The sequence below is a fragment of the Gossypium arboreum genome, chromosome 11 (assembly GCF_025698485.1).
Source record: "Gossypium arboreum isolate Shixiya-1 chromosome 11, ASM2569848v2, whole genome shotgun sequence".
Lineage (NCBI taxonomy): Eukaryota > Viridiplantae > Streptophyta > Magnoliopsida > Malvales > Malvaceae > Gossypium > Gossypium arboreum.
The window spans coordinates 132,972,819-133,116,997 of record NC_069080.1 but is presented as its reverse complement, the minus strand read 5'-3'; the positions used below and the strand labels follow the sequence as shown (position 1 = coordinate 133,116,997).

At 34.1% G+C, this 144,179-nt stretch overlaps 12 protein-coding genes, 1 long non-coding RNA gene and 3 pseudogenes across 18 annotated transcripts in view; 12 read left to right on the top strand and 4 right to left on the bottom strand.

Moving 5' to 3' along the window:
• LOC108472286 (late embryogenesis abundant protein 47) overlaps window positions 1–1,815 on the bottom strand; it is a 2,119-nt gene extending 304 nt beyond the window's left edge. Inside the window, exons 1-3 of the mRNA XM_017773787.2 lie at window positions 1,404–1,815; window positions 310–600; window positions 1–73 (exon numbers count right to left, since the gene is read on the bottom strand). The exon at window positions 1–73 is cut by the window's left edge and continues 304 nt beyond it. Coding sequence (XP_017629276.1) covers window positions 1–73; window positions 310–600; window positions 1,404–1,709 — 670 coding nt within the window. The 5' untranslated portion in view covers window positions 1,710–1,815. The remainder of the gene's footprint in view (window positions 74–309; window positions 601–1,403) is intronic.
• A 2,933-nt stretch (window positions 1,816–4,748) lies between these two features.
• LOC108471122 (uncharacterized) lies at window positions 4,749–7,308 on the top strand. Its single transcript, XM_017772711.2, has 4 exons — window positions 4,749–5,059; window positions 5,147–5,238; window positions 6,045–6,152; window positions 6,923–7,308. Exons 1-4 carry the CDS (start codon window positions 4,879–4,881, stop codon window positions 7,133–7,135), a joined length of 594 nt encoding a protein of 197 aa, XP_017628200.1. The 5' UTR covers window positions 4,749–4,878; the 3' UTR covers window positions 7,136–7,308.
• A 1,425-nt stretch (window positions 7,309–8,733) lies between these two features.
• LOC108471281 (pentatricopeptide repeat-containing protein At3g12770-like) lies at window positions 8,734–11,485 on the top strand. The gene has a single exon (XM_017772921.2). It carries the CDS (start codon window positions 8,994–8,996, stop codon window positions 11,451–11,453), a length of 2,460 nt encoding a protein of 819 aa, XP_017628410.1. The 5' UTR covers window positions 8,734–8,993; the 3' UTR covers window positions 11,454–11,485.
• Window positions 11,486–12,222: 737 nt separating this feature from the next.
• LOC108471190 (disease resistance protein RUN1) lies at window positions 12,223–19,917 on the top strand. 2 transcript variants are annotated; one of them, XM_053021953.1, is made up of 9 exons: window positions 12,223–13,021; window positions 13,207–14,305; window positions 14,898–14,938; window positions 15,375–15,615; window positions 15,751–16,839; window positions 16,932–17,663; window positions 18,075–18,143; window positions 18,231–18,445; window positions 18,539–18,794. In XM_053021953.1, the coding sequence occupies exons 1-6, from the start codon at window positions 12,534–12,536 to the stop codon at window positions 17,319–17,321; spliced, it is 3,348 nt and encodes a 1,115-aa protein (XP_052877913.1). In that variant the 5' UTR covers window positions 12,223–12,533; the 3' UTR covers window positions 17,322–17,663; window positions 18,075–18,143; window positions 18,231–18,445; window positions 18,539–18,794. The 2 variants fall into 2 exon arrangements, with proteins under 2 accessions (XP_052877913.1, XP_052877912.1); XM_053021952.1 differs by having other exon boundaries at window positions 18,231–19,917.
• A 13,187-nt stretch (window positions 19,918–33,104) lies between these two features.
• LOC128283986 (protein STRICTOSIDINE SYNTHASE-LIKE 10-like) lies at window positions 33,105–34,111 on the bottom strand (annotated as a pseudogene).
• Window positions 34,112–35,306: 1,195 nt separating this feature from the next.
• LOC108472284 (TMV resistance protein N-like) lies at window positions 35,307–37,542 on the top strand. 2 transcript variants are annotated; one of them, XM_053020892.1, is made up of 3 exons: window positions 35,308–35,898; window positions 36,252–36,487; window positions 36,611–37,542. In XM_053020892.1, the coding sequence occupies exons 1-3, from the start codon at window positions 35,426–35,428 to the stop codon at window positions 37,447–37,449; spliced, it is 1,548 nt and encodes a 515-aa protein (XP_052876852.1). In that variant the 5' UTR covers window positions 35,308–35,425; the 3' UTR covers window positions 37,450–37,542. The 2 variants fall into 2 exon arrangements, with proteins under 2 accessions (XP_052876851.1, XP_052876852.1); XM_053020891.1 differs by having other exon boundaries at window positions 35,307–35,898; window positions 36,252–37,542.
• A 135-nt stretch (window positions 37,543–37,677) lies between these two features.
• On the top strand, window positions 37,678–38,931 carry LOC128283985 (disease resistance protein RPV1-like). Its single transcript, XM_053021430.1, has 3 exons — window positions 37,678–37,711; window positions 38,343–38,583; window positions 38,698–38,931. Exons 1-3 carry the CDS (start codon window positions 37,692–37,694, stop codon window positions 38,929–38,931), a joined length of 495 nt encoding a protein of 164 aa, XP_052877390.1. The 5' UTR covers window positions 37,678–37,691.
• Window positions 38,932–44,701: 5,770 nt separating this feature from the next.
• Window positions 44,702–50,627, top strand: LOC108472082 (beta-galactosidase 15-like). Its single transcript, XM_053021429.1, has 20 exons — window positions 44,702–44,821; window positions 44,980–45,178; window positions 45,784–45,923; window positions 46,703–46,876; window positions 46,964–47,172; window positions 47,268–47,334; window positions 47,432–47,524; window positions 47,610–47,753; window positions 47,856–47,944; window positions 48,029–48,134; window positions 48,220–48,307; window positions 48,377–48,495; window positions 48,594–48,755; window positions 48,855–49,051; window positions 49,140–49,243; window positions 49,325–49,440; window positions 49,535–49,759; window positions 49,854–50,068; window positions 50,155–50,431; window positions 50,511–50,627. The coding sequence occupies exons 1-20, from the start codon at window positions 44,702–44,704 to the stop codon at window positions 50,625–50,627; spliced, it is 2,961 nt and encodes a 986-aa protein (XP_052877389.1).
• Window positions 50,628–61,858: 11,231 nt separating this feature from the next.
• Window positions 61,859–62,563, top strand: LOC128284209 (pentatricopeptide repeat-containing protein At2g29760, chloroplastic-like). Of its 2 annotated transcripts, none has more exons than XM_053022054.1 (3): window positions 61,859–61,893; window positions 61,981–62,195; window positions 62,289–62,563. In XM_053022054.1, the coding sequence occupies exons 1-3, from the start codon at window positions 61,870–61,872 to the stop codon at window positions 62,557–62,559; spliced, it is 510 nt and encodes a 169-aa protein (XP_052878014.1). In that variant the 5' UTR covers window positions 61,859–61,869; the 3' UTR covers window positions 62,560–62,563. The 2 variants fall into 2 exon arrangements, with proteins under 2 accessions (XP_052878014.1, XP_052878013.1); XM_053022053.1 differs by having other exon boundaries at window positions 61,868–61,901.
• Window positions 62,564–64,838: 2,275 nt separating this feature from the next.
• Window positions 64,839–66,355, top strand: LOC128283492 (uncharacterized). The gene is made up of 2 exons (XR_008273852.1): window positions 64,839–65,200; window positions 66,011–66,355. It is a non-coding gene; the product is annotated as an uncharacterized LOC128283492 (long non-coding RNA).
• Window positions 66,356–76,432: 10,077 nt separating this feature from the next.
• Window positions 76,433–77,878, bottom strand: LOC108472285 (protein STRICTOSIDINE SYNTHASE-LIKE 10-like). Its single transcript, XM_017773786.2, has 3 exons — window positions 77,520–77,878; window positions 77,127–77,393; window positions 76,433–77,010 (listed from the first exon to the last, which is right to left on the bottom strand). The coding sequence occupies exons 1-3, from the start codon at window positions 77,828–77,830 to the stop codon at window positions 76,527–76,529; spliced, it is 1,062 nt and encodes a 353-aa protein (XP_017629275.1). The 5' UTR covers window positions 77,831–77,878; the 3' UTR covers window positions 76,433–76,526.
• A 1,190-nt stretch (window positions 77,879–79,068) lies between these two features.
• Window positions 79,069–84,169, top strand: LOC108465969 (TMV resistance protein N). The gene is made up of 6 exons (XM_053021428.1): window positions 79,069–79,662; window positions 80,019–81,213; window positions 81,441–81,481; window positions 82,120–82,360; window positions 82,475–83,413; window positions 83,500–84,169. The coding sequence occupies exons 1-6, from the start codon at window positions 79,190–79,192 to the stop codon at window positions 83,884–83,886; spliced, it is 3,276 nt and encodes a 1,091-aa protein (XP_052877388.1). The 5' UTR covers window positions 79,069–79,189; the 3' UTR covers window positions 83,887–84,169.
• A 5,787-nt stretch (window positions 84,170–89,956) lies between these two features.
• Window positions 89,957–107,207, top strand: LOC128283984 (beta-galactosidase 15-like; annotated as a pseudogene).
• A 4,696-nt stretch (window positions 107,208–111,903) lies between these two features.
• Window positions 111,904–121,839, top strand: LOC108472080 (beta-galactosidase 15-like; annotated as a pseudogene).
• Window positions 121,840–122,514: 675 nt separating this feature from the next.
• Window positions 122,515–129,289, bottom strand: LOC108473236 (bidirectional sugar transporter SWEET3-like). The gene is made up of 6 exons (XM_017774758.2): window positions 129,253–129,289; window positions 129,122–129,158; window positions 128,808–129,030; window positions 123,344–123,505; window positions 123,123–123,242; window positions 122,515–122,775 (listed from the first exon to the last, which is right to left on the bottom strand). The coding sequence occupies exons 1-6, from the start codon at window positions 129,287–129,289 to the stop codon at window positions 122,596–122,598; spliced, it is 759 nt and encodes a 252-aa protein (XP_017630247.1). The 3' UTR covers window positions 122,515–122,595.
• Window positions 129,290–131,716: 2,427 nt separating this feature from the next.
• Window positions 131,717–138,629, top strand: LOC108472079 (disease resistance protein RPV1-like). Of its 3 annotated transcripts, none has more exons than XR_008273834.1 (3): window positions 131,936–132,644; window positions 132,875–133,133; window positions 137,201–137,728. XR_008273834.1 is itself a non-coding variant. In XM_053020896.1 (2 exons), exons 1-2 carry the CDS (start codon window positions 132,157–132,159, stop codon window positions 138,386–138,388), a joined length of 495 nt encoding a protein of 164 aa, XP_052876856.1. In that variant the 5' UTR covers window positions 131,717–132,156; the 3' UTR covers window positions 138,389–138,629. The 3 variants fall into 3 exon arrangements, 1 of the variants encoding a protein (XP_052876856.1); XR_008273835.1 differs by lacking the exon at window positions 131,936–132,644 and adding an exon at window positions 138,076–138,371 and having other exon boundaries at window positions 133,074–133,133; window positions 137,201–137,931; XM_053020896.1 differs by lacking the exons at window positions 132,875–133,133; window positions 137,201–137,728 and adding an exon at window positions 138,382–138,629 and having other exon boundaries at window positions 131,717–132,644.
• The last annotated feature ends 5,550 nt before the right edge of the window (window positions 138,630–144,179 follow it).

The following is a 144,179-nucleotide window of genomic DNA, read 5'->3' as shown; positions in this document are numbered from 1 at the left end:
TCTCGGCACCCATTACCCCTTCTGCATCTTTCCGTGTTGCCGGCTTATCTGCCGGCAACTTTGCTGTCGCGTTCTATAATAAACCAGTTGACATAATCAATTTGATTAATAATTATATCGAATTTTTATTAATTAAATTAACTAAAATTATAAAACATATAACAAACCCAAAATTGTTTCGATTAATTCGATGGATTTTCGTTTAAACAAAATCTTTTTTTGCTAATTAGTGAAATTATTTTTTATGATTAACTGATTAATCTAGCCGAATCGAATTAGTTAATTTAGTTATTAGTAAAACTTAATTACCGCAAGAATAGCACCCAATTTGGTCTTGTCTTCATCTCTGGTTGCCCTGGCATTAAGCGTGGCAGCTGATTGAGCGGCCGCTGCAACGCCACCGGGCATTATGGAGGTTCGACCGGTGGCTCTCACTTCCGCCGCCTGTATTGCAGCGGCATCACTCCATTCCACCGGTTTTTTTCCTGCTGTAAGAGCAGTGGCTTCAAGTGCTTCCCCAATCGTGATTCCACCACAGTGTTCAGACGTCGAGTCGGTGTCCGATGCGAATGAATCTCCTTGGCTATATCGTCCTACAATCTTTAAAAAGAAAATCCATGTCGAGCATTATCATTGTTTGAATATATATTATTCCTCTAAATTAGAAAACCCAATCCACCTTTAAGAGAGTTTGGACATAGGTATTAGACTTAGAAATAGTATACCACGAATTATATTTGAATCAGATTAGATTCGTCATTTAGATTATTTAGGTATCGATCTTGAGAATAATATCATATTAGTTGAATTGTGAATTAGAATAGACTAGTTGAAATAGATTTTAATTCTTTTATGAATTTTAATGAATTTTAATTAAATTAACGGACTCAGATCAACAAACCAATTTTTAACCGATCTGATCACTTGTCTAATTCTAAAAACATTGGGTTGGACACAAAAATTAGATTGTTAAATAAAATGTAATGAGCTCTTTTTTAATTTATAAAGTATTATTTTTTATATATTATCTAGTTTATATCATATAAAAATATAATATTATAAAAAATATTAAAAATATTTTAATGTTGTTTATGTTTAAAAATTAATAAAAAGATAAATTAAATTTTAAAAATGGATGATGTAAACATATTTAAGTTAGTCATATAAATATTATAGTAAATTTGAGTAAAATTTAAAATTTATATGTTGAATTAGATCAATTTTGACAAATATAAATAAATTAATACTTGGTACTAAGTATAGACTCAGTACTTATGCTCAGCTCAACCTAATTCAAACAGACATTTCTATAATATAAGAATAATTTTTTGATATATTAACTATAATTAAAAAGCGGTAACAAATATTAAATTAGAGCTCTCTCTATAGATTGCTCCTCTTACCTCTTTACCAAAGTACTCCGAGATTACACGTTTTCTAGGGGACTCGGTCTCTTTAATATAAACACCAGAATCAGCACTGACTCTTTCGCGGCCAACCAATCCCGAACTCTCAGTCTTCGACGTTGCAAATTGCATAGATGCATCGACACCACCCTTCTGGGTTTGACCAATCACGGAGTTCCCCGCCTTCTGCATCATGGCAACATCTTTAGGTGCCACTGTCTTCTCGGCAAGCTCGCCTTTTCCGGAGAAGATATCTCCGTAATTGATTGGCTCTTGGGGCCTCTCCGGTTGTTGTTGGCTCATTTTCTTAGCATTTAAGTAATTTTGTTCAGAGTTTTGATTTGTAAATTTCGGTTTTTTAAAGGTTTACTGTGAAAGTAAAAGAGATTTTCGGGAATTATTAGAAGAAAATTAGTTTTATAAGGTGCATGGATCATGCAAATAGTTGGATAACGTGGGTGGCTACGAAGTGATGAGACGAGGGTTTGGGTTCAATGGACAAATGGTGTAATATCTGTGTTTGGAGATCAGAAATAGCAAAGACCATTAAGACAAGATAACTGGTGTTTGTTATAATCATCAGGACTTGGTCTATGTTGCTTGAATTTGAGATGTAAATATATATGTTCGTTATAAACATAGAAATCTTGATTATCTCTTTACTTATGTTATCCAGACTAAAATTTTCATTTATCGATATAAATTTGAACATGAAATGAATTCGATCTTATAAATATACATAATTTAGTATATGTGTGTTTTCTCGTAAGGTTAAGGTGTTGATATTGAGATGGATTGATGATTACATACATAAATATGTATGTTATTAGGACTTAAAAAGTTTCATTTATTGACATTTAAATGTCGTTGTTATAGAATATTTCATAACCCGAAATTCGACCCATCCTTATGACTTGGAATTCGACCTTTATTGTGAGGTGGAATGCCTCATCACATCTTTGTGAGAAGTAGATCGCCCTATTGTATTTTATCATCTCACGTGCGAGCACTCCTCATACCCCCATCAATAAGGGCAACCCCGTGAGGTGATCCCATCGCAACTCATCACCTCGCGAGGTTGAGCACGCGAGACGGATCCCATTGTATCTCACCACCTCATGTGCGAGCACTCCTCGCACCCTATCAATAAGGGCAACCTCGTGAGGTGATCTCATCTCGCGTGTCACCACCTTACGAGGTGGAGTACATGTCTTGCTTCCTATAATGATACTTGAGTGCGAATACCATCAGAAAAACATGTCTTAGGGTATGTGTCAAACTTAAAAGGAGAACGTGTCATCTACATGACATCTAATTATCTCTTAAAACGTCACATCAGGAAATCATGACTTATAAATATATATGTAAGAGTTGCGGGAAAAGTACAGAAAGAACATCAAATATATATATATATTTGAGTTTATTGTGATTTTCAATAAAGCTAAGGACTTGATTTTTGAGATGGATTGATGACATGCATCTTAATTATTTACCCTGGACTCAAGATTTTATTTACCAACATACATTTAAACATAAAAATGGATATGACCATGTAATATATTCCACAAGTTTTGCTTTGAAGGCGAGGAATCTGTCTTTAGATGAGTTCTTATAATTAATGGGAATCTCAATTATTTCTTAAATGAGTTTATATAATTAATATTTATAAATATCAAATGAATATGAACGAGATTAATTAAATTTTAAATACAAAATATTTATAAATATAATTCATTATTTAATAAATTTTTAAAAAATTTGTTATATATAATAAACAACAACATCATCCCATACTAAACATATAAGATTCAAGTTCCATCAAATCATATATAGAAGAAAAAAATGCGTTGTATTACGAGTGATATGAGTTAACTCGATTGTTATGATTGATATAATAGGTATCGATTAAAATTTATATCAAAATGAAACCTAGACTTTGTTGTTCTAATTTACTATCAAAACAAAACATTTTAATTGATACATGCATGCAATATCGAAATGAAATTGGCCAATGGTATTTATACTATTATTTAAACTTTTGATAATGTTGGTGTCACCCTCAATCAGGGGCGGACCTAGGGGGAGTTGGAAGGGCTCCCAACCCCCCTAAAATGAAAATTTTTCCTTTTAAGCCTTTTATAATTTATAAAATTTGAAATTAGTGATGATAAAATTGCATTTTGTCCCCTCAAAATGATAAAAAATTGATTGAATCCTCTAAAAATTATAGAGATATAGACTATTAAAAATGATGAATTTGCATTTTTACTATAATCAAAATATATAATTTAATTCCGCTCCTCAAAAAATTTTTGATTTCACCTCTGCCTCCCCTAAATTGTATTTCTGGATCTGTCACTGCCCTCAATCGAGTCCCCAATTTAGTTAAAAAATTATGAGAATGCCCTTTCATAATTAAAATAAATAATATTATTTGAGGGTACTTTAGTTTTTTCATTTTAAAACAAACCAATAAAATACATATGGTAAGATTCACACCCACATCAATTGTATTAATAAAACCTTTAATTTACCATTCTACTAAAGTTTTATTTTGATATTTTTACACATTTTAATTTTATTGTGCACACTTTATTATCTGCATTAGTTGTATATCTATACTTACTATTATTTAAACTCTTAACTGAGTTCGTGTCACCCTCAACTAGGTCACCAACTTGGTTGAAAAATTACAATAATACCCTTCCGTAATTAAAATAAGTGATATTATTTAAGAGTATTTTAGTTTTTTCACTTTAAAACAAATAAATAAAAATATACTTATAGTGGGATTCAAACTGACACCAATTGCATTAATAAACCCTTTAATTTACCATTCTACTAAAATTTTATTTTGATATTTTTATACCTTTTAATTTTATTATGCATACTTTTTACCTCCATCAGTTGTATATATTAATAATATATTTGACTGAGTTGATGCCATAAATTAACTCGACACCAACTCAAGATTGATAACGATATCATGAAAAAATTCAATTTAATTTTTCATTTTAATAACATATATATTTAATGTGTTATTATAAATTAATTTCAAATCATATATTTCATTATTTATTATAGGTTACTTTTAAATACATATTTATGTTTTAAATTTTAGTTTCCACGCATATGCATGTAATGAAACTTCTAATTAATCGTAAGTTTAAAAAAAAAAATCAAATTGAACTGAACCGAACCGTCTATAGCTCCTCCTAGTTGGGCTTAGATTGAAATTCTAAATTCCAAAAGCCCAATTAAAATCCAACTTTAATTGGATTTTTTAAGACCCGGTCCAAACCATTTTCACTAAAACTCCACCTCTATCCATAACCGAATACTTTTATCCTCAATCCAAACAAGCCCATCTTCGATCACTTTGAAAACTCGTAGGGTTTTAGTTCTCTCATAGACAAACTAAATTGCAAAGAACAAAAGGCGAACAGAGAAAAAGAAGGATTAAAAAAAATCAATGGAATCGAAGAAACTAACGGCGGAATCAGCCCCGGTATTCCAGGAAGGAATAAGCTTAATCCTCACTCGGTGGTCGGCTCTCACCGCCGCCGTTGAAAACGAGTGGGGCGGCCGTGATTCTCTCGGCAAAGCCAACGCCATCTGCACGGACGTCTTCGCATTCTTCACTGAAGCCAGAGGTAACTTTTATGTATATTATGATCAGTTATTTTTTTTTTTATTTTCCAAAACCAGTAATTAAATTTGATTTTTTTTTACTATCTCAGCGGAGCCGCTTTATATAGATGATTTGGAAAATCTTTTAGAGGAAGGTTTGCTTAGTCTTAATACGTTAGTTGAAGATGGCAGCATTGAGGAGGTATCTTCAATCTTCGATCTTAACCTTGGCTTGGCTTCAATTCAGGATACTATAGTCATTTCAATCTCTTATTTATGATGTTCGATGCTATAAATCTGGTACAACTGATACAAAAATTGCCTTAATTTAATCAAATCGAATCTATGTTGCTGACACTTAAAGAACATTGTGATATATTAGTTTATGAATGTGTACAGTATGGATGCTCCTTTGGTTTTTTAGTGTATTTTACAGAATGAACTATAACAAGGGGTAGTTTTTCTTAATTTTTTAAAAACCAACAGTTTAGGCTCAAATTCTTTGATCAAATTAAGTTTAACAACTTGTTGAATTGTTCTTTCGGGTTGTTTTTTGGAATATATACTTTCCTTTAGTGAAACGATCAAAATTTTGCATTGATGATTGATTTAATCGGGTTGGTTCCATCTAATTTTGTTATTCGATGTTGTTGTCACCTTAACTCATTGTGGCATATCAGTTTCTGAATGTGTTTTACAGAATAAGCTATACCAAGGGGCAGTTTTTAATCTTTAAAAAGCCAACATTTTAGGTCAAATCTTTGTTCAAGCTAAGTTGACATTTTGAGTTGTTCTTTGTGGTATTCTGTCGGAATATATATTTTCATTTATTCAACGTGCAACTTTTAATTGTTATTTACCTAGCATGTCTATGTTCAGCTCACCTTGGATACTTCACATTGACATAGGAGGTTGCCAAAAAACATGGCATACCCATGCTATACAATGGAACAAGTTCCTATAATGATTATGCATTAGAGATAATTCAATTCCTTCGACTTGTTACAGGTGGCTGAGAAATTAATGATTATGCATGAAGAGTGTTTGGAAGGTAACTATCAATCTGTTGAAAAACTGAGGACAACGAATCCTCCTCCAGTCGCTCATGTCCGACCGGTATTTTCTTGTTTAAACCCTTTAATGCCTATTAATATGTTTCGTTTTGAAGATAACATACTGCATACTATCTCTGTTGAAATTTGCTTCTGTTTATCTTTGCTTTCTTTAGATTTTGTTTCCTTTTTGTTTCCAATGCTTAGCAGCTATGTTGACATGTTAGGAAAGTCGCATTGTTCATATGAAAAAGATTTCTTCAGTGGTCTTAGAGGTGCAAGATACTAGTTACTATGTGATCATCAAGGAGCTCAGATTCTCACTATCAATTTGATTTGTGAAGTCTGATTATTTTATTGCTTTTCTGAGTTTAGTTCTGTTTCTTAATATTAAAAACTTGACATAAAATTAATAGATGAAAAAGGAAAAGAAAAAGTGTTGGTTCATACTTGCTACTTCTGGGGTTACCTTCAACTCCGCATCTTCCAATCCCCTTCTCGATGTGGAAAGGTTTATACTATTAAAACCTTAGATCAATTATGATGGATGGTATATTCTGAAATGGAATGGTTTATACTGCTTGCCTCCCCCCCCCCCAATTTTAATGGCATGGCATGGCCTCTCATAAAATAACAACTGCATTTGGATGGTGGAACTATTAAAAAGGTTTCATCTACAGTTTTCTCTCTCAAATATTCTTCCCATGATTGGTTCTTACATGATGGATTCTTTGCTTACTAACAAAAGATTACCGAGTCATCATATAAGGTGTAGATTTATGGGTTGAAATTGTTTATTATTCTTCTCATGGATTCATATTATTTTTATCCTAGAGTAACGACGAAGATGAGGATGACGATGATGATGAAAATGATAGCATGAGTGCAGACATCGCGGCAAACATGATGGTGGATGTACCGAACTCTCAGTCAAGTTTGAATCCAGTTAGTATGCTTACAGAAGAGCCAAAGCAAAACCAGTCAGCTGAAGCTGAAGACGGTTGGGTTGTAGTTTCATCCCGGAAAAACAAAGGTAGAAGGAATTAAGTCATAATTTTTGTTACCCCTGCTCCCTATTCCTGGTATATACATGTTTTCTCTAGACATTTTTGGTGCTCTAATTATTAGTGTTTGTAACTTTTTTTTAAAAAATCTTATATTGAAAGAAGGTTACTGTACTGGTATGTTGTTGGATTGAAATAGATATGATTTTGCTTGGATTTTGTTTTCACACCAATTTTAGAACCGGATTTTTTTTAACAGTAATCTCATTATAGATTCTTATAATATATGTTAATTTTGAAACAATTCCTAGAATTACCCATAGCCTCTCTTCAACCCTTAAATAGGAGGATAATGCGTTTTAGCGCACTCGAACGCATGTCCTGCACTGACAACAACATCGATACTAATCAAGCTAAGACTCAATTAGTTTAGAACTCAGAATTTAAATCACAGCTGAAATGCGATTTTAGGTCATTATTTTGTGTCTTTGTTATTGATATACTATTGATATTTATTGTAATTGACTGTTGTATAGCTTTCTTTATTTCTGCAATATTGATAGAAGTGAAGGAACCGGAAACGTATTCGTGTCCTTGAAAATAATACCAACATGAAATCAATACAGAAAATACTAAATTCCCACTCTCCCATGGTTCCTGATTTATGGTTCATGACCAAAGAAGGCAATGCATTTTGAAAATAAAAGTTCAATCCTATATTAGGAAGTAAAATAAAAAGGACGGCAAATTACTCAAGTGTATTCAACTTTAGCAAGTTATAAAATAATTATCGAATTATTTAAATGTGATCATTTAACTTATTTGATTGTTAAGTTTTTTCTTTTAAAAGTCTGATTAGTAAGCTTCGAGTGACGATTCGATGATCGATATAGTGAAATAATACTTATAAATGAGTAGAACATATCTCAAATTTAAGCTGATTTAATGGTTGGTATTGAAGATCGGAGAAAAAAATTGTTTAGAGTTTAGTTTGTAAATTTGTAACTTTCAAAACTATTTTATGAAAAGAAAAAACTAAAGCATAAAAGAGGAGGGGAAATTTGCCCTTTTGATTGGTATTGGAAGTGAGAATGGAGAAGATCATATAATAAAGATTTTAACTATTTTATGACTTAAACGAAAATTTTTGAACTATTTAATGATAATTTTATAACTTTTTAAAATGGAGTAACCAAAACATCAACTTACTAGTAATTCAGAGACTTCAAATGTATTTCAATTCTCATATAAGTAATTAAATTATCAATTTTGTTTTATTTTACTCAAAAGATGCATATTTTACTTGAAAGGTATGCATTTTATTCAAAAAAAAATGTATAGGTCTAATAAAACTACCATATCTCATTTGATATTATTATTTTGATTAAATTAAGACAAAATTGGTGGTGTAAGTATTATTTTCGATTAAATAAAACTTAAAATTATATGAACTATTCTAATCAAAATTAATAATTACAATTAACCCCGATTTACTAATCATAATAAATTTAAGAGAGATCTAAAGAAGATATATTTTACCAACACAACTTAAAACTCATTAAAAAACACAATCAGGCCATAGTATTAGTTTTTTTTTTTGCTTAAAATCCCAGTATTTAGTGACCATATTGAGTTTCAACTGCATTAAAATATTTAGATAAGAATTTTAATGAAAAAAAAAACCTTATATACACTTATTTTTTTCGGACAAAAAATTAAAATAGAGATTTTTTTTTACAATTCAGGCACCATTAATAAGAATAAATCATTGTTAATTAATCCACTAAATTCAGTAGTTGGATGAACCCTAGGTTGCTATGAAGCTATTAGGCCTTAGAACTTTAAGAAATTCAATGGCTTTAGTTAAAAAGAAAGCACTTTAACTCAAATTCCACTCTCTTATGATATCCTTTATGCCTTCCCCCAATCTTAATACTCATAATTTTCTTTACAAAGTACCCTTCAAGTTTCTCTCTTTGCACTCATTTTCAAGTATAAACAATGCCAACTTTAATCATCTCCCTCTCGATATTCAGAGATTCTTGTCACTTTTACATGAATTCTCAAATACCCTTTTGTCTGTTAAATCTATCCATGCCCAGATTATCACGAATTCTGTATCTAAACACCATTTTTTGTCATCCAATTTGGTTAGAAGTTATAGTGAACTGGGTTGTTTGGGGCTTGCCAGGAAAGTGTTTGATAAAATTCCTCAACCAAAACCCATTCTTTGTAATTCAATGCTTAATGGGTATTTGAGAAATCAGTGTTATAAGGAAACTATTGAGTTGTTTGAACTAATGGGGGCTTCAGATTGGGGATTCGATAGTTATTCGTGTAATTTTGTGTTGAAGGCTTGTATGGAACTAGAAGATTATGAAAGGGGAAGGGAAGTAATCAAGAGAGCTGCGGATCATAGAGTGGATGGTGATAAGTTTTTGGGAAGTTCAATGGTTAATTTCTTTATGAAATTCGGTGATTTCGATAGTGCGAGACTGGTTTTTAATCAGATGATCAGCAGAGATGTTGTTTGTTGGAATTCAATGATTGGTGGTTATGTAAAGGGATGTTACTATGTTGCAGCTTTTGATTTGTTTCTTGAGATGATTCTTTGTGGTGTTAGGCCAAGTGCTATAACTATGGTCAGTTTGGTTCAAGCTTGTGGAGGAACGAGGAATTTAGAACTAGGGAAACGCGTTCATGGATTGGTTCTCGTATTCGGATTGGGAACTGATGTTTTAGTGCATACTGCATTGATTGATATGTATAGTAAGTTGGGTGAACATGAAAGAGCTCAATCAGTTTTCGATATCATGCCTGCAAAAACTCTGGTTTCATGGAATGTTATAATCTCAGGGTATGTTCAGAATTGTTTGGTATATGAAGCTTTCGATCTGTTTCAGAAATTAATATTAACTGGTGGTGGTTTCGATTCAGGAACCATAATTAGCCTCCTCCAAGGTTGTGCTCAAGTGGCAGATTTGGAAAGTGGGAAGGTTCTCCATGGTTATATTTTCCGGAAAGGCCTCGACATAAACGTTATTTTGTGTACAGCATTAGTAGATTTGTATTCCAAGTGTGGTGCCTTAAAGGAGGCAACTTTTGTGTTTGATAGGATGAAGAATCGAAATGTGATTACATGGACTGCTATGCTTGTCGGATTAGCACAAAATGGCCACGCCGAAGATGCCATAAGATTATTTGGTAAGATGCAAGAAGAGGGAGTCACTGCAAATTCTACAACTTTGGTTAGTTTAGTCCACTGTTGTGCACACTTGGGTTCATTGAAGAAAGGAAGGAGTGTGCATGCTCGATTGTTACGGCATGGTTATGCTTTCGACGTAGTTAACAGGACAGCCTTGATTGATATGTATGCCAAGTGTGGAAACATTAACTATGCTGAGAGGTTATTCGAAGATGTGTCCTTTCTTAAAGATGTTATATCATGGAATTCTATGATCACAGGCTATGGCATGCATGGTCAAGGACACAAAGCTCTTGATCTCTATCACCGAATGTTAGATGAGGGACTCAAGCCGAATAAAACTACATTTGTCTCTCTTCTATCCGCTTGTAGTCACTCAGGGCTCGTGGACCAAGGAAGAAGATTGTTTCTGAGCATGGAAAGCGACCATAACATCAGGGCTAATGAGAAGCATTATGCTTGCTATGTCGATCTTCTTAGCAGAGCAGGACATATCAAAGAAGCGGAGGTATTGATCAATCAAATGCCCTTTCAATCGAGCCGTGAAGTTTTCGAAGCATTGCTAAATGGTTGTAGAATGCACAAGAACATTGATATCGGCATAAAAGCTGCAGACTATTTATTAAGTTTGGACGCAACAAACCCGGGTATTTACATCATGTTATCAAACATATATGCTGAAGCAAGGAGATGGGATGCAGTAGATCATATTCGAGGTCTCATGAGGGGACGCGGACTGAAAAAAACACCAGGATGCAGCCTGATTGAAGTTGGAAAACAGCTCCATGCGTTTTTTGCTGGTGAAGATTCACATCCGAACTCGGTCGAAATCGATCAGATTCTCGAGAACTTGAAATCAGAACTTGAAGCTTTAGGTTATGTACCGGATACAAGTTGTGTTCTTCATGACGTAGATGAGGCGATGAAGATCAAATCACTGTGGAGGCATAGTGAGAGGTTAGCTATCGCTTTCGGACTTTTACATACACCGGCAGGAAGCTTGATAAGGATCAGTAAGAACCTCCGTGTATGTGGTGATTGCCATACAGTGACTAAATATATATCAAAGGTGGTAAAGAGGGAGATTATCGTAAGAGATGCTAACCGTTTCCATCACTTTGTTGATGGAAAATGTTCTTGCAATGATTATTGGTGAAAATGATTTGATTGCGATGTTAAAATATTTAATCCTCAGGCCTGCATTGAAACTGTGATACTATCTGCTTTTCACTTTGGTCTCTACAGAAACCTGCAAAAGGCAAGATTATTAAATAAATTATTAAAAAATTTATAAAATTATTAAAATAGAAGAAAACGGTTCTATTAGCCAGTCAACCCTTTTTCTTTTTACCTGTTTTTTCAGCCTCAGTTTTGAATTATTGGACAGGAGATGAAAAATTATTTTATGAACATTTTCTCATCATATCATCTCTTTTAATTATATAATGATATTTCGGTAATTTTACCGGTATGTAATTTTGATAATTTTTTTTTACCTTGAACTATAAATTTTGAACTTCAAACTCAAAACAATGAAATCTTAAACTTAGAATTTTAAATTTAAACTTTAAACTTTAAATCTCAAACCTTAAATTATAAATTGAACTTAAATTTGAATCCTGAATCCCGAACTTAAAATCTTAAATATTGAATATGTTTTGAGTTTGGAGTTTAAAATTTCGAGTTTAAAATTCATGTTCATGTTTGAGATTTCGAGTTTAAGGTTTAGATTTATAATTTTAGAATTAGATTTAAGTTTAAAATTTAAAGTTTAAATTCAAAATAAAAAATTATTAAAATTACGTGTCGATATCATAAAATAAATAATTGAAAAGGCAATATTCATAATATTTAATTCTTTTTTGTTTTTTAATACAGAAGAAACATTATATCTTTACTTAGTATTGTTTGTAATAAAAAAAGACAAACCGTCAAACACTTTAATGAAAGTAGGTTCCTCTTTGTGAGCTCTCACCTTCTTGGTTTCTTCGTAGAAAAACACATCATATCACGTCTATGACCCCACTTTCCACTGCTACGCGTTTTTTTCTTGGAAAAAGGGAAGGTGAGAAATGTATTGAGAACTTTTGCTTACAAAACTTTTTTCTTCCCTGGACATTTGAACTGTTTTTCGCTTTCTCGTTGCTTATACATACTAATTGTTGCTGGTTTCTTTCTGGGTATTGGGCGTTTTGTTCTCTGATTTTGAGCGGCAAATTTCTTCTGATACATTGTCATGATGTCGATAGCTTCAATTCCCTCATCCATTTCTAGGAAGAAATATGATGTTTTCTTGAGTTTTAGAGGTGAAGATACCCGCAGGAACTTCACGGATCATCTCTATCATGCTCTAAGGAGAAGTGGGATTGTCACTTTCAAAGATGATCTAAAGCTGGAGGCGGGTGAAGAGATCACACCAGGAATTCTCAAAGCAGTTCAGCAATCATGGTGCTCGATAATCGTTTTCTCTGAAACTTATGCCTTTTCAAGTTGTTGCTTGGAGGAGCTTGCTGAGATTGTTAAACAACATAACAACGACGGCCATAAAGTTTTTCCAATTTTTTACAATGTTGATCCATCTGATTTTAAAAAACAGAAAGGTAAAGTTGATGAAGCCTTTGCCAAACACGAAGAGAGATACAAAGAAGATAAAGAAAAGCTCCAAAGGTGGCGAGATGCTTTGACTGAAGTGGCTAGCATCAGGGGATGGCATTTAAATAACAGGTATTCTTTCTTTTCTAGTTTTAATGGCATCAGGGGATTACATGTGTTTAATTGTAAAGTTCAATTTTTCTACTAAAGAGCAAGTTGTGTCATCTTGCTTTTTGTTTGCTTCTAAACTATATTGTTCATTGAAATAGAAAAAAAGAGCATTTGAAAGATATCAACAAAATTATATTTCTTTGTAGACATGAAATGGAATTTATTGGAGACATTGTTAAGAAGATATCAGCGAAATTATGTCAGACATATCCGGTTGTTCATGATGAGTTGGTTGGAATTAGTTTACATTTGGAGGAGTTGTATCCGAAAATAAACATTGGGGAAGACGATGTCCGCATTATAGGAATTTGTGGAATGGGTGGTATTGGTAAAACAACTCTTGCAAGGGTCGTTTACACTCAAATGTCTCCTCATTTTGAAGGTAAAAGCTTTCTTGCTGATGTTCGAGAAGCTTCAAACAAACGTGGACTTGTTTCTTTACAAAAACAACTTCTTTCTCAAATCTTGCCAGATGAATGCTTCAATTTTTTCAATGTTCATGAAGGGAATGCCATAATTAGCCACAAGTTGTCTCATAAAAAAGTTCTTGTTATTCTTGATGATGTTGATAACTTACAACACTTGAAATGCTTGGTTGGAAGGTGTAATTGGTTCGGTTTAGGGAGTCGAATCATTGTAACAACAAGAGATGAACATTTGCTCCGATCTTATGGAGTCGATGGTGTGTATAAGCCTACAACATTGAATCCTGATGATGCACTTAGACTTTTCAATTTGAAAGCTTTTCCTAGTGATATAGTGCCAAAAGATGATTTCATTAAGCTTTCTGAACATGTTGTACGTTATGCTGGTGGTCTCCCCTTAGCTCTTGAAGTTTTGGGTTCTTTTTTGTACGGTAGAGATTTAGCTCAATGGAGAAGTGCAGTCGAAAGGCTTAAAGGAGATTCTAACAAAGAAATTCTCAATACACTTCGAATCAGCTTTAATGGATTGGAAGAAAGGGAGAAGAATATATTTCTAGACATAGCATGCTTCTTCAACGGGGAGGAGAAAGATTTTGTAATGAAAGTATTGGATGGTTGTGAGTTTTTCCCAGATATTGGAATAGATGTTCTCATTAAGAAATCTCTCATAAAAGTTCATGAAGACAAGTATTTGTGGATGCATAACCTGATACAAGAAATGGGAAGACAAATTGTTAGGGAAAAATCTATCGATGAACCTGGAAAACGTTGCAGGTTGTGGGAGGAAAGAGATGTTTATCATGTGCTAACAAAAAACACTGTAAGTCATTACATTGAAATTGCATTATATATATTCCGACTCGAATTCAATTGGTTAACATTATGTTTTAAGAGGTGACATTCAGTAGATTTTAGGTTCAATTTGAATCTTGCAGTCATTCCATTTATCACTATTATGTTTTTTGGTACAAAACACATGGACCTTACAGGAGGTTTGAGAGTTTCATTAGCCATAACATACATTATTATAACCACTTATTTGTATATATTTATTGAGTGAAATAAATTATCTATTTACATTGTCAAGAATAACTGGTGAAAAAATGTCTATAACTCATTTTTACAACTTCATATTTATGAAGTTATGTTTTAAATGCTTGATCGAGTAAAACAAATAGATCAGTTCATCATCTTTCTAAGTATATGTCATTTTAAATCTTTTTGTTGATTATAAGTATTAATAAGACTTATGCAGTATGTATAATCAAGAATACTTCTATTTGTTATATTCCTAAATATATGTATAATTTTGAACATGCTACGATAAATATAAATGTAAGTTTTCACAAATTTGATTGTATAGTTTAAAACCATTATTTTTCTGTTTTTTATGTTTTACTCTTGATGTTTAGGCTACAGAAGTGATTGAAGGTGTGATCATCGATATTAAGAGGTAGGAAAACATATATAAACATGTATCTATGCATATTATTAGTAATGTTGTTATTTTTATTTTTGTAAAAAAGTAAGAAATTAAAAAGCATTGACAAAATTTTTAACCGCTTAATTCTTTTTAAAAAAAGAAAGAGTTAGTGATGTGTTGGTGAATATTTGTTCCAATTCTTTCAAGCTATGTTATTTGGACTCAGATGTAGGTGTTAAGTATGAATTTGTGTTTGACTCAAGTATGTTCGATTTTCTTTTTAAGTGTTTTATATATTTGAAGAGTCTTTGAAATATCATATTTTTATACCTATGTTATAATACGAGTCAGACATGAGTGTTGGACATGTCTATTTTAAGAAAAAAAGGTTGCTGAAGCAACATAATTGTAGAGAATTTGTTTTCTATATCTTGAATCTCCTCTTTGTTTTGCCCATGGTTATCAGGGAGTCGAACAAGATGCTCAATTTGAGTGTCGATGCCTTCTTAAAGATGAAAAAGTTGAGATTGCTCAAAGTCCTTTGCCTCTCGAATTGTTATGATCTCACATATATTTCTAATGAGTTACGACTTTTAGATTGGAAAGGATGTCCTTTAAGATTATTACCTTCAAGCTTCAAACCGGATAACCTTGTTGCACTTATCTTGTCATACAGTTGCATTGAACAACTATGGAAGGGAAATAGAGTAAGAATTAATTAATCCCATCGTTGTGTTTTTGTTTATTTTAAGTTGAATGATTCAAATTTTATTATGATAGAAAAATAACAAGAAAAAATTAGTCTTTTATCTTTCTTTCTAATTTATTATTGTTTTCAACAGCCCTTGTATAAATTGAAAATGGTCAATCTTGAAGGGTCCCGAAACCTGATCAAGACACCAGACTTCACAACAGCCACGTATCTTGAAGTATTGATTTTGGAAGGTTGTACCAGATTAGCACATGTTCATCCGTCAATTGGAGTGCTTAAGAGCCTTAAACTTTTGAATTTAAGAGGCTGTAGAAGTCTTAGGAGTCTTCCAACCAAAATTGGAATGGAATCTCTTGAAACATTAATTCTTTCGGGTTGTTCAAATCTTGTAAGGTTTCCAGAGATTGATGGGAAAATGGAATGTCTAAAAAGTCTTGATCTTTCTGGTTGTTATAAAGTTGAAAATTTGCCAGAGAGTTTACAGCAATTAGAATTTTTGGAAGAGCTTGACTTAAGTGAAACAGCTATAACAAAACTACCATCCTTCATTTTTCAATTGAAAAATCTTAAAGTTTTGTCTTTCAATGGATGCAAGGTACCATCTAAGTTGCAAAGAAATCTTTCTTCTCTTTTCAAGGTAATCCAAAGAGGAAGGATGAGTTCCATGGCTCTGATGTTGCCTTCTTTGTCCAGATTAAGAGAGTTGAATCTAAGGTATAGCAATCTTCGGGAAGGAGACATTCCTAATGATCTTTCTTGTTTATCCTCTTTGAAAAAACTTGATCTTAGTGGTAACAGTTTCAGCAACATACCCGTGTCTCTTATGCGACTCTCCAAGCTTCAATATCTTGGATTGTCAAATTGCAATGTTAGCAATCTTTATGAAGCAGATATTCCAAGTGATATTTCTGGTCTATCCTCTTTGATATTACTTGATCTTAGTGGGAACAATTTCATTGGCATTCCTTCAGCTCTTACTCGACTTTCCAAGCTTAAAACCCTTCGATTGTCAAATTGCAAGGAGCTTAAATCGGTGCCTGAGCTTCTAACAAGTATAGAAGATGTGCGGTTAGATGGTTGTGCTTCGCTTGAAGTAGTTGAACTTGCAAGTCCATTGGATGTACCCAATTTAGTGGGTTCGACTTTCATTAAAGCGGTTAACTGCTATAGATTGGTAGAGAACATCAACGCATTAACATTGCTGAAAAAACATCTTAAGGTCAACTGATCTCTCTTATTTTTCGCTTATAGAATCTCATACTTGATAATTTTTGGTTCTAGTTACCAAACGACTGGTGTTTTATTTTGCAGCCATTTGCAAATTCAAAAAAAATATTTGATGTTATTATGCCTGGAAGTGAAATCCCAGAATGGTTTAGCCGACAGACAGGTGGCTCTTCAATTAAGATACCTCTACCTCTCAATATTCAAAATGATAGTCAATGGATAGGAGTTGCTGGGTGTTGCATTTTTGTCAATGATAATGCTTCTAGGGATGAGGAGGTTATCATCTGTAGAGCGGTTATCGATTGTAGAAAATCTGGACAAGTTGATGAGAGTGACTGGTTGGGCTGGTTGTTAGGTAAACAAAATAACCAGCCTATAACGAAGGATCACCTTTTCTTCGTTATTGGTCACGTGACAAATTATATCCATTTTCCTTGGAAGATGAAAGTGAAACAAAGAATTTATCAACAATAGATTGCTCAGAACAGGAATGCAATGAGCTTGAGCTGTCTTTCACAAACCCAATTGGTCCCGGTGTTAAGGTGAAGAAGTGTGGTGTTAGAATAGTGTATGAGAAAGATTTGGAAGAGATGGATCAATTAAAAGAGCAGCATAGCCATAGCAGTCAATGTTCTGCAAATTTTGAAGATATTCATCAACACTCTGCCGATAACGATGGATCAATAGGTAGCACTTCCTTGTAAAACGAAAGCGTAATATCTACGAGGAGATGAAGGAAGAAGGTCTGCAACCAAAACGGATAAAAGAAATTTTCAATTTTCTAAGGGGCCGATCTTGCAAGAAGCATTAATTGTGGTAAACTACTTTACTAGCCTTATCCTATTAAATCTTTTTCTAGACATTTTTATCTACCTTGTTTACTATTTTTTTGATAGAATACCTTATTTATATCTTTTTTATTTTATTTAAAGTACACATTTTGGACATCTTTACTCAACATATATTTTGATAAAGATTATGAGATATGATTCTTAAAATATATATATATACACATATATAAACAACTCTAAAAATTTGAGTATAAACATGTTGAACATGATCTAGTATTCTGCACATATCTCAGATTTGGGTGACAGTTTCTCATACCATTTAAATTTTTTTCATATAATTCAAATTTTTATATGATTGAAACTCATAAAGTTTGATGGATTTTTTTTTTTTTGTTACATTTTATGTTATATGGATAAACTTACATCTATATTGTAGGTGGAAGAAAAAATAGTCAACTTTGAGACAAAAATGTGGAGAAAGATGGAATGCTCCATGAGGAAGCAGGTAATAAGGTGAAAATCCTGTGATAACGGGATGTTACTATGATGAAGCTTTTGATTTGTTTCTTGACATGGTTTTATGTGGTGTTAGGCCAAGTGCTGTAACCGTGGTCAGTTTGGTTCAAGCTTGTGGGGTGTGTTCAAGGATTCCTTCTCGTATTTGGAATGGGAACCGATGTTTTGGTGCTCACTGCATTCGTTGATATGTATAGTAAGATGGGTGAACATAAAAGAGCTCGATCAGTTTTCATTTTTCAATATCATGCCTGCAAAAAATCTGGTTTCATGGAATGTTATCATCTCAGGGTATGCTCAGAATTGTTTAGTAAACGAATCTTTCTATCTGTTTCGGAAATTAGTATTAACTGGTGGCAGTTTTGATTGAGGAACCATAATTAGCCTTCTCCAAGGTTGTGCTCAACTAGCAGATTTGGAAACTGGGAAGGTTCTCCATGGCTATACTTTTCGGAAAGGCCTCATCATGAACCTTATTTTGTGTACATCAATAGTAGATTTGTATTCCAAGTGTGGCGCCTTAAAGGAGGCAAATTTCGTGTTTGATAGGATGAAGAATTGGAATGTGATTACCTGGATTGCTATGCTTGTTGGATTAATACAAAACAGGCACGCCGAAGATGGCATAAGATTAATACAACTCTGGTTAGTTTAGTCCATTGTTGTGCACACAGGGGCGAAACCAGGGGGGGCAGGCATGGGCCCTGGCCCCCCCTAAAATGGGAAATTTTCATTTAGGCCCTTTAGATTTTTTTAAAATTTTAAATTAGTAAAGGTAAAATTACACTTTGGCCCCCCTAAAATTATAAAAATTTAATTTAATCCTTTAAAAATTATAAATATATAGACTATAAAAAATTAAAATTTCCTTCGCCCCTAAAATTTTTTTTTCTGGCTTCCCTGTGTGCACACTTGGGTTTGTTGAAGAAAGGAAGGAGTGTCCATGCTTGATTGTTACGGCATGGTTATGCTTTCAATATAGTTAACTGGACAGCCTTGATCAATATGTATGCCAAGTGTGGAAACATTAACTATGCCAATAGGGTATTCGAAGATGTGTCCTTTCTTAAAGATGTCATATCATGGAATTCTATGATCACAGGCTAAGGCATGCATGGTTAAGGACACAAAGCTCTTGATCTCTATCGCCAACTTTTAGAGGAGAAACTCAAGCCGAATAAAACTACATTTGTCTCTCTTCTATCCGCTTGTAGTCACTTGGGGCTTGTGGACCCGGGAAGAAGTTTGTTTCTGAGCAGATGCAGAAACACATATTGGCATAAAAACCTCAGAATATTTATCGAGCTTGGACGCAACAAACCTGGGAATTTACATCATGTTAACGAACATATATGCTGAAGCAAGGAGATGGCGCGGAGTAGATCATATTTGAGGTCTCATGAGAAGACAAGGACTAAAAAAACACCAGGATACAGCCTGATTGAAGTTGGAAAGCAGCTCCATGCCTTTTTTGCTGGCGAAGATTCGCATCTGAATTTGGATGAAATCAATCAGATTCTCAAGAACATGAAATTATTACTCGAAGCTTTAGGTTACATGCCGGATACAATTCGTGTTCTTCATTACATGCCCTTTTTTTTTTTATTGCTTTAGGACTTTTAAATGCACCAGCAGGAAGCTTGATAAGGATCACTAAGAATCTCCATGTATTGCCATACGGTGATGGAGATTATCATAAGAGATGCTAACTCTTTCCATCACTTTGTTAATGGAAAATGTTCTTGCAATACTATTGCTGAAAAGGATATGACTGCATTGAAACTGTGATAGAAACTGCTGGTAATGAAAAGTATGAAAAATTATATAGCATATAAATGGAAAATGATAGCTTGGAAGGATATTTAATTTGTTTTCAAGCTCTCTCTTATATGTAAGAGCAGAGAACTTTGGATTATATAAATATTAAAATAGTAAAAATTTATATTATGTTTTAATTATTACTTTTTCATAATGATCATGCTAATCTCTAATTCTTAAGTGCATAAAACACAAACCGTCCGACACATTAATTAAAGTAGGCTCCACTTTGTCAACTCTCACCTTCTTGATTCCTTTTGGGAAAAGCATCACTGCTCATCTATGACCTCATGCGTTATTATTGGAAAAAGAAAAAGTGGGAAATGCATAGAGAAATTGCTTAGAAACCTTTGCTGTTCCCTGGAAATTTGAACTGTTTTTCTTTCTTGTTGCTTATATACTTATTGTTTCTCGTTTCTTTCTGGGGTATTGGGTGGTTTGTTTTCTGGTTTTGAACACCAAACTGAGATACCTTTTTCTTGTCGTACGTTGTCATGTTGTCGTTACCTTCAACTTCCTCATCTATTTCTAAAATGAAATATTGTAGAGCTGTTATCCACCGTAGACATTCTAGACAAGTCGATGAGAGTGACTGGTTCTGGTTGGGCTGGGTATCCGGTAAACAAAATAACCAGCCTATAACAAAGGATCTCCTTTTTCTTCGTTATTGGTCGCCTGACAAATTATATCCGTATTCCTTGGAAGATGAATGGGAATGAGGTTATTAATCTCTATTTTCTCCCTTACAAAATCTCATACTTGAGAATTTATGGTTTTAGTTACCAAACCACTTGTGTTTTATTTTGCAGTCATTTCCAAATTCAAGAAATTTGATTTCTATTATTATGCCCTGAAGTGAAAAGTGACTCTTCAATTAAGATACCCCTACCTATCAACCTTCGGAATGATAGTCAATGGATTGGAGTTGCTTCTTGCTGCGTTTTTGTCAATAATGATGCTTCAAGGGATGACGAGGTTATCCTTTGTGGAAAATTTATCCATTGTAGAAATTCTGAACAAGCCAGCTGTAATGGATCTATTTTTCGAGGTAAAAATCCTCGACAGATTACTTGGAGTGGCCGGTTGGTGGGTAGACGATCTAAGCAGCCCATAATTCGTTATTGGTCGCATGATAAATTATATCCATTTTCTTGGAGGATAAATATGATGACTGTGAGCTTGAGGTGTCTTTCATACATCCATGTAAACGCAATGCTAAGGTGATGAAGTGTGGTGTTAGAATAGTGTATGAGAAAGATTTGAAAGAAATAAAAGAGTTGCAGTGCCATACCACTCCATCTTCTCACATCCACCAGCACTCTGCTCACAACCATGGATTAGTAGGTAGCACTTCTCACATAAAACGAAAACGTAATGTCTGCGAGGAAGCGGAGGAAGAATGGCTGCAACCAAAATGGATGCAAAAGATTTTCAATTTTATAATGGGTCAATCGGGGAAGAAGCATTAGCTTAGGTAAATTACTTGACCAACCTTTTCCTATTAATTTTTTACGCATCTCTGTTATTTACAAATTTTATTTCATTTAAAGTAATTATTCTAGACTAATTTACATATGAGATACGTTTATTATATACTAAAATTTTTTTAATCATACTTATATTAAACATGTACATATCCCATTGATAACATAGGCTTTATATCAATTAAAATTTTAGTCACTTAAAAGTAAAAGGTGAGAAACGCATACAGAAATTTTTTAGAAAAGTCGATTGTTGTTCCTGTAAATTTCATCTGTTTTTCTCTTTCCTCATGCTCATATGCTTACTTGTAGAGTTAAAACTTTTCATTGTCAGTGTACCACAATGATACAAAGACGAGATTTATCGAGTTATCAAGATAATTTAAGTTTGGACATAAAATTTTAGTCAAACTCTATTTTTAGTCTCTATACCATATGTAAGTTGTAGATATTTTAATTTGAACAATTTTAATTTTGGTGGTCATTAATTATATGTAATTACAGTAATTCTGAGCATGCATGCAAGCTTGGTAATCACTTATCATCTTAATTTAATTGGTTTCATGGATTGAACAATTAACGGGCTTGACCCTAGGGTGTTTTTGTTGCCATAACTGTAACTTTGCCAGCCTCCAGCGGCGATAACAGTAGTATTGAAGGTTCATATGCACTGTGAAGAGATATAATTAAGAAATTAGAAACTGCATAGGTTGCTTGATCATCAGAATGAGATGATTCAGAGATCATCCTACAGTGTTTTACTACCCGATTGACATTTGCCTTGTAAACACAAATTACAGGAAGACCGATGTGAAGAATCATCAAGTAATAGTATTCCGCAAACCTGGTAGATTACGTATACAAGAGAACCAAAACATGGAAGAAGCAGAGAAGAAAAACACGCAGGAGAGAAGAAAGAAGAAGATGAGTGATATCAAACGAAGTGAATATTACCCATCCAAGTACTACTCCGAGTTTGCATATACACCTCAAATTTTCAGAGACCTGCTCTCTCATGTAGGATCCATCTACCTGGCCACCATTTTCCTGTTCTACCTGCTACTATTCTAATTACCCATTTTGTCAGATACCATATATGCAATTTTCTACCTACTTCCGTTTATATTAGTTTATATTCTCTTAATTACTTCAGATACTATATATATATAGGCAGCAAACTAAAAATGCATAATAACACAATATCATTGGAGACTACAATGAATAGTCACCATCCAGCACTATCGCTTCTACTTTGGTGAGCACCACACGTCACATACTTACCAAAAATAGATGCAAGGGCCAGTTGGGTCCTCTTCCCCTTTCGAATGTAGAATTGCAATGTTTTGGTCATGAGAAAGAAGGTGAAATCTCCATTAGAGGTGCAGGAAAATTATGATGTGACCATTGTAATTTACTTTTTTTTAACAAATTAACATATTCAAATATTAAACCAAAACCAAAACCTCATTGAATATATATTCAAATATTTAGTGGAGCCAAGGCCCTGAAATCGCTCATTCATTCTTGAAGGGCTGAGGAGCAAAAGTATGTTGTTACTTCTTTTTCTTTTTCTGAGAAAAAGGAGCCCAAACTGATTTTTAGTTGGAAAATGGAGGAAGACTATGAAATGTTGAAGGAATGATAAGAGTAATCCCTGTACTAGGACGCCTACATAGTACAATTGTGTTTAACTCCATATTTTGAATCTAAATTCATAAGCACAACCTGTATAAACTAAATTTACATAAGAAGACTCAGTATAATTAAAATTAAAAGGAGTGATGAGATATTCAAATGCAAACGATTTGATGTATGGAGGAAAACTGAGGCTAGACACAATCGATGGATGGAGTGAAGACCACATTGAATTTATTAACGACATTATTAAATAGACGGCATGAAGGGACAACGCATGCAGCGTCCGTAAGCCAATGGGAGTGCAAGAAAGAATAATATTAGTAAAATGCGTCGTTGTTGGGTTTTTGAGCACTTTAACCGGGTAAAGTAAGAGCTTCAGCAAAAGCTTTAACAGCAACGTATTATACCCGGATAAAATATGAAGGAAAAATGCTTGGAGTTCAAGCTTTTAGCTACTGTCAAGAATGAAGAACATAACTTAGAAGTTTTTAGAAGGCAAAGAAAGATGGAGCATATGGAAGAAAATCTGATGATTTCATTCAAAAGAAACGTTGGCTCAAAGCCATTACATATACCAGTCATTGGCTGGTCAAATTCATCACCTAAACACTACCTAACTCCACTTATTACATTGGAACTTACAAAACTAAACTTGTACACTTAAGTAAAGTTGGTCATCAGCTCCTACATCATCAAATTACATCAAATGTAAGCTTAAACTAAGTTCAAAACGAGCTAGAACACACTACATAAACTTGGTTACAAAAAAAATAAACAGCTTCAGTTAGACGTACTTTACCCGGGTAACTTATGTGTATGAATTCTTGCACATACTTTACCCGGACAACTTATGTGTATTTGTTCTTATGTGCTTGAATCTGCATGGGCTGTATGGAGGCCAACTTTTCTGGTTCAAGATGCATACTTCACCCAGTAATAATACAACAGTTTGATCTCTTTTCTTCACAGCTGCATGCATGGCTCGGGCTGCTTTTTGACATGTTGGAAATTCACATGCTACATGCAGGCCAATTTCCAATACTCCTCCTTGGCTTGCATGCTGCAAACTCTTGTTCATTAAGCATTCTCTGATGATTTGGTTCACTAAATCATTTTTCTCATCTCCTTTTGCTTCCAAATCTCTTTGAAGGTCCTTGACCATTTGCTTTAACTCCAATTTTTGATTCTCCATTTCATTCAGTTTTTCGGATGACTTTTGTTTCTTTCTCTCAAAGCGCAATTCCGCTTATGCTTTCGGATATGAAGAGATTCATTCTTCTTTGCAATGTGTTTGCCTCATCTATTAACCTTTGTACTTGATTTGATGCTTCATCACCTTCAAATGCAAAATTTTCTTTTAACAAAGCCTTCTCTAATAGCAGATTATTTACCGAAAGGTCAAGTTCTTCATACCGCACAATGATTCACTGTTATCATCCTCAAGTTTCTTCGTGAGAATAAAAATTTCTTTTTCTCTCTTTTCTAACGTTATTTCGAGTTCTGAAATGCGGGATTGGAGTCCTATATTTTGTTCTCCCAGTTTTTCTGCTTCACTTGCTTTGTTCTCTAACTGCTCCGCCATATCTCTGTTAATTGCTTGCAATGATTTCAACTCAAGTTCCAAGCTAGTTACATGTGCTTCTAATTCTTTTATCTGAGCAGATGTTTGGTTCCCATGCATATCATGCACCTCTTTGAGTGTCAAAAATTTCCTTTCTTTCTCAACTGAATTAGTGAAATTTTCAACCAAATCTTCTTTGGTTAGTTGAGCCATTGACATGTAGTTGGCATGGCTAAGCCTCTTGTGACACAACTTGGATTCATCTACAGCAGCTGTGTAGGCACTATCTGGACTCTTATTCCAGTCCACAATGAAACTTTTTTCTGTCATAGCTACTGTCATGAGCTTGGATCCACTAGGATCACTAATCAGGCATTCTTTGCCTTTGAATACAACTGAATAGCCCTTCTCAAGCAGTTGAGCAATGCTAAGCAAATTTCTATCAATTTGTGCACTAACAAGACATTTTTAACAAGTTTGGTACTGTGAGGAGTGCTTATCAGACATCTCCTTTGCCTTCAACTTTGATGAAGTGTCCATTTCGACCTTCACATTTGTTTTGAAGCTTCATCAATTGACTTAAAAATCCTAGCATCAGGGGTCATGTGGTTTATGCAACCACTGTCTATCAACCATCCATCTGTAGCTTTTCCTTTAACAGCTGAACAAGAAACTGCAAAAACTTGTTCTTCTTGGTCATTGGTCTTCTTCTACTACTTGAGCTTCACTCTTGGTCTGCTGGGTTGGTTGTATCTTGGTCTGCCTTTGTTTTTGCAAACCCTTTCTACATGACCCATCTTCTTGCAAAATCTGCATTGCACATCAGGCCTGAACCAACATACTTTACCCGGGTGACTTGCCCTTCTGCAGTGTGGACAGGGTGGATATCTTCCTGCACCATCTGCTTTAGGCTCGTTTGACTAGGTATTCTTGCCTTCGTAGGCAGAGGTGCTCGAGGCAGACTTGGCTTCGGCTTGAAAGGCACCTTCTTGGTGCTCCTCCTGTCTGCTGGCCCTCCTTTGCTCTTGTGCATACAGAGCATTGATCAGCTCTGTTAAAGTGATGCTGGTTAAGTCTCTTGAGTCCTCTAAAGAGGATATTTTTTCCTCATACCTTTCTGGTAAGGTAGAGAGCACTTTCTCCACAATCCTTGCTTCACTAAAATGCTCACCAAGGAGCCTTATGCTGTTTACTACAGCCATAATTCTATCTGAATACTTCTTGACAGTTTCCTCTTCCTTCATCTTTAAGTTCTCGAACTCCCTTCTCAAGTTCAAAAACTGCTGCTGTCTTGTCCTCTCAGTACCTTGGAACTCCACCTTAAGCTTGTCCCAGGCCTACTTTGGAGTCTTACAAGCCATGATCCTGGTGAAAATAACATCAGAAACACAGTTCTAAATGCATAACATAGCCTTGTGCTTTTTATTTTTTTCTTCAGAGTACTGCTTCATTTGAGCCACTGTTGGATTTGCTCTCAATGGTTCTGGTTCAACATCTGAGTTAACTACCTCCCATAGATCAAATGCCTGGAGGTAGGTTCTCATCTTGACTACCCAAATGTGATATCCTTCTCCATTGAAAACTGAAGGTGTAGCTGGTGAGAAGCCTGATGAAGCCATCGCTCTGAAAGTATGCAAGAACAAGTCCACTAAGAATTAGGCTCTAGATACCAATTGTTGGGTTTTTGAGCACTTTAACCGGGTAAAGTAAGAGCTTCAACAAAAGCTTTAACAGCAACGTATTATACCCGGAAAAAATATGAAGGAAAAATGCTTGGAGTTCAAGCTTTTAGCTACTGTCAAGAATGAAGAACAGAACTTAGAAGTTTTTAGAAGGCAAAGAAAGATGGAGCATATGGAAGAAAATCTGATGATTTCATTCAAAAGAAACGTTGGCTCAAAGCCATTACATATACTAGTCATTGGCTGGTCAAATTCATCACCTAAACACTACCTAACTCCACTTATTACATTGGAACTTACAAAACTAAACTTGTACACTTAAGTAAAGTTGGTCATCAGCTCCCACATCATCAAATTACATCAAATGTAAGCTTAAACTAAGTTCAAAACGAACTAGAACACACTACATAAACTTGGGTACAAAAGAAATAAAATAAACAGCTTCAGTTACACGTACTTTACCCGGGTAACTTATGTGTATGAATTCTTGCACATACTTTACCCGGACAACTTATGTGTATTTGTTCTTACGTGCTTGAATCTGCATGGGCTGTATGGAGGCCAACTTTTTTGGTTCAAGATGCATACTTCACCCAGTAATAATACAACAGTTTGATCTCTTTTCTTCACAGCTGCATGCATGGCTCGGGCTGCTTTTTGACATGTTGGAAATTCACATGCTGCATGCAGGCCAATTTCCAATAGTCGTGTCCATTTTAGAGCAACATATGTAACACCCCGTACCCGAGACCGTTGTCGGAGTCGAACACGAGGTATTTACGGACTTATTTCATCGACTTACACAGTTCATTTTTTTTTATTTCCAGACAAGCTGGCTAACTGCATCACGGTCACTTTAAAAATCATATCTCGAGTTCCAAAGCTCGAAAATTGATTCCGTAAATTTTCCCTGAAACTAGACTCATATATCCATCTAAAAATTTTTTTCTAGAATTTTTGATCGGGCCAATTAGTACAGTTTATTAGTTAAAATCTCCCCTGTTTCAGGGTTCGACTGCTTTGACCTTCATGCATTACGACTTATATATCTCCCTGTACAGGGCTTCAATACTTATGCCGTTTGTTTCTAATGAAACTAGACTCAAAAAGGAATCTATACATATATGGCATGACTTCTAATTATCTCTGGTTAATTTATAGTTTCCAAAGTCAGATCAGGGGATCCAGAAATCGCTCTGGCCCTGTTCCATGAAAACTTAAATATCTCTTAAAATACGACTCATATGATCGTTTCGTTTCTTCCATATGAAAGTAGATTCATCAAGGTTCGATTAAATAATTTATTCACTATTTAATTCCATTCCTACTATTTTTAGTGATTTTTCAAATTCACATCACTGCTGCTGTCAGCATCTGCCTTTAAGGTAGACTTTACCTATTTCATAGTTTCCATGATTCAACTAGCCCTTTAGCATATATAGCACAAAATATGATCATGATTAACCATTCCAATGGCCAATCATTGCCAAGCATAATCCACACCTCTCAATAACCATATACATACAAAATGATTATAACACTATGCTCAAAATATATAAGCCATTTTCGCATGGCTATCCAAATATATACAACACCAAAGTACTTGACTAATAACAAAAGGGCAGTCCTATACATGCCATTAGCAGAGTTCAACTAAAAGAGTACCAAAAGGGCTTTGATAGTGTGGACGACTTCGTCTTTGACAATCCCGAGTCCGATAGTTGACGAACCAAAATCTATAAAACAGAGAATCAAAGAAACGAAATAAGCATTTAATGCTTAGTAAGTTTTGAGCAATGAAATTAGGCACAATTGAAGTATAGCATTCATATGACTAAACGGATAATTTCACATACACACATTCTCAAAATCATACCTACTTCACATTACCAACCCTTATACTCATACATAAGAGATCAACTTAACCAAAAGCCGGAAGCTCATTAATCGACTGAGCGAATACTATTTAAAAGGAATCAACTAATCCAATGCATATACGAAACATACCTCATCGTTGGGATTTTACGAGCGTATTAATTGAAATTATTACAGCAAGATCGCTCATTCCCAAACCAAGTACCTTCGGGATTTAACCGGATATAGCTACTCGCTCAAATGCCTTCGGGACTTAGCCCGGATATAGTAGTTCGCACAAATGCCTTCGGGACTTAGCCCGGATATAGTAACTCGCACAAATGCCTTCGGGACTTAGCCCGGAAATAGTAACTCGCACAAATGCCTTCGGGACTTAGCCCGGAATTAGTAACTCGCACAAATGCCTTCGGGACTTAGCCCGAATTAGTAACTCGCACAAATGACTTCGGGACTTAGCCCGGAATTAGTCACTAGCACAGATGCCTTCGGGACTTAGCCCGGTTATCATCCGAATATTCATGCACATATCAATAAATCATGACACATCTCTATTTCATTTTCATAACTAGAATTCAAACACAAGTCAATTATTAGGCATTCCCATTTTCGGCTCAATAGCCACATACAAACAGCATGATTTGGTTTGCTTTATGACATGATCTCTATGCACATACGGCTACCCATCATACGTATAGACTAATTAGCTCAACATATAATTCAAGTAGAATCATTATATCATCGTATATTTGTTATGCTTATACGTCATGATTTAATCAAATCGTAAACTAAGTTTCATTACTCGAAAACTTACCTCGGATGTTGTCGAATGATTTTGACGGCTATTCGATCACTTTTTCCTTCCCTTTTTCGGATTTAGTTCCCCTTTGCTCTTGAGCTTAATTTAACAAATAAATTGATTTAATCATTTGAACATCAAAAAGAGAAACTCAAGGTACTTAGCCTATATATACATTAGACATTAGAGTCACATATATATAAAATCATTGATCAACTCAACATATTAGCCCACACTCTCTTTTAGCCGATTATCTAAGCCAAGATAAAAGCATTAATATGCTTGACTCTAACCGAATACATGCAACACCAATCTACCTCATGTGGCCGAATATGCATGTCTATGTTGAGGCCGATTATATGCTTAATACTTCCAACAAATATGGTTACTTGTATTGACTACATTCCATTTTGTTTCAGGTTCAAAACTCGGCTAATACACATATATACACTAGTAATCAAATACTAACAGTTGCACTTCACCTTACTACCAATTCTCATCTACTTCCTACCATGGCCGAATGCATCAAGACACCATACCGTTTCAATTTTGGTCATGGGTTAAACAAAGAACTTAATGTCTAACTCAAAAATGCTAAAAAGAAAATCCAAGAGTCATCAATCACCATCACATGTATCATTACAAAGCTTCACACTCAGCATGCAAATGACATCCACACAAGTCCACCTTAGCCGAAACTTAACTCATCTTCATGCCTCATCACCACAACATCAAACACCAACCAAGAAGACAACACCCATGGCCGAATATCATCTCCATCTCATAGCCAAGATTTAAACCATGGGCTAGGTAGAACTCAAGCTAACAACTAAAAATATGCATGAATCTCATGGAACAACATCAACATACCTTAGTCTAGTGAACCACCATAGCCGATTTTCTCCAAGCTCTTTCCCTTCTTTTTCTTTCTTCTATTCGGCCAAGTTGAACAACATGAGAACTTTTCTTTTTTTTCTTCATCATTTTCCTTTTCATTAGTTTATTACCATGCTCCTTATTTTATCATTCCTCCCATGAAACACTAACATAACATGTTTATAATACCTTTTACCCATAGCATGGCGGCCACCATCCCAAGTTTTGGGTATTTTGACATGCAAGGACAACATTTTCTAGCATGCATCAATAGGCCACTTTAACATTTGCCTAGCACATTTTTAAATTTTCTCACACAAGTCCTATTTAGCAAAATTCACTTACAATTAACAAAATTCAAACATGAAATTTTCACACATGCCTATATACATATAATAAGCACCAAATATAATGGTTAATTATTTTTATGACTCGGTCTTGTGGTCCCGAAACCACTTTCCGACTAGGATCAATTTAGGGCTGTCACAACATAAGTATGCATGCATTGCATGGTTTGTTTATGTACTAGATAAACCCAGACATTCTTCCATCGACTTCATATAATTTATTAATAAACGACTGAAAACAAAAAATAACTGTGTATTATTGGTGGTTAATATCCACACCAAAGCTTATTATCATCAGATAACAACTGAATAAAAGAGAATAATAATACTGGAAAGCAAACGATATCGCCATGGATCATCATTTGGAGGCATGAGAGAGGTAGATGAAAACGAAGACCAAGACGAATGCGAAGATGAGGAAAATGTAAGCGGGAGGAGGCTGCAACGGTGGCATTCCAAGCGGACCCAAAAACAGCAGAGCAACCACCAACAGCATCATGGCTATCGAACTGATACCGCACCCGTAATCTTCCATCTTCCCTGATATGCCTTACCTCTTGCTATTGTAACCAGAAAAATTAACTTCCTCGAATATACAAATGATAAGAGACGCTGATGATCAATATATAGACTAGTGGCGCTGTATGGATTGATGCACCTTTGGCAAAGAGTTGCGACGATTGATTCAGCGACGTATCTATGCAGCAAACGACGTGATTTTTGCCCACTACAACATATATTAGTTTTAAGGGCACTTAATTTTGAAATTTTCGAAAAGTGTCGGGACTTAATAATTTACTCTTTCATTTACCCGGTATTGTCCATGCCAATAGGTGAAAACTCTCTGTTTATGTATTAACTTCATTTTTATTCTTCTCTACACTACACGTAGCAAAAGAAGCAAATTGCCATTAATGATCAATTTTAACAGGGGGGATCCAATGGGGGGGGGGGTGTTGTTCTTTTCATGACATAACGTTAGTTTTTTCTCTTACATCTTTTACTACATGTTGTTGTCTTTCATCATGTCAATGTAGAGGTGTCCACGAGTCTCACTGTCGAATCCATACACAGGTTAAGCTTATCAAATTATATGGATAATTTATTTTTTGTATAATTTATGTCAAACCCAACAAAACAAGCATTACTCTGCATTAAAATATTGGGGAAATAAACTGAACCTTCTATTTATTTTTGGTTGTATTTTGGGATGTATATATGTTGAAAGTATAATAAATATATTTTTTAAATCCAAAAGTTAAAAATATTATCATTTAACAACCGGAGAAAAGCTTAATATAAGACAGTGTCTAAAAATAAAACAATTAGCTTACTAGCTCACTTGGTTGAAGCTTCATGCTATTAACATGAAGATTTCAGGTTCAAATCCTGGTCTATCCTCATTGAGAGTTCTTAATCTTAGGGGTAACAATTTCAGCAGCATAGCTGCGTCTCTTACTCGTCTTTCCAATCTTCAAAAGCTTGGAGTGTCAGATTGCAGTGAGCCTGAATAGTTGCCTGTGCTTCTAGGAAGAATGAAAAGTGAGTGGTGGATAAGTTATGGTGCTCACAGTATAGCCATTAACTGCTACAGATTGGCTGAGAACATTAGTGCAATAACAATGCTGATTAAGGTTGATTAATCTCACTTATTTTTCATGGTTTTAGTTACAGAGCCACTGATATTTTAATTTGCAGGCATTTGCAAATTCAAGAAAAGAAATTGATGAAATCCCGGAATGGTTCAGCCGACAGAGAGGCGCGCGGTTCTGCAATTGAAATACCTCTCTCTCTCGATGTTCAGAATGACAGTCAATGGATTGGACTCGTCAATGATGGTGGTTCCTAGGAAAAGGTTATCGGTGGTCCAACTTATATCCATTCTAGAAATTCTGGACAATCTAGTAATAATGGATTTGTTTTTCAAATTAAAAATCCAGGAAGGGTCGATTCCAGTTTCAATGTTTCAGGTGGATAACCCATAACGAAGGACCACCTTTTTCTTCGCGAATTATTGTATCCATTGTCTAGTAAGAGGACGATCAATTATGGCGGCTTTAGAACGGTTGTCTTGACCTAATTTGTTATTTGGTCCTTCTTTTACTTTGATACACTTAGTACGTAGTATCTCAACTCATTCAATTTCCCTATTAGGAACACTGATCAGGCATTGTTGAGGTGAGAAATTAGGTCACGGTGTTTACCTTTTCTCTTGACCAATCAATTCAAACTGATATTCTTTAATTTGTATTATGGGAATCGGTGCCATGCTTATAAAGTTTACGACATAAACATTCTGTGATGGAAAAAAGTAGTGTAACTCGAAGCATAAGGACAATTTTAAAATGTTTGACATCTAACCCATCAGGTACTGTCCCAAGCCTAGCTTACTTCCTCTCGTGCACGACGCGTGAAGATGTAATGTCTCAATTAGGCAAATAAAGGTAATTAAAAATTTCTCGAAAATAGAATCGTTAACATATATTTATTGAGGAAAATAAAACAAACAAGAACAATTAAAAATTGTAAAAGAAAAAAAATTCAATTAGACATTTAAGATGCCTACATACGACTTCAAAACAGACCCTATGTATAATTTACCCCCGTGTTCCTCGACTTCACTTATTGAATTAAAAGTGGGTGCGCCCTTTCCATCCAAGATTTCCAAAACCTTGGCTTCTTCGTTAAACCTCATTCCAATTGGATCTGGAACACCGTTTCCAAGTGTTCCTAATCTTCCGCTGTTTAGGGCCACCTGAATTCTCCTTTTCGTTCCTCTTTATATTATCCGAACCCCGGTAATTCGAGGAATACTTTGGGAGCTGCTTTGGGGTCGTGCACGTTGAACTTCAAGATTCGTCTTTTTATCGATTCGTTCACCGAAGAAACGAATTGTTTGCACCGAAAGCAACCCCGTTAGGGAAAGCTAAACCGTCGTGCAAAACGGACACTTCTCCGTTATAAGGATTGTACTTCAACACCTTAGGTTGTATCAGTGAACTTATCGAAAGTCAGCATCCTGCACAATTAAAGAACAATTTATCCTTTGGGTATGAAAAATCTCTATATGAATTATTTACATATAAATTCGATTAATGATAATTTAGGAGCAAAAAGAGGAAGAAGATGTACCTTCTTTGAAAAAGAGTGCTGCTATCGGTAAAGTAAACCATTCCGGTGCTTGTGTCGATGTCTAATCCATTCAGAATTTGAATGGAGCTCCATTAGCCGCCGAAATAGCCAGCCTTATAGCCGTGCCACCATTTGGTCCAACAACTAAAAGACCGAAATAGGCATCCGCTATATATAAATGACATGTTCGACTATCGAACTTCAAGCCCAATGGTCTTCCACATATGGGTTCAATGTTCGAATCTCTTGTGCCGTCACACAATTTCCTTTCCCTGATCCAAAGGAAAAACCAAAAGTTAAAAACCTTTTGATGAAAAATCGATTTATAGCTATAAAATAAAACTACAAAAAACGAATAGGATAAAAAAAAAACGACAAAGATGTGAATCTACCTGAATGGTGAAGGGATGGCAAATTCTTGCCAACCAAAATTGGGCTTCCATTTTAAGATTCTTCCGTCGGATATACCGACATATGGTCCTTCACCTTTACAATCGAAGGCAATACTTTCCGGTCCGGTAACACGATTAAGATTGATTTGACTATAGTTTTTGAAAAGAACACCGCCATCACCATCGATGACTTTTGTAAGATTGATATTAGTGTAATTTTGGAACACTAAATCACCATCACCATTAGATGATGAGATGGAAACAAAGAAAAATAAAACAAAAATGGCAAAGGAAACAAATTTTTTCGTCATGGTCGGTCAAAGGCAGCAAATTATAATAAAATCCTATGAAACTAAGCGTACGATGAATGATAGTGGAATTGAATATATGTATTTATAATATTGATTTGGGAGAAAAAAAATTGAATTTCAATTCAAATCAAATTTGAAATTATAATTTGAGTATAATAATAATAATTATTATTATTCAATAAATCTCCTATTGCTAACTGTTTTTAAATTAAGTATTGAAGTTGTTATTAATATGAAATTCTTCTATTTAATATTTTTAATTGAATGTTTTATATGTAAATGCAAAAATCGAGGTGAATATTAAATTATTTAATAATTAAAAATTTATTTTTAGTAGACTGAGTTAATTTCCATTAGAATTTGAACGACGTGATTTTTTGGTTTTTTCAATGTAATTTTCCACACGAGTATTTTGTAGTTTTGACTTTTGGCGGTCTCTTCTTCACTTCCGCCACCCTCCATGGTACCAACAGCTTGGCTCTTCAGAACTGAATCCAGCTAAGAGTCCAAACTTTTCAAAGTGGAGAACAGTTTCTCCAAACTGAGCAAATGTGTAGTTTTGAGAACGGTGTTGAAGACGAGTTTTTTTTCCCCGAGGGGGTCACCGTGTAGAAGAGAGAGTTCACCTCTATCAGTAAGAATGGAATCATGTTCAAGAATGGAGTTCCATAGGCTTGACTTTTATTCACTCGATGGTTCTTCTAACAATGTGCCTGGAAAGCAAATGAAGCGGTCTTATTGTATAAAGTCCAGGGAATTTGGCAGCGATTGCTTCTAACACTTCATGTTCCAACTCATCAAATGTGTTGAAGATGATTGCTTAAGTAGTTGAAACAAAAGAAGATTGAAAATGTATTTTAACGCAACTTGTAGAAGATTTCAAAATTGAAATCAAAAGCTCTGTTCGCTAAACTCTTCTTTGAGATTTCAAAGTTTTGATTCTTCACATTTGTAACATTTAATTATACATAAATTTAAAAAAATTAGGCAATTTAATAAAATATATGTACAATTAATTAAAAATATTAATATTGTGATTAATTATATTTAGTTGTTCACTTTCGAAATTGACAGGAATTAAATTGTTTTGATTATTTTATGGACTAACTTGCTTAATATAGAAATTGAAAAGGACCAAAGATATTTTTACCAAAACACAAACCCTCCAACAGTTTAAATACTACCTATAATCAAAGTAGGCTCCACTTTGTCAATTCTGACCTTCTTGGATTATTACTGGAAAGAACATCCATCACTCATTTGTAAATATTATCCATATCCATTTTGGAAAATAAATGATGGGAAATATTGCTCTGATTTTGAACTTCCGATTGAGATATCTTTTTCTTCTCAGACATCCTCATGTCTTCCCCATCTATTTCTAGACATAAATATGATGTTTTCTTGAGTTTTAGAGGTGAAGATACTCGCAAGAACTTCACTGATCATCTTTACGATGCTCTAAAAAGGAATGGAATCGTCACTTTCAGGGATGAGCCAAAGCTGGAGGCCGGCAAAGGGATTGCACCTGAACTCTTCAAAGCAATTCAACAATCATGGTGCTCGGTAATTGTTTTTTCTAAAACCTATGCCTTTTCAAGTTGGTGCTTGGAGGAGCTTGCTGAGATTGTTAAACAAAAAAACGAGAAGGGTCATAAAGTATTTCCAATTTTTTACGATGTTAATCCATCCGATTTAAGAAAACAGAAAGAGAAAGTTGATGAAGCCTTTGCCAAACACGAAGAGAGATACAGAGAAGATAAAGAGAAGATCCAAAGGTGGCGAAATGCTTTAACTGAAGTAGCTAACACCAAGGGATGGCATTTACATAATAGGTAGTTTTTCTTTTCTTCTCTATTTTCTAGTTTTATGACTACTAAATTGTTACTTTTGGATTACTTGTTATATACATATACATACATGATACATACTTATATATATATATATATATATATAATCCTATGTGTTCAATTATAAATTTCCATATTTCAATTAAAGAGCAAGTTTTGTATTTTGATGTCCTAACAAATCTTTCTTTTTGTTTGCTTCCAAACTATATTACGTTAATTGATTCATTGAACAAAAAAAAATTGCATTAGAAAGATATCCGCAATTTGGCCAAAAAAAATATATAAAGATATCAACAAAATTTTATTGGAGAGAGTTAAATTTTATTTTGTTTTTGTAGGCATGAATCAGAATTTATTGGAGACATTGCTAAGAAGATATCAGCAAAATTATGTCAGATATATTCAGTTGTTCATGATGAGTTAGTTGGAATTAATCTATCTTTGGAGGAGTTGTATTCAAAAATAGACATTGGGGAAGACGATGTCCGCGTTATAGGAATTTGCGGAATGGGTGGCATCGGTAAGACAACTCTTGCAAGGGTTGTTTACACTCAAATTTCACCTCATTTTGAAGGTAAAAGCTTTCTTGCTGATGTTCGAGAAGTTTCAAACAAATGGGGACTTGTTTCTTTACAGAAACAACTTCTTTCCCTAATCTTGCTTGACGAATGCTTCAATTTTTTCAATGTCTATGAAGGGAATGCCGTAATTAGCCACAAATTGTCTCGTAAAAAGGTTCTTATTGTTCTTGATGATGTTGATAACATACAACACTTGAAATGCTTGGTTGGAAGGCGTGATTGGTTCGGTTTAGGGAGTAGAATCATTGTAACAACAAGAGATGAGCATTTGTTGCGATCTTACCGAGTTGATGATGTGTACAAACCTACAACATTGAATCTTAAAGATGCGCTTCGGCTTTTCAATTTGAAAGCTTTCGATGATGATACAATACCAACAGAAGATTTTATTGAGCTTTCTAAACATGTTGTACGTTATGCTGGTGGTCTCCCCTTAGCTCTTGAAGTTTTGGGTTCCTTTTTGTGCGGTAGAGATGCTTTTCAATGGAGAAGTGCAATTGAAAGACTTAAACTAGATTCTAATAAAGAAATTATCAACAGACTTCAAATAAGCTTTGATGGATTGGAAGAAAGGGAGAAAAATATATTTCTAGATATAGCATGCTTCTTCAATGGAGAGGAGAAAAATCTTGTAATGAAAGTATTGGATGGTTGTAAGTTTTTCCCAGAGATTGGAATCGATGTTCTTATCAAGAAATCTCTCATAAAAGTCAATGAACACAACACACATTTGTGGATGCATGATTTATTGCAAGAAATGGGAAGAAAAGTTATCAAAGAAAAATGTATTGATGAACCAGGAAAACGTTGTAGATTGTGGGAAGAAAGAGACGTTTATCATGTCTTAATGAAAAACACTGTAAGCCATTCAACAAAGTTTATATACTATTTTTTTATTCAACCTCTAACCAATATAATGTATAAACTTAAGGTTTATTCTAATTCATCTATATAGGGATCCCAAAAAAGTGACCAAAAGGATTTGTATAAATAAGTCTTTAATTTCATTGAATCACTCTCATTAGTAAATATTTTACATTATTGAAAATGCTTTAATTACTATACTTAACCAAACGGTTATAATAACGTTAAATGTAAGTTCACAATTTCAAAAGTTTTAGGGTACAATTTACACCATTTATTTTGTCACCATATCCTTTTTCTTGACTATTTTAGGCTACCAACGTGATTGAAGGCATGATTATTGACAATAAAAGGTAAGAAATCATATATACACTTTATTTATGTGTATTATTAATATTGTTATTATTTAGTTTTATTTTGTCAAAAAATAATAAAAACAATACAAAAACCCTTAATATTTGAATTCTAATTATGAATTTATCAACCAACACATTACTCTTTAAAAAAACAAAATAGAGATGTTTGTTTTTTATGAATATTAAAGGCTTATAGTTGATGCATTGACAATATACAAACTAGATTATAACATGTCATTAATTTTTTCTAAATAGATCCAAGTGATTTCATCCTCAATTATGTGTCTTCATTTGGTTGTCTAACAATGCATAAAATTATACATTGTTAGTGAACCAAATATAAATCAAAATAATGGTTTTAGTATTTTAGCATAGGTAATTGAAGTTGGATGTGCCGTATTAAATATGAGTATGTGTTTGAATGACTATATTTAGCTTTTTTTCAAAAGGTTTTTCCATGTATTAAAGAGTTCTTAAAGGGTCATATCTCAATGCTCATATTTAGATATACATTATATACAAGTACCTTATAAGATACTTAAAAAAAATATCGGGGCAACATAGCTTTTAGTTATTAATACTTTTGTATATTTTGAAGTTCATTTTTTATTTTTTCAATTGTTTTTAGGGAATCAAGCAAGACATTTAATTTGAACGATGATACCTTCTCAAAGATGAAAAAGTTGAGATTGCTCAAAGTCCTTTGCCCCACAAATTGTGATGATCTCAAATATCTTTCCAATGAGCTACGACTTTTAAATTGGATAAGATATCCTTTAAGATCCTTGCCTTTAAGCTTCCAACCGGACCATCTTGTTGCACTTCTCTCACCATTCAGTTGCATTGAACAATTATGGAATGGAAATAGAGTAAGAAATATTACTTCACCTGATCCTTATGTTTTAGCTTAAGGTAGAAAAACAACAACAAAAATAAGCTTTTTTTTTTCTCTTATCTCTCTAATTTATTATTGTTTTCAACAGCCCATGTATAAGTTGAAAGTGATCAACCTTCAAGGGTCCCTAAACCTAATCAAGACACCAGACTTCACAATGGCCCCAGATCTTGAAATTCTGGTTTTGGAAGGTTGTACAAGAATTGTAAAAGTTCATCCATCCTTGGGAGTTCTTAAGAGGCTTAAACTTTTAAATTTAAGAGGGTGCAAAAGTCCTAGGAGTCTTCCAACCAAAATTGGAATGGAATCTCTCAAACGTTAATTCTTTTGGGTGCTCAAATCTTGTAAGGTTTAGGAGATGGAAGGAAAATGGAATGTCTAAAACTCTTAATCTTTCGGTTGTTGTAAAGTTGAAATTTTTCCGAGAATTTGAAGCAAGTAGAATATTTGGAAGAGTGGACTTAAGTGAAACAAGCATAAGAGAACCACCATCCTTCATTTTTCAATTGAAAAATCTTAAAGTTCTGTCTTTCAATGGATGCAAGGGACCATTTAAGTTACAACAAAATCTTCCTTCTCCTTTCAAGGAAACCGAAATAGGAAGGACAAGTTCTATGCCTCTGGCGTTGCCTTCGTTGTCAAGTTTGAGTTCATTAAGAGAGTTGAAGCTAAGGTATCGCAATCTTCGTGAAGGAGATATTCCTAGTGATATTTTTGCCTATCCTCCTTGATGATCTTGATCTTAGTGGTAACAATTTCATCAGATACTGCGTCTCTTACTCGACTTCCCAAGCTTAAACTTCTTATGTTAACAAATTGCAAAGAGCTTAAATCGTTGCTCGAGCTTCTAACAAGTATAGCAAGAGTCGCATAGATGGTTGTGCTTCACTCAAGTAGTTGCAAGTCCATCAAAAGTAAGCAATTTATTCGATTTAGCTTCCATTAAAGCCATTAACTGCACTGATTGGTGAAAACATCAAGACGTTAACATTGTTGAAAAAACATCTCAAGGTTAATTAATATCTCTTTCTTTCCCTCTCATACTTGGGAATTTATGGTTTTATTTAGCAAGTGATCACTGAAGTTTCATTTTGCAGGCATTTGCAAATTCAAGACAAATGTTTGATGTTATCATACCTGGAAGTGAAATCCCAGAATGGTTTAGCCAACATAGAGGTGGCTCTACAATTAGGATACTGTTGCGCGGAAGCGTGTGAAAGAGTAAAATTATTGTACTGAAAAATCACACCATGTTCAATTCCCAGGAAAGAGAGGTAGATCACGAAGATCACTTAAATACCAAGTCTTTCCTAGCCAGAATATCCCTCTATCGTAATTTAATAGCACAATAAATCACTACAATCACATTCACAAAATATGCAAAACAAATAATAAAGAACACCAGAATTTTAACGAGGTTCAGCAAATTTTGCCTACGTCCTCGGGCACTACCAAATATATTTCACTCCAAAATTACAAGTGAAATTTACAAATAGAGAGAGAGAATAATGCCTTAAGTAGAGAATGGCAATTATGGGATGAAGAAAGTAAGAAATGGTTAGGCCTATTTATAGTTGAGGTTCAAGGATCAACTTGCAATGTCCCTATACAATTAGGGACCAAAATTGCAATTATCCCATGCCAACTTTTAACCCAACTTGCCAACCAATATTACTTTCTTCTTTCGTGCTCCACCCATTTGACTTTTCAAAGAATGGTGGGTTCCAATAATCTCCACCTTGAAGATTTGATTAGGATAATCTTATCTTCACACAATTCTTCTCGCTTTTGACAACAATACTTGATAGTGCCTTCTTCAACTGTTAAACTTGCAGGATATTAATCAAGTTCAAACAATGTTTGAACTTGGTTGCTGTTACCACCTTGGTCATCATATCTGTGGGATTATCTGCAGTCTTGATCTTCTGAAGACAAATTTTCTCCTCTTCAATAATTTCCCGCACAAAATGGAATCGTACGTCGATATGTTTTGTACGTGCATGATAGACTTGATTCTTTGCTAAATGAATAGCAGTTTGACTATCACAATACACGTTAATATGCTCTGAACCAACCCCAAGGTTTTAGCCATACCTTGTAACCAAATAGCCTCCTTTCTGACCTCTCATTATGACCATGTACTCGGCTTCGTGGTTGACAATGCAATCAGAGGTGTGAGTGTAGACTTCCAACTTATTGGTCCTCCAGCAAGTGTAAACACATAACCGGTGGTTGATCTTCGCTTGTCCAAATCACCAGCATAGTCGTAATCAACGCATCCAATAACACCTTTACCAAGTGTATTATCCTCGCTTGAACAAGAATCCAACATCCACGGTCTTCGAATATACCGTAGAATCCATTTCATGACTTGCCAATGTCCTTTTCGTGATTATGCATATACCGCTCACTATACTAATGCCTGTGAAATGTCGGGTCTTGTACACACCATTGCATACATCAAGCTACCCATCGCATTAGAATACGGAACTTGCAACATGTATTCTCGTTCCGTATTCGTCGAAGGAGATAGTTGTGCAGAAAGCTTGAAATGAGAAGCCAACGGGGTACTCACAGGTTTTGTCTGCTCGTTCATGCCAAACTGCTATAGTACCTTTTTCAAATACTGCTTCTGAGACAAGCTAACTCTATTATGAGCTCTATCTCTCCATATTTCCATGCCGAGAATCTTTTTAGCTTCTCCTAGATCTTTCATCTCAAACTCGAGATTGAGTTGAGTCTTCAATCTTTCAATCTCAACTTTGCTCTTAGATGCTATTAGCATATCATCAACATATAAGAGCAAGTATATGAAAGTTTCTTCTTGTAGCTTCTGAAAATACACGCAATGATCAAATTTACTTCTTGTGTACCTTTGCCCTTTCATGAACTGATCAAATCACTTGTACCACTGCCTCGGAGATTGCTTCAATCCATAAAGCGACTTTGTCAGTTTGCAAACCCAATTTTCTTTTCCAAGAACCTTGAATCCATCCTCCGGTGAGTCATATAGATTTCCTCTTCCAAATCACCGTGTAAAAACGCGGTCTTCACATCAAGCTGAACTAGTTCAAGATCATATTGCGCAACCAAGGCTAGCAAAATCCGAATAGACGAATGCTTCACAACTGGAGAAAACACTTCATTGTAATCTATTCCTTCTTTCTGAGCGTAACCCTTTGCTACCAATCTAGCCTTGTATCAATTTCAATTTTATCGAAATCCTTCCTTCTTTGCATATACCCATTTGCATCCAATTGCCTTCTTTCCCTTGGGTAGTGTCACCAACTCCCAGGTCTTATTTTTATGAAAAGACTGCATTTCTTCATTCATTGCTTGCTTCCACTTTACACCATCAGGGTTACTTACTGCTTCTGTGTAAGTAGAAGGAACATCATCATCTGCAATTGGAAGTGCATAGGCCACTATATCATCAAAGCGAGTAGGCTTACGAATCTCTCTTCTTGGCCTTCTATATGCAATTGAATCTTGTTGCTGTAGAGGTTCTTGGGTAGGAACCTCTTCATCATTTGTCCCTCCAATATTAGGCGGATCATCGTTAACCTTTTCAAGCTCCACTGCGCAAAGTACTACTGGTTTTGTCATCCTTTTGTGAATCCTTGTACTTCAACATGGTTGATTCATCAAAAGTCACATCTCTCTGAAAACAATTTTCCTTGTATTAGGACACCGAGACGGTATCCTTTTACTCTATCGCTTATACCCAAGAATAATGCTTTCTTTGCTCTTGGGTCTAACTCGATTCTTTACATGATAATATGCAGTGGAACCAAATACATGTAAAGAATCATAATCGATAGTGATTTACAGTCCACATCTCCATAGGAGTTTTTCTATTTATTGCGGTGATGGCAAACGGTTAATTAGATGGCACGATATGTAATCGCCTCACCAAAATTCTTTGTCCAATCCAAGATTGGACAACATACATCGAACTTTCTCCAAGATAGTTCGATTCATGCTCTGCCACCCCATTCTCATTGTGGTGTATCCCGAACAGTGAAGTGTCGCACAATGCCCTCATCTTGGCATACTTGTAGAAATGGATCGTTTTATACTCAAGACCATTATCGATCAAGTCGTTTGACCTTTCGACCGATCCGAGTCTCCACCATCTTCTTCCATTTCGAAATGCATCCAAAACTTCACTTTTCTTTTCATTAGATACACCCATACTTTTCTTGAATAATCATCAACAAAAGTAACAAATAGTGCATACCTCCCAAAGAAGCAACTTTGGTAGGTCCCCACACATCATCGTGAACGTAGTCCAGAATTCCTTTCATATTGTGAATTGCTGGACCAAATTTTACCCTCTTCTGCTTGCCCAGAACACAATGTTCACAGAATTCCATTTTGCAAGAATTTGCACCTTTCAACAAGCCTTGCTTCGCCAATATCTGCAAAGCTTTTTCACCAGCATGTCCCAATCGCATATGCCATAATCTGGTAGCCTCTGAATCTACATTTTTTGTAGAAATTGTTGATGTTGATCCAATAACTGTACTTCCATTTAAAAAGTACAAGTTATTTCTTCTTGTGCCTTTCATCACCGTCAATTGCCCAGCTACTACTTTTAGTAATCCATCTCTCAAAGTGATTGTGAGCCCTTTAGATTCTAGGGCCCCTAATGAGATGAGATTTTTCTTCAGGCTAGGTACGTAGCGAACATCTGTCAAGTCTTGGATTGAGCCGTCGTGATTCTTCAATTGGACTGTACCCACTCCCATTGTCTTACAAGCACTATCATTGCCCATAAGAACAATTCCACCTTCTAGCTCTTTAAGACTAGAAAACCAGTCCTTATTAGGACACATATGGTAAGTACATCCTGAATCCAAAATCCACTCATCCGTTTGACATGCCATTGCCATGCCAACCAAGCTAAAGTCGACTCCTCATCATGCTCGCTACACATGCATTAGAAATAGCCTTGCCCTTTTGTAGCTTAGGACAATTCTTTTTCCAATGCCCTTTTTCATGGCAAAAGGCACATTCATCTTTGGCGGGTCTCCCTTTGCACTTTCCCCTTCTACCAGATTTCTTTCTTTGTGTGAACGACCTCTTCATCGTTAAGACTTCGCGGTTGTATCTCCGTGATCTCTTTTATCTTTCTTTCGAGTCTCAGATCTATACAACGCACTACTGATCGCATCAAATGTGATCGTGTCCTTCCCATGAAGCAATGTGGTGGTAAGATGATCATATTCATCGGAAGGAATTCAACAACAATAATGCCTTGTCTTCATCTTCAAATTTCTCATCCAAATTTAGCAAGTCCGCTAAAATTTTATTGAATGAGTTCACATGGTCATTCATCGACATACCGGTGCATACGTGAATCGATAAAGTTTCTTTTTCATATAAAGCCTATTTTCAAGACTTTTCGTTAGAAACTTTTCTTCCATGTATCCCATAACTTCTTCACGATGTCTCCCTCATGATGAGTACTTCGCTCTTTGGCCAAACATAGGCGGATTGTACCACACCTGTCTATTGATCTTGGCCCACTCCTTGTCATCCATCTTGTCGTTTTTCTTCAAGGGCTATATCTAGCTCTTGCTGACATAAGACATCCAGGATCTCACATTGCCACATACCAAAATTATTGGTACCGTCAAATTTCTCTACTTCAAATTTTGCATTTGTCACAGTAGTCCTTGCTGATGACGATGCTGCTGCCATTTTTCTCCTCAATCCCAACCATCAGATAACGTGAACAGATCAGTATTCAGTAAATAGTGCCGATACGTGAATAGTAATCAGATATCGTGAATAGTGTCAGATATCGTGAATAGTACCGTAAACGGTCGTATTCCCCAAGTACGAATCTGGCTCTGGTACCAATTGTTGCGCGGAAGCGTGTGAAAGAGTAAAATTATTGTACTGAAAAATCACACCAAGTTCAATTCCCAGGAAAGAGAGGTAGATCACGAAGATCACTTAAATACCAAGTCTTTCCTAGGATATCCTCTATCGTAATTTAATAGCACAATAAATCACTCTACCACTCAATATTCAGAATGATAGTCAATGGATTGGAGTAGCTTCCTGTTGCATTTTTGTCAATGATGATGCTTCCCGGGATAAGTTTATCAACTGCAGAGCTGTTATCCATTGTAGAAATTCTGGACAAGCCGGTCGAAATGAATCTGTCTTTCGAGATACAGATCTTCGATGCGTCGATGCAGGTAGTTGGTTGTTTGGGAAACGTTTTAACCAGCCCATAACGAAGGATCACCTATTTTTTCGATATTGGTCGCGTGATAAATTATATCCATTTTCCTTAGAGGATAAATGTGGTGAATGTGAAATTAATAATTTATGGACAATAGATTGCTTAGATCAGGAATGCGATGAGCTTGAATTGTCTTTCACAGACCCGGATGTTCCCTGTGTTAAGGTGAAGAAGTGTGGTGTTAGAATGGTGTATGAGAAAGATTTGGAAGACATAAAAGAGCTGCATAGCCATGCCACTCACTGTTCTCCAAATCTTGAAGATGTCCATCAACACTCTGCTGATAACGATGGATCAATAGATTCAATAGGTAGCACTTCCCTTGTAAAACAAAAACCAAAATGGATGCAAAATTTTTTCAATTTTATAATGAGGTGATCGGGGAAGAAGCTGTAACTGTGGTAAACTACTTCACTAGCCTTGCCTATAAATTCTTTTTTTAGACCTTTTTATCGACCTTATTTACATCTTTTATGTTATTTAAAGTATTCATTTTGGACAACTTTACTCAACATATATTTTGATACGAGTATGAAATATGATTCTTCAAATTGTAATAGGGTGGAATATAATCATCTTTTACCTTTGTCATCAAACTATTTTCGCTAAATAAAACGCCATAGGAACCTGTACTCTGTTTTGGTGTTGCTTAAATAGTATTTAAATAGCTTCATTTTGTAGTTTATATAGGTCCTAAATAGTTAATACTACTCAAATGGGTTCAATTCATGCTACCAGAAGATCCCATATTGACAAAACCATATCACACAAATCATTCTACTCTGCATTCTGCAATAATCCAAGGGATGACTTCTCTGGAACAACAGTCCTTGAGCAAACTATTTTGAGACCACGGTGTGATTAAAGCTTACTTGAGGAAACATCGGTATGGAAATTGGCTATGTTTGGATCCAGTGATTAATGTCACAAGGCGAATGTGGGAGGCGGACAGCAAAGGGAAATTTACTGTAAAGAAAGTTGAATTTTCTCTTGATTCTGAGGGTTCATTGGTGCATCAAATGTGCAATGCTTCCTATTGCTGTCATTCCAGAATGGTATGCCTTCAAAATATTTTTTAAGGGATGGAGGTATTCTAACAATTAATGGTTCCATCAATTGTTGTTGGTGCAATGAAGTTGAAGAGAACTGTGATAATATTTTTCCTTCTTACTCCCTTTCTTGGAAAGCTTGGGGAGTGTTGTTTCAATGGTGGGGTGTTATGCGTGCGATTCCTTGAAATGTTGTGTATGAATGTTGCTGGATGTTTGGAATGTTAAGATGAAGTGGCTTGTTGCTATGGCGCTATGTTATGGTCATTGTGGGTAGCTAGGAATGAATGAGTTTGCTAACAACTTTAAATGCAATCTCTTTTTTGGATTAGAGCCATTGTTGGTGTTACACAGTGAAGTACTTCATCCTGTTTTCTCTAAAAGGTGTTAGCAAGATTGATCTACTAACAATGCTTTGGGATGGCAACTACTATGGTTGGCGTACTAACAAAAAGCAAGTCTTATTTGTTGATGAAAGAAATCTTAATTTAATATAACTAGAACTCTACAAGTTTTAATAATACGAAAATTTATAGATAATTAATTATAATTAAAAAAGTTTATTTAATTAATGCTGTTACATAGAACTAAAACTCAACTTTCAACATAATTTGCTGATTTAATCTCATATCACTGATTATATAAATCTATTTAAAACAACAAATAAATCAAAGTAAATATCTTTTGAAAATCAAGTATTTGATATGAATTCAATCACTACGCTTATAAATACGTTATCATACTCTACTGATTTTTCAATCAACACTTCTTTTTAGCTTTACTAGATAGAAAAAAAAATGAATATATTCAATATTTTATTTTCTTCTCTTATTTTTTCTTTCATCCTATTTCATTCGAATGCACTTAATGTCACTCATGATTCAAGATCTATCATAATTGATGGAAATCATAGAATTATTCTTTCGGGTTCGATTCATTATCCGAGAAGTACTGCTCCGGTAATAATTTACAATTGAGTTATTTGGGATATTTTTTATAATTTAATTCTGGATGATTGATTGATTATTTTTTTAATTTTTTATTAGATGTGGCCGGATCTTATAAGAAAGGCTAAAGAAGGTGGATTGGATGCGGTTGAAACATATGTGTTTTGGAATGCACATGAACCAGCTCGTCGTCAATATGATTTTAGTGGAAATCTTGATCTTATTCGATTTCTTAAAACAATTCAAGACCAAGGTTTATATGCAATTCTTCGAATTGGACCTTATACTTGTGCCGAGTGGAATTATGGGTAAATTAATTTATTTTAAAATTTTAACGAATTATGCTATTTCATAAATAATTTAACTATTTTTTTAGTATTAATAGTTTTATTTGTTTTATTAGAGGCTTTCCTGTATGGTTGCATAACATACCCGGAGTTTCTCTCCGTACTAAAAACGATGTCTTTATGGTAATTCTTCTAATTTTCAGTAAATTTTTTAAAAATCAATTCTATTTTTGTTTATTTTTATATATAAATAATGTCTTTAATTTTTCTTTATTTTTAGAATGAAATGAAAAACTTTACAACTTTGATAGTTGATATGGTCAAGAAAGAGAAACTATTTGCATCCCAAGGAGGAAACATCATTCTTGCTCAGGTATATATGATAAAATTTTATGTTTTATTAATTTTATTTTTGTCATATATTTTAAATAATATCAAAATAAAATGTATATATATAGGTTGAGAATGAATATGGGAATGTTATGGAACCATATGGAGATGATGGGAAATCATATATTAACTGGTGTGCCCAAATGGCTGATTCTCTTGATATTGGTGTCCCTTGGATCATGTGTCAACAAGCTGCTCCCCCAAAGCCTATGGTATTGCATTTTATTTATTTTTTTACTATATTATTTTATTTAGAAATAGATTTTTTTGAGATAATTGAAATTTGATTTTGATTTGTTTAATTATAATTGTAGTTGGAGACATGCAATGGTTGGTATTGTGATGAATACAAACCAAAAGACCCTAATACCCCTAAAATGTGGACTGAAAATTGGACTGGATGGTGAGTTTCTTTTTCTTCTTAAAATTGTTCTTAATTTAATTTAAATTATAAACTTTATATTAAATTTATTTTAATTAATTTTAGGTTTAAGAGTTGGGGTGGTGCAGACCCTCTTAGAACAGCAGAAGATCTTTCTTACTCTGTTGCTCGATTTTTCCAAAAGGGTGGTACACTACAAAATTATTACATGGTCAGTGATTTTTTTTTGAAATTAAATTCTTAAAATTAATAATTTAATTTTATTAATTAACCCCTATTTTCCCCAATTTTTTTAGTATCATGGTGGTACCAATTTTGGAAGAACTTCTGGTGGCCCATATATTACCACTACATATGACTACAATGCACCTCTTGATGAATATGGTAATTTTATGCCTTTGAATGTATATGTATAAAATATAATTATTGTAATTAATTATTAATTTTTATTAGGAAATTTGAACCAACCAAAATGGGGACATTTGAAGCAGCTTCATGATGTTCTACATTCCATTGAGTATACTCTTACAAACGGGGATGTTAGAAATGAAAAACTCAGTAATTTAGTCATGGTATTAAAATTAATTTATATATGAATTTATTTGAAAAAAATTATAAATATTTATCATTTTATTCTAATTATTGTTCTTAATTATATATATGATTTTAGGCTACTATTTATCAAACAAAGGAGAAATCAAGTTGTTTTTTGAGCAATACAAATACCAAAACAGATGCAAATGTTAACTTCGGAGGCATTAATTACTTTGTTCCAGCATGGTCTATTAGTATCCTTCCAGATTGCAGGGAGGAAGCATATAATACCGCTAAGGTAAACCCTATTTTCGTGTTCTGGGTTTATTACAGTTATGATAAATATGATATGATTGGAAATGGGTTTGTGGTTTTTTTTTTGAAAAAAATAAACTAGGTTTCTGCTCAAACTTCATTGATGGTTAAGAAATTGAACAAAGCTGAAGATGAACCGAGATCTTTGAAATGGACGTGGCGACCCGAGTTGATCGAATCGACTTCTATTCAAGGAAGGGGAGATGTTTCCGTTAACAAGATAGTTGATCAAAAGGATATGGCAAATGATGCTAGTGATTATTTGTGGTATATGACAAGGTAAATTTTTTAACTCACATTATATTTAATTCATATAATATAAATTATATATGTTTTGATTAATCAATTAAATTGTTTTTTTGGACAGCATTGATGTTGCAAAAGATGATCCCATGTTGAATGGAACAGTGACACTTCGTGTCAATGATACTGGTCATGTTCTTCATGCTTTTTTCAATGGAGAATATATTGGTAATTACAAACTATATTTTATATATATTATATTGAATTCAAAACATATTTATTTAAATTTATATGTATTTATTTTTGTAGGTTCTCAATGGTCAAAATATGGTGACAGCAATGTAACATATGTTTTCGAGAGGAATATTAAGCTATCCCCCGGAAAAAACTTGATATCATTACTTAGTGTCACCCTTGGATTCAAGGTATATACATATATATATATATATATATATATACACATACAACAAATTGAAAACCCCTAGAATTTTAATATATAATTGAATCAAAATAATGCAGAACTATGGTCCGATGTTTGATCTGGTTGGAGCTGGAATTACATCACCAATTGAGCTGGTTTTGAGCAAAAATGTCATCAAGGATTTGTCTTCAAATAAATGGACATATAAAGTTGGTTTGAATGGGATTTCGAACAAGTTTTTCAACACAAATTGTGCTTCAAAATCATCATCCAAATGGGTTTCGGACCCTATTCCAGTTGACAGGAACTTCACTTGGTATAAGGTAATTAAAACCAATGCATTTACCTACATATAAATCTTACATATAATGTTTAATTTTATTAATATTTATGTTTGATTTTTTTTTGAAATTTCAGACAACATTCAAAGCTCCATTGGGGAATAAACCAGTTGTTGTGGATTTACTAGGTTTAGGAAAGGGCATGGCTTGGGTGAATGGTCATAGTCTTGGTAGATATTGGCCATCTTATATAGCTGATAAGAATCTTTGTAAGACAGAGACTTGTGATTATCGTGGTAGATATAGTGATAGTAAATGTGTCTCTAAGTGTGGTGAACCTACCCAAAGATGGTAATCTTAAGTTTTTTACAAATATAAATATACATTTTTATATTATTAGTATTTTTTTAGTATTCTAATTTTTTTTTGTTTTATAGGTATCATGTTCCTCGATCATTTCTTAAAGACGGTGAGAACACTTTGGTATTGTTTGAGGAATTTGGTGGTAATCCTTCCTATGTACAATTCCAAACCGTTGAAATCGGATCGATTTGCATAAATACTCATGAAGGAAAAGAAGTAAAATTATCATGCCAAGATCGACCAATTTCAAAGATCAAGTTTGCTAGTTTTGGTAGCCCACAAGGTGTGTGCGGATCATTTGACAAAAGTGAATATGACTCTGAAGTGGATGTTTTATCAATTCTTGAAAAGGTAAGGTGTTTTATTTTTATTTTTTTAATATCTTGAAATATTTTTTTTCCTATGATATATGTTTTGAAAATTTTAACAGGAATGTGTAGGTAAAGAATCGTGCTCCTTCAAAATTACCGAAGAAAAATTCGGAAAACCTTCTTGTGAAATCAAAAAATTAGCCGTGGAAGCCGTCTGCAAAGATTTTACTTTTTAAATTATTTTTTCTTTTTAGTTTAATTTTTTAATTATTTAGTTGTTTTATTTTTTAAATTATTTTAGGAATCATCTTAGGATTTGTAATTACATAAATATAATAAAAGCATAGTTTATTTATTTATTTATTCTTTGCTTTCTTGATAAAGTTTCTGTTATAGATATAATATATAAACCTAAAAAATTTTAAAAAGGTTAAATGAAATTGATTTTGTAACTGCACAATTGTCTATATTTTAAGCCAAACTTTTGGTCCCTAAGTGTGGAAGCATTGGAGCAGCTTTAGAGACAGCAACCAACAAAGACATTTATTTTTGCTTTTAGATTACAAAAGTTGTCATTTAGTATGCTATAATCCAAACTTGTCTTTTTATAATGTAACAAATTTTTCAAAGATTTATGCACCTGATTTTGTTTTACAACCATAAGATATTAATACGTAATTCGGTTCGGTACTCGAGTTTGACACTTTTTTAATGTGGTACTTGTGTTAATTGTTTGGTTCAGTTTGTTACTTGTATTTGACAAAAGTTATATATTTTGGTATCTAAAAGTAATGATGTTAACTTTTTAGGGTTTAATTCGTGTTTTAAGATTGATTTGATGAAAGTTAATTGCTAATATTATTAGGTTTAAATTTTTCATGGATTTGTTTAATTTTGCATTTAACTTGTCAAATACAGTCCAATGGATGTGATTTACTTCGGGTTTTAGGGTTGGTTTGATGAAAGTTAATTGTTATTTTTCATCACTAAAACCTGAGTTAAGCACTAAAAAATTAAAATTATTAATTTTGGGTACCAAAATGTATAATTTTGTCAAATACATATACCAGATTGAACCAAAAAAATAACAAAGTACCACATTAGAGAAAAGTGTCAAACTTAGGTACCAAATTATGTGTTAAGTCTAATAAAATATTTTAATTATTTTACATTACATAAAATAAAATAAAATTTTAAATAAATAAACGTATATCTTTAAATAATAACTAATTACATTAATTAATAAAATAAATGATCGATGAATGGGATGAGGAGTATAATCGTCAAAAGGGGTCTTGGTTTCTAAGACAGATGTGTTGCTTGATGGAAGAGGAGGGGGCTCAGTTCAATGGCTGGTTATTGACAGTATTGAATACGAGCGAGTAAAACTCAATTAAAAAAAATAAAATAAAATTTTAAATTGAGTTAATCAAATTAAGTTATTCAAATTATTTGAGTTAACTCGAATAAGTAATTCGAGTTTCGAGTTTGAATTGAGTTTAATTTTACAATTAGAATAATTCGAATAATAAATTGGTATAAATACCCTTTTGGTCCCTGTCAAGTTTTAAAATGAGCAAATTGGTCTCTCTCAACACAAATTACAAAAAATAAAAAATAAAAAATAATTTCCAAAATTCAAAATAATTTTAAAATTCAAATTATTAATAAAAGTTTAAAATTTATTATTTTTTAAAAATTATAAAGTTTTCAAGAAAATTATAAAAATATATAAAGAAATATAGAAAATTAAAATTGTTTAGAATAATAATTTTGTGACCTAAATAAGTTAATTAATAATTCAAGTTTATCATACTAAAGTATTATTATTATTATTTTGCTTTGAATTTTTTTCAAATTTATGTGCTCTAACATGAAATTAGTTATATAACAGTATTTTAATTTGGCATGTTTAATTTTGGAATTTAACTCGAAGAATTTCACTTGATTCAACTCGAATTTTATCTCACTCGATTTGATTCTAAAAAAAATTAAATTAACTTAGGATGATAAAATAGGACTCGTAAACTTGATTAATTCAAAAAAAATTCACTGTCTGGACCCAATATTGCCCGGGCCCATAAACAAATATAACAGCCCAATATACCCAAGCCCAAAACTAAACCTTAGCCCAACTAGTCCTAAAACTTCTCAGCCGACAAACCCTAGCCCCCAAGTTCAATTGCCCATACTGTCTGCCATCGTCCCATACCCTCGTGCCAAGGGCCAACGCACGGCCTCACGTCGCCCCAGTCTCTGAACCCATACCCGAGTGCCAACGCATAGCCCCGTGCTCCGTACCTGCAAAAGAAAACAAACGAAAGCACCAACAAGCCAATACAAAAGCAGAGGACAAAAATTGTTGTTTTCTGAGTTATTCGGCTATAAAGCCTTTGATTTTCGATTGTAAAAAAAAAAACGAACAGATTACACAAAAAAAAGAGGAATCAAATACAAGGAAGTTGAATATTCTGCAAAGGTTGTTCCCTGTTTTCATTTTTACGCCTCTATTTTCCTTTTATTTTGAAATCTATCTCAAAAACAAAAAAAGAAAGCAAAAGAGAGGTTTACCTTGCGAGTTGGCCGTCGTTTCCCCTTCATTTCGTCGAAATCGAGGTTTAGAAGGGATCTCACAGCCGAAATGGTCATCCTTTGAAGCCCGGAGCTGTTCGTCTCTGCTGATGGACACAGATCGGCGCTAAAAGGGGAGTTATAAGGTCAGACGAGAGGGATAAGAGGGGCTAGGGTTTGATTGGCCGAATGATTCAGCTTTAGGTCCTTTTAAAGGATCAAATACGACGCCGTTTTAAGCCCGTTTCAATGGCTCAGAAACGACATCGTCTAATCGCGCCCGACCCGATCCAGTTTGCTGCCCCGATGACCGCGTGTTTTTGCGGTGAGGGTATATTTCCAAAATCAGCCCCTCCCCTTTCGCACCACGTTTCAATCAGCTCGCACTCATGCTTCAGGATTTTTTTTATTACCCCTGCGATATGTGCGCGTTTGCACTCTAGTCCCCGTCACAATGTCACATTTTGGGCATCTAGAATATTTCCACTTTAGTCCCTACATACTTGCGGATTATTTATTGACCCAATTTTCGATTTTTATTTATAAATTATTCATCTTATTTTAATTCATTTTATTTTAGTTTTCTATTTGTATAACTTACCTTTTAAACATGTTTAATATTTCTATATCGATCTATTTTAATAATTTTGTTTGGTTATATTTGTACATTTGTTTTTGAAGATTTTTATTTAGATTATTTCAACATTCTTGTAAAATTTTCTTTTAGATAATATATATATTTGTACATGTAGTATTTTAATTGTGTTTTTGACTCGTAATGCTTACTCTTTTAAAATTCCTAATATTCTTATATACGTGTATATATGTATCGAGTTCCTTTTGAAAACTCTATTTTGTTTATAAAATCATCGTTTTAAAATTCTTTTCACGTTAAACTATTTTAGCACTTTTAAATACTTATATATATATTAGTACATATATGTGATCTATATACTTTATTAGATCATGATTTTATACTTATAGTCGTCCTTGTGTAATGAGTTCAAGGTTCTTTTTATCATGTTATTTCGCTATTTATATGATATTTCTTTAAATATTCTATATGTGTGCCATGTACATTTTTTAAAATCAAGGTTCATAATTTGTAATTTATAATATTTGTACTTTAAAATGCTTAACATTTTTATATATTTGCTGAACTATTTCAATAACTTTTTCATATATTTTAACCATCATTTTATAGTCCATTTTATACTATATTATTTAAAATATCTATGTAACACTTGCTCAAATGTTTCACGTATATTTGTTCATAAATGGTCAACAATTTAGTTCTATGTACATATTTAGTCCCATACTAAGGTTATTTTATGAATTCTCTTAATTTTTTATATATATATATATATATATATATATATATATATATATATATACTTTCTTTTACATACATAAGTCACCTTTTTAAGAATACATTTTACCACACATTGTTTTGGTTTAAAATTTCACACTTAAATACTATTTTTATACATGTACACATGTTTCATAAATCTATTTTGTGTATTAAGTCTTGTCATATATCTTTATTCTCATTTTTTATATTACATTATTTAAATCATCATGTAGTTTGTCAACTTTTAAATGTATTTGTATTTAAAATATTTTGCATGCAATTTGACTTAAACTTTCATTCTATAATGTCGGTTTCGAAAAAGGTTTTATGTATATATCCTTAGTTTTATACAAATTTTCAACCTTTATTTGATATGTCCATTTATTCGTCATTGTTGTGAAATAGTTTTATACTATATTGCTTCTTTGGTTTGCATTTTGTTTGGTGCCTCTAATAATTTTTATTATGCCATGTATGTTGTCGTTGCATTTTATGTATTCATTATTATGTCAATTATTCTCCATGCATTATTATAATCGAGTTGCATTTTTAGGTTAGCTGTATTTAATTATTAATTTTTTAATTAATTGTATCTCGAATGCGCCTATTACCCCATATCATCGTTTTTCACTTGTTTTATGAAATGTGGTTTTACAAAATCTAAATTTTATGATTGATTTCGTCTTATTTCAAATAGAATTAATGCATTTTAAGTTAGTTTCACAATTATTAGAAATTCTTTAAAACGAAGACGATATTCGATATTTGGCAATTCGCGAAATAGTGCCCTAACGTGCTGGGTTGCAATTTCTCGTTTGCTTAAAATAATCAAATATCCCTTCAAAATTTCATGCATATCTTCTAAAAATCATTTAAAACGAAGGTAATATTCGGCGCTTGACAATTCGGGAATCATGCCCTATCGTGCTGGGTTATAATTCCTCGTTTGCTCAAAACAATCGAATATTCCTTTAGGTTTTCACTCATGTTTATTAAAGATCTTTCAAAATGAAGGCGATGTTCGATGTTTGGCGATTTGAGAATCGAGCCCTATCGTGCTGGGTTGAGCTTTTTCATTCGTCTTAAATAATTGAATATCTCTTCGAAATTTCACACGTATTTTCTAAGTTAAAGTAATGGTCAATGTTTGGAAATTCGAAGAATCATACTCTACTATGCTGGGTTTCGGTTTTCTGTCGGACTAAATAGTTGAACCTCCTTTTGTGATTTTCGAATTATAAATTTTCGGACGTCGAAACAAGAAGATTTTTGGCAACCAGCTCGGGTTATTCAACTTTTATTAAAAAGAGCCATATTCCAAAAAAAAAAAAATATTTTTAGACATAAGGACAGTATTTAATCGATTTGGTACCAATTTTGGGCGTAGTGAGGGTGCTAATCCTTCCTCATGCGTAACCGACTCCCGAGCCCATTTTCTGAAATTTTCGTAGACCAGAGTCGTTGTTTTAATAAACCGAAAATGTTTTATTAAAATAACCAAATTCTTAGATGACCCGATCACATCAAAACAAAGATCGGTGGCGACTCTATTTGCTTTTCAAAAATCAATTCCCCCGTATTTTCATTAAATATGAATATTTAAAATGTTTTGAAAGAGGGATGGTTTCGACACACTCAATTTGATCGAATGCTCACCCTTAGTATCCAAAGCGGTAATACCTAATAATTATAAAGTAAAAAAGATATTTTTAGTGCACCAAATATAAATCAAAATATTGGTTCAGTATTTTTAGGCATAGATAATTCAAAGTTGGATGTGCGTATTAGATATGAGTATGTGTTTGAATGAGTATATTTTTTTTTCAAAAGGTCTTTTCACGTATTAAAGAGTTCTTGAAGGGTGATATCTCAATGCTCATATTTAGATATACATTAGATACAAGTACCATATAAGATACTTAAAAAAAGTATCGGGGCAACATAGCTTTTAGTTATTAATGCTTTTGTATATTTTGAAGCTTATTTTTTATTTTTTCAACTGTTATTAGGGAATCAAGTAAGACATTTAATTTGAACGATGATGCCTTCTTAAAGATGAAAAATTTGAGATTGCTCAAAGTCCTTTGCCTCACAAATTGTGATGATCTCAAATATCTTTCCAATGAGCTACAACTTTTAGATTGGATAAGATATCCTTTAAGATCCTTGCCTTTAAGCTTCCAACTGGGCCACCCTGTTGCACTTCTCTTACCATTCAGTTGCATTGAACAATTATGGAAAGGAAATAGAGTAAGGATTAATTCACCTGATCCTTATGTTTTAGCTTAAGGTAGAAAAACAACAACAAAAATAACCTTTCTTTCTTTTTTCTTTTTTCTTTTTCTCTTTTCTCTCTAATTTATTATTGTTTTCAACAGTCCATGTATAAGTTGAAAGTGATCAACCTTGAAGGGTCCCTAAACCTTGAAATTCTGGATTTTGAAGGTTGTATAAGAATTGTACAAGTTCATCCACCCTTGGGAGTTCCTAAGAGGCTTAAACTTCTAAATTTAAGAGGGTGCAAAAGTCTTAGGAGTCTTCCATCCAAAATTGAAATGGAATCTCTTCAAACATTAATTCTTTTGGGCTGCTCAAGTCTTGTAAGGTTTCCGGAGATGAAAGGGAAAATGGAATGTCTAAAACTCTTAATCTTTCTGGTTGTTGTAAAGTTGAAAATTTTCCAGAGAATTTGAAGCAAGTAGAATATTTGGAAGAGCTAGACTTAAGTGAAACACGCATAAAAGAACCCCCATCCTTCATTTTTCAATTGAAAAATCTTAAAGTTCTATATTTCAATGGATGCGAGGGACCATCTAAGTTACAACAAAATATTCCTTCTCCTTTCAAGCAAACCCAAATAAGAAGGACAAGTTCTATGCGTCTGATGTTGCCTTTGCTGTCAAGTTTGAGTTCATTAAGAGAGTTAAAGCTAAGGGATTGCAATCTTCGTGAATGAGATATTCCTAGTGATATTTTTTGCCTATCCTCCTTGACAGATCTTGATCTTAGTGGTAACAATTTCATCAGCATACCTGAGTTTCTTACTCGACTTCCCAAGCTTAAACTTCTTATGTTATCAAATTGCAAAGAGCTTAAATCGTTGCCTGAGCTTCTAATAAGTATAGCAAGAGTCTGTATAGATGGTTGTGCTTCACTTGAAGTAGTTGCAAGCAATGGTTGTACTTTGAGCTATGGAATGCTGTTTAGCAAGGCTGAAAGGCTAAAATTGGTTGGCTATACCGCTAGTGACTGGGCTGGCTCGATAGATGACATGAAAAGTTGTTGAAGTTGGCTTCCATGCAGCTCATGCAATCAAGGAGAAATTTATGCACATAAGTCTTCCGGATGAAATACATGCAACTGAAGATGTTAATGCTACTGTTTCATCTCAGTTTCATTTTGTTACCTTTTAACAATGTTTTTTTGTAATTTAGTTTATTTTGAACTATGTTTGGATGATAATTGATATAACTTGATGGTAAAAGAGCTGGTTACCAGCTTTGTTCAAGTGTACAAGTTAATATTACCTAGTTCCAATGTATTAAGTGGAGTTAGGTAGTGTTTAGGTGATGAATTTGTTGATTTTGACCAGCCAATGTCTGGTATATGTAATGGCTTTATGCCAATGTTTCTTTTTGAATGAAATCATCAGTTTTTCCTTCCATATGCTCTATTTTTCTTTGCTTTCTAAATTCTGTTTCTATTCCTGCTTAAAACTCAAAGCTTGAAAACAAGCATTTTTTTGTTCATTCTTCATCCGGATACATTACATTGCTGTTAAAGTCCAGATTGAAGTTCATACTTCATCCGAATAAAGTGTGTCTAACACCAACAAAAGTACCTCAGGATATGTTTTCACCCTTGGTTCAGTTATATTTAGCTGGAGCTCAAAGAAGCAAAGTGTTGTTGCTTAATCAACTGCTAAAGCAGAATATGTGGCAGCTGATGGAGTTGTCAACCAAGCCATTTGGCTGAGAAAAACCTTAGCTAATTTGAACCTGCACCAAAGGGAAGTAACAGGGATCATGTGTGACAATCAATCCGCTGTTGTAATTGCACAGAATCCTGTCTTCCATGGGAGAACAAAACACTTTAAAATCAAATTTCATTTTGTTCGGGAGATGGAGCAAGCTCGAGAGGTGGAGCTGATTCATTGCAATTATGAGGATCAAGTTGCTGACATCTTGACAAAACCCCTTAGTGTGTCAAAGTTTAACAAATTAAGAGAGCAAATGGGAGTTTGCAGCATGGAAGCCAAGGAGGAGTGTTGAAGTTAGCCTCCATGCAGCACATGCAGCAAAGGAGCAGCATATGCACGCTCGAGACCTACATGCAGTAGCTGAAGCTCAATGTTGCTGTCTATTTTAGTTTCCCTTGTTACTTTAAATGATGTTTTGTAACTTACTTGAATTAGAACTAAGTTGTTAATGTACTTGATGTATTATGTTGACATTTGAGCTGGTAAATCAGCTTTACTAAGTGTGCAAGTTTAGTCTTTCAAGTTTCTATGTAATTAGTGGAGTTAAGTAATGTTTAGGTAATGTAAGCCTTACTTTGATCAGCAAAATGTCTGATATTTGTATTGGCATTATGCCATTATTCATTTTAAATGAAATTCATCAAATTTCCTTCCATATACTCTCCATTTTCTTTGCTTTGTTCTTAATTTTCAATCTTGAATTCTGTTTGTTTCTTCTGCAAGTCACGAGCTTTGCTGTGCAAGCATTTGTGTTCTAAGGCTGTTCATTGTTCAAAATCCCTAACAAGAATGATAGTCAATGGATTGGAGTAGCTTCCTATTGCATTTTTGTCAATGATGATGATTCCCGGGATAAGTTTATCAACTACAGAGCTGTTATCTATTGTAGAAATTTTGGACAAGCCGGTCGAAATGGATCTGTCTTTCGAGATATAGATCTTCGATGTGTCGATGCGAATAGTTGGTTGTTTGGGAAACTTTTTAACAAGCCCGTAACGAAGGATCACCTATTTCTTCGATATTGGTCGCGTGATATACATCCATTTTCCTTAGAGGATAAATGTGGTGAATGTGGAATTAATAATTTATGGACAATAGATTGCTTAGATCAGGAATGCGATGAGCTTGAATTGTCTTTCACAGACCCGGATGTTCCCTGTGTTAAGGTGAAGAAGTGTGGTGTTAGAATGGTGTATGAGAAAGATTTGGAAGACATAAAAGAGCTGCATAGCCATACCACTCAATGTTCTCCAAATCTTGAATAATGAGGAAAAGAAGAATTCTATCATATCATTAACTGAGTCTTGGGGGGTGTATTTAATACAAACGCTGCTATTAACTAACTAACAATATTAACCGTTTAACTAATCTTGTTTAACAATATAACTACGGTCTACTAATACTAAAGCTATCCATAACATGCCTCGAGCTTTATCAACTTTCTTCCCTGCTCAAAACAAGCTATCCATAACAGTCCAACACTCTGCTGATAACGATGGATCAATAGATTCAATAGGTAGCACTTCCCTTGTAAAACAAAAACCAAAATGGATGCAAAATTTTTTCAATTTTGTAATAAGCCGATCGGGGAAGAAGCTGTAATTGTGGTAAACTACTTCACTAGCCTTCCCCTATAAATTATTTTTTTAGACCTTTTTATTGACCTTATTTACATCTTTTATGTTGTTTAAAGTATTCATTTTGAACATCTTTACTCAACATATATTTTGATACATTTATGAAATATGATTCTTCAAATTATGTAATCAACTCTAAATTTTGAGTATAGACATGTTGAACACCAACTTGTATTGAATGACATGTTTTGTTTGAAAGACAACATAGTGTTTTTATACATTTGAAAATTTATTCATATAATTAATTATTTTTTAAATGATTGAAACTTGTATTGTTTAATGAATTTTATTATTTATGTATTAAATTTTATGTTATATGTATAAACTTACATCTATATTTTCACTGCATGAAGAAGCAGGTAATAGGGTGAAATATAATTGTTGTAGGCCAATTTTAGCCCATTTATATCAAAACCCAATTTAGCCCTACCTAACCCACTAAAATTAAACCCCAAACCCAAGATCTTAACTACCCAAAGCCCAATTTACATTAAAACCCGAATGGCACAAGCTCTAAGCCCAAATAAAAAAAAAGAAAAACCCTAATCTTTCTAAACCTAGCTGCTGCCGACTTAGCCTCTGCCACCTCCCCACTTGCCTCTGACGACCTTGCAGCACCGCCCCATCGGTCATAGAATCTCATACTTGATAGAATCTCATACTTGATAATTTTTCTCTTATTTTTCGCTTATAGAATCTCATACTTGATAATTTTTGGTTCTAGTTACCAAACGACTGGTGTTTTATTTTGCAGCCATTTGCAAATTCAAAAAAAATATTTGATGTTATTATGCCTGGAAGTGAAATCCCAGAATGGTTTAGCCGACAGACAGGTGGCTCTTCAATTAAGATACCTCTACCTCTCAATATTCAAAATGATAGTCAATGGATAGGAGTTGCTGGGTGTTGCATTTTTGTCAATGATAATGCTTCTAGGGATGAGGAGGTTATCATCTGTAGAGCGGTTATCGATTGTAGAAAATCTGGACAAGTTGATGAGAGTGACTGGTTGGGCTGGTTGTTAGGTAAACAAAATAACCAGCCTATAACGAAGGATCACCTTTTTCTTCGTTATTGGTCACGTGACAAATTATATCCATTTTCCTTGGAAGATGAAAGTGAAACAAAGAATTTATCAACAATAGATTGCTCAGAACAGGAATGCAATGAGCTTGAGCTGTCTTTCACAAACCCAATTGGTCCCGGTGTTAAGGTGAAGAAGTGTGGTGTTAGAATAGTGTATGAGAAAGATTTGGAAGAGATGGATCAATTAAAAGAGCAGCATAGCCATAGCAGTCAATGTTCTGCAAATTTTGAAGATATTCATCAACACTCTGCCGATAACGATGGATCAATAGGTAGCACTTCCCTTGTAAAACGAAAGCGTAATATCTACGAGGAGATGAAGGAAGAAGGTCTGCAACCAAAACGGATAAAAGAAATTTTCAATTTTCTAAGGGGCCGATCTTGCAAGAAGCATTAATTGTGGTAAACTACTTTACTAGCCTTATCCTATTAAATCTTTTTCTAGACATTTTTATCTACCTTGTTTACTATTTTTTTGATAGAATACCTTATTTATATCTTTTTTATTTTATTTAAAGTACACATTTTGGACATCTTTACTCAACATATATTTTGATAAAGATTATGAGATATGATTCTTAAAATATATATATATACACATATATAAACAACTCTAAAATTTGAGTATAAACATGTTGAACATGATCTAGTATTCTGCACATATCTCAGATTTGGGTGACAGTTTCTCATACCATTTAAATTTTTTCATATAATTCAAATTTTTATATGATTGAAACTCATAAAGTTTGATGGATTTTTTTTTTTTTGTTACATTTTATGTTATATGGATAAACTTACATCTATATTGTAGGTGGAAGAAAAATAGTCAACTTTGAGACAAAATGTGGAGAAAGATGGAATGCTCCATGAGGAAGCAGGTAATAAGGTGAAAATCCTGTGATAACGGGATGTTACTATGATGAAGCTTTTGATTTGTTTCTTGACATGGTTTTATGTGGTGTTAGGCCAAGTGCTGTAACCGTGGTCAGTTTGGTTCAAGCTTGTGGGGTGTGTTCAAGGATTCCTTCTCGTATTTGGAATGGGAACCGATGTTTTGGTGCTCACTGCATTCGTTGATATGTATAGTAAGATGGGTGAACATAAAAGAGCTCGATCAGTTTTCATTTTTCAATATCATGCCTGCAAAAAATCTGGTTTCATGGAATGTTATCATCTCAGGGTATGCTCAGAATTGTTTAGTAAACGAATCTTTCTATCTGTTTCGGAAATTAGTATTAACTGGTGGCAGTTTTGATTGAGGAACCATAATTAGCCTTCTCCAAGGTTGTGCTCAACTAGCAGATTTGGAAACTGGGAAGGTTCTCCATGGCTATACTTTTCGGAAAGGCCTCATCATGAACCTTATTTTGTGTACATCAATAGTAGATTTGTATTCCAAGTGTGGCGCCTTAAAGGAGGCAAATTTCGTGTTTGATAGGATGAAGAATTGGAATGTGATTACCTGGATTGCTATGCTTGTTGGATTAATACAAAACAGGCACGCCGAAGATGGCATAAGATTAATACAACTCTGGTTAGTTTAGTCCATTGTTGTGCACACAGGGGCGAAACCAGGGGGGGCAGGCATGGGCCCTGGCCCCCCCTAAAATGGGAAATTTTCATTTAGGCCCTTTAGATTTTTTTAAAATTTTAAATTAGTAAAGGTAAAATTACACTTTGGCCCCCCTAAAATTATAAAAATTTAATTTAATCCTTTAAAAATTATAAATATATAGACTATAAAAAATTAAAATTTCCTTCGGCCCCCCTAAAATTTTTTTTCTGGCTTCGCCCCTGTGTGCACACTTGGGTTTGTTGAAGAAAGGAAGGAGTGTCCATGCTTGATTGTTACGGCATGGTTATGCTTTCAATATAGTTAACTGGACAGCCTTGATCAATATGTATGCCAAGTGTGGAAACATTAACTATGCCAATAGGGTATTCGAAGATGTGTCCTTTCTTAAAGATGTCATATCATGGAATTCTATGATCACAGGCTAAGGCATGCATGGTTAAGGACACAAAGCTCTTGATCTCTATCGCCAACTTTTAGAGGAGAAACTCAAGCCGAATAAAACTACATTTGTCTCTCTTCTATCCGCTTGTAGTCACTTGGGGCTTTTGGACCTGGAAGAAGTTTGTTTCTGAGCAGATGCAGAAACACATATTGGCATAAAACCTCAGAATATTTATCGAGCTTGGACGCAACAAACCTGGGAATTTACATCATGTTAACGAACATATATGCTGAAGCAAGGAGATGGCGCGGAGTAGATCATATTTGAGGTCTCATGAGAAGACAAGGACTAAAAAAACACCAGGATACAGCCTGATTGAAGTTGGAAAGCAGCTCCATGCCTTTTTTGCTGGCGAAGATTCGCATCTGAATTTGGATGAAATCAATCAGATTCTCAAGAACATGAAATTATTACTCGAAGCTTTAGGTTACATGCCGGATACAATTCGTGTTCTTCATTACATGCCCTTTTTTTTTTTATTGCTTTAGGACTTTTAAATGCACCAGCAGGAAGCTTGATAAGGATCACTAAGAATCTCCATGTATTGCCATACGGTGATGGAGATTATCATAAGAGATGCTAACTCTTTCCATCACTTTGTTAATGGAAAATGTTCTTGCAATACTATTGCTGAAAAGGATATGACTGCATTGAAACTGTGATAGAAACTGCTGGTAATGAAAAGTATGAAAAATTATATAGCATATAAATGGAAAATGATAGCTTGGAAGGATATTTAATTTGTTTTTCAAGCTCTCTCTCTTATATGTAAGAGCAGAGAACTTTGGATTATATAAATATTAAAATAGTAAAAATTTATATTATGTTTTAATTATTACTTTTTCATAATGATCATGCTAATCTCTAATTCTTAAGTGCATAAAACACAAACCGTCCGACACATTAATTAAAGTAGGCTCCACTTTGTCAACTCTCACCTTCTTGATTCCTTTTGGGAAAAGCATCACTGCTCATCTATGACCTCATGCGTTATTATTGGAAAAAGAAAAAGTGGGAAATGCATAGAGAAATTGCTTAGAAACCTTTGCTGTTCCCTGGAAATTTGAACTGTTTTTCTTTCTTGTTGCTTATATACTTATTGTTTCTCGTTTCTTTCTGGGGTATTGGGTGGTTTGTTTTCTGGTTTTGAACACCAAACTGAGATACCTTTTTCTTGTCGTACGTTGTCATGTTGTCGTTACCTTCAACTTCCTCATCTATTTCTAAAATGAAATATTGTAGAGCTGTTATCCACCGTAGACATTCTAGACAAGTCGATGAGAGTGACTGGTTCTGGTTGGGCTGGGTATCCGGTAAACAAAATAACCAGCCTATAACAAAGGATCTCCTTTTTCTTCGTTATTGGTCGCCTGACAAATTATATCCGTATTCCTTGGAAGATGAATGGGAATGAGGTTATTAATCTCTATTTTCTCCTTACAAAATCTCATACTTGAGAATTTATGGTTTTAGTTACCAAACCACTTGTGTTTTATTTTGCAGTCATTTCCAAATTCAAGAAATTTGATTTCTATTATTATGCCCTGAAGTGAAAAGTGACTCTTCAATTAAGATACCCCTACCTATCAACCTTCGGAATGATAGTCAATGGATTGGAGTTGCTTCTTGCTGCGTTTTTGTCAATAATGATGCTTCAAGGGATGACGAGGTTATCCTTTGTGGAAAATTTATCCATTGTAGAAATTCTGAACAAGCCAGCTGTAATGGATCTATTTTTCGAGGTAAAATCCTCGACAGATTACTTGGAGTGGCCGGTTGGTGGGTAGACGATCTAAGCAGCCCATAATTCGTTATTGGTCGCATGATAAATTATATCCATTTTCTTGGAGGATAAATATGATGACTGTGAGCTTGAGGTGTCTTTCATACATCCATGTAAACGCAATGCTAAGGTGATGAAGTGTGGTGTTAGAATAGTGTATGAGAAAGATTTGAAAGAAATAAAAGAGTTGCAGTGCCATACCACTCCATCTTCTCACATCCACCAGCACTCTGCTCACAACCATGGATTAGTAGGTAGCACTTCTCACATAAAACGAAAACGTAATGTCTGCGAGGAAGCGGAGGAAGAATGGCTGCAACCAAAATGGATGCAAAAGATTTTCAATTTTATAATGGGTCAATCGGGGAAGAAGCATTAGCTTAGGTAAATTACTTGACCAACCTTTTCCTATTAATTTTTTACGCATCTCTGTTATTTACAAATTTTATTTCATTTAAAGTAATTATTCTAGACTAATTTACATATGAGATACGTTTATTATATACTAAAATTTTTTTAATCATACTTATATTAAACATGTACATATCCCATTGATAACATAGGCTTTATATCAATTAAAATTTTAGTCACTTAAAAGTAAAAGGTGAGAAACGCATACAGAAATTTTTTAGAAAAGTCGATTGTTGTTCCTGTAAATTTCATCTGTTTTTCTCTTTCCTCATGCTCATATGCTTACTTGTAGAGTTAAAACTTTTCATTGTCAGTGTACCACAATGATACAAAGACGAGATTTATCGAGTTATCAAGATGAATTTAAGTTTGGACATAAAATTTTAGTCAAACTCTATTTTTAGTCTCTATACCATATGTAAGTTGTAGATATTTTAATTTGAACAATTTTAATTTTGGTGGTCATTAATTATATGTAATTACAGTAATTCTGAGCATGCATGCAAGCTTGGTAATCACTTATCATCTTAATTTAATTGGTTTCATGGATTGAACAATTAACGGGCTTGACCCCTAGGGTGTTTTTTGTTGCCATAACCGTAACTTTGCCAGCCTCCAGCGGCGATAACAGTAGTATTGAAGGTTCATATGCACTGTGAAGAGATATAATTAAGAAATTAGAAACTGCATAGGTTGCTTGATCATCAGAATGAGATGATTCAGAGATCATCCTACAGTGTTTTACTACCCGATTGACATTTGCCTTGTAAACACAAATTACAGGAAGACCGATGTGAAGAATCATCAAGTAATAGTATTCCGCAAACCTGGTAGATTACGTATACAAGAGAACCAAAACATGGAAGAAGCAGAGAAGAAAAACACGCAGGAGAGAAGAAAGAAGAAGATGAGTGATATCAAACGAAGTGAATATTACCCATCCAAGTACTACTCCGAGTTTGCATATACACCTCAAATTTTCAGAGACCTGCTCTCTCATGTAGGATCCATCTACCTGGCCACCATTTTTCCTGTTCTACCTGCTACTATTCTAATTACCCATTTTGTCAGATACCATATATGCAATTTTCTACCTACTTCCGTTTATATTAGTTTATATTCTCTTAATTACTTCAGATACTATATATATATAGGCAGCAAACTAAAAATGCATAATAACACAATATCATTGGAGACTACAATGAATAGTCACCATCCAGCACTATCGCTTCTACTTTGGTGAGCACCACACGTCACATACTTACCAAAAATAGATGCAAGGGCCAGTTGGGTCCTCTTCCCCTTTCGAATGTAGAATTGCAATGTTTTGGTCATGAGAAAGAAGGTGAAATCTCCATTAGAGGTGCAGGAAAATTATGATGTGACCATTGTAATTTACTTTTTTTTAACAAATTAACATATTCAAATATTAAACCAAAACCAAAACCTCATTGAATATATATTCAAATATTTAGTGGGAGCCAAGGCCCTGAAATCGCTCATTCATTCTTGAAGGGGCTGAGGAGCAAAAGTATGTTGTTACTTCTTTTTTCTTTTTCTGAGAAAAAAGGAGCCCAAACTGATTTTTAGTTGGAAAAATGGAGGGAAGACTATGAAATGTTGAAGGAATGATAAGAGTAATCCCTGTACTAGGACGCCTACATAGTACAATTGTGTTTAACTCCATATTTTGAATCTAAATTCATAAGCACAACCTGTATAAACTAAATTTACATAAGAAGACTCAGTATAATTAAAATTAAAAGGAGTGATGAGATATTCAAATGCAAACGATTTGATGTATGGAGGAAAACTGAGGCTAGACACAATCGATGGATGGAGTGAAGACCACATTGAATTTATTAACGACATTATTAAATAGACGGCATGAAGGGACAACGCATGCAGCGTCCGTAAGCCAATGGGAGTGCAAGAAAGAATAATATTAGTAAAATGCGTCGTTGTTGGGTTTTTGAGCACTTTAACCGGGTAAAGTAAGAGCTTCAGCAAAAGCTTTAACAGCAACGTATTATACCCGGATAAAATATGAAGGAAAAATGCTTGGAGTTCAAGCTTTTAGCTACTGTCAAGAATGAAGAACATAACTTAGAAGTTTTTAGAAGGCAAAGAAAGATGGAGCATATGGAAGAAAATCTGATGATTTCATTCAAAAGAAACGTTGGCTCAAAGCCATTACATATACCAGTCATTGGCTGGTCAAATTCATCACCTAAACACTACCTAACTCCACTTATTACATTGGAACTTACAAAACTAAACTTGTACACTTAAGTAAAGTTGGTCATCAGCTCCTACATCATCAAATTACATCAAATGTAAGCTTAAACTAAGTTCAAAATGAGCTAGAACACACTACATAAACTTGGTTACAAAAAAAATAAACAGCTTCAGTTAGACGTACTTTACCCGGGTAACTTATGTGTATGAATTCTTGCACATACTTTACCTGGACAACTTATGTGTATTTGTTCTTACGTGCTTGAATCTGCATGGGCTGTATGGAGGCCAACTTTTCTGGTTCAAGATGCATACTTCACCCAGTAATAATACAACAGTTTGATCTCTTTTCTTCACAGCTGCATGCATGGCTCGGGCTGCTTTTTGACATGTTGGAAATTCACATGCTACATGCAGGCCAATTTCCAATACTCCTCCTTGGCTTGCATGCTGCAAACTCTTGTTCATTAAGCATTCTCTGATGATTTGGTTCACTAAATCATTTTTCTCATCTCCTTTTGCTTCCAAATCTCTTTGAAGGTCCTTGACCATTTGCTTTAACTCCAATTTTTGATTCTCCATTTCATTCAGTTTTTCGGATGACTTTTGTTTCTTTCTCTCAAACTGCAATTCCAGTTATGCTTTCTGGATATGAAGAGATTCCAGCTGCTGCTGCAATGTGTTTGCCTCATCTATTAACCTTTGTACTTGATTTGATGCTTCATCACCTTCAAATGCAAAATTTTCTTTTAACAAAGCCTTCTCTAATAGCAGATTATTTACCTGAGCAGTCAAGTTCTTCATACCAGACAATGATTCACTGTTATCATCCTCAAGTTTCTTCGTGAGAATAAAAATTTCTTTTTCTCTCTTTTCTAACGTTATTTCGAGTTCTGAAATGCGGGATTGGAGTCCTATATTTTGTTCTCCCAGTTTTTCTGCTTCACTTGCTTTGTTCTCTAACTGCTCCGCCATATCTCTGTTAATTGCTTGCAATGATTTCAACTCAAGTTCCAAGCTAGTTACATGTGCTTCTAATTCTTTTATCTGAGCAGATGTTTGGTTCCCATGCATATCATGCACCTCTTTGAGTGTCAAAAATTTCCTTTCTTTCTCAACTGAATTAGTGAAATTTTCAACCAAATCTTCTTTGGTTAGTTGAGCCATTGACATGTAGTTGGCATGGCTAAGCCTCTTGTGACACAACTTGGATTCATCTCCAGCAGCTGTGTAGGCACTATCTGGACTCTTATTCCAGTCCACAATGAAACTTTTTTCTGTCATAGCTACTGTCATGAGCTTGGATCCACTAGGATCACTAATCAGGCATTCTTTGCCTTTGAATACAACTGAATAGCCCTTCTCAAGCAGTTGAGCAATGCTAAGCAAATTTCTATCAATTTCAGGCACTAACAAGACATTTTTAACAAGTTTGGTACCTGTAGGAGTGCTTATCAGCACATCTCCTTTGCCTTCAACTTTGATGAAGTGTCCATTTCCGACCTTCACATTTGTTTTGAAGCTTCTGTCAATTGACTTAAAAATCCTAGCATCAGGGGTCATGTGGTTTGTGCAACCACTGTCTATCAACCATCCATCTGTAGCTTTTCCTTTAACAGCTGAACAAGAAACTGCAAAAACTTGTTCTTCTTGGTCATTGGTCTTCTTCTACTACTTGAGCTTCAGCTCTTGGCTGCTGGGGTTGGTTGTATCTTGGTCTGCCTTTGTTTTTGCAAACCCTTTCTACATGACCCATCTTCTTGTAAAATCTGCATTGCACATCAGGCCTGAACCAACATACTTTACCCGGGTGACTTGCCCTTCTGCAGTGTGGACAGGGTGGATATCTTCCTGCACCATCTGCTTTAGGCTCGTTTGACTAGGTATTCTTGCCTTCGTAGGCAGAGGTGCTCGAGGCAGACTTGGCTTCGGCTTGAAAGGCACCTTCTTGGTGCTCCTCCTGTCTACTGGCCCTCCTTTGCTCTTGTGCATACAGAGCATTGATCAGCTCTGTTAAAGTGATGCTGGTTAAGTCTCTTGAGTCCTCTAAAGAGGATATTTTTTCCTCATACCTTTCTGGTAAGGTAGAGAGCACTTTCTCCACAATCCTTGCTTCACTAAAATGCTCACCAAGGAGCCTTATGCTGTTTACTACAGCCATAATTCTATCTGAATACTTCTTGACAGTTTCCTCTTCCTTCATCTTTAAGTTCTCGAACTCCCTTCTCAAGTTCAAAAACTGCTGCTGTCTTGTCCTCTCAGTACCTTGGAACTCCTCCTTAAGCTTGTCCCAGGCCTACTTTGGAGTCTTACAAGCCATGATCCTGGTGAAAATAACATCAGAAACACAGTTCTAAATGCATAACATAGCCTTGTGCTTTTTACTTTTTTCTTCAGAGTACTGCTTCATTTGAGCCACTGTTGGATTTGCTCTCAATGGTTCTGGTTCAACATCTGAGTTAACTACCTCCCATAGATCAAATGCCTGGAGGTAGGTTCTCATCTTGACTACCCAAATGTGATATCCTTCTCCATTGAAAACTGAAGGTGTAGCTGGTGAGAAGCCTGATGAAGCCATCGCTCTGAAAGTATGCAAGAACAAGTCCACTAAGAATTAGGCTCTAGATACCAATTGTTGGGTTTTTGAGCACTTTAACCGGGTAAAGTAAGAGCTTCAACAAAAGCTTTAACAGCAACGTATTATACCCGGAAAAAATATGAAGGAAAAATGCTTGGAGTTCAAGCTTTTAGCTACTGTCAAGAATGAAGAACAGAACTTAGAAGTTTTTAGAAGGCAAAGAAAGATGGAGCATATGGAAGAAAATCTGATGATTTCATTCAAAAGAAACGTTGGCTCAAAGCCATTACATATACTAGTCATTGGCTGGTCAAATTCATCACCTAAACACTACCTAACTCCACTTATTACATTGGAACTTACAAAACTAAACTTGTACACTTAAGTAAAGTTGGTCATCAGCTCCCACATCATCAAATTACATCAAATGTAAGCTTAAACTAAGTTCAAAACGAACTAGAACACACTACATAAACTTGGGTACAAAAGAAATAAAATAAACAGCTTCAGTTACACGTACTTTACCCGGGTAACTTATGTGTATGAATTCTTGCACATACTTTACCCGGACAACTTATGTGTATTTGTTCTTACGTGCTTGAATCTGCATGGGCTGTATGGAGGCCAACTTTTTTGGTTCAAGATGCATACTTCACCCAGTAATAATACAACAGTTTGATCTCTTTTCTTCACAGCTGCATGCATGGCTCGGGCTGCTTTTTGACATGTTGGAAATTCACATGCTGCATGCAGGCCAATTTCCAATAGTCGTGTCCATTTTAGAGCAACATATGTAACACCCGTGCGAGACCGTTGTCGAGTCGAACACGAGGTATTTACGGACTTATTTCATCGACTTACAGTTCATTTTTTTATTTCCGGACAAGTGGCTAATCGCATCACGGTCACTTTAAAAATCATATCTCGAGTTCCAAAGCTCAAAATTGATTCCGTAAATTTTCCTGAAACTAGACTCATATATCCATCTAAAATTTTTTCTAGAATTTTGATCGGGCCAATTAGTACAGTTTATTAGTTAAAATCTCCCTGCTTTGTGGTTCATTGCTCGACCTTCATGCATTACGACTTATATATCTCCCTGCACAGGGCTTCAATACTTATGCCGTTTGTTTCTAATGAAACTAGACTCAAAAGGAATCTATACATATATGGCATGACTTCTAATTATCTCTGGTTAATTTATAGTTTCCAAAGTCGATCGGGGATCCGAAATCGCTCGCCCTGTTCCACGAAAACTTAAATATCTCTTAAAATACGACTCATATGATCGTTTCGTTTCTTCCATATGAAAGTAGATTCATCAAGGTTCGATTAAATAATTTATTCACTATTTAATTCCATTCCTACTATTTTTAGTGATTTTCAAATTCACATCACTGCTGCTGTCAAGATTCGCCTTTAAGGTAGACTTTACCTATTTCATAGTTTCCATGATTCAACTAGCCCTTTAGCATATATAGCACAAAATATGATCATGATTAACCATTCCAATGGCCAATCATTGCCAAGCATAATCCACACCTCTCAATAACCATATACATACAAAATGATTATAACACTATGCTCAAAATATATAAGCCATTTTCGCATGGCTATCCAAATATATACAACACCAAAGTACTTGACTAATAACAAAAGGCAGTCCTATACATGCCATTAGCGAGTTCAACTAAAAGAGTACCAAAAGGGCTTTGATAGTGTGGACGACTTCGTCTTTGACAATCCCGAGTCCGATAGTTGACGAACCAAAATCTATAAAACAGAGAATCAAAGAAACGAAATAAGCATTTAATGCTTAGTAAGTTTTGAGCAATGAAATTAGGCACAATTGAAGTATAGCATTCATATGACTAAACGGATAATTTCACATACACACATTCTCAAAATCATACCTACTTCACATTACCAACCCTTATACTCATACATAAGAGATCAACTTAACCAAAAGCCGGAAGCTCATTAATCGACTGAGCGAATACTATTTAAAAGGAATCAACTAATCCAATGCATATACGAAACATACCTCATCGTTGGGATTTTACGAGCGTATTAATTGAAATTATTACAGCAAGATCGCTCATTCCCAAACCAAGTACCTTCGGGATTTAACCGGATATAGCTACTCGCTCAAATGCCTTCGGGACTTAGCCCGGATATAGTAGTTCGCACAAATGCCTTCGGGACTTAGCCCGGATATAGTAACTCGCACAAATGCCTTCGGGACTTAGCCCGAAATAGTAACTCGCACAAATGCCTTCGGGACTTAGCCCGGAATTAGTAACTCGCACAAATGCCTTCGGGACTTAGCCCGGAATTAGTAACTCGCACAAATGCCTTCGGGACTTAGCCCGGAATTAGTCACTAGCACAGATGCCTTCGGGACTTAGCCCGATTATCATCTGAATATTCATGCACATATCAGTAAATCATGACACATCTCTATTTCATTTTCATAACTAGAATTCAAACACAAGTCAATTATTAGGCATTCCCATTTTCGGCTCAATAGCCACATACAAACAGCATGATTTGGTTTGCTTTATGACATGATCTCTATGCACATACGGCTACCCATCATACGTATAGACTAATTAACTCAACATATAATTCAAGTAGAATCATTATATCATCGTATATTTGTTATGCTTATACGTCATGATTTAATCAAATCGTAAACTAAGTTTCATTACTCGAAAACTTACCTCGGATGTTGTCGAACGATTTCGACGGCTATTCGATCACTTTTTCCTTCCCTTTTTCGGATTTAGTTCCCCTTTGCTCTTGAGCTTAATTTAACAAATAAATTGATTTAATCATTTGAACATCAAAAAGAGAAACTCAAGATACTTAGCCCATATATACATTAGACATTAGAGTCACATATATATAAAATCATTGATCAACTCAACATATTAGCCCACACTCTCTTTTAGCCGATTATCTAAGCCAAGATAAAAGCATTAATATGCTTGACTCTAACCGAATACATGCAACACCAATCTACCTCATGTGGCCGAATATGCATGTCTATGTTGAGGCCGATTATATGCTTAATACTTCCAACAAATATGGTTACTTGTATTGACTACATTCCATTTTGTTTCAAGTTCAAAACTCGGCTAATACACATATATACACTAGTAATCAAATACTAACAGTTGCACTTCACCTTACTACCAATTCTCATCTACTTCCTACCATGGCCGAATGCATCAAGACACCATACCGTTTCAATTTTGGTCATGGGTTAAACAAAGAACTTAATGTCTAACTCAAAAATGCTAAAAAGAAAATCCAAGAGTCATCAATCACCATCACATGTATCATTACAAAGCTTCACACTCAGCATGCAAATGACATCCACACAAGTCTACCTTAGCCGAAACTTAACTCATCTTCATGCCTCATCACCACAACATCAAACACCAACCAAGAAGACAACACCCATGGCCGAATATCATCTCCATCTCATAGCAAAGATTTAAACCATGGGCTAGGTAGAACTCAAGCTAACAACTAAAAATATGCATGAATCTCATGGAACAACATCAACATACCTTAGTCTAGTGAACCACCATAGCCGATTTTCTCCAAGCTCTTTCCCTTCTTTTTCTTTCTTCTATTCGGCCAAGTTGAACAACATGAGAACTTTTTCTTTTTTTTTTCTTCATCATTTTCCTTTTCATTAGTTTATTACCATGCTCCTTATTTTATCATTCCTCCCATGAAACACTAACATAACATGTTTATAATACCTTTTTACCCATAGCATGGCCGGCCACCATCCCAAGTTTTGGGTATTTTGACATGCAAGGACAACATTTTCTAGCATGCATCAATAGGCCACTTTAACATTTGCCTAGCACATTTTTAAATTTTCTCACACAAGTCCTATTTAGCAAAATTCACTTACAATTAACAAAATTCAAACATGAAATTTTCACACATGCCTATATACATATAATAAGCATCAAATATAATGGTTAATTATTTTTATGACTCGGTCTTGTGGTCCCGAAACCACTTTCCGACTAGGATCAATTTAGGGCTGTCACAACATAAGTATGCATGCATTGCATGGTTTGTTTATGTACTAGATAAACCCAGACATTCTTCCATCGACTTCATATAATTTATTAATAAACGACTGAAAACAAAAAATAACTGTGTATTATTGGTGGTTAATATCCACACCAAAGCTTATTATCATCGATAACAACTGAATAAAAGAGAATAATAATATGGAAAGCAAACGATATCGCCATGGATCATCATTTGGAGGCATGAGAGAGGTAGATGAAAACGAAGACCAAGACGAATGCGAAGATGAGGAAAATGTAAGCGGGAGGAGGCTGCAACGGTGGCATTCCAAGCGGACCCAAAAACAGCAGAGCAACCACCAACAGCATCATGGCTATCGAACTGATACCGCACCCGTAATCTTCCATCTTCCTGATATGCCTTACCTCTTGCTATTGTAACCAGAAAAATTAACTTCCTCGAATATACAAATGATAAGAGACGCTGATGATCAATATATAGACTAGTGGCGCTGTATGGATTGATGCACCTTTGGCAAAGAGTTGCGACGATTGATTCAGCGACGTATCTATGCAGCAAACGACGTGATTTTTGCCCACTACAACATATATTAGTTTTAAGGGCACTTAATTTTGAAATTTTCGAAAAGTGTCGGGACTTAATAATTTACTCTTTCATTTACCCGGTATTGTCCATGCCAATAGGTGAAAACTCTCTGTTTATGTATTAACTTCATTTTTATTCTTCTCTACACTACACGTAGCAAAAGAAGCAAATTGCCATTAATGATCAATTTTAACAGGGGGGATCCAATGGGGGGGGGGGGTGTTGTTCTTTTTCATGACATAACGTTAGTTTTTTCTCTTACATCTTTTACTACATGTTGTTGTCTTTCATCATGTCAATGTAGAGGTGTCCACGAGTCTCACTGTCGAATCCATACACAGGTTAAGCTTATCAAATTATATGGATAATTTATTTTTTGTATAATTTATGTCAAACCCAACAAAACAAGCATTACTCTGCATTAAAATATTGGGGAAATAAACTGAACCTTCTATTTATTTTTGGTTGTATTTTGGGATGTATATATGTTGAAAGTATAATAAATATATTTTTTAAATCCAAAAGTTAAAAATATTATCATTTAACAACCGGAGAAAAGCTTAATATAAGACAGTGTCTAAAAATAAAACAATTAGCTTACTAGCTCACTTGGTTGAAGCTTCATGCTATTAACATGAAGATTTCAGGTTCAAATCCTGGTCTATCCTCATTGAGAGTTCTTAATCTTAGGGTAACAATTTCAGCAGCATAGCTGCGTCTCTTACTCGTCTTTCCAATCTTCAAAAGCTTGGAGTGTCAGATTGCAGTGAGCCTGAATAGTTGCCTGTGCTTCTAGGAAGAATGAAAAGTGAGTGGTGGATAAGTTATGGTGCTCACAGTATAGCCATTAACTGCTACAGATTGGCTGAGAACATTAGTGCAATAACAATGCTGATTAAGGTTGATTAATCTCACTTATTTTTCATGGTTTTAGTTACAGAGCCACTGATATTTTAATTTGCAGGCATTTGCAAATTCAAGAAAAGAAATTGATGAAATCCCGGAATGGTTCAGCCGACAGAGAGGCGCGCGGTTCTGCAATTGAAATACCTCTCTCTCTCGATGTTCAGAATGACAGTCAATGGATTGGACTCGTCAATGATGGTGGTTCCTAGGAAAAGGTTATCGGTGGTCCAACTTATATCCATTCTAGAAATTCTGGACAATCTAGTAATAATGGATTTGTTTTTCAAATTAAAAATCCAGGAAGGGTCGATTCCAGTTTCAATGTTTCAGGTGGATAACCCATAACGAAGGACCACCTTTTTCTTCGCGAATTATTGTATCCATTGTCTAGTAAGAGGACGATCAATTATGGCGGCTTTAGAACGGTTGTCTTGACCTAATTTGTTATTTGGTCCTTCTTTTACTTTGATACACTTAGTACGTAGTATCTCAACTCATTCAATTTCCCTATTAGGAACACTGATCAGGCATTGTTGAGGTGAGAAATTAGGTCACGGTGTTTACCTTTTCTCTTGACCAATCAATTCAAACTGATATTCTTTAATTTGTATTATGGGAATCGGTGCCATGCTTATAAAGTTTACGACATAAACATTCTGTGATGGAAAAAAGTAGTGTAACTCGAAGCATAAGGACAATTTTAAAATGTTTGACATCTAACCCATCAGGTACTGTCCCAAGCCTAGCTTACTTCCTCTCGTGCACGACGCGTGAAGATGTAATGTCTCAATTAGGCAAATAAAGGTAATTAAAAATTTCTCGAAAATAGAATCGTTAACATATATTTATTGAGGAAAATAAAAACAAACAAGAACAATTAAAAAATTGTAAAAAGAAAAAAAAATTCAATTAGACATTTAAGATGCCTACATACGACTTCAAAACAGACCCTATGTATAATTTACCCCCGTGTTCCTCGACTTCACTTATTGAATTAAAAGTGGGTGCGCCCTTTCCATCCAAGATTTCCAAAACCTTGGCTTCTTCGTTAAACCTCATTCCAATTGGATCTGGAACACCGTTTCCAAGTGTTCCTAATCTTCCGCTGTTTAGGGCCACCCAGAATTCTCCCTTTTCGTTCCTCTTTATATTATCCGGAACCCTGGGTAATTCGAGGAATACTTTGGGAGCTGCTTTGGGGTCGTGCACGTTGAACTTCAGTATTCGTCTTTTTATCGATTCGTTCACCAGAAGAAACGAATTGTTTGCACTGAAAGCAACCCCGTTAGGGAAAGCTAAACCGTCGTGCAAAACGGACACTTCTCCGTTATAAGGATTGTACTTCAACAGCCTTCCGGTTGTATCAGCGGAACTTATCAGAAAGTCAGCATCCCTGCACAATTAAAGAACAATTTATCCTTTGGGTATGAAAAATCTCTATATGAATTATTTACATATAAATTCCCGATTAATGATAATTTAGGAGCAAAAAAGAGGAAGAAGATGTACCTTCTTTGAAAAAGAGTGCTGCTATCGGTAAAGTAAACCATTCCGGTGCTTGTGTCGATGTCTAATCCATTCGTAAATTTGAATGGAGCTCCATTAGCCGCCGAAATAGCCAGCCTTATAGCCGTGCCACCATTTGGTCCAACAACTAAAAGACCGAAATAGGCATCCGCTATATATAAATGACATGTTCGACTATCGAACTTCAAGCCCAATGGTCTTCCACATATGGGTTCAATGTTCGAATCTCTTGTGCCGTCACACAATTTCCTTTCCCTGATCCAAAGGAAAAACCAAAAGTTAAAAACCTTTTGATGAAAAATCGATTTATAGCTATAAAATAAAACTACAAAAAACGAATAGGATAAAAAAAAAACGACAAAGATGTGAATCTACCTGAATGGTGAAGGGATGGCAAATTCTTGCCAACCAAAATTGGGCTTCCATTTTAAGATTCTTCCGTCGGATATACCGACATATGGTCCTTCACCTTTACAATCGAAGGCAATACTTTCCGGTCCGGTAACACGATTAAGATTGATTTGACTATAGTTTTTGAAAAGAACACCGCCATCACCATCGATGACTTTTGTAAGATTGATATTAGTGTAATTTTGGAACACTAAATCACCATCACCATTAGATGATGAGATGGAAACAAAGAAAAATAAAACAAAAATGGCAAAGGAAACAAATTTTTTCGTCATGGTCGGTCAAAGGCAGCAAATTATAATAAAATCCTATGAAACTAAGCGTACGATGAATGATAGTGGAATTGAATATATGTATTTATAATATTGATTTGGGAGAAAAAAAATTGAATTTCAATTCAAATCAAATTTGAAATTATAATTTGAGTATAATAATAATAATTATTATTATTCAATAAATCTCCTATTGCTAACTGTTTTTAAATTAAGTATTGAAGTTGTTATTAATATGAAATTCTTCTATTTAATATTTTTAATTGAATGTTTTATATGTAAATGCAAAATCGAGGTGAATATTAAATTATTTAATAATTAAAATTTATTTTAGTAGACTGAGTTAATTTCCATTAGAATTTGAACGACGTGATTTTTTGGTTTTTTCAATGTAATTTTCCACACGAGTATTTTGTAGTTTTGACTTTTGGCGGTCTCTTCTTCACTTCCGCCACCCTCCATGGTACCAACAGCTTGGCTCTTCAGAACTGAATCCAGCTAAGAGTCCAAACTTTTCAAAGTGGAGAACAGTTTCTCCAAACTGAGCAAATGTGTAGTTTTGAGAACGGTGTTGAAGACGAGTTTTTTTTCCCCGAGGGGGTCACCGTGTAGAAGAGAGAGTTCACCTCTATCAGTAAGAATGGAATCATGTTCAAGAATGGAGTTCCATAGGCTTGACTTTTATTCACTCGATGGTTCTTCTAACAATGTGCCTGGAAAGCAAATGAAGCGGTCTTATTGTATAAAGTCCAGGGAATTTGGCAGCGATTGCTTCTAACACTTCATGTTCCAACTCATCAAATGTGTTGAAGATGATTGCTTAAGTAGTTGAAACAAAAGAAGATTGAAAATGTATTTTAACGCAACTTGTAGAAGATTTCAAAATTGAAATCAAAAGCTCTGTTCGCTAAACTCTTCTTTGAGATTTCAAAGTTTTGATTCTTCACATTTGTAACATTTAATTATACATAAATTTAAAAAAATTAGGCAATTTAATAAAATATATGTACAATTAATTAAAAATATTAATATTGTGATTAATTATATTTAGTTGTTCACTTTCGAAATTGACAGGAATTAAATTGTTTTGATTATTTTATGGACTAACTTGCTTAATATAGAAATTGAAAAGGACCAAAGATATTTTTACCAAAACACAAACCCTCCAACAGTTTAAATACTACCTATAATCAAAGTAGGCTCCACTTTGTCAATTCTGACCTTCTTGGATTATTACTGGAAAGAACATCCATCACTCATTTGTAAATATTATCCATATCCATTTTGGAAAATAAATGATGGGAAATATTGCTCTGATTTTGAACTTCCGATTGAGATATCTTTTTCTTCTCAGACATCCTCATGTCTTCCCCATCTATTTCTAGACATAAATATGATGTTTTCTTGAGTTTTAGAGGTGAAGATACTCGCAAGAACTTCACTGATCATCTTTACGATGCTCTAAAAAGGAATGGAATCGTCACTTTCAGGGATGAGCCAAAGCTGGAGGCCGGCAAAGGGATTGCACCTGAACTCTTCAAAGCAATTCAACAATCATGGTGCTCGGTAATTGTTTTTTCTAAAACCTATGCCTTTTCAAGTTGGTGCTTGGAGGAGCTTGCTGAGATTGTTAAACAAAAAAACGAGAAGGGTCATAAAGTATTTCCAATTTTTTACGATGTTAATCCATCCGATTTAAGAAAACAGAAAGAGAAAGTTGATGAAGCCTTTGCCAAACACGAAGAGAGATACAGAGAAGATAAAGAGAAGATCCAAAGGTGGCGAAATGCTTTAACTGAAGTAGCTAACACCAAGGGATGGCATTTACATAATAGGTAGTTTTTCTTTTCTTCTCTATTTTCTAGTTTTATGACTACTAAATTGTTACTTTTTGGATTACTTGTTATATACATATACATACATGATACATACTTACATATATATATATATATATATATAATCCTATGTGTTCAATTATAAATTTCCATATTTCAATTAAAGAGCAAGTTTTGTATTTTGATGTCCTAACAAATCTTTCTTTTTGTTTGCTTCCAAACTATATTACGTTAATTGATTCATTGAACAAAAAAAAATTGCATTAGAAAGATATCCGCAATTTGGCCAAAAAAAATATATAAAGATATCAACAAAATTTTATTGGAGAGAGTTAAATTTTATTTTGTTTTTGTAGGCATGAATCAGAATTTATTGGAGACATTGCTAAGAAGATATCAGCAAAATTATGTCAGATATATTCAGTTGTTCATGATGAGTTAGTTGGAATTAATCTATCTTTGGAGGAGTTGTATTCAAAAATAGACATTGGGGAAGACGATGTCCGCGTTATAGGAATTTGCGGAATGGGTGGCATCGGTAAGACAACTCTTGCAAGGGTTGTTTACACTCAAATTTCACCTCATTTTGAAGGTAAAAGCTTTCTTGCTGATGTTCGAGAAGTTTCAAACAAATGGGGACTTGTTTCTTTACAGAAACAACTTCTTTCCCTAATCTTGCTTGACGAATGCTTCAATTTTTTCAATGTCTATGAAGGGAATGCCGTAATTAGCCACAAATTGTCTCGTAAAAAGGTTCTTATTGTTCTTGATGATGTTGATAACATACAACACTTGAAATGCTTGGTTGGAAGGCGTGATTGGTTCGGTTTAGGGAGTAGAATCATTGTAACAACAAGAGATGAGCATTTGTTGCGATCTTACCGAGTTGATGATGTGTACAAACCTACAACATTGAATCTTAAAGATGCGCTTCGGCTTTTCAATTTGAAAGCTTTCGATGATGATACAATACCAACAGAAGATTTTATTGAGCTTTCTAAACATGTTGTACGTTATGCTGGTGGTCTCCCCTTAGCTCTTGAAGTTTTGGGTTCCTTTTTGTGCGGTAGAGATGCTTTTCAATGGAGAAGTGCAATTGAAAGACTTAAACTAGATTCTAATAAAGAAATTATCAACAGACTTCAAATAAGCTTTGATGGATTGGAAGAAAGGGAGAAAAATATATTTCTAGATATAGCATGCTTCTTCAATGGAGAGGAGAAAAATCTTGTAATGAAAGTATTGGATGGTTGTAAGTTTTTCCCAGAGATTGGAATCGATGTTCTTATCAAGAAATCTCTCATAAAAGTCAATGAACACAACACACATTTGTGGATGCATGATTTATTGCAAGAAATGGGAAGAAAAGTTATCAAAGAAAAATGTATTGATGAACCAGGAAAACGTTGTAGATTGTGGGAAGAAAGAGACGTTTATCATGTCTTAATGAAAAACACTGTAAGCCATTCAACAAAGTTTATATACTATTTTTTTATTCAACCTCTAACCAATATAATGTATAAACTTAAGGTTTATTCTAATTCATCTATATAGGGATCCCAAAAAAGTGACCAAAAGGATTTGTATAAATAAGTCTTTAATTTCATTGAATCACTCTCATTAGTAAATATTTTACATTATTGAAAATGCTTTAATTACTATACTTAACCAAACGGTTATAATAACGTTAAATGTAAGTTCACAATTTCAAAAGTTTTAGGGTACAATTTACACCATTTATTTTTGTCACCATATCCTTTTTTCTTGACTATTTTTAGGCTACCAACGTGATTGAAGGCATGATTATTGACAATAAAAGGTAAGAAATCATATATACACTTTATTTATGTGTATTATTAATATTGTTATTATTTAGTTTTATTTTGTCAAAAAAATAATAAAAACAATACAAAAAACCCTTAATATTTGAATTCTAATTATGAATTTATCAACCAACACATTACTCTTTTAAAAAAACAAAATAGAGATGTTTGTTTTTTTATGAATATTAAAGGCTTATAGTTGATGCATTGACAATATACAAACTAGATTATAACATGTCATTAATTTTTTTCTAAATAGATCCAAGTGATTTCATCCTCAATTATGTGTCTTCATTTGGTTGTCTAACAATGCATAAAATTATACATTGTTAGTGAACCAAATATAAATCAAAATAATGGTTTTAGTATTTTAGCATAGGTAATTCGAAGTTGGATGTGCCGTATTAAATATGAGTATGTGTTTGAATGACTATATTTAGCTTTTTTTTCAAAAGGTTTTTCCATGTATTAAAGAGTTCTTAAAGGGTCATATCTCAATGCTCATATTTAGATATACATTATATACAAGTACCTTATAAGATACTTAAAAAAAATATCGGGGCAACATAGCTTTTAGTTATTAATACTTTTGTATATTTTGAAGTTCATTTTTTATTTTTTCAATTGTTTTTAGGGAATCAAGCAAGACATTTAATTTGAACGATGATACCTTCTCAAAGATGAAAAAGTTGAGATTGCTCAAAGTCCTTTGCCCCACAAATTGTGATGATCTCAAATATCTTTCCAATGAGCTACGACTTTTAAATTGGATAAGATATCCTTTAAGATCCTTGCCTTTAAGCTTCCAACCGGACCATCTTGTTGCACTTCTCTCACCATTCAGTTGCATTGAACAATTATGGAATGGAAATAGAGTAAGAAATATTACTTCACCTGATCCTTATGTTTTAGCTTAAGGTAGAAAAACAACAACAAAAATAAGCTTTTTTTTTTCTCTTATCTCTCTAATTTATTATTGTTTTCAACAGCCCATGTATAAGTTGAAAGTGATCAACCTTCAAGGGTCCCTAAACCTAATCAAGACACCAGACTTCACAATGGCCCCAGATCTTGAAATTCTGGTTTTGGAAGGTTGTACAAGAATTGTAAAAGTTCATCCATCCTTGGGAGTTCTTAAGAGGCTTAAACTTTTAAATTTAAGAGGGTGCAAAAGTCCTAGGAGTCTTCCAACCAAAATTGGAATGGAATCTCTCGAAACGTTAATTCTTTTGGGCTGCTCAAATCTTGTAAGGTTTCCGGAGATGGAAGGGAAAATGGAATGTCTAAAAACTCTTAATCTTTCTGGTTGTTGTAAAGTTGAAATTTTTCCAGAGAATTTGAAGCAAGTAGAATATTTGGAAGAGCTGGACTTAAGTGAAACAAGCATAAGAGAACCACCATCCTTCATTTTTCAATTGAAAAATCTTAAAGTTCTGTCTTTCAATGGATGCAAGGGACCATCTAAGTTACAACAAAATCTTCCTTCTCCTTTCAAGGAAACCGAAATAGGAAGGACAAGTTCTATGCCTCTGGCGTTGCCTTCGTTGTCAAGTTTGAGTTCATTAAGAGAGTTGAAGCTAAGGTACTGCAATCTTCGTGAAGGAGATATTCCTAGTGATATTTTTTGCCTATCCTCCTTGACAGATCTTGATCTTAGTGGTAACAATTTCATCAGCATACCTGCGTCTCTTACTCGACTTCCCAAGCTTAAACTTCTTATGTTAACAAATTGCAAAGAGCTTAAATCGTTGCCTGAGCTTCTAACAAGTATAGCAAGAGTCTGCATAGATGGTTGTGCTTCACTCGAAGTAGTTGCAAGTCCATCAAAAGTAAGCAATTTATTCGATTTAGCTTCCATTAAAGCCATTAACTGCTACAGATTGGCTGAAAACATCAAGACGTTAACATTGTTGAAAAAACATCTCAAGGTTAATTAATATCTCTTTCTTTCCCTCTCATACTTGGGAATTTATGGTTTTATTTAGCAAGTGATCACTGAAGTTTCATTTTGCAGGCATTTGCAAATTCAAGACAAATGTTTGATGTTATCATACCTGGAAGTGAAATCCCAGAATGGTTTAGCCAACATAGAGGTGGCTCTACAATTAGGATACCTCTACCACTCAATATTCAGAATGATAGTCAATGGATTGGAGTAGCTTCCTGTTGCATTTTTGTCAATGATGATGCTTCCCGGGATAAGTTTATCAACTGCAGAGCTGTTATCCATTGTAGAAATTCTGGACAAGCCGGTCGAAATGAATCTGTCTTTCGAGATACAGATCTTCGATGCGTCGATGCAGGTAGTTGGTTGTTTGGGAAACGTTTTAACCAGCCCATAACGAAGGATCACCTATTTTTCGATATTGGTCGCGTGATAAATTATATCCATTTTCCTTAGAGGATAAATGTGGTGAATGTGAAATTAATAATTTATGGACAATAGATTGCTTAGATCAGGAATGCGATGAGCTTGAATTGTCTTTCACAGACCCGGATGTTCCCTGTGTTAAGGTGAAGAAGTGTGGTGTTAGAATGGTGTATGAGAAAGATTTGGAAGACATAAAAGAGCTGCATAGCCATGCCACTCACTGTTCTCCAAATCTTGAAGATGTCCATCAACACTCTGCTGATAACGATGGATCAATAGATTCAATAGGTAGCACTTCCCTTGTAAAACAAAAACCAAAATGGATGCAAAATTTTTCAATTTTATAATGAGGTGATCGGGAAGAAGCTGTAACTGTGGTAAACTACTTCACTAGCCTTGCCTATAAATTCTTTTTTAGACCTTTTATCGACCTTATTTACATCTTTTATGTTATTTAAAGTATTCATTTTGGACAACTTTACTCAACATATATTTTGATACGAGTATGAAATATGATTCTTCAAATTGTAATAGGGTGGAATATAATCATCTTTTACCTTTGTCATCAAACTATTTTCGCTAAATAAAATATTTAGCCTTTACTGACCTCTGTTACAGCCATGTACTCGCTTCGTGGTTGACAATGCAATCAGAGATCGTAGTGTAGACTTCCAACTTATTGGTCCTCCAAGCAAGTGTAAACACATAATCGGTGGTTGATCTTCGCTTGTCCAAATCACCGCATAGTCAAAATCAACGTACCCAATAACACCTTTACCAAGTGTATTATCCCGCTTGAACAAGAATCCAACATCCACGGTCTTTCGAATATACCGTAGAATCCATTTCTGACTTGCCAATGTCCTTTTCCAAGATTATGCATATACCGCTCACTATACTAATCGCCTGTGAAATGTCGGGTCTTGTACACACCATTGCATACATCAAGCTACCATTGCATTAGAATACGGAACTTGCAACATGTATTCTCGTTCCGTATTCGTCGAAGGAGATAGTTGCGCAGAAAGCTTGAAATGAGAAGCCAACGGGTACTTACAGGTTTTGTCGCTTTCGTTCATGCCAAAAGTGTAGTACCTTTTTCAACATCGCTTCGAGACAAGCTAACTCTATTATGAGCTCTATCTCTCCATATTTCCATGCCGAGAATCTTTTAGCTTCTCCTAGATCTTTCATCTCAAACTTGAGATTGAGTTGAGTCTTCAATCTTTCAATCTCAACTTTGCTCTTAGATGCTATTAGCATATCATCAACATATAAGAGCAAGTATATGAAAGTTTCTTCTTGTAGCTTTTGAAAATACACGCAATGATCAAATTTACTTCTTGTGTACCTTTGCCCTTTCATGAACTCGATCAAATCGCTTGTACCATCGCCTCGGAGATTGCTTCAATCCATAAAGCGACTTTGTCGGGTTTGTAAACCCAATTTTCTTTTCCAGCAACCTTGAATCCATCCGGTGAGTCATATAGATTTCCTCTTCCAAATCACCGTAAAACGCGATCTTCACATCAAGTGAACTAGTTCAAGATCATATTATGCAACCAAGGCTAGCAAAATCCGAATAGACGAATGCTTCACAACCGGAGAAAACACTTCATTGTAATCTATTCCTTCTTTCGAGCGTAACCCTTTGCTACCAATCTAGCCTTGTATCGAATTTCATTTTTATCGAAATCCTTCCTTCTTTGCATATACCCATTTGCATCCAATTGCCTTCTTTCCTTGGGTAGTGTCACCAACTCCTGTGTCCTATTTTTATGAAGAGATCGCATTTCTTCATTCATTGCTTGCTTCCACTTTACACCATCGGGGTTACTTATCGCTTGTAAGTAGAAGGAACATCATCATCTGCAATTGGAAGTGCATAGGCCACTATATCATCAAAGCGAGTAGGCTTACGAATCTCTTCTTGGCCTTCTATATGCAATTGAATCTTGTTGCTGTAGAGGTTCTTGGGTAGGAACCTCTTCATCATTTGTCCCTCCAATATTAGCTGGATCATCGTTAACCTTTTCAAGCTCCACCTGCTGCAAAGTACTACTGGTTTTGTCATCCTTTTGTGAATCCTTGTACTTCAACATGGTTGATTCATCAAAAGTCACATCTCTACTGAAAATAATTTTCCTTGTATTAGGACACCAGAGACGGTATCCTTTTACTCCATCAGTTATACCCAAGAATAATGCTTTCTTTGCTCTTGAGTCTAACTTAGATTCTTTTACATGATAATATGCAGTGGAACCAAATACATGTAAAGAATCATAATCGAAGTAGCAGATTTACCAGTCCACATCTCCATAGGAGTTTTTCCATTTATTGCAGCTGATGGCAAACGGTTAATTAGATGGCACGCATATGTAACTACCTCATTAAAATTCTTTGTCCAATCCAAAGATTGGACAACATACATCGAACTTTCTCAAGATAGTTCGATTCATGCTCGCCACCCCATTCATTGTGGTGTATCCGAACAGTGAAGTGTCGCACAATGCCCTCATCTTGGCATGCTTGTAGAAATGGATCATTTTGTACTCAAGACCATTATCCGATCAAGTCGTTTGACCTTTCGACCACCGAGTCTCCACCATCTTCTTCCATTTCGAAATGCATCCAAAACTTCACTTTTCTTTTCATTAGATACACCCATACTTTTCTTGAATAATCATCAACAAAAGTAACAAAATAGTGCATACCTCCCAAAGAAGCTACTTTGGTAGGTCCCCACACATCATCGTGAACGTAGTCCGAATTCCTTTCAGATTGTGAATTGTTGGACCAAATTTTACCCTCTTCGCTTGCCCGAACACAATGTTCACAGAATTCCATTTTGCAAGAATTTGCACCTTTCAACAAGCCTTGCTTCGCCAATGTCCGCAAAGCTTTTTCACCAAGATGTCCCAATCGCATATGCCATAATCTGGTAGCCTCTGAATCTATATCTTTGTAGAAATTGTTGATGTTGATCCAATAACTGTATTTCCATTTAAAAAGTACAAGTTATTTCTTCTTGTTCCTTTCATCACCGTCAATTGCCCAACTACTACTTTTAGTAATCCATCTCTCAAAGTGATTGTGAGCCCTTTAGATTCTAGGGCCCCTAATGAGATGAGATTTTTCTTCGTGCTAGGTACGTAGCGAACATCCATCAAGACTTGGATTGAGCCGTCATGATTCTTCAATTGACTGTACCCACTCCCATTGTCTTACAAGCACTATCATTGCCCATAAGAACAATTCCACCTTCTAGCTCTTTAAGACTAGAAAACCAGTCCTTATTAGGACACATATGGTAAGTACATCCTGAATCCAAAATCCACTCATCCGTTTGACATGCCATTGCCATGCCAACCAAGCTAAAGTCTGACTCCTCATCATGCTCCGCTACACATGCATTAGAAATAGCCTTGCCCTTTTGTAGCTTAGGACAATTCTTTTTCCAATGCCCTTTTTCACGGAAAAAGACACATTCATCTTTGGCGGGTCTCCCTTTGGACTTTCCCCTTCTACCAGATTTGCTGCTGTATGAACGACCTCTTACTGTTAACACTTCTGCGGTTGTATCTCTGTGATCTCTTTTATCTTTCTTTCGAGTCTCAGATCTATACAATGCACTACAGACTGCATCAAATGTGATCGTGTCCTTCCCATGAAGCAATGTGGTGGTAAGATGATCATATTCATCGTGAAGGAATTCAACAACAATAATGCCTTGTCTTCATCTTCAAATTTCTCATCCAAATTTAGCAAGTCTCGCTAAAATTTTATTGAATGAGTTCACATGGTCATTCATCGACATACCGGGTGCATCGTGAATCGATAAAGTTTCTTTTTCATATAAAGCCTATTTTCAAGACTTTCCGTTAGAAACTTTTCTTCCATTGTATCCCATAACTTCTTCTTGATGTCTCCCTCATGATGAGTACTTCGCTCTTTGGCCAAACATAGGCGGATTGTACCACACGCTGTCTATTGATCTTGGCCCACTCCTTGTCATCCATCTTGTCAGGTTTTTCTTCAAGGGCTATATCTAGCTCTTGTTGACATAAGACATCCAGGATCTCACATTGCCACATACCAAAATTATTGGTACCGTCAAATTTCTCTACTTCAAATTTTGCATTTGTCACAGAGTCCTTCTTCGATGATGATGTCTTGCTGCCATTTTCTCCTCAATCCCAACTCATCAGATACGTGAAGCAGATCGTATTCATGAATAGTGCCGTATACGTGAATAGTACTGTATACATGAATAGTGCTATATACGTGAATAGTACCGTAAACGGTCGTATTCCCCAAGTATGAATCTGGCTCTGGTACCAATTGTTGCGCGGAAGCGTGTGAAAGAGTAAAATTATTGTACTGAAAAATCACACCAAGTTCAATTCCCAAGAAAGAGAGGTAGATCACGAAGATCACTTAAATACCAAGTCTTTCCTAGCCAGAATATCCCTCTATCGTAATTTAATAGCACAATAAATCACTACAATCACATTTACAAAATATGCAAAACAAATAATAAAGAACACCAGAATTTTAACGAGGTTCAGCAAATTTTGCCTACGTCCTCGGGCACTACCAAATATATTTCACTCCAAAAATTACAAGTGAAATTTACAAATAGAGAGAGAGAATAATGCCTTAAGTAGAGAATGGCAATTATAGGATAAAGAAAGTAAGAAATGGTTAGGCCTATTTATAGTTGAGGTTCAAGGATCAACTTGCAATGTCCCTATACAATTAGGGACCAAAATTGCAATTATCCCATGCCAACTTTTAACCCAACTTGCCAACCAATATTACTTTCTACTTTCGTGCCCACCCATTTGACTTTTCAAACAATGGTGGGTTCCAATAAAACGCCATAGGAACCTCAGACTGCTTTTGGTGTTGCTTAAATAGTATTTAAATAGCTTCATTTTGTAGTTTATATAGGTCCTAAATAGTTAATACTACTCAAATGGGTTCAATTCATGCTACCGAAGATCCCATATTGACAAAACCATATCACACAAATCATTCTACTCGCATTCGCAATAATCCAAGGCATGACTTCTCCGGAACAACGGTCCTTGAGCAAACTATTTTGAGACCACGGTGTGATTAAAGCTTACTTGAGGAAACATCGGTATGGAAATTGGCTATGTTTAGATCCAGTGATTAATGTCACAAGGCGAATGTGGGAGGCGGACAGCAAAGGGAAATTTCATTGTAAAGAAAGTTGAATTTTCTCTTGATTACGAGGGTTCATTGGTGCATCAAATGTGCAATGCTTCCTATTGCTGTCATTCCGAATGGTATGCCTTCAAAATATTTTTAAGGGATGGAGGTATTCTAACAATTAATGGTTCCATCAATTGTTGTTGGTGCAATGAAGTTGAAGAGAACTGTGATAATATTTTTCCTTCTTACTCCCTTTCTTGGAAAGCTTGGGGAGTGTTGTTTCAATGGTGGGGTGTTATGCGTGCGATTCCTTGAAATGTTGTGTATGAATGTTGCTGGATGTTTGGAATGTTAAGATGAAGTGGCTTGTTGCTATGGCGCTATGTTATGGTCATTGTGGGTAGCTAGGAATGAATGAGTTTGCTAACAACTTTAAATGCAATCTCTTTTTTGGATTAGAGCCATTGTTGGTGTTACACAGTGAAGTACTTCATCCTGTTTTCTCTAAAAGGTGTTAGCAAGATTGATCTACTAACAATGCTTTGGGATGGCAACTACTATGATTGGCGTACTAACAAAAGCAAGTCTTATTTGTTGATGAAAGAAATCTTAATTTAATATAACTAGAACTCTACAAGTTTTAATAATACGAAAATTTATAGATAATTAATTATAATTAAAAAGTTTATTTAATTAATGCTGTTACATAGAACTAAAACTCAACTTTCAACATAATTTGCTGATTTAATCTCATATCACTGATTATATAAATCTATTTAAAACAACAAATAAATCAAAGTAAATATCTTTTGAAAATCAAGTATTTGATATGAATTCAATCACTACGCTTATAAATACGTTATCATACTCTACTGATTTTTCAATCAACACTTCTTTTAGCTTTACTAGATAGAAAAAAATGAATATATTCAATATTTTATTTTCTTCTCTTATTTTTTCTTTCATCCTATTTCATTCGAATGCACTTAATGTCACTCATGATTCAAGATCTATCATAATTGATGGAAATCATAGAATTATTCTTTCGGGTTCGATTCATTATCCGAGAAGTACTGCTCCGGTAATAATTTACAATTGAGTTATTTGGGATATTTTTTATAATTTAATTCTGGATGATTGATTGATTATTTTTTTAATTTTTTATTAGATGTGGCCGGATCTTATAAGAAAGGCTAAAGAAGGTGGATTGGATGCGGTTGAAACATATGTGTTTTGGAATGCACATGAACCAGCTCGTCGTCAATATGATTTTAGTGGAAATCTTGATCTTATTCGATTTCTTAAAACAATTCAAGACCAAGGTTTATATGCAATTCTTCGAATTGGACCTTATACTTGTGCCGAGTGGAATTATGGGTAAATTAATTTATTTTAAAATTTTAATGAATTATGCTATTTCATAAATAATTTAACTATTTTTTTAGTATTAATAGTTTTATTTGTTTTATTAGAGGCTTTCCTGTATGGTTGCATAACATACCCGGAGTTTCTCTCCGTACTAAAAACGATGTCTTTATGGTAATTCTTCTAATTTTCAGTAAATTTTTTTAAAAAATCAATTCTATTTTTGTTTATTTTTATATATAAATAATGTCTTTAATTTTTCTTTATTTTTAGAATGAAATGAAAAACTTTACAACTTTGATAGTTGATATGGTCAAGAAAGAGAAACTATTTGCATCCCAAGGAGGAAACATCATTCTTGCTCGGTATATATGATAAAATTTTATGTTTTATTAATTTTATTTTTATTATATATTTTAAATAATATCAAAATAAAATGTATATATATAGGTTGAGAATGAATATGGGAATGTTATGGAACCATATGGAGATGATGGGAAATCATATATTAACTGGTGTGCCCAAATGGTCGATTCTCTTGATATTGGTGTCCCTTGGATCATGTGTCAACAAGTTGCTCCCCAAAGCCTATGGTATTGCATTTTATTTTATTTTTACTATATTATTTTATTTAGAAATAGATTTTTTTGTGATAATTGAAATTTGATTTTGATTTGTTTAATTATAATTGTAGTTGGAGACATGCAATGGTTGGTATTGTGATGAATACAAACCAAAAGACCCTAATACCCCTAAAATGTGGACTGAAAATTGGACTGGATGGTGAGTTTCTTTTTCTTCTTAAAATTGTTCTTAATTTAATTTCAATTATAAACTTTATATTAAATTTATTTTAATTAATTTTAGGTTTAAGAGTTGGGGTGGTGCAGACCCTCTTAGAACAGCAGAAGATCTTTCTTACTCTGTTGCTCGATTTTTCCAAAAGGGTGGTACACTACAAAATTATTACATGGTCAGTGATTTTTTTTTTGAAATTAAATTCTTAAAATTAATAATTTAATTTTATTAATTAACCCCTATTTTTCCCAATTTTTTTAGTATCATGGTGGTACCAATTTTGGAAGAACTTCTGGTGGCCCATATATTACCACTACATATGACTACAATGCACCTCTTGATGAATATGGTAATTTTATGCCTTTGAATGTATATGTATAAAATATAATTATTGTAATTAATTATTAATTTTTATTAGGAAATTTGAACCAACCAAAATGGGGACATTTGAAGCAGCTTCATGATGTTCTATATTCCATTGAGTATACTCTTACAAATGGGGATGTTAGAAATGAAAAACTCAGCAATTTAGTCATGGTAATAAAATTAATTTATATATGAATTTATTTGAAAAAATTATAAATATTTATCATTTTATTCTAATTATTGTTCTTAATTATATATGTAACACCCCAAACCCGGCCCAGAAGTTATGGCCGGATCCGGCATGCCACATCAAAACGTAAAAAAAAAAAAATTCCATTCTAAGTCCAAAAATCGTACTTGATGTTCAAAAGATTAATTCATTAAGGGTTAAAGTGAAAGGAAGTCATGCACCGTAGGAAACCGGAAAAGAGGTGGTGAGTCCATCGGATCGCTAAGTACCAAGCTCCTTCGGATCCAATCCTAGACATGCATACCGCCATTGCCACACCTTAACGTCATGGATATTTCTAGGAAACCGATTTGATTAAGTCATTTTAGGAAAAGTGATTAATTTTGGAAAATACTTTCATTGCGGAAGCTTTGCTTGTTGTCGTGTTATTTTGAAATCAATTGTTGTTTTTGAAAACGCGCCCTAAAACTATCCAATTTCAACAGTTAAAATAAATATTATCTATCTTAATAAAACATATAAAAACCATCAAAAATAAATAAGCGGCCTTATTACATTTAAAAGCCCAAAACCTCAAACGTAATTAAAAGGATGTCCAGTTCATTAGAAGAAAATCAAACTTTCAGAACGGGTGGCCACTCCGAATTCCCTCACAGCTCCAAGCCCACTATGGTTGGGGATTTCCTGCGTGGATGAAAATAAAAGGGGTGAGTTGGGGGAAACTCAGTGTGTAAGGAAAACCCATTCAAAGCCCAAGTCACTCAAGCCCATTGGGCCTAAGCCCATTCGGTAATAGTGGTACTGGGCGAGCCCTTTCAGATTATAATAAACTGGGCCTTAGCCCTTATTCAGATAATAGTATGGCCCATAGGCCCATTTCAAAATACATGCAACATCAAGAAACATATGCAAGCCCATTTGGGTAATAGTGGTACTGGGCAAGAGCCCTTTTCAGACATAATAAACCGGGCCTTAGCCCCTTATTCAGATAATAGTATGGCCCATAGGCCCATTTCAAAATACATGCAACATCAAGAAACATATGCAAGCCCATTTGGGAGACTACTCAACCCACCAACCCACTACACTCCACCCGTACCAGCCATACACTCCATGTGGGATAGCTCAACCCACCCAAATTTCAACACTCCACAGCTTGCAAAGATTCTTTCTCGATTACGAAAGAATTGAGGCAAAGCCTCCAAGACGTGGACAAGCCACTTTCAGTACTTCCTCCGCCAATATCCCAATCCCATGCATCAGATAATAACAACATGGCATGCAGTAAATAACAAAAGTCAAACATGCATTTAAGTCAATTTAACCCTAGGGGTATTTTGTAATTAATCTCCTAGGGTAAACGTAAATTTTCCACTTTTAAAGGTATTTCAGAATTTATCTATTTTAGGGTTTTTCATGCATTTTCCTACTTTTCACGTACTAACGAATCACGCATCGAGGGTTCTTACCGAATTGGGCCCGTTGGCCCATCATTCCAATTTTGGCCCATTAAGCCCAAAAATATCGAGGGCACGTAAATCATGCACTTTGCAGTCCAAACATTACAGCTTACCAAAAATATTAATCGATTTACTTCACGAGCATTCGCACACTCATAAATCTACAAAATACCGGTTTTCGGCATTTCGCTTTTCGACTTTTTTGATCTAGACTAAGAAAGAGGGTGTTAGTTACACACTGTTTTATGACGATATCTTGTGAGATCCACACACGAACTGCCTACAATTGGATTACTAACACGTTAATCTAACTATTCAAATACGAACTACGATTAACCCCTTACAATATTCGCCAACCACACCTACAGATCATAGTAAGCTTATAAGAAATCAATAAGCAACTCATTAACAAATTTTTGTCAATGTTTACCACATAATCATAATTTCACTGCAAGCTGTCTTCCTGAGCAACAGTCACTAAATCATTTATAACTGGAGCTACGAAACTCCAAATCAAGTGCCGTTAATTTTCCCTAAAAATAGACTCATATATCTTCTATCCATAAAATTTTCAGAATTTTTGGTTTAGCCAATCAATACCAGATTTTTCTCAAAGTTTCCCATGTTTCACTGTTTGACTAATCTGACCACTCTTCATTACGAATCAAATTTCTCATTGTACAGAATTCAAAATATGTTCTTGTTTATTTCATTAGAAACTAGACTCAATAAGCTTTAATTACATAATTTATTCAGCTTCTAATTCATCTCCCATAATTTATGGTGATTTTCCAAAGTCACGTTACTGCTACTGTCCCAAGCAGATTTATTACCAAATCACTCTTTCATACACCTATCTTGCATGCATGTTATTTAAACATGTATATCACCAATCAATCATCACATATCTATGATTTTACTTAAGCATAATCTCCATTTCATCATTTTAAAGCACAACATGTTAGCCGATTTTTCCCTTTAGCATCTAAGGCACATGCATGCTCATTTGTTTGGCTCAACTTCACATATCTTCCATTTTTCATCAAAAGAACATGAAACAACAACCATTTCCTTCATTTTAATTCATGACCAAATGCTCACAACACAACCAAAAATCAAAATATACTTCAAGAGTTAAGGTAGAATCAAGAAGAACTCATGAACCTCAAAATAGAAGCAAGGTACCAAGAACTTACCTTCAATTTTCCTCCTCCTAATGACCGAATACTCAAGAGCTTTCTCCTCTACTTTCTCTTCTCTAACTTTCAGCTATGATGAACAAAGATGGACAAAACTTTGTTCTTTTCACCCCTTTTTCTTTTAATAAAACTTCATATTTCATCCATTTAATTCTTTATTTCAAAAGACATGATATTCTTATCATGAAACATTTACCTAACCCATTATCATGAAACATTTACCTAACCCATTATCATGGAACATTTACCTAACCTATTATCATGAAACATTTACCTAACCCATTATCATGGAACATTTACCTAACTTATTATCAATTTGTATCAATTTGTACCATAAATTATGGATATCAAGTGTACATTTTGTCTACAACAACATGATGGCTGGCCACTTCATGTAAAATGGGAGGTTTGTCATGCAAATCCACCTATTTTGCACTCCTATTTATTTGGCCACTTCAATTTAGCCTATAGCATTTTCAAACATTTTCACATAAGTCCTATTTTTATAATTTCACTCCCTTTTTCTTATGGAACAAAAATTAACTAAAATTACCGGGTTCTATCTTAAGCTTGGGCTTTTTAGAGGCCCACTAACATAATTAAACCTATGCCAACATTCATAGGATTCCCGAAAATTGGGGCGTTACAATATATATGATTTTAGGCTACTATTTATCAAACAAAGGAGAAATCAAGTTGTCTTTTGAGCAATACAAATACCAAAACAGATGCAAATGTTAACTTCGGAGGCATTAATTACTTTGTTCCAGCATGGTCTATTAGTATCCTTCCAGATTGCAGGGAGGAAGCATATAATACCGCTAAGGTAAACCCTATTTTCGTGTTCTGGGTTTATTATAGTTATGATAAATATGATATGATTGGAAATGGGTTTGTGATTTTTTTTTTTGAAAAAAATAAACTAGGTTTCTGCTCAAACTTCATTGATGGTTAAGAAATTGAACAAAGCTGAAGATGAACCGAGATCTTTGAAATGGACGTGGCGACCCGAGTTGATCGAATCGACTTCTATTCAAGGAAGGGGAGATGTTTCCGTTAACAAGATAGTTGATCAAAAGGATATGGCAAATGATGCTAATGATTATTTGTGGTATATGACAAGGTAAATTTTTTAACTCACATTATATTTAATTCATATAATATAAATTATATATGTTTTGATTAATCAATTAAATTGTTTTTTTGGACAGCATTTGTTAAAAATAAAATAGAATAAAATAAATAAAAATAAAGAACACATAAATTTTACGTGAAACCCTTTCGGAAAAAAACCACGGCAGAGGAGAAGAAAATTCACTATGTCGAAAATTTTTACTCAAATACAAGAGGAATAGACTATGTCTATTTATAGGCTTGCAAAGCCATATTCTAGTAGGATTGAAACACCTTATCCTAATCAATATAAAATAGATGGAGTTTAATAAGGTTTAAAACCTTATTCTAAAATAAAATAAAAGAAGTCTAGTTCTATATGGATTTTACTTTTATTTTATTTTCCATCGTATTTTATTTAAATAAGAATTTGGGTCACTTAATTCTAACAATCTCCACCTTGACACAAATTCTCAATGAACAAGTTCTTCATCGCGAACTTTCAATAAACAAGTTCTTCACCTCTTCCAAAAACCCCTTAAGGGTTTAACTTCAACAATGAACACCAACCAAGTCTAAGCAATGCTCAAACTTGGTTATAGGAAGTGACTTAGTCATCATATCTGCAGGATTTTCATGAGTGCTAATTTTGCTCACAACAATATCACCACGAGCAATAATATCACGAACAAAATGATACCGAATATCAATGTGTTTTGTTCTCTCATGAAACATTTGATCTTTTGTAAGAAAGATGGCACTGATCGTCACAAAATATCGTGCTGATTTGAAGGTCTTCATTGAGTTCACTAAATAGTCCCTTCAACCAAATAGCTTCTTTACAAGCCTCGAGAATCGCCATGTACTCGCCTTGGTGGTAGACAAAGCGATCGTAGTTTGCAAAGTGGCTTTCCAACTAATTGCACAACCTCCGATTGTAAAGACGTAACTCGTGAGAGATCTTCTTCTATCAAGGTCTCCAGCAAAATCAGCATCAACATACCCTATAACTCCATCTTTAGTTCTTCCAAACTGTAAGCAAACATTAGTAGTGCCTCGTAAGTATCTTAAAATCCATCGAATCGCTTTCCGGTGTTCTTTACCAGATTCGCCATGTATCGCTAATCGCTGACCGACCGCATATGATAAATCGGGACGTGAACAAACCATAGCATACATGAGAGATCCCTCGCACTAGAGTATGGAACATGTGACATGTACTCAATCTCATTATCGATTGAGGAGATAAGGCCGATGAAAGTCTGAAATGGTCGCTAAAGGAGTACTAACAGCTTAGCACTCTGCATATTGAACCGCAAAGAACTTTCTCAATGTACCCCTCCGACTTAGGTACAATTTACTTGCTTTTCTATCTCGAGAATCTCCATACCAAGTATCTTCTTTGCTGGTCCTAAATCTTTCATCTCAAATTCTTCACTTAGTTGGGCTTTAACCTTTCTTATCTCTCTTTTATCTTTTTCGCTATCAACATGTCATCAACATAAAGAAGTAGATACACAAAAGAACCATCACTTTTTCTTAAAGTAGACACAACTGTCAAAACTACTTCTTTTGAAATCATGAGAAGTCATAAAGGAATCAAACCTCTTGTACCTTTGTCTTGGTGACTGTTTCAAACCGTAAAGGGACTTTTTCAAAGAAGCAAACATAGTCCTCTTTTTCGAGACTATAAAACCCTCCGGTTGTTGCATGTAAATATCTTCCTCAAGTTCTCCATGCAAAAGTGCGTTTTACATCTAACTGCTCAAGCTCCAAATCATGCATGGCAACAATACCAAGCAAAGCTCGAATCGAACTATGCTTAACAACCGGAGAGAACACATCATGAAGTCCACTCCGGAATTTGATCAGTAACCCTTTGCAACAAGCCTTGCTTTATATTTGGGTTCTTCAACTCCCGAGTCCCTTCTTTCTTTTTAAACACCCATTTACAACTAATGACCTTTTTACCTTTAGGAAGTTTTACAAGATCCCATGTTCTGCTTTTTGTGGAGTGATTCCATCTCCTCTTGCATAGCAAACATCCACTTTTCTCGAGTCTTCACACTAATTGCCTCGAATAATTAAATGGCTCTTGATTCGCATCTATATCTTCAGCCACATATAAAGCATAAGCAACTAGATCAACCTCGGCATACTTCTTTGGAGGTTTAATTTCTCTTCTTGTCCTGTTTTTGGCGATAGAGTATTGCGGTGAAGAAGCAACTCTATTCTCAATTTTGTCTTGGCTTGAGGAGTTGATTCAGATTAATCGATGCTCCACCGCTTTTGGTTTTCTTTATTGGAAGAGTCTTTAAGAGATAAGTTAGGTAGCATAGCGGTTTCATCAAAACAACATCTCGCTAATCACAACTTTTCTATTTTCAGACACCATAACTTATAGCCTTTTACACCACTTTATAACCAAGAAAACGCATTTAATGGATCTCGGTTCCAATTTTCCATTATCAACATGAGCATACGCAGGACACCCAAAAATCTTTAAATCAGAATAATTAGCAGGATTACCAGACCATACCTCTTGTGGAGTCTTTTTCTCAATGGCAACGGATGGAGATCGGTTGATCAAAAAACATGCAGTAGAGGCTGCTTCTGCCCAAAATGACTTCGGTAAGTTGGCATTTGACAACATACATCGAACCTTCTCCATGATCGTTCTGTTCATTCGTTCTGCAACGCCATTTTGCTGTGGAGTATGACGAATCGTCAAGTGTCTCATGATCCCTTCGACTTGCACAATCTATTAAACTCATCGAGCGTAACTCTAAGCCATTGTGCATGCGGAGGTATTTTATCTGCTTTTCCGTCTGTTTTTCAATCATAATTTTCCAAGACTTAAATGTGGAAAATACATCACTTTTCTCGCTTCAGAAGAACGCCCAAACTTTTCTCGGAAAATCATCAATAAAGGTTAGCATATAATTAGCTCCACCTCTCGAAGGCACTCGGACGGCCCCCACAGATCGAATGGATATACTCCAACGCTTCCTTCGTGTTATGGATTCCTCTAGTGAATCGAACTCTCTTTGCTTCCCAAAACACAAGGTGCTCACGAAATTCAGTTTGCAAATTCCTTGCCCATTAAGAAGTCCTCTTTTGCTTAATTTCGCCATGCCATTCTCACTCATATGCCCTAGGCGATATGCCAAAGTTTAGTAATATCATCATCGACAAGGAAGAGGAAGCGACAATTGCATCACCAAGAATGAGAGAACCTCAGAAACATATAACTTGGCAATCTTTCTTTGCCCTTTCATCACAACAAGGGACCCTTTGAAATCTTTAAAACCCCACTTTCATTGTGTATCTGCACCCTTTTGAATCAAGAGTACTCAACGAAATTAAATTTATTTTCAATTCGGAACATGCCGCACGTCACTAAGTGTTCGACAACTCCATCAAACATCTTAACTTTAATTGTTCCAACACCGCGATTTTACATGAAGCATTATTTCCCATCAAAACAACACCTTCAGACATCGTTTCATAAGTTGTAAACCAATCCCGATTGGGACTCATGTGGAAGGTGCAACTGAATCAAGTATCCACTCGCTTACTTTAGAATCATTAATGAAGCAACTAGAAGTTCACCATCGCCGTAGTCTTCTACAACATCACTTCACCGAATTTTTCATTTGTTTTCCTTTTGATTCGCAGCCTCCTTTTAATATTATTTTGTAGCTTATAGCACTCAGATTTAATGTGCCCTTTCTTCTTGCGAAGTTGCAAGTTTTACCTCTGCTTGAAGATTTCGATCTACCCTTAGATTTACCACGAGGATTCCGTTCTCGTGTTCTACCACGATCATCATCAACATTCCGGTCTTGTCTCCCACGAACAATGAGACCCTCTCCACGAGAGTTGGGTTTAACCACAAGATGCTTCATCTTATCATACGAGGTTAAAGAATCATAAACCTCATCAAGCTGTGAGAGACTCGCGGCTATATAAAATCGTGTCTCTAAAGGTTGAATAAGACGGGGCAACAAACAAAGTAGAATCAACCCTAGATCTTCCTTATCATATCGAACCTCCATGGCCTCCAAGTTTGAGAGAATTTCTTTAAACACATTAAGTGTTCGGTACGACGCACCTTCCTCCAAACGATGAGCATAAAGACGCCGCTTCATATGCAACTTGCTTGCTAGAGTTTTCGACATACATATTTGTTCTAGCCTCTTCCATAATGCAATGCAGTTTTCTCTTTCATCACATCCCGCAAAATTTCGTTGGACAAATGCGATGTAATTGTGTTAATGCCTTTCGATCCTTACGCTTCTTCTCTTCATCATTAATGTCGAAGGCATCTTATCTATCCTAGCGGGGCATCCTCTAGATCCATCTGCAAGAACGCTTGCATCTTAATTTGCCACAACGCAAATCGGTGTTGCGATCCAACAATAAATTTCATACTTCAAAGACGCCATTACCGTGATCGAGATGAATAACCCTAAGCTCGATACCAATTTGTTAAAAATAAAATAGAATAAAATAAATAAAATAAAGAACACATAAATTTTACGTGAAACCCTTTCGGAAAAAAACCACAGCAGAGGAGAAGAAAATTCACTATGTCGAAAAATTTTACTCAAATACAAGAGGAATAGACTATGTCTATTTATAGGCTTGCAAAGCCATATTCTAGTAGGATTGAAACACCTTATCCTAATCAATATAAAATAGATGGAGTTTAATAAGGTTTAAAACCTTATTCTAAAATAAAATAAAAGAAGTCTAGTTCTATATGGATTTTACTTTTATTTTATTTTCCATTGTATTTTATTTAAATAAGAATTTGGGTCACTTAATTCTAACAGCATTGATGTTGCAAAAGATGATCCCATGTTGAATGGAACAGTGACACTTCGTGTCAATGATACTGGTCATGTTCTTCATGCTTTTTTCAATGGAGAATATATTGGTAATTACAAACTATATTTTATATATATTATATTGAATTCAAAACATATTTATTTAAATTTATATGTATTTATTTTTGTAGGTTCTCAATGGTCAAAATATGGTGATAGCAATGTAACATATGTTTTCGAGAGGAATATTAAGCTATCCCCCGGAAAAAACTTGATATCATTACTTAGTGTCACCGTTGGATTCAAGGTATATACATACATATATATATATATATATATACACATACATACAACAAATTGAAAACCCCTAGAATTTTAATATATAATTGAATCAAAATAATGCAGAACTATGGTCCGATGTTTGATCTGGTTGGAGCTGGATTACATCACCAATTGAGTTGGTTTTGAGCAAAAATGTCATCAAGGATTTGTCTTCAAATAAATGGACATATAAAGTTGGTTTGAATGGAATTTGAACAAGTTTTTCAACACAAATTGTGCTTCAAAATCATCATCCAAATGGGTTTTGGACCCTATTCCAGCTTGATGTGAACTTCACTTGGTATAAGGTAATTAAAACCAATGCATTTACCTACATATAAATCTTACATATAATGTTTAATTTTATTAATATTTATGTTTGATTTTTTTGAAATTTCGACAACATTCAAAGCTCCATTGGGGAATAAACCAGTTGTTGTGGATTTACTAGGTTTAGGAAAGGGCATGGCTTGGGTGAATGGTCATAGTCTTGGTAGATATTGGCCATCTTATATAGCTGATAAGAATCTTTGTAAGACAGAGACTTGTGATTATCGTGGTAGATATAGTGATAGTAAATGTGTCTCTAAGTGTGGTGAACCTACCCAAAGATGGTAATCTTAAGTTTTTACAAATATAAATATACATTTTATATTATTAGTATTTTTTAGTATTCTAATTTTTTTTTGTTTTATAGGTATCATGTTCCTCGATCATTTCTTAAAGACGGTGAGAACACTTTGGTATTGTTTGAGGAATTTGGTGGTAATCCTTCCTATGTACAATTCCAAACCGTTGAAATCGGATCGATTTGCATAAATACTCATGAAGGAAAAGAAGTAAAATTATCATGCCAAGATCGACCAATTTCAAAGATCAAGTTTGCTAGTTTTGGTAGCCCACAAGGTGTAAAAGCGGATCATTTGACAAAAGTGAATATGACTCAAGTGGATGTTTTATCAATTCTTGAAAAGGTAAGGTGTTTTATTTTTATTTTTTAATATCTTGAAATATTTTTTTCCTATGATATATGTTTTGAAAATTTTAACAGAATGTGTAGGTAAAGAATCGTGCTCCTTCAAAATTAACGAAGACAAATTCGAAAACCTTCTTGTGAAATAAAAAAATTAGCCGTGGAAGCCGTCTGCAAAGATTTTACTTTTTAAATTATTTTTTCTTTTTAGTTTAATTTTTTAATTATTTAGTTGTTTTATTTTTTAAATTATTTTAGGAATCATCTTAGGATTTGTAATTACATAAATCTAATAAAAGCATAGTTTATTTATTTATTTATTCTTTGCTTTCTTGATAAAGTTTCTGTTATAGATATAATATATAAACCTAAAAAATTTTAAAAAGGTTAAATGAAATTGATTTTGTAACTGCACAATTGTCTATATTTTAAGCCAAACTTTTGGTCCCTAAGTGTGGAAGCATTGGAGCAGCTTTAGAGACAGCAACCAACAAAGACATTTATTTTTGCTTTTAGATTACAAAAGTTGTCATTTAGTATGCTATAATCCAAACTTGTCTTTTTATAATGTAACAAATTTTTCAAAGATTTATGCACCTGATTTTGTTTTACAACCATAAGATATTAATACGTAATTCGGTACTCGAGTTTGACACTTTTTTAATGTGGTACTTGTGTTAATTGTTTGGTTCAGTTTGTTACTTGTATTTGACAAAAGTTATATATTTTGGTATCTAAAAGTAATGATGTTAACTTTTTAGGGTTTAATTCGTGTTTTAAGATTGATTTGATGAAAGTTAATTGCTAATATTATTAGGTTTAAATTTTTCATGGATTTGTTTAATTTTGCATTTAACTTGTCAAATACAGTCCAATGGATGTGATTTACTTCGGGTTTTAGGGTTGGTTTGATGAAAGTTAATTGTTATTTTTCATCACTAAAACCTGAGTTAATTGGTTTGATGAAATTAGTTATATAACAATATTTTAATTTGGCATGTTTAATTTTGGAATTTAACTCGAAGAATTTCACTTGATTCAACTCGAATTTTATCTCACTCGATTTGATTCTAAAAAAAATTAAATTAACTTAGGATGATAAAATAGGACTCGTAAACTTGATTAATTCAAAAAAAAAAATTCACTCTGTACAGACCCAATATTGCCCGGGCCCATAAACAAATATAACAGCCCAATATACCCAAGCCCAAAACTAAACCTTAGCCCAACTAGTCCTAAAACTTCTCAGCCGACAAACCCTAGCCCCCAAGTTCAATCGCCCATACATTCGCCATCGCCCCATACCCTCGTGTTAAGGGCCAACGCATGGCCTCACGTCGCCCAGTCTCGAACCCATACCCGAGCGCCAACGCATAGCCCCGTGTTCGACACGCAAAAAGAAAACAAACGAAAGCACCAACAAGCCAATACAAAAGCAGAGGACAAAAATTGTTGTTTTCTGAGTTATTCGGCTATAAAGCCTTTGATTTTCGATTGTAAAAAAAAACGAACAGATTACACAAAAAAAAGAGGAATCAAATACAAGGAAGTTGAATATTCGCAAAGGTTGTTCCTGTTTTCATTTTACGCCTCTATTTTCCTTTTATTTTGAAATCTATCTCAAAAACAAAAAAGAAAGCAAAAGAGAGGTTTACCTTGCGAGTTGGCCATCGTTTCCCCTTCATTTCGTCGAAATCAAGGTTTAAAAGGGATCTCACAGCCGAAATGGTCATCCTTTGAAGCCCGGAGCTGTTCGTCTCTGCTGATGGACACAGATCGGCGCTAAAGGGGGAGTTATAAGGTCAGACGAGAGGGATAAGAGGGGCTAGGGTTTGATTGGCCGAATGATTCAGCTTTAGGTCCTTTTAAAGGATCAAATACGACGCCGTTTTAAGCCCGTTTCAATGGCTCAAAAACGACGTCGTCTAATCGTGCCCGACCCGATCCAGTTTGCTGCCCCGATGACCCGCGTGTTTTTGCGGTGAGGGTATATTTCCAAAATCAGCCCCTCCCCTTTCGCACCACGTTTCAATCAGCTCGCACTCATGCTTCAGGATTTTTTTTATTACCCCTGCGATATGTGCGCGTTTGCACTCTAGTCCCTTGTACAGTGTCACATTTTGGGCATCTAGAATATTTCCAGCTTTAGTCCCTACATACTTGCGCGGATTATTTATTGACCCAATTTTCGATTTTTTATTTATAAATTATTCATCTTATTTTAATTCATTTTTATTTTAGTTTTCTATTTGTATAACTTACCTTTTAAACATGTTTAATATTTCTATATCGATCTATTTTAATCATTTTGTTTGGTTATATTTGTACATTTGTTTTTGAAGATTTTTATTTAGATTATTTCAACATTCTTGTAAAATTTTCTTTTAGATAATATATATATTTGTACATGTAGTATTTTAATTGTGTTTTTGACTCGTAATGCTTACTCTTTTAAAATTCCTAATATTCTTATATACGTGTATATATGTATCGAGTTCCTTTTGAAAACTCTATTTTGTTTATAAAATCATCGTTTTAAAATTCTTTTCACGTTAAACTATTTTAGCACTTTTAAATACTTATATATATATTAGTACATATATGTGATCTATATACTTTATTAGATCATGATTTTATACTTATAGTCGTCCTTGTGTAATGAGTTCAAGGTTCTTTTTATCATGTTATTTCGCTATTTATATGATATTTCTTTAAATATTCTATATGTGTGTCATGTACATTTTTTAAAATCAAGGTTCATAATTTGGCATGTTTAATTTTTTTAATTTAACTCGAAGAATTTCACTTGATTCAACTCGAATTTCATCTCACTCGATTTGATTCTAAAAAAATTAAATTAAGTTAGGATGATAAAATAGGACTCGTAAACTTGATTAATTCAAAAAAAAAATTCACTCAATTTGATCGAATGCTCACCCTTAGTATCCAAAGCGGTAATACCTAATAATTATAAAGTAAAAATGATATTTTTAGTGCACCAAATATAAATCAAAATATTGGTTCAATATTTTTAGGCATAGATAATTCAAAGTTGGATGTGCGTATTAGATATGAGTATGTGTTTGAATGAGTATATTTTTTTTTCAAAAGGTCTTTTCACGTATTAAAGAGTTCTTGAAGGGTGATATCTCAATGCTCATATTTAGATATACATTAGATACAAGTACCATATAAGATACTTAAAAAAAGTATCGGGGCAACATAGCTTTTAGTTATTAATGCTTTTGTATATTTTAAAGCTCATTTTTTATTTTTTCAATTGTTATTAGGGAATAGAGTAAGACATTTAATTTGAACGATGATGCCTTCTTAAAGATGAAAAATTTGAGATTGCTCAAAGTCCTTTGCCTCATAAATTGTGATGATTTCAAATATCTTTCCAATGAGCTACAACTTTTAGATTGGATAAGATATCCTTTAAGATCCTTGCCTTTAAGCTTCCAACTGGGCCACCTTGTTGCACTTCTCTTACCATTCAGTTGCATTGAACAATTATGGAAAGGAAATAGAGTAAGGATTAATTCACCTGATCCTTATGTTTTAGCTTAAGGTAGAAAAACAATAACAAAAATAACCTTTCTTTCTTTTTTCTTTTTTCTTTTTCTCTTTTCTCTCTAATTTATTATTGTTTTCAACAGTCCATGTATAAGTTGAAAGTGATCAACCTTGAAGGGTCCCTAAACCTTGAAATTCTGGATTTTGAAGGTTGTATAAGAATTGTACAAGTTCATCCACCCTTGGGAGTTCCTAAGAGGCTTAAACTTCTAAATTTAAGAGGGTGCAAAAGTCTTAGGAGTCTTCCATCCAAAATTGAAATGGAATCTCTTCAAACATTAATTCTTTTGGACTGCTCAAGTCTTGTAAGGTTTCCGGAGATGGAAGGGAAAATGGAATGTCTAAAAACTCTTAATCTTTCTGGTTGTTGTAAAGTTGAAAATTTTCCAGAGAATTTGAAGTAAGTAGAATATTTGGAAGAGCTAGACTTAAGTGAAACACGCATAAAAGAACCCCCATCCTTCATTTTTCAATTGAAAAATCTTAAAGTTCTGTATTTCAATGGATGCGAGGGACCATCTAAGTTACAACAAAATATTCCTTCTCCTTTCAAGGAAACCCAAATAAGAAGGACAAGTTCTATGCGTCTGATGCTGCCTTTGCTGTCAAGTTTGAGTTCATTAAGAGAGTTAAAGCTAAGGGACTGCAATCTTCGTGAATGAGATATTCCTAGTGATATTTTTTGCCTATCCTCTTTGACAGATCTTGATCTTAGTGGTAACAATTTCATCAGCATACTTGAGTTTCTTACTCGACTTCCCAAGCTTAAACTTCTTATGTTATCAAATTGCAAAGAGCTTAAATCGTTGCCTGAGCTTCTAACAAGTATAGCAAGAGTCTGTATAGATGGTTGTGCTTCACTTGAAGTAGTTGCAAGCAATGGTTGTACTTTGAGCTATGGAATGCTGTTTAGCAAGGCTGAAAGGCTGGAATTGGTTGGCTATACCGCTAGTGACTGGGCTGGCTCGATAGATGACATGAAAAGTTGTTGAAGTTGGCTTCCATGCAGCTCATGCAATCAAGGAGAAATTTATGCACATAAGTCTTCCGGATGAAATACATGCAACTGAAGATGTTAATGCTACTGTTTCATCTCAGTTTCATTTTGTTACCTTTTAACAATGTTTTTTTGTAATTTAGTTTATTTTGAACTATGTTTGGATGACAATTGATATAACTTGATGGTAAAAGAGCTGGTTACCAGTTTTGTTCAAGTGTACAAGTTAATATTACCTAGTTCCAATGTATTAAGTGGAGTTAGGTAGTGTTTAGGTGATGAATTTGTTAATTTTGACCAGCCAATGTCTAGTATATGTAATGGCTTTATGCCAATGTTTCTTTTTGAATGAAATCATCAGATTTTCCTTCCATATGCTCTATTTTTCTTTGCTTTCTAAATTCTGTTTCTATTCCTGCTTAAAGCTCAAAGCTTGAATACAAGCATTTTTTTGTTCATTCTTCATCCGGATACATTACATTGCTGTTAAAGTCCAAATTGAAGTTCATACTCCATCCGAATAAAGTGTGTCTAACACCAACAAAAGTACCTCAGGATATGTTTTCACCCTTGGTTCAGTTATATTTAGCTGGAGCTCAAAGAAGCAAAGTGTTGTTGCTTAATCAACTGCTAAGGCAGAATATGTGGCAGTTGATGGAGTTGTCAACCAAGCCATTTGGCTGAGAAAAACCTTAGCTAATTTGAACCTGCACCAAAGGGAAGCAACAGGGATCATGTGTGACAATCAATCCGTCATTGCAATTGCACAGAATCCTGTCTTTCATGGGAGAACAAAACACTTTAAAATCAAATTTCATTTTGTTAGGGAGATGGAGCAAGCTCGAGAGGTGGAGCTGATTCATTGCAATTCTGAGGATCAAGTTGCTGACATCTTGACAAAACCCCTTAGTGTGTCAAAGTTTAACAAATTAAGAGAGCAAATGGGAGTTTGCAGCATGGAAGCCAAGGAGGAGTGTTGAAGTTAGCCTCCATGCAGCACATGCGGCAAAGGAGCAGCACATGCACGCTCGAGACCTACATGCAGTAGCTGAAGCTCAATGTTGCTGTTTATTTTAGTTTCCTTTGTTACTTTAAATGATGTTTTGTAACTTACTTGAATTAGAACTAAGTTGTTAATGTACTTGATGTATTATGTTGACATTTGAGCTGGTAAATCAGCTTTACTAAGTGTGCAAGTTTAGTCTTTCAAGTTTCTATGTAATTAGTGGAGTTAAGTAATGTTTAGGTAATGTAAGCCTTACTTTGATCAGCAAAATGTCTGATATTTGTATTGGCATTATGCCATTATTCATTTTAAATGAAATTCATCAGATTTCCTTCCATATACTCTCTATTTTCTTTGCTTTGTTCTTAATTTTCAATCTTGAATTCTGTTTGTTTCTTCTGCAAGTCACGAGCCTTGCTGTGCAAGCATTTGTGTTCTAAGGCTATTCATTGTTCAAAATCCCTAACAAGAATGATAGTCAATGGATTGGAGTAGCTTCCTATTGCATTTTTGTCAATGATGATGATTCCCGGGATAAGTTTATCAACTGCAGAGCTGTTATCTATTGTAGAAATTTTGGACAAGCCGGTCGAAATGGATCTGTCTTTCGAGATATAGATCTTCGATGTGTCGATGCGAATAGTTGGTTGTTTGGGAAACTTTTTAACAAGCCTATAACGAAGGATCACCTATTTCTTCGATATTGGTCGCGTGATAAATTACATCCATTTTCCTTAGAGGATAAATGTGGTGAATGTGAAATTAATAATTTATGGACAATAGATTGCTTAGATCAGGAATGCAATGAGCTTGAATTGTCTTTCACAGACCTGGATGTTCCCTGTGTTAAGGTGAAGAAGTGTGGTGTTAGAATGGTGTATGAGAAAGATTTGGAAGACATAAAAGAGCTGCATAGCCATACCACTCAATGTTCTCCAAATCTTGAATAATGAGGAAAAGAAGAATTCTATCATATCATTAACTGAGTCTTGGGGGGTGTATTTAATACAAACGTTGCTATTAACTAACTAACAATATTAACTGTTTAACTAATCTTGTTTAACAACATAACTACGGTCTACTAATACTAAAGCTATCCATAACATGCCTCGAGCTTTATCAACTTTCTTCCCTGCTCAAAACAAGCTATCCATAATAGTCCAACACTCTGTTGATAACGATGGATCAATAGATTCAATAGGTAGCACTTCCCTTGTAAAACAAAAACCAAAATGGATGCAAATTTTTTTCAATTTTATAATGAGCCGATCGGGGAAGAAGCTGTAATTGTGGTAAACTACTTCACTAGCCTTCCCCTATAAATTATTTTTTTAGATCTTTTTATCGACCTTATTTACATCTTTTATGTTGTTTAAAGTATTCATTTTGAACATCTTTACTCAACATATATTTTGATACATTTATGAAATATGATTCTTCAAATTATGTAATCAACTTTAAATTTTGAGTATAGACATGTTGAACACCAACTTGTATTGAATGACATGTTTTGTTTGAAAGACAACATAGTGTTTTTATACATTTGAAAATTTATTCATATAATTAATTATTTTTAAATGATTGAAACTTGTATTGTTTAATGAATTTTATTATTTATGTATTAAATTTTATGTTATATGTATAAACTTACATCTATATTTTCACTGCATGAAGAAGCGGTAATAGGGTGAAATATAATTGTTGTAGGCCAATTTTAGCCCATTTACATCAAAACCCAATTTAGCCCTACCTAACCCACCAAAATTAAACCCCAAACCCAAGATCTTAACTACCTAAAGCCCAATTTACATTAAAACCCGAATGGCCCAAACCCTAAGCCTAAATAAAAAAAAAAGAGAAACCCTAATCTTCCTAAACCTAGCTGCTGCCGACTTAGCCTCTGCCACCTCCCCACTTGCCTCTGACGACCCTGCAGCAGCGCCCCATCGGTCACCTCCACCGCCCATGGCACCTGCAACTATTAAAACGAAAAGACAGAAAGTAGAAAGAGATTTTTGTACAATGGCTATAAAAGCCGATTTAAAACTTTGTAAAAGGGGTCGGTTGTTTTTATCAATACAAAGCAGTAAATTTCTAGAGTATAAAAACAGTCTTCAAAATATCAAAAACCAGATTCAAGCACATAAACAAGGCAACAAATAGCAAACACGAAAGGTTGTTGATTTGTTTTATTCCTTTCTTTGAAACTACGCATATATTCATACATATTTCATTTTTATTTGTGTTCTATGTATATATATAAGATATATTAATAAGTTTTTTTTAAAAAAGAAAAAAGCAAAAAAACTAAAATTTTTACCTTTTTCGAAAATCCGGCCACCGTGTACGGTGGTCGGCGGCGGTGGCGCATGGCGGAGGTACGGCGCTGGAGTCTCACCGGAAATCCCCAGGCTGAGAGAGAGAGAGAGCTTTTTTGAAGAGAAAGAAAGAAAAAATGAATTTTTTTACAAATTTTTTTGCTTTTATAACAATATGAAATGACGCCGTTTTGCATTAAAGACCCAGGGCATAAAATGACGTCGTTTTGTCCTGGGTCGGACTGACCCGACCCATACCGGCTTAGAATCCGCGTGTTTTTGACGGAAGGGCTAATTGCACTTTTAGCCCTTCCGCTTTTTTATAGCTTTGTAATTCAATTTTTTGTATTTTTAATTTTGCCCAGAAATTTTATTTTTGTTTCATTTTGGTCCCTCTGCTGCTGTGAGTTTTAGGCCTAATGGTTTATTGCCCGATCTAGTCCCTCTTATTTGTTTGCGCATGCAATTTAGTCCTTTCCCCTTTATTTCCTTTTAAATTTTCCCCAAAACTTTGTCATTAGTTCAATTTTAGTCCTTTCTTATTTATTTTTGTTTCTTTATTAAATATTATTATTATTTCTAATATTATTAATATTATCAATATTATTTTTTATATATATTAGTGTATGTTTTCATTATACATGCATACGTATATCTATTTATATATGGTATTATTTTTAGTTATTTTAATTTCATATTGTTATTATTAGTATTATAATATTATATTTATTTTTAATATTGGTATATATTTTATTATATATGTATATATATACTTTTTATATAGTATTATCATTTCTATTATTATATTTATTATTATGTTTATTATTTTCACTATTATTATTTTTATCATTATTATACGTATACATATAGATGTTTTTAAATACTTATTATGAATATATTATTTTCTTATTATATTATTACGTATATTTCTTTTTAATATTATCTTTTATATATTATGCATATATATATTTTTAATATCCTATTATTCATATATTTTATTATGTATATATTTTAATAACTACATTATGTATGTATTTGTAACACTATATTATGTACATACTTTTAATATTATTATGTATTTATTTTAATATATATGTACATATTTATGTAGTATTATTAATACATATATTTTAATATTTCTAATATATATTGTATATGTTTATTTTATATATATTATGTATATATTTAAAATTATTATGTATACACTTTTCATTCCTATTATTACATATTTACTTTATATATATATATATATATATATATATATATATATGGCACTATTAGTATTTTTAGTATTATGTTTACCTTACTTCACCTATTGTTATTATATGTTTATGTATATGTTCGTCTCTATTTCAGTATTTAATATTATTGTTATCATGTTTAATATCGCATATATTGTTATTGTTTTTAATATTATTGTCATATTTATTATTTGCTTCAATGTATTTCTAACTCTTTTATTTTTGTTTTCTACCATTTTATATCATTTTGCTGTTCACTACTTTAAAGATTTTTATTCATGTTTTTTATTAATTTCAATAAATAAGGCAATGAACCGATTTAACATTAAGTCATCGATTTCATCGCTATGTTGGGTGAAATTCGTCGGCTCATGTTAAAAAACGGAACACCCTTCTAAAAAATCGAAAACTAAAAATTCTCATTTTTCAATCGGATCACGATTAAATGTCAAATTGAATTCGTATTTTTGAAAATCAAGACGACACGTGTTTAATAAAGATAAAAATTTTGGGCATCGCGAGGGTGCTAATACCTTCCTTGCACGTAACCGACTCCCGAACCCAACTTTACTTTGGTTTTTTGACGTAGACTTAATCTTGGCCTTCTTTTTGTTTTAAAAAATAAATTTTCTTTTAAAAGAAGAGGATTTATTAGGTGTCCGATCACACCTAGTAAAAAAGATCGGCGGCGACTCCCTTTTTAATAAAACCGAAAGTCGAATTTCAAATTTTCAAATAACCGCCTCAATTAGTGACCAAAGCAAAAATTTTTACGTCGCTACAATAATCATCTTTTATCTTTGTCATCAAACTATTTTCGCTAAATAAAACGCCATGGGAGCCTGTACTCTGTTTTGGTGTTGCTTAAATAGTATTTAAATAGCTTCATTTTGTAGTTTATATAGGTCCTTAATAGTTAATACTACTTAAATGGCTTCAATTCATGCTAACAGAAGATCCCAAATTGACAAAACCATATCATAAATCATTCTACTCTGCAATAATCCAAGGGATGACTTCTCTGGAACCCCAGTCCTTGAGAAAACTATTTTGAGACCACGGTGTGATTAAAGCTTACTTGAGGGAACATTGGTATGGAAATTGGCTATGTATGGATCAAGTGATTGATGTAAAAAGGCGAATGTGGGAGGTGGACAGCAAAGGGAAATTTACTGAAAAGAAAGTTGTGTTTTCTCTTGATTCTGAAGGTTCATTAGTGCATCAAAGGTGCAATTCTTCCTATTTCTGCCATTCCAGAATGGTATGCCTCCAAAATATTTTTTAAGGGATGGAGGTATTCTAACAATTAATGGTTCCATCAATTGTTGTTGGTGCAATGAAGTTGAATAGAACTGCGATCATATTTTTCTTTCTTACTTCCTTTCTTGGAAAGCTTGGGGAGTGTTGTTTCAATGGTGGGGTGTTATGTGTGCGATTCCTTGAGATGTTGTGTATGAATGTTGCTGCGTGTTTGGAATGTTAAGAGGAAGTGGCTTGTTGCTATGGCGCTATGTTATGGTCATTGTGGGTAGCTAGGAATGAATGAGTTTGCTAACAACTTTAAATGCAATCTCTTTTTCGGATTAGAGCCATTGTTGGTGTTACACAGTGAAGTACTTCATCCTGTTTTCTCTAACAGGTGTTAGCAAGATTGATCTACTAACAATGCTTTGGGAAGGCAACTACTATGATTCGCGAAAAGCAAGTCTTATGTGTTGATGAAAGAAATCTTAATTTAATATAACTAGAACTCTACAAGTTTTAATAATACGAAAATTATAGATAATTAATTATAATTATAAAAAATTATTTAATTAATGCTGTTACATAGAACTAAAACTCAACTTTCAACACAATTTGCTGATTTAATCTCATATCACTGATTATATAAATCTATTTAAAACAACAAATAAATCAAAGTAAATATCTTTTGAAAATCAAGTATTTGATATGAATTCAATCACTACTCTTATAAATACGTTATCATACTCTACTGTTTTTCACTCAACACTTCTTTTGAGCTTTACTAGATAGAAAAAAAAATGAATATATTCAATATTTTATTTTCTTCTCTTATTTTTCTTTCATCCTATTTCATTTGAATGCACTTAATGTCACTTATGATTCAAGATCCATTATAATTGATGGAAATCATAGAATTATTCTTTCGGGTTCCATTCATTATCCGAGAAGTACTGCTCAGGTAATAATTACAATTGAGTTATTCGAGATATTTTTTATAATTTGATTTTGAATGATTAATTGATTATTTTTTAAAATTTTATATTAGATGTGGTTGGATCTTATAAGAAAAGCCAAAGAAGGTGGATTGGATGCAGTTGAAACATATGTGTTTTGGAATGCACATGAACCAGTTCGTCGTCAATATGATTTTAGTGGAAATCTTGATCTTATTCGATTTCTTAAAACGATTCAAGATCAAGGTTTATATGCAATTCTTCGAATTGGTCCTTATACTTGTGCCAAGTGGAATTATGGGTAAGTTAATTTATTTTAAAACTTTAACTAATTATGTTATTTCATAAATTATTTAGCTATTTTTTTTAGTATTAATAGTTTTATTTTTTTTATTAGAGGCTTTCCTGTATGGTTGCATAAGAGTTTCTCTCCGTACTAAGAACGATGTCTTTATGGTAATTCTTTTAATTTTAGAAATTTAAAAAAAAATCAATTCAATTTTTTATTTTTATATATAAATAATGTGTTTAACTTTTCTTTATTTTTAGAATGAAATGAAAAACTTTACAACTTTGATAGTTGATTCGGTGAAAAAGAGAAACTATTTGCATCCCAAGGAGGAAACATCATTCTTGCTTAGGTATATATGATAAAATTTTATGTTTTATTAATTTTAATTTTATTATATATTTAAATAATATCAAAATAAAATGTATATATATAGGTTGAGAATGAATATGGGAATGTTATGGAACCATATGGAGATGATGGGAAATCATATATTAACTGGTGTGCCCAAATGGCTGATTCTCTTAATATTGGCGTCCCGTGGATCATGTGTCAACAAGTTGTTCCCCCAAAGCCTATGGTATTGTATTTAATTTATTTTTTTACTATATTATTTTATTTAGAAATACATATTTTTTGTGATAATTGAAATTTGATTTTGATTTGTTTAATTATAATTGTAGTTGGAGACATGCAATGGTTGGTATTGTGATGAATACAAACCAAAAGACCCTAATACCCCTAAAATGTGGACTGAAAATTGGACTGGATGGTGAGTTTTTCTTTTTCTTCTTAGAGTTATTCTTAATTTAATTTAAATTATAAAGTTTATATTAAATTTATTTTAATTAATTTTAGGTTTAAGAGTTGGGGTGGTGCAGACCCTCTTAGAACAATGAGAAGATCTTTCTTACTCTGTTGCTCGATTTTTCCAAAAGGGTGGTACACTACAAAATTATTACATGGTCAGTGATTTTTTGAAATTAAATTCTTAATAATTTAATTTTATTAATTAACCCTATTTTTCCTAATTTTTTAGTATCATGGTGGTACCAATTTTGGTAGAACTTCGGTGGCCCATATATTACCACTACATATGACTATAATGCACCTCTTGATGAATATGGTAATTTTATGCCTTTGAGTATATATATATATATATATATATATATATATATATATATATATATATATATATATTTATAAATTATAATTATTTTAATTAGTTATTAATTTTTATTAGGAAATTTAAACCAATCAAAATGGGGACATTTGAAGCAGCTTCATGATGTTCTACATTTCATTGAGTATACTCTTACAAATCGGGATGTTAAAAATGAAAAGCTCAACAATTTAGTCATGGTAGTAAAAATAATTTATATATGAATTTATTTGAAAAAAAATTATAAATATTAATCATTTATTCTAATTATTGTTCTTAATTATATGTATGATTTTAGGCTACTATTTATCAAACAAAGGAGAAATCAAGTTGCTTTTTGAGCAATACAAATACCAAAATAGATGCAAATGTAAACTTTGGAGGCATTAGTTACTTTGTTCCAGCATGGTCTATTAGTATCCTTCCAGATTGTAGGGAGGAAGCATATAATACCGCTAAGGTAAACCCTATTTTTGTGTTTCGGGTTATTATAATTGCAATAATTATGATATGAATGGAAATGGATTTGTGTTTTTTTTTTTGAAAAAATAAATTAGGTTTCTACTCAAACTTCATTGATGGTTAAGAAATTGAACAAAGCTGAAGATGAACCAAGTTCTTTGAAATGGACGTGGCGACCCGAGTTGATCGAATCGGCTTCTGTCCAAGGAAGGAGAGATGTTTCTCTTAACAAGATTGTTGATCAAAAGGATATGGCAAATGATGTTAGTGATTATTTGTGGTATATGACAAGGTGAATTTTTTAACTCACACTATATTTTATTCATTTAATATAAATTATATATGTTTTGATTAATCAATTAAATTGTTTTTTTGGACAGTATTGATGTTGCAAAAGATGATCCCATGTTGAATGGAACAGTGACACTTCGTGTCAATGATACTGGTCATGTACTTCATGCTTTTTTCAATGGAGAATATATTGGTAATTATGAACTACATTTTATATATATTATATTAAATTCAAAAATTATTTATTTAAATTTAGATGTATTTGTTTTTGTAGGTTCTCAATGGTCAAAATATGGTGACAACAATGTGACATATGTTTTTGAGAAGAACATCAAACTATCCCCCGGAAAAAACTTGATATCATTACTGAGGGTTTCTTTGGTTCACCGTTTAAAGCCAGTGAGGTGCAGTTGGACTACCAACCTCACTGGGAAGCTATTTAGTTGAGTGTTTCAGTGCAACCAAAATCAATTCTCACCACACTGTTATCCAAAAATCAACTGGAGCTTTCAGCAGCAGTAAGCTCACTGGTTGAACTTCCATTTATTATTTTACCATTTTATCCTTAAAGTTTCTTTATCAATCTGTTTTTTTTTTCAAATTTGGCAGCCAAATTCTGCTGATAACGGAGAAAGAAATACCTCTGCTGCAAGCTGTGTCAACTCCTCCTCAATCGAAGACTGATAAGCCTGTGATTGTAAGTGTTAAGCTCAAATTTATCCTTTTGGAGTCTTCTTGATGCTTTCTGTGTGCCATTTCTTTTCATTTCTGTGTGTATTTGTGCATTTTTCTCTCCCACGCCCTGTCACTATCCCCAAACCTCCCTTGTCTCCTAATCTGTTTCCCCCCTATGGCTTATGCCTTTAATAAAAATCCCTCATTTTTTCCATTCTTAAGATAGACTTCATTCATTGACCCAACTTTATCATCATTCTTTGGCCATGGCATCGGTTAGTTCTTGTTTTCTTTTCCTTTCTTTTTTTAATTGATTTCTCCATTTGCAATATGATTTTTGTTCATAGTTTTTTTTCTGCTATTTCTTTTGTTTCAAACTTTGGGTTTCTTCATTTCTTTGTTGATCCAGCAATTGGTGTAACTTTCTGCTTATTTGAGGTTAATTGGATCCTTGGGAAGTACTTGAGTCTTTGAATTTTTCTTCTGAATGTGTGTGCTTATAGTAAGCAATAGATTATATATCTTAATTTTTTTTTTGTTTAAGGGACTGAATTTTACCAATTTCTTGTTTAGTTTGGATAATGCAAATAAACTGAAGAAATTCACACCTTACTCTTTCCTGATGATGTGGAAAATCCCTTTATTGCATTAATTTTATACATTAGCAGATGTAGTTCTTGTTATGTATTTCTAAAAAACAATGTTGGAAGTGTATCTACCTTTGGTTCATTTTGACCTTGTGGATTGTTGCATTCAATAAGCCATTTTTACTGAAACACGGTCCTAGGAACTTGAATCTCTTTATACGTAACTTAACTGATGATAAATCTGATCTTTTTAAACATTGGTTTCATATGACAAAGAGTATTGCTCTGTAATATGATTGGTTTGTCTTGCACTTTTGTCATTCTATTTTCTGGATTTTATGATTCAGTTTATGTTCCTTTGTTCACCTCTTGCAAATTCCAGTACTCAAAAGATGGAAATGTCACTGCATTGATATGGGGAGCATCACCACAATCACGATCTGATCGGCAGAAGGACTGAGTTGAGACAAATCCTGAACAGTTGGCAGCTGCATCAGGTCAAGCTGATATATCTTTAAAACTTTGTGCATTTTTTCTTTGTTGTTAATGAATTGACATTTGATTTTGTGTTCATTACAGTATAAAAGAAAATTAGTTCTTTGGTCACTAGTGTTGGCCTTTCCAGTGATTCCTAGTGATGATTTAAATCTTGTAAATCATGTATAAAAGAAAATTAGTTCTCTGGTCACTAGTGTTGGCCTTTCCAGTGATTTCTAGTGATGATTTAAATCTTGTAAATCATGGTAAGTGTCTAGAAGAGACTAGTTTTTTGTGTTCGTTAGCAATTGCCTTATTATCTAAAGCTTTAGTTTTTATAAATGTGCTTGCACTGTGTTTAATTTGAAATGATAATTTTTTCTGCTTAGCTGCTTTCACCAAAAGCCATTTTTAGAGCTAACTTGAATTTGTTAATTTCTGCAACTTACACCAAATGTCATCGGCATAAAAACGTAGAGCTAGTATAACTTTTACTAGAAATATCTTTCGTGTGTTCTGATTTAGTGACATGTTCAAGATTCTTAGCTTTGTTGTGAAATTAACTTCAAGATACAGAATGACTGCATCGAGGCAGAACAACACGAGTTATTGGGTGGTACCATTCACATCCCCAAATTACTGTTATTCCTTCTCATGTTGATAAGTTTTGAACATTAGTTTTGTTTTTGCGTTAACTTTCTCACTGAGGTGGCCAAAGTTAATTTCGCAATTACTATGCTCTTGTTCCAGGTACTTCTAGCATTTTATTAACCTTCAACTTTCGAATAGGAGGTGTTTTTTCACCCATATAGGTAAAATGGGGTTTAAGAACTCCACAAACAGGTTCATATGCCTGTCAAGTGTTCATTTAGCTATAAATAAGTCAACATTGAAGGATTGAGTCAGCATATATAGTTTGTTAGACATATCACATTCAGCATGCAGATAAACCCTCTTGTGAAATTTTGAACTCTTTTACTAAGTATTGCTGCCATTTATTCTTTGTTTTTTCTGCTTTAATTATCATAAAGTTTGTGAGGCTTAGACCATTTTCTCCTATTGAATCCCTATTCTTCACTAAATCAAGTTTGGTGTCTAGTGCATGACTCTTTTGTCCTTTTGGAGTTGTATTCTCAATTGAGTTTTGGTTTTACCTGTTGAATTTAAGGTTGATTTAGATTTGTTTTCTATACTAGGTTAGATAAGTCAAAGTAAACAGAAGGGGTCTGAAAGAGGGACGGGATTACAAAATTCGTCAACTATTTCTGTAAGCTCACAAATTCTCCTTGTATAAGACAATAGAAATTATATTTAGTGGGGACACTCCTAACATGCTCGTTTCTAAGCATTATCAGATAATTTAGAGGTGTCAAGGACATAGAGATCTGCTGCATTAGTTGTGGAAATTAGAGGGATTGCTAAGTTCAGATTCTTTTTATTATATCGTTTGTTAGATGTAACTGTTGTTCTTATTTAACTCTTTCTCTCTTTAAAGGCTCAACATAAGAAAGTTGGTGAGAAATCTCTTCTTTCAATTTCTTCATTAGTGCAGGTAAGAAATTTACTTCCACAACTCTATGATTCTGATTCCAATTGTATCATTAGTTTTTGTATCACTAATTTCACTATTGATTCTCAGTAATATTAATAATCTTGATGGTTTTATGTTGTATCTCATTAAGCTTCTGATAAAGAAGGAAACTACTCCAAGCTTGAGTTAAATATGTGTTGCAACAAGTGATTAGAACTTGTAGGCTACGCTGAAGACCAACGATTGGGTTTATTAGTGGTTTAATGTTAATCTTTTAGGTTTCTTCTAATGAAATGGGATCACTTTGTATTGAGTGTTAAATTGTGTGACTGATTAAGAAACTGACTTAACCATACATGCTTTCTGGTAATACCAACATGGTTATTCATTGTGATCCTAGTTGATGCTTTTTAGATATTTTGGGTAAAAAATGTAGGGAAGTTAGAAGAATTCCAGTTGCCATGCTGAAAGTAGAGATGCAGCAGGTTGGTGAAATGTTTTTAATTTCACATAGATTTGGCTTCTTTATACGTTTTCTTGATCTTTTGCAGTAAATTTTGTGGGACACAGCACTATGCAGTGTTCAACTTTGATGAGACTAATGTTAGATGAGCCATCAATTTTGTTTTATCTTTCCATAGTGAAGTTATGTTCCTAGCCTTCTTTTATTTTTGAGTGGCTGTATTTTTTATGCTTCACTTGTGCGTCTACTGGTGTGTGTGTCTGTGTTATAGCTGAACCATAAAAAAGTTGTTCCTTTAATTTTCTTAATAGTTTATATAATTTGAACTCTATTCATATTATGGGTTTTCTGGCAAAATGCTTCCAATTATGCATCCTTTTGGTTGACAAAATGTGTTTGGGTTGCATTCTATAAACTAAATATCTGTACTACTATTATCGTGGTATATCTCCACTGAGATTATTATTGAGCATGCTAGGTTGTTTGCATTCCTATTGTTTTCATACCTTTAGGTATATCACTACCTTGTAGGTATATCATTAATATCATGCTCGAATAATTCAACGGCACTTAGCCGCTAGATTTAACTCTGAATTCATTTCAACGGCAACTAGCTTTGCTAGGCTCTTAGCCTGAATATCACACATAGTAATTTCATTCACTTTATAGCATTGACTAATATCCAATTTCATAATGCATTCGGTCATTACATGATACAATATATTTAAGTTACCATTCACTTATATTAATTCATAGCACATTCGGCTATCACACTTAGCCATAATTACTAGATTCATACTCATATCATTTACCCTTGCTTCTCCGAAATACAATTGTCATTTATCATTCTCTATAAACTCTTAACATATAATTCATTGCCATCCACAATTCAATTAAACATGTTAGCCTTTTCGGTTCATAACGTAATAAATTTAAATATGATTGGTAATCGTAATGCTTGAGTTACTTTTCTGTTGTAGGTACATCATTTTGAGCTGCAATTTTGATAGAGGTAAATCGAGTTCTTTTAACAGTGAAAGTGACCTTGAAAGTGCAATGTTAAGGGAAACCATTGCAAATAGTATAATGAATCAATATTTGTAAAAACAAATTTGTATCAAAACCTAATTTCTAGTAATAATGAAACTTGTTATGTCTTATGTTAATATATATATATTTTTATTGAAAATCATTTGTTTAGATACTTCAAAATTTGATCCAAGTATAATGTTACTATTTGTGAAAATAATATTTATCATTGTTATAAAAGAATATTTAACTATAAAAATTAAAATTAAAAATTATTATCATTTTATCTAATAAATAATTTAAATTGATTATATAATTCATTAAAATATTTATAATAAAATATTAAAAGATACATTTTAATATTTTATTAAATAAATTTATAAATTCACATATTTTAATAATTTTATATAAGTAAAATAATTTAAAAACTTCTATTATATATCAATTCTAATATGATGTCCTTAATAGTCATTTTTCATTTTCACCTCACCGCTATAGCTGCGTTTGAATCCAAACACACACTCCACCGCTGTTTCTAATCTCACCGCTACAGTATCCAATCTCACCGCTACAGTAACTAATCTCACCGCCACCGCTGTTTTTAACCTCACCGGAGGTAAACACACCGCCCATCCAAATTAAGCCTTAGTGTCACCGTTGGATTCAAGGTATATGCATATATACATATATATATATATATATATATATATATATATATATATATACACACATACAACAAATAAAAGAACCCTAGAATTTTAATATATAACTTGAATCAAAATAATGCAGAACTATGGTCCAATGTTTGATCTGGTTGGAGCTGGAATTACATCACCAATTGAGCTGGTTTTGAGCAAAAATATCATCAAGGATTTGTCTTCAAATAAATGGACATATAAAGTTGGTTTGAATGAGATTTCGAACAAGTTTTTCGACACAAATTGTGCTTCAAAATCATCATCCAAATGGGTTTCAGACCCTATTCCAGTTGACAGGAACTTCACTTGGTACAAGGTAATTAAAACCAATGCATTTACCTATACATATAAATATTACATATAATATTTGATTTTATTAATATTTATGTTTGATTTTTTTGAAATGGCAGACAACATTCAAAGCTCCATTAGGGAATAAACCAGTTGTTGTGGATTTATTAGGTTTAGGAAAGGGCATGGCTTGGGTGAATGGTCATAGTCTTGGTAGATATTGGCCATCTTATATAGCTAATAAGAAGCTTTGTAAGACAGAGACTTGTGATTATCGTGGTAGATACAGTGATAGTAAATGTGTCTCTAAGTGCGGTGAACCTACCCAAAGATGGTAACCCTAAGTTTTTTGCAAATATAAATATACATTTTATATTATTTGTATTTTTTTTAGTATTCTAATTTTTTTTTTGTTTTATAGGTATCATGTTCCTCGATCATTTCTTAAAGACGGTGAAAACACTTTAGTATTGTTTGAGGAATTTGGTGGTAATCCTTCTGCTGTACAATTCCAAACCGTTGAAATCGGATCGATTTGCATAAATACTCACGAAGGAAAAGAAGTAAAATTATCATGCCAAGATCGACCAATTTCAAAGATTAAGTTTGCTAGTTTTGGTAGTCCACAAGGTGTGTGCGGATCATTTGACAAAAGTGAATATGACTCTGAAGTAGATGTTTTATCAATTCTTGAAAAGGTAAGTTATTTTATTCTTATTTTTTAATAACTTGAAATATTTTTTTTTCCTATGATATATATTTTAAGAATTTTAACAGGAATGTGTGGGTAAAGAATCGTGCTCCTTCAAAATTACCGAAGACAAATTTGGAAAACCTTCTTGTGAAATAAAAAAATTAGCCGTGGAAGCGGTTTGCAAAGATATTACTTTTTAGTTTTATTTTTTTAATTATTTAGTTGTTTTATTTTTTAAATTATTTTAGGAATCATCTTAGGATTTGTAATTACATAAATATAATAAAAGCATAGTTATTTATTTATTTATTATTTGCTTTCTTGATAAATTTTCTCTTATAGATATAATATAAGAACCTAAAAAACAAATGAAATTGATTTTGTAACTCCACAATTGTCTATATTTTAAGCCAAACTTTTGGTCCCTAAGTGTGGATGCATTGGAGCAGCTTTAGAGACAGCAACCAACAAAGACATTTATTTTTGCTTTTAGCCACAATTATCTTATGGTTGTACTAAGTTGTCATTTTTTTTTTTTTTGCTCAATCAAGAAATTACAAATTCAGCATTTTCAAGAAATGCTCACAAACAAAAAAACAAACATTCCCCCAACGAAAATGACCCTTAGCCAAGAACCAACAACCAAACACAAACTGATAACAGCAAACAATCATAATTTTATTTAATTTCCAATCATCTCTACAACCAATCCATCAACACAAATGACAGAATCATAACTTGCTAATATTTTTAGGAGCATTTTGGTTTTAGTTTACAACAACGCATAACACTGTTAACTTTTGTTCTCCGTTGGTAAAGCATCAAACTCTTACATTCTTTGCGCTCTCAAATTTTTAAAAGAAAAAAACAAGACCTTTATATTGTAATAACTTTCACCTTTAGCTTTTAAGAATAATAATTATTACAAGTCCATACCCTAAGGTTTAATATGCTTTTCAGATCTTTCCATTGACATCTTCGTTCATTGAGAGCTGCATATGTTTGGGTTTCTCCTGGATATTATTATGCTCTAAATCCCATTTGCTTGGTTCTTCTTCTATAATTCCTCTTTTCCTATATTTGCAGTAAAGTCCAAGTTGCAATATGCCCAAGGGGAGGCCAACCAGATTAGGTGACTGCCATATATAATAACATATAAACTATGTCAGAAAAAAAACATTTATTGATTTTTGTAAAAAATTTATAAAAATCAAATGAAGCTTTCTTTTGAAATGATAAAATCCAAGGTTTAACTACAATGATGTTAGTTCAAATGTTGTTATGCATCAGTTTTTTTATATAAAATATAAACAGTTAAAAATATCCTTATAATAATATTATTTTTATATTTTTATAAGTGTAATTTATTTTTTAAATATGTTAATAAAAAATTTATGAGATTTAAATTTAAAACTTTAAACATTCAACTATTTTTTTATTATTATCAATCGATGCGCCATAATGTAATAAATATAATACGAACCGCTAGAAGGAGATCGTGACTCAGTTGTCCATAAGCCAACCAAAGAACACTAGCCAAGAACGAGAAAAAAGATAAATAAAACGGCATAAATTCCACACTCTTTGTCATTATCACTTGTTTCTGCAAATTTAAAATAAAGAAAAATAATCAATTCCCACACGAGGATGACACGAATCACGCTGAAAACAATAGAATTTTCTTTTCTTTTTTAAAGGGCTTACCACGACGACAAGTGGAGCAGCATACATTGCCACTGAAGCCACCAGCCCAATAGTCCCAACAAAAACTTTCCGATGATGATGATCATGAAATACGAAAGCCGATATAATTGCAGTTACGGTAAATATTACCATAACCATCGTCGTTATGGTACCAGCTTTAATCTGCAAATTTTTTCACCAAGCTACCATCAATGGTGTTGCGCGGAAGCATATGAAAGAGTAAAAATATTGTACTGAAAAATCACACTAAGTTCAATTCCCAAGAAAGAGAGGTAGATCACGAAGATCACTTAAATACCAAGTCTTTCCTAGCCAGAATATCCCTCTATCGTAATTTAATAGCACAATAAATCACTACAATCACATTCACAAAATATGCAAAATAAATAATAAAGAACACCAGAATTTTAACGAGGTTCAGCAAATTTTGCCTACGTCCTCGGGCACTACCAAATATATTTCACTCCAAAAATTACAAGTGAAATTTACAAATAGGGAAAGAGAATAATGCCTTAAGTAGAGAATGGCAATTATGGGATGAAGAAAGTAAGAAATGGTTAGGCCTATTTGTAGTTGAGGTTCAAGGATCAACTTGCAATGTCCCTATACAAATAGGGACCAAAATTGCAATTATCCCATGCCAACTTTTAACCCAACTTGCCAACCAATCTTACTTTCTACTTTCGGTGCCCACCCTTTTTGACTTTTCAAACAAATGGGTAGGTTCCAATAATCTCCACCTTGAAGATTTGATTAGGATAATCTTATCTTCACACAATTCTTTCTACCTTTGACAACAATACTTGATAGTGCCTTCTTCAACTGTTAAACTTGCAGGATATTAATCAAGTTCAAACAATGTTCGAACTTGGTTGCTGTTACCACCTTGGTCATCATATCTGCGGGATTATCTGCAGTCTTGATCTTCTGAAGACAAATTTTCCCCTCTTCAATAATTTCCCGCACAAAATGGAATCGTACGTCGATATGCTTTGTATGTGCATGATAGACTTGATTCTTTGCTAAATGAATAGCACTTTGACTATCACAATACACGTTAATATGCTCTGAACCAACCCCAAGGTTTTAGCCATACCTTGTAACCAAATAGCCTCCTTTACACCTCTCATTACAGCCATGTACTCGGCTCGTGGTTGACAATGCAATCAGAGATCGTAATGTAGACTTCCAACTTATTGGTCCTCCAGCAAGTGTAAACACATAACCGGTGGTTGATCTTCGCTTGTCCAAATCACCGCATAATCGAATCAACGCATCCAATAACACCTTTACCAAGTGTATTATCACGCTTGAACAAGAATCCAACATCCACGGTCTTACGAATATACCGTAGAATCCATTTCTGAGCTTGCCAATGTCCTTTTCCAAGATTATGCATATCCCTGCTCACTATACTAACTGCCTGTGAAATGTCGGGTCTTGTACACACCATTGCATACATCAAGCTACCCACTACATTAGAATACGGAACTTGCAACATGTATTCTCGTTCCGTATTCGTCGAAGGAGATAGTTGTGCAGAAAGCTTGAAATGAGAAGCCAACGGGGTACTTACAGGTTTTGTCTGCTCGTTCATGCCAAACTGCTGTAGTACCTTTTTCAAATACTGCTTCTGAGGCAAGCTAACTCTATCATGAGCTTTATCTCTCCATATTTCCATACCGAGAATCTTTTTAGCTTCTCCTAGATCTTTCATCTCAAACTCAAGATTGAGTTGAGTCTTCAATCTTTCAATCTCAACTTTGCTCTTAGATGCTATTAGCATATCATCAACATATAAGAGCAAATATATGAAAGTTCCTTCTTGTAGCTTCTGAAAATACACGCAATGATCAAATTTACTTCTTGTGTACCTTTGCCCTTTCATGAACTGATCAAATCGTTTGTACCACTGCCTCGGAGATTGCTTCAATCCATAAAGCGACTTTGTCAGTTTGCAAACCCAATTTTCTTTTCCAGCAACCTTGAATCCATCTGGCTGAGTCATATAGATTTCCTTTTCCAAATCACCGTGTAAAAACGCGGTCTTCACATCAAGCTGAACTAGTTCAAGATCATATTGCGCAACCAAGGCTAGCAAAATCCGAATAGACGAATGCTTCACAACTGGAGAAAACACTTCATTGTAGTCTATTCCTTCTTTCTGAGCGTAACCCTTTGCTACCAATCTAGCCTTGTATCGAATTTCATTTTTACCAGGAAATCCTTCCTTCTTTGCATATACCCATTTGCATCAATTGCCTTCTTTCCCTTGGGTAGTGTCACCAACTCCCAGGTCCTATTTTTATGAAGAGACTGCATTTCTTCATTCATTGCTTGCTTCCACTTTACACCATCAGGGTTACTTATTGCTTCTGTGTAAGTAGAAGGAACATCATCATCTGCAATTGGAAGTGCATAGGCCACTATATCATCAAAGCGAGCAGGCTTATGAATCTCTTTTTTTGGCCTCCTATATGCAATTGAATCTTGTTGCTGTAGAGGTTCTTGGGTAGGAACCTCTTCATCATTTGTCCCTTCAATATTAGCTGGATCATCGTTAACCTTTTCAAGCTCCACCTGCTGCAAAGTACTACTGGTTTTGTCATCCTTTTGTGAATCCTTGTACTTTAACATGGTTGATTCATCAAAAGTCACATCTCTACTGAAAACAATCTTCCTTGTATCAGGACACCAGAGACGGTATCCTTTTACTCCATCAGTTATACCCAAGAATAATGCTTTCTTTACTCTTGGGTCTAACTTAGATTCTTTTACATGATAATATGCAGTGGAACCAAATACATGCAAAGAATCATAATCAGTAGCAGATTTACCAGTCCACATTTCCATAGGAGTTTTTCCATTTATTACAGCTGATGGCAAACGGTTAATTAGATGGCACGCATATGTAACTGCCTCAGCCCAAAATTCCTTGCCCAATCCAGCATTGGACAACATACATCAAACTTTCTCCAGTATAATTCGATTCATACGTTCTGCCACCCCATTCTGTTGTGGTGTATCCCGAACAGTGAAGTGTCGCACAATGCCCTCATCTTGACATACTTATAGAAATGGATCATTTTTGTACTCAGTGCCATTATCTGATCGAAGTCATTTGACCTTTCAACCAGTCTGAGTCTCCACCATCTTTTTCCATTTCAGAAATGCATCCAAAACTTCACTTTTTCTTTTCATTAGATACACACATACTTTTCTTGAATAATCATCAACAAAAGTAACAAAATAGTGCATACCTCCCAAAGAAGCCACTTTGGTAGGTCCCCACACATCACTGTGAACGTAGTCCGAATTCCTTTCAGATTGTGAATTCTTTGGACCAAATTTTACCCTCTTCGCTTGCCCAGAACACAATGTTCACAGAATTCCATTTTGCCAGAATTTGCACCTTTCAACAAGCCTTGCTTCGCCAATGTCTACAAAGCTTTTTCACCAGCATGTCCCAATCGCATATGCCATAATCTGGTAGCCTCTGAATCTACATCTTTTGTAGAAACTGTTGATGTTGATCCAATAACTGTACTTCCATTTAAAAAGTACAAGTTATTTCTTCTTGTGCCTTTCATCACCGTCAGTTGCCCAGCTACTACTTTTAGTAATCCATCTCTCAAAGTGATTGTGAGCCCTTTAGATTCTAGGGCCCTTAATGAGATGAGATTTTTCTTCAGGCTAGGTACGTAGCGAACATCTGTCAAGACTTGGATTGAGCCATCGTGATTCTTCAATTGGACTATACCCACTCCCATTGTCTTACAAGCACTATCATTGCCCATAAGAACAATTCCACCTTCTAGCTCTGTAAGACTAGAAAACCAGTCCTTATTAGGACACATATGGTAAGTACATCCTGAATCCAAAATCCACTCATCCGTTTGACATGCCATTGCCATGCCAACCAAGCTAAAGTCTGACTCCTCATCATGCTCCGCTACACATGCATTAGAAATAGCCTTGCCCTTTTGTAACTTAGGACAATTCTTTTTCCAATGCCCTTTTCACGACAAAAGCACATTCATCTTTGGTGGGTCTCCTTTGGACTTTCCCTTCTACCAGTTTTCTTTGTGTGAACGACCTCTTCTTGTTAAGACTTCGCAGTTGTATCTCTGTGATCTCTTTTATCTTTCTTTCGAGTCTTAGATCTATACAACAGACTACTGATCGCATCAAATGTGATCGTGTCCTTCCCATGAAGCAATGTGGTGGTAAGATGATCATATTCATCGGAAGGAATTCAACAACAATAATGCCTTGTCTTCATCTTCAAATTTCTCATCCAAATTTAGCAAGTCTGCTAAAATTTTATTGAATGAGTTCACATGGTCATTCATCGACATACCGGGTGCATACGTGAATCGATAAAGTTTTTTTTTCATATAAAGCCTATTTTCAAGACTTTCCGTTAGAAACTTTTCTTCCAGTGTATCCCATAACTTCTTCGCTGATGTCTCCCTCATGACAGAGTACTTCTGCTCTTTGGCCAAACATAGGCGGATTGTACCACATGCCTGTCTATTGATCTTGGCCCACTCCTTGTCATCCATCTTGTCAGGTTTTTCTTCAAGGGCTATATCTAGCTATTGCTGACATAAGACATCCAGGATCTCACATTGCCACATACCAAAATTATTGGTACCGTCAAATTTCTCTACTTCAAATTTTGCATTTGTCACAGTTGTCCTTGCTGATGACGATGCTGCTGCCATTTTTCTCCTCAATCCCAACTACTGTATACTTGAACAGTACTATATACGTAAATAGTGCCGTATACGTAAATAGTGCCGTATACTTAAATAGTTCCATAAATGGTCATATTTCCCAAGTACGAATCTGGCTCTGATACCAATTATTGCACGGAAGCGTGTGAAAGAGTAAAAATATTGTACTGAAAAATCACACTAAGTTCAATTCCCAGGAAAGAGAGGTAGATCACGAAGATCACTTAAATACCAAGTCTTTCCTAGCCAGAATATCTCTCTATCGTAATTTAATAGCACAATAAATCACTACAATCACATTCACAAAATATGCAAAATAAATAATAAAGAACACGAATTTTAACGAGGTTCAAAGAAATTTTGCCTACGCCCTCAAGCACTACCAAATATATTTCACTCCAAAAATTACAAGTGAAATTTACAAATAGGGAGAGAGAATAATGCCTTAAGTAGAGAATGGCAATTATGGGATGAAGAAAGTAAGAAATGGTTAAGCCTATTTATAGTTGAGGTTCAAGGATCAACTTGCAATGTCCCTATACAAATAGGGACCAAAATTGCAATTATCCCATGCTAACTTTTAACCCAACTTGCCAACCAATCTTACTTTTTACTTTCGGTGCCACCCTTTTTGACTTTTCAAACAAATGGGTGGGTTCAATAAATGGTGATCACATGATAACGAAAGAAGAAAAAGAAAAACAGGGTTTTATTAAGAAACTCGCCTTTCCTCTTGTTGGAGCAAACCAAAGATAGATGAAGATGAAAGATAACTCTAAGATGATCCCTAAACCATTAATGGTGATGACAGGGAAATTTTCCCACTTGTAGCTCACAACAGGCAATCCATACCATGTGTAAAGGAGACAATTCGATAGTGCAACGATGTATGGGATGCATGAGAATTCTTCAGTGCTTCTTTTCCTTACTAACCTTGTAAAAGTCAAGCTGTACAACACATATATTTGTTTATCACGTATGTATGTATGTGTATATATATGTATGCATGTATGTATGTGTAGCGATATATTGACATTACATTGGTGCAGCATAAAGCAACAAAGAAGAAGCATTGCCTGCAAGAGAAAGATCGTGTAGGTATTATGCTTTTTGTATCAGCAAAAAACTTTAAAAAAAAAAAAGTAGAGAGGAGATGAGAGAATTAAATACCCATGATACGAACTGCTAGGCGTAGCCTATCACCCATGATTTTGTACCTAAAAAGAAACAAAAAATGGTCCCTAAGATGGAGAAATAAAATGGTCCAAAAGGTGTGAAAAACTTCATAAAAAAAACTACATAATTTAGTTATGTCTTATGGATTGTTTTAATGAGCTTGCAGGGATATAAATACCAGTGAGATATTGGATTTTATTCATGAAAAAAAGTGGGGGAAGAAGAATAGGAATAATTATTATATATTTTTTAAATTGAGAGAATTTAAGAATAGGAAGTGCTGTCTACGTCTTATAGGGACTTGTGGATGCCAATAGCTTGATTTTAATAAGAATGAAAAATAAAATAAAGGTTTTTTTTTTCTCTAATTGTTCTGTTAGGTTTGATAATAAGGTCAAATGGAAAATGGAAAATGAAGTATATATCTGCTGTTTATGGTTAGTGGAATATATCTCTAGCTAGCACTCCCATTACCCCACTCGGAACACTAATTTCTTAGTATTTAGTTGTTTACCCCCAACTTTCGTTCAAGGGGTAATATTTTCACTCATAAATTTCTTACAATTAATAGAGTATGAGTTGGAGTTTAATCATGTGCAATATCGAATGTTTTACATTTTCAAGCAATTATTAAGCCACTATAATTCTATGAATTAGTCACTTTTTCGTGCTTTCAATAAAATCATTTATGAACTTACTCGACAAACTTGACAAGAGTAAAATTAAAAATTTTATTTAAAGGAAGTCAATATAAGATTATAAAATTTGTTTTACAACCATAAATATAACAGTACCGGATTAAACAATATTTCGGAATAAAATGGCTTAATACATAATTTGGTATTCGAGTTTGACACTTTTTTTAATGTGGTACTCGTGTTAATTGTTTGGTTAAGTTTGTTACTTGTATTTGACAAAAATTATACATTTTGGTACCCAAAAGTAATGATGTTAACTTTTTAGTGTTTAATTCGGGTTTTAGGATTGATTTGATAAAAGTTAATTGCTAATATTGTTAGGTTTAAATTTTTCATGAATTTGTTTAATTTCCATTTAACTTGTCAAATACAGTCCAATGGATGTGATTTACTTCGGGTTTTAGGGTTCATTTGATGAAAGTTAATTGTTACTTTTCATCAGACTAACCCTAAAACCTGAGTTAAGCACTAAAAAATTAACATAATTAATTTTGGGTATCAAAGTATATAACTTTGTCAAATACATATACCAGATTGAATCAAAAAATAACAAAGTACCACATTAGAGAAAAGTGTCAAACTTAGGTACCAAATTATGTGTTAAGTCTAATAAAATATTTTAATAATTTTGCACTACATAAAATAAAATAAAATTTTAAATAAATAAACGTATATATTTAAATAATAACTAATTACACTAATTAATAAAATAAATGATCGATCAACGGGATGAGAAGTATAATCGTCAAAAGGGGTCCTGGTTTCTAAGACAGATGTGTTGCTTGATGGAAGAGGAGGGGGCTCAGTTCAATGGCTGCTTCTTGATAGTATTGAATAGGAGTGAGTAAAACTTAATTCAATTCGAAAAAATAAAATAAAATTTAAATTTTGAGTTAATCAAATTGAGTTATTTAATCAAATCGAGTTATACAAATTATTTGAGTCAACTTGAATAAGTAATTCGAGTTTCGAGTTTGAATTGAGTTTAATTTTACAATTAGAATAATTGAATAATAAATTGGTATAAATACCCTTTTGGTCCCTATCAAGTTTTAAAATGAGCAAATTGGTCTCTCTCAACACAAATTACAAAAAAATTAAAAAATAATTTCCAAAATTCAAAATAAATTTTAAAATTCAAATTATTTATAAAATTTCAATTTTTTTAAATTATAAAATTTTCAAAAAATTCTAAAAAATATATAAAGAAAGTTAAAAGATTAAAATTGTTTAGAATAATAATTTTGGGACCTAAATAAATTAATTAATGATTCAAGTTTATCATTCTAAAGTATTATTATTATTATTATTATTATTATTATTATTATTATTATTATTATTTTTCTTTGAATTTTTTTCAAATTTACGTACTTTAACATGAAATTAGTTATACATGCTGTAACAATATTTTAATTTGACATGTTTAATTTTTGAATTTAACTCTAAGAATTTCACTATATTTAAGTCGAATTTAATCTCTCTCTATTTGATTCGAAAAAACTCAAATTAAATTAAGATGATAAAATAGGACTCGTCAACTCGATTAATTCAAAAAAACATTTCACTCAATTTGATAGAATGTTCGCCCTTTGTATCCAAAGCGGTAATACCTAATAATTATAAAGTAAAAATGATACTTACAATTATTGTACGCTCCATTTTGTGGACTCTTTCTTGGATTCTTCCTGGAGACAACATCTATCACTCATCTATCATCATCCCCCAATTTCCACACCTACGCGTTTTCGTTTGGAAGAAAAAAAGGGAAATGTATAGAGAAATTGCTTACAATAATCTTCGTTGCTCCCTTGAAATTTGATCTGTTTTTCTTCTTCTTCATGTAGGATTGTAGATTAGGTGATACTTATATTAAAAGAGACAAGTTTAGTCTTGATTAATGATTGTAGGCTCCATTTTGTCAACTCTCACCTTCTTAGAGTCTTCCTGGAAAGAGCATCTATAACCCCGAATTTCCACACTTACTCCCTCCCATAGCTATTATTATACTGATAGATTCATTTCGGAAAGTAAAACAGAAATTTCTTACACAAGTCCTTTGTTTTTCCCTCGAATTTTCATCTGTTTTTCTCCTTTCTCATGCTCATATACTTATTGTTTCTACTTTGTTTCTGAGTTATTGAGCCGTCTATTTTCTGTTTTGAACATTACATCCACATATTTTTTCTTCTCATACATCCTCATGTCGTTATTACTTTCGACTTCCTCATCCATTTCTAGAAAGAAGTACGATGTGTTCTTGAGTTTTAGAGGTGAAGATACCCGCAAGAGCTTTACGGATCATCTCTACCATGCTCTAAATAGAAGTGGGATCGTCACTTTTAGAGATGATCCAAAGTTGGAGGCTGGTGAAGAGATCGCACCGGAACTCTTCAAGGCAATTCAGCAATCATGGTGCTCGGTAATCGTTTTTTCCGAGACCTATGCCCTTTCTGGTTGGTGCTTGGAGGAGCTTGCGGAATTGTTAAACAAAAAAAATGACAAGGCTCATAAAGTATTTCTAATTTTCTACCATGTTGATCCATCTGATTTAAGAAAACAAAAAGGAAAAGTTGAAGAAGCCTTTGCCAAACAGGAAGAAAGATACAAGGAAGATAAATACAAGATCCAAAAGTGGCGAAATGCTTTGACTGAAGTGGCTAACATCTCGGGATGGCATTTAAATAATAGGTATTTCTTTCTTTTCTTCTCTATTTCCTAATTTTAATGACTACAAAATTGTGTTTTTATTGCATCTTATTTTTTATAATTTGTGTTTAATTAAGAATTCCCATATTTCAACTAACGAGCAACTTGTGTATTTTGCTATAATATATCTTACCGTCTTATTCTTTGCTTTTTGTTTGCTTCCAACCATATTATACTTCATGGTTCACTGAACTAAAAATGAAAGAGTGCAGATCGGAATTTAATTTCTTTGTAGGCACGAATCAGAGTTTATCAAAGATATTGTTAAGAAGATATCAGCGAAATTATGTCAAACATATCCAATTGTTCATGATGAGTTGGTTGGAATTAGTTTACCTTTGGAGGAGTTGTATTCAAAAATAAACATTGGGGAAGACGATGTCCGCATTATTGGAATTTGCGGAATGGGTGGCATCGGTAAAACAACTCTTGCAAAAGTTGCTTACGCTCAAATGTTGCCTCATTTTGAAGGTAAATGTTTTCTTGCTGATATTCGAGAAGTTTCAAACAAACATGGACTTGTTTATTTACAGAAACAACTTCTTTCTCAAATCTTTCCGGATGAATGCTTCAATTTTTTTAATGTTCATAAAGGGAATGACATTATTAGCCATAGGTTGTCTAGTAAAAAGGTTCTTGCTGTTCTTGATTATGTCGATAACATACAACACTTGAAATGCTTGGTTGGAAGGCGTGATTGGTTCAATTTAGGGAGTAGGATCATTGTAACAACAAGAGATGAACATTTGCTCCGATCTTATCGAATTGATGATGTGTATAAACTTACAACATTGAATCTCAACGATGCACTAAGGCTTTTCAATTTGAAAGCTTTTGATGGTGACACAATGCCAAAATATGATTTCATTGAGCTTTCTGAACATGTTGTACGTTATGCTAATGGTCTCCCCTTAGCTCTTGAAGTTTTGGGTTCATTTTTGTGCAATAGAGATATGGTTCAATGGAGAAGTACAATTGAAAGACTTAAAGAAGATCCTAACAAGGAAATTCTTAACACACTGAGAATTAGCTTCGATGGATTAGAAGAAAAGGAGAAGAATATATTTCTAGATATAGCATGCTTTTTCAATGGTGAGAAGAAAGATCTGGTAATGAAAGTATTGGATGGTTGTAAGTTTTTTCTAGATATTGGAATTGATGTTCTCATTAAGAAATCTCTCATAAAAGTCAGTGATGACAACCAATATTTACGGATGCATGCCTTGTTGCAAGAAATGGGAAGAAAAATTGTTGAAAAAAAATGTGTTGATGAACCTGGAAAACGTTGTAGATTGTGGAAGGAAAGGGATGTTCATCATGTCCTCACAAAAAACACGATAAATCATTGAACAAAAATTATATACAAATTTTTCTTTTTATCAATATATGATGTAAATCCAAAGCTTAGTCTAATTGGTTTACATATGGATCCTTAACTCACATTGAATAGCCTTAAGATAATTTCCATTTATTGATTATAAATACTAATAATGATTTGTAATATAAGTGTTTAATTTTATTGAATTATTCTCATTAAAAATATTTTATTTACTATATTTTGACCAAAAGATTGTGATAATGTTGAACATGTATGTAAAATTTAAATGTTTTATTGTACAATTTAGATAATTTATTTTGTCTTCTTATTGTCTATTCTTGATTACTTTTAGGCTACCAAGTGATTGAAGGTATGATCATCGACAATAAAAGATAAGAAAACATACATATAAATTTATCAATATGTACTATTAATATTATTGTTATTATTTTTTGTAAAAAATCCAACAAAAAACAACAACAACAAAACCTTTTAGCTTTACTTAGTATAGTAGAAAAAAAAATCAAAATTGATAAAGGTTGAGAAGGATGAACGCGAAAGCGGATCGTAAAGTTTGTCAAAGTCGCGGATTTGACTTAGGGCTCTAGATGTTCGGAAAGAAACTTGGATTTTTCTTGACACAACCTGAAACGAAATTAAATCCAAGCTAGATAAAATAATTAAAACAAATAATAAATCAAGGATTCAGGAAGTGAAAAAAGAAGATAAATGGAAAGATAGAACGTGGCGTGTAGAAGTCCTAAGAAGCCTTGGAAACACGAAGAATCCACAACCCCCTTCAAGCGGCTCTAATTTCCCCTCCAAGATAAAAACCTTGGTAAGAAAAAGTTTGAAGATGATCCCCACAATCTAAAAAGATTGTTAAAACTCTTCTAAAAGAAACTCAAGAGAAATTCTTGAAAAGAAAAAACTCAAAGAGAATTTATTAACTCAAAAGAGAAATAGAATAATAATCAATTGTCCCGCTGTATACAATGCAAAGGCCTATATATAGGCTAGATAAATAAATCTAAATAAAACTCCTAAGTATACTAGAACTCTAATTTAATCTAAACAAGAAGTAGTTTTAAACTAAACTTTCTTGTTAACATAAAATTCTAAATAACTTAAAATACTTAATAATTATCAAAATTCGGAATAAAATAATAATAAAATAATAAGAGCTAATAAACAAAATATTGTGCTTATATATAATAAAAATTAAGCCTAAAACTTAAACCCAATATGATTTAAACTCAAATTAAAAGCCCGAAACTCGTAATTCCCGTATTAGAAATTCTGCTCGCGCAGTCTTCACTAAAATGGTCATAACTTGAGCTCCCGAACTCAAAATTGAGTGAATCAAAATGCATTTCGAAGCTAAGAGATAGATCTTCAAACAAATGAGACATCTCAACCTAAAAATGCCAGGATCCCATCCAAAAAGTCGTTGAAATTCTTCTGATTTCCCAAGCCTGAAAATTGACAATTTTGATGATTGGAATCTAATAAATTTCTCCCCATCTGTGCATGTATCAAAAATGGTGAAAAACTTGAGTGGAAAGATGGAAAATTGAATGGAAAATATATTTCTCTCCTTACTATTGTTTGGTATAACAAAAAGTGATAAGGAAAGAATAAGAAAATTGAAAATAAAATATCTCTTTCACATTGTCTTCCTCTTCATTCTAATTTGGAAGGATTTATGTTCATTCATTGTAATTGATCATCTATCGAGCAATATATTGAATATCTTTGAATATTTTGAAGCACATTTTTGTTTTACTCATGGTTATTAGGGAATCGAGCAAGATACTCAATTTGAGTGCCGATACCTTCTCAAAGATGAAAAACTTGAGATTGCTCAAAGTGCTTAACGTATCAAAGTGTGGTGATCTCAAATATCTTTTTTAATGAACTACGGCTTTTAGATTGGACAGGATATCCTTTAAGATTTTTACCTTCAAGCTTCCAACCAGACAATCTTGTTGCACTTCTTCTACCATATAGTTACATTAAACAACTATGGAAGGGAAATAGAGTAAGAATTAACTCATCTTATCCTTATGTTTTAGCTTATTTTAATATAAATGATTAAACTTTGATTAAGGTAAAAAAAAAAAGAGCATTATTATGTTTTCTCATTTCTTTCTAATTTATTATGGTCTTCAACAGCCCCTCTATAAATTGAAAATTATCAACCTTAAAGGGTCCCAAAACCTAATCAAGACACCGGACTTCACAACAGCATCAAATCTTGAAGTTTTGATTTTGAAAGGTTGTGCTAAATTAGTGGATCTTCATCCATCAATCGGAGTGCTTAAGAGCCTTAAACTTTTGAATTTAAGAGATTGCAAAAGTCTTAGGAGTCTTCCGACCAAAATTGAAATGGAATCTCTTGAAGTATTAATTCTTTCAGGTTGCTCAAGTCTTGTAAGGTTTTCGGATATTGATGAGAAAATGGAACGTCTAAAAACACTAGATCTTTCCGGTTGTTATAGAGTTGAAAATTTATTGGAGAATTTGCAGCAATCGAAGTTTCGACCAAATTTGTCTTCTCTTTTCAAGGTATTCCAAGGAAGAAGGACGACTCCCATGGCTTCGATCTTGCCTTTGTTGTCAGGTTTGAGTTCATTAAGACGGTTAAATCTAAGGGACTGCAATCTTTGTGAAGGAGATATTCCACGTGATATTTCTGGTCTATCCTCTTTGACAGATCTTGATCTTAGTGGTAACAATTTCAGCAGCATACCTGCATCTCTTATTGGACTCTCGAAGCTTGGGTTTCTTACGTTGTCAAATTGCAACATGTGCACTCTTGGTGAAGCAGATATTCAAAGTTATATTTCTGGTCTATCCTCTTTGGTTCATCTTAATCTTAGTATTAACAATTTCATCAGCATACCTGCATCTCTTACTAGACTTTCCAAGCTTCAGTTTCTTGCATTGGTAAATTGCAAGATGCTTAAATCGTTGCCTGAGCTACCGACAAGGGTAGGATATGTGAATATAGAAGGTTGTTCTTCACTTGAAGCATGCAATTTAGTGGATTTGGGTGTCCTTAGAGCCATTAACTGCTTCAAATGGGCTGAGAATATCAATCCATTAACACTGCTGAAAAAACATTTTAAGGTCTATTAATCTCTTTTTTGTCCCTTACAAAATTTCATACTCGACAATTTATGGTTTTAGTTACCAAAACTCGTGTTTTATTTTGCAGGCATTTGCAAATTCAGTAGAAAAGATTGATATTATTATGCCCGGAGGTGAAATCCCAGAATGGTTTAGCCAACAAAAAAATGAGTCTTCAATAAAGATACACCTACCTATCAACCTTCGGAAAGATAGTCAATGGGTTGGAGTTGCTTGTTGCTGCATTTTTGTCAGTAATGATGCTTCAAGTGATGACGAGTCTATCGGTTGTCGAGCATGTCTCTATTGTAGAAATTCTGAACAAGCCAGCTGTATTGGATCTATTTTTCGAAGTAATTATTGGACTGGCTGGGGGTTGAAAAAACCAATAATGAAAGATCACCTTTTTCTTCCTTGTTGGTCTCGTGATAAATTATATCCTTCCTTGGTGGATAAATATGATGACTGTGAAACCAATAATTTATGGACAACAGATTGTTTAGATCAGATATGCAATGAGCTTGAGGTGTGTTTCGCATCTTCATTTGGACGCAATACTAAAGTGAAGAAGTGCAGTGTTAGAATAGTGTATGAGACAGATTTGGATGAAATAAAAGAGGTGCAGTGCCATACCACTCAATCTTCTCCAAATTTTGAAAACATCCACCAACACTTCGCTCACAACGATGGATCAATAGGTAGCACTTCTCACATAAAACAAAATCGTAATATCTACGAGGAAGCAGAGGAAGAAGGGCCGCAACCAAAACGAACAAAGTTTTTTCTAAGTGGCTAACCAGGGAAGAAGAATTAACTGTGGTAAACTACTTAACCAACATTGTGATACTAATTAACAGTGCAGTTTGAATGAAGCAAATATCTATATATATATATATAATTTTAACTTATTAATATTAATAATCTCTAATTTTTTTATCAATAATGTTTCTGATACATGCACAGATGGGGTAAAATTTATTAGATTCCAATAATCAAAATTGCCAATTTTCACGCTTGGGAAATCAACAGACTTTCGACGACTTTTTCGATGGGATCCTGGCATTTCTGGGTTGAGATGTCTCATGACATTTGAAGATCTATCTCTTAGCTTCGAAACGCATTTTGAATAACCCGATTTTGAGTTCGGGAGCTCAAGTTATGACCATTTTTGATAATACTCTAAAATGACGTGTTTTTATATATTAATCATGTGTTTATTTTGAGCTTGAGCCTACTAATTTGAGCTATTTATGTCTTTTTATCTTTTAGGGACTAAATTGGAGGCGAAAAGTAAATTCAAGGGAAAAAGCGTCAATTCGGAGATTAAATGGGCCAATATGCAACGTGGGACAAATATGGTGCCAAAAGTGCGAATATGGAAGGCACAAGGACTTAAAAGCAAATAGAAGAGATTTTATTTTGGAAGACTCTATTTTATTTTATTCTATTAGGATAATTAATATTAAGATAATTATTAGGATTATTCAAATTTAGGATTTTATTTTAATTATCTTTGTTTATCTTTAATTAAATGTATTTATCTTTTAGAATTTAAGTTCAATTAGACTATCTCCCTAGCACTATAAATAGGGGGTGAAGTGACTCTATTTGGGAGGATCTTTTTCTGTAAACACTCTCCCCCAAAAGTCTTTTGTTCTTTCATATTTCTTTTCAATAAAATTTCTTTTTCCATATTTTTATTTATTTTCTTTCCCACAATTATCATGAGCCACTAAAACCCTTCTAGCCAAAAGTTGTCAATATTTCTCCAAAAAAAGGTTCTTGAGGCCTAGAATCCGTACTTAGCCTTCTCGCCAAGTATTCATCGTTTCTCTGCACTACGAGCTGACGCTTCCGTCCATGGCCCTTATGAAGTAAGCTTTTCAGCATATGCAAAGGCGACCGCTTTGTATGTTTTGGAAGGATTGCATAGTCGGTTCGTTAACTTACTGCGTCAGAGGTTGGCGAGCCAAAGAGACAAAATGGCGTGGGATTCGCCATTGAGAAGCGTTGATCTAGCATAGATTCTTGGCTAGAGTCAGTTCCCTAAAAATCGTAAGTCTAATCTTTGGAGCTGGTGGTCGAGGCGTCCTCTTCTACTATAACTGGCTTACTCGAGTCGAGAAGGATCATCCAAAAGCCAAGGATTGAGCCCAAGGCGGAATGAGACAACCGGAGGCTGGAACTTTCCCATAAGAATTTCTTTTCACTTAAAACTCTCTTTATTATTTTTATTATTTTCGTAATCATAATTTCAGTAAACTTTAAACTCTGTTTTTATTTTATTTTTGCTTCCAAAATCAATTCTTAAAATCTATTTTTTTTCTAGGAACGCAGGTTTTCTTGGGCACAATTCTGTCCAAGATTTCGAGAAACAAGCTTTCGTATAATCCGGTCCCTGAGGATTCGACCCTACTTCCCATTTACTGTTCTTTTTCTATTTTTATTATTTTACAGGGAATAGGTTATTTTTGGTGCTCTCAACGACCGCATCAATTTTTGGCGCCGTTGCCGGGGACTAATCTTCTTTTTCTTTGTTTTCTATGACCAGATTTGCTCCAGGTACTCTTGCGTTTGACTCAGAAATCGAAAAGACTACGAAAGCTAATCGAAAGGAAACAAAACTAAGGAAAAAGCAGTCAGCGGTGGTTGGAACTCAAAGCAATCCACCGCCAGAAATTAAAATCGACGACGAAGTAGAGTCTAGGGTTAACGAAAACCCTACTCAAACGTTAGAAAGTAAAGAAGAAGAATTCAATTCCCCTGAAGAAGTGCTGAACACTAGGGTTGACGAAAACCCTAATTTAACACCTCAACTTATGGCTCAGACAATTCGGCAACTGGCCGAAGCGCCGACAGAACAACCGCCACTATGCATCGCGTATCCTACTATGGATACTGATTTTGAATTAAAGTCAGGCTTGATTCAGCTACTGCCAACTTTCCGTGGGTTACAAAATGAAAACCCCCACAAGCATTTAAAAGAATTCCATATGGTTTGTTTGAGTATGAAACCTCAGGGGGTAACTGAGGATCAAATTAAATTGCGCACTTTCCCTTTTTCCCTAGCAGATTCAGCCAGGGAATGGTTATTTTATTTACCTTCTGGATCCATTACAACTTGGGCTGATCTATCTCGTTTATTCCTTAACAGGTTTTTCCCTGCATCACAAGCGGCTGAGTTAAGAAGAGAAATCATAGGCATAAGGCAAAAAGACGCAGAGACTCTATACGACTATTGGGAGCGATTTAAAAAGTTTTGTGCAAGTTGCCCACAACACGGTATAACGGAACAGTCTTTGCTCCAGTACTTTTATGAAGGCTTGAAACCCATGGAGATGAATATGGTAGATGCCGCGAGTGGAGGAGCGTTAGTCAACATGACTCCACAACAAGCAAGGGACTTAATCTCCACAATGGCTGCAAATTCCCAGCAATTTCTAGCCAATCCCGAACCCCCTAGAAGGGTTCACCAGCTAAGTAATTCTACCATTGAAGATAGACTTGATAGACTTACTAATATTGTGAATTCCCTTGTTACAGAAAAATCGAAACTAGCCCGAGTATGTGGAATATGTGCTACACCTGAACATACGACTGATGCGTGCCCTAGTCTGTGTGACGATTCTATGGCCCATTTAGATGCTGTGGGAAATTTTCCTGGGCCACCACAAAGATGATACGACCCTTACGCCAATACCTACAACCCAGGATGGAGGGACCACCCTAATTTTAGTTATGGGGCTAATACACGATATAACCAACCATACCAAAATCGAGCCCCACAACAGTCGCAAGATTCAGGTAATTCTTTAGAAACTTTGGTCAATAAATTAGCAACTAATGTCCTTGATTTTCAACAGCAAACTCTCAATTTCCAAAGAGAAATGAAGGGTTTTCAGCAGAAAATTGAAGCATCCATAAAGGAGTTGACCACATCAATTGAGAAATTAAACTCTCAAGGTAAACTGCCATTACAAACAGAACCAAACCCGAGGCAGAATACGAATGCAGTAACGTTACGAAGTGGAAAGATCCTGGAACCAGTTCCTAGCAAGAATCTTGGTCAAGAAATCGAACAGGAAACTCCAGGAAACGACGAACAGATCCGAACAAAACCCCCACTGCCGAAAATCCAACCTCCATTCCCAGGACGATTAAATCAGTGTCGAAAAAGTAAGAAAGACAAGGAGATCCTCGAAACATTTAGGAATGTTGAGATCAACTTACCACTGTTAGATGCCATTAGACAGATTCCGCGGTATGCCAAGTTCCTCAAAGAACTTTGCACCAACAAACGAAAACTAACAGGTACTGAAAAAGTAAGTGTTGGTGAGAATGTTTCCGCAGTTCTACAGCGAAAAATGCCGATTAAATGCAAAGACAGGGGTATGTTCGCTATTCCATACAAAATTGGCCATTTGGGAATTAAGAAGGCTATGTGTGATCTAGGGGCCTCAATAAATGTAATGCCTTATTCTATTTATGAATCACTTAATGCGGGTTTTTTGACAAAGACAGGTGTTATTATTCAATTGGCAGACAGGTCTATTGTTCATCCCGAAGGAGTCCTCGAGGACGTCTTGGTAAAAGTTAATGAACTTATTTTCCTTGCAGATTTCTACGTAATTAAGATGGAGGAGGACAACACTACTGGATCTTCAGACCTCCTGTTGGGCCTACCCTTTCTTAGTACTGCTAGCACTAAGATCGATGTCCGAAGTGGCACTCTTACGATGGAATTTGATAGGGAGATCGTGAAATTCAATGTTTACGATGCCATTAGCCATCCAAGCGAAATCTTGAGCGTAAACCGCGTCAACCTGATTGACTCATTAGTGGACGAGACTTTTGAGTCAACTTATGAAGATGAATCTGAATATAGATATGATGATTATGAATTTGTTAAGACATTATTATCACCATCAAAAACTAAACTTCTACCTTCTGTTGTGTAGGCTCCAGATTTGGAATTGACACCACTTCCCGTGCATCTCAAGTATGCATTTTTAGGAAAAGGTAATACCTTACCCATTATAATTTCAAATAAACTCTCTAAACCCGAGGAGGAAAGTTTGATCCAGGTACTAAAGAGTCATAAGGAGGCGATTGCCTAGACCATTGCTGACTTGAAGGGGATAAGCCCCTTGACATGCACCCACAAGATTTACTTGGAGGAGAATACGAAACCAAGGAGAGAGGCACAAAGACGCTTAAACCCGAATATGATGGAGGTAGTGAAAAAAGAAATAATTAAGCTGCTGGATGCTGACATCATTTTCCCCATTTCTGAAAGCAGATGGGTAAGTCCGGCACAAGTCGTGCCCAAAAAAACAGGCGTGACAGTAAAGAAAAATGCTGAGGGCGACTTAGTACCGGTCCGAGTGTAGAACGGGTGGCGTGTCTGCATCGATTACAGGAAGTTGAACGCTTATACTAGAAAAGATCATTTCCCTCTTCCTTTTATAGATCAAATGCTTGAACGTTTAGCTGGTAAAACTCACTTTTGTTGGCTTGATGGATATTCAGGTTTCTTCCAGATCCCTGTTGCGCCAGAAGACTAGGAAAAGACCACTTTTACATGCCCGTTCAGCACGTTTGCATACAGGAGGATGCCATTTGGACTTTGCAACGCACCAGCTACCTTCTAGAGATGCATGATGAGTATATTTTCTGAATATATAGAAAAAATTATTGAAGTTTTTATGGATGATTTTACCGTGTATGGAAACTGTTTTACTAAATGCCTTGAAAACCTTACGATAATTTTGAACAGGTGCATAGAATTTAATCTTGTCTTGAACTATGAAAAGTGTCATTTTATGGTAGACAAAGGTTTGATTCTAGGTCATATGGTCTCATCTAAGGTAATTGAGGTTGATAAGGCCAAAATTGACATTATAAATTCTTTGCCATATCCCTCTACTGTTAGAGAGATACGTTCTTTTCTTGGCCATGCAGGATTTTACTGAGCGTTTTATAAAAACTTCTCAAGAATACCGAACCATTGTGCGAGTAATTGCAGAAAGACAAAAATTTGAGTTTGACTCAAAATGCAAGGAGGCTTTTGATACACTTAAGCAAAAGTTGGTAACCGCCCTATAGTACAAGCACCGATCGAACTATCCTTTGAAATTATATGCGATGCAAGTTAACGAAGCGTGGGAGCCGATTGGGACAAAAGATATCGAAGAGCCTCATGTCATCTGTTACGCCTCAAAGACCCTAGATGCTGCACAAAGCAACTACACAACCACGTAAAAAGAACTTTTAGCTATTGTGTTTGCTTTAGATAAATTTCGATCATATTTTTGGGATCTAAGGTGATTATTTTTTCGACCATGCACTCTTAGGTACTTAATCGCAAAGAAGGAAGCAAAGCCAAGGCTCATTAGGTGGATTTTACTGCTCCAAGAATTTGACATCGAGATTCGTGACAAAAAGGGGTGTGAAAACCTGGTGGCCGACCACTTGAGTAGGATAGAAACTCCATTTGATGATGATCCCATAAAGGATGAGTTCCCCGACGAAAGCTTATTCTCAACCGAGGCTTACTATCCGTGGTATGCAGACATAGTTAATCTCTTAACCACGGGATCGCTGCCTACTGAGTTAGCTCAATCCGTAAAAAAAAAGCTTAGACGAGAAGCTCGGTATTACATATGGGACGATCCATACTTGTGGAAACATTGCTCAGATCAGATAATACGACGATGTGTTCTAGAAACTGAGGTAACCTCTATCCTTACTTTTTGTCACACAGAAGCTTGTGGAGGTCACTTTGGCCCTAAGCGGACAGCTCACAAGGTATTGGAGTGTGGGCTATATTGGCCTACAATCTTTTGCGACGCGTTTAACTTCTGTAAGTCTTGCGATAAATGTCAGCATACAGGTAATATCACTAGACGAAATCAAATGCCCCTATCCTCGATTCATGTATGTGAGATTTTTGATGTATGGGCCATTGATTTCATGGGCCCCTTTATTTCTTCGTTTGGAAACGTATATGTACTTCTTGCAGTAGACTATGTTTCTAAGTGGATAGAAGCAAAGGCTACTCACAATGA

Bases quoted from the DNA above. Each gene is read 5' to 3' on its own strand.
- LOC108472079 (XM_053020896.1), top strand. From the start codon at position 132,157: ATGTCGTTATTACTTTCGACTTCCTCATCCATTTCTAGAAAGAAGTAC.
- LOC128283985 (XM_053021430.1), top strand. From the start codon at position 37,692: ATGATTATTGACAATAAAAG. The intron at 37,712-38,342 runs GTAAGAAATCAT...AATTGTTTTTAG, and splicing joins ATGATTATTGACAATAAAAG to GGAATCAAGCAAGACATTTA. The intron at 38,584-38,697 runs GTAAGAAATATT...TGTTTTCAACAG, and splicing joins AATTATGGAATGGAAATAGA to CCCATGTATAAGTTGAAAGT.
- LOC108472284 (XM_053020891.1), top strand. From the start codon at position 35,426: ATGTCTTCCCCATCTATTTCTAGACATAAATATGATGTTTTCTTGAGT. The intron at 35,899-36,251 runs GTAGTTTTTCTT...TTGTTTTTGTAG, and splicing joins GGATGGCATTTACATAATAG to GCATGAATCAGAATTTATTG.
- LOC108472285 (XM_017773786.2), bottom strand. From the start codon at position 77,830: ATGACGAAAAAATTTGTTTCCTTTGCCATTTTTGTTTTATTTTTCTTT. The intron at 77,394-77,519 runs GTAGATTCACAT...GATCAGGGAAAG, and splicing joins GCCATCCCTTCACCATTCAG to GAAATTGTGTGACGGCACAA. The intron at 77,011-77,126 runs GTACATCTTCTT...TTAATTGTGCAG, and splicing joins AGCACTCTTTTTCAAAGAAG to GGATGCTGACTTTCTGATAA.
- LOC128284209 (XM_053022053.1), top strand. From the start codon at position 61,875: ATGCTCCATGAGGAAGCAGGTAATAAG. The intron at 61,902-61,980 runs GTGAAAATCCTG...ATGTGGTGTTAG, and splicing joins ATGAGGAAGCAGGTAATAAG to GCCAAGTGCTGTAACCGTGG. The intron at 62,196-62,288 runs GTATGCTCAGAA...AACCATAATTAG, and splicing joins TGGAATGTTATCATCTCAGG to CCTTCTCCAAGGTTGTGCTC.
- LOC108472082 (XM_053021429.1), top strand. From the start codon at position 44,702: ATGATGCTTCCCGGGATAAGTTTATCAACTGCAGAGCTGTTATCCATT. The intron at 44,822-44,979 runs GTAGTTGGTTGT...TGCTTAGATCAG, and splicing joins TCTTCGATGCGTCGATGCAG to GAATGCGATGAGCTTGAATT. The intron at 50,432-50,510 runs GTAAGGTGTTTT...AAATTTTAACAG, and splicing joins TTTTATCAATTCTTGAAAAG to GAATGTGTAGGTAAAGAATC.
- LOC108465969 (XM_053021428.1), top strand. From the start codon at position 79,190: ATGTCTTCCCCATCTATTTCTAGACATAAATATGATGTTTTCTTGAGT. The intron at 82,361-82,474 runs GTAAGAAATATT...TGTTTTCAACAG, and splicing joins AATTATGGAATGGAAATAGA to CCCATGTATAAGTTGAAAGT. The intron at 83,414-83,499 runs GTTAATTAATAT...TTCATTTTGCAG, and splicing joins TGTTGAAAAAACATCTCAAG to GCATTTGCAAATTCAAGACA.
- LOC108473236 (XM_017774758.2), bottom strand. From the start codon at position 129,289: ATGGGTGATAGGCTACGCCTAGCAGTTCGTATCATGG. The intron at 129,031-129,121 runs GTAATGTCAATA...TGTGTTGTACAG, and splicing joins TTGCTTTATGCTGCACCAAT to CTTGACTTTTACAAGGTTAG. The intron at 123,243-123,343 runs GTAAGCCCTTTA...TTAAATTTGCAG, and splicing joins CTGCTCCACTTGTCGTCGTG to AAACAAGTGATAATGACAAA.
- LOC108471190 (XM_053021952.1), top strand. From the start codon at position 12,534: ATGATGTCGATAGCTTCAATTCCCTCATCCATTTCTAGGAAGAAATAT. The intron at 14,939-15,374 runs GTAGGAAAACAT...CATGGTTATCAG, and splicing joins GTGATCATCGATATTAAGAG to GGAGTCGAACAAGATGCTCA. The intron at 16,840-16,931 runs GTCAACTGATCT...TTTATTTTGCAG, and splicing joins TGCTGAAAAAACATCTTAAG to CCATTTGCAAATTCAAAAAA.
- LOC108471281 (XM_017772921.2), top strand. From the start codon at position 8,994: ATGATATCCTTTATGCCTTCCCCCAATCTTAATACTCATAATTTTCTT.
- LOC108471122 (XM_017772711.2), top strand. From the start codon at position 4,879: ATGGAATCGAAGAAACTAACGGCGGAATCAGCCCCGGTATTCCAGGAA. The intron at 5,239-6,044 runs GTATCTTCAATC...GACTTGTTACAG, and splicing joins AAGATGGCAGCATTGAGGAG to GTGGCTGAGAAATTAATGAT. The intron at 6,153-6,922 runs GTATTTTCTTGT...TTTTTATCCTAG, and splicing joins CAGTCGCTCATGTCCGACCG to AGTAACGACGAAGATGAGGA.